General features: G+C 39.0%; 2 protein-coding genes across 3 annotated transcripts; one reads left to right on the top strand and one right to left on the bottom strand.

The window, feature by feature from the left end:
- The first annotated feature begins 683 nt into the window (after positions 1-683).
- On the top strand, positions 684-23,353 carry NSG1 (neuronal vesicle trafficking associated 1). Of its 2 annotated transcripts, XM_055702809.1 has the most exons (5): positions 684-990; positions 1,548-1,698; positions 5,184-5,300; positions 16,612-16,722; positions 21,967-23,353. In XM_055702809.1, exons 2-5 carry the CDS (start codon positions 1,570-1,572, stop codon positions 22,165-22,167), a joined length of 558 nt encoding a protein of 185 aa, XP_055558784.1. In that variant the 5' UTR covers positions 684-990; positions 1,548-1,569; the 3' UTR covers positions 22,168-23,353. The 2 variants fall into 2 exon arrangements, with proteins under 2 accessions (XP_055558784.1, XP_055558792.1); XM_055702817.1 differs by lacking the exon at positions 16,612-16,722 and having other exon boundaries at positions 760-990.
- Positions 23,354-23,600: 247 nt separating this feature from the next.
- On the bottom strand, positions 23,601-94,075 carry STX18 (syntaxin 18). Its single transcript, XM_055702801.1, has 11 exons — positions 93,528-94,075; positions 57,856-57,923; positions 45,393-45,508; positions 44,219-44,296; positions 44,056-44,122; positions 40,174-40,289; positions 35,664-35,752; positions 27,987-28,045; positions 27,108-27,177; positions 26,477-26,557; positions 23,601-25,144 (listed from the first exon to the last, which is right to left on the bottom strand). Exons 1-11 carry the CDS (start codon positions 93,687-93,689, stop codon positions 25,049-25,051), a joined length of 1,002 nt encoding a protein of 333 aa, XP_055558776.1. The 5' UTR covers positions 93,690-94,075; the 3' UTR covers positions 23,601-25,048.
- Positions 94,076-121,896: the final 27,821 nt, after the last annotated feature.

Here is a 121,896-nt window from a genome sequence, read left to right as displayed (position 1 = left end):
CCGCCTGCCGCCCAAGTCACCTGTTGCGTCGCCGACCGCGCTGTGCCCCCCGCCCGCCGGCAGCGGCACACCTGCAGGGCAGCAAAGCGGGCATGCGGCGGCCTCGGGTGTTAGGAGCCCGCACAGTGAATACCAATCACTCCCCGCCCCGAGCCAGCCGAGGCCGTAAGACGTCCTCTGTCACCGGGGCCGCAGAGCTCTGCAGTACGCGTTTACCTCGAGGTGACTGAGCGCCTGCCCCAACACTCGCGTTCCCCCGCTTTGCCGGCGCCAACCCGGCCTGCCCGCCCGGCAGGCACCATCGCCCTTGCCCCGCCGGGCGCCGGGCGGGCGGAGAGCGGCGGCGCTAAGCACGAAGCCAACGGCCCGGCGGCGAGACCCCCGGCCCCGCCGGCGCCCCCCGCCTCACGCCCGGCGCCCAGACCCGCCGGCAGGGAAGGCCAGGCTGGGGCCCCTCGCTGCCGCCGTATTCAGCGCGGTTTCCCCACCCGGGGCACCGAGTCTGCCCTCGCCGGGGCTCCCCTGGGGCGGCGGCCGCCCGGCCGGGAGGCCCCTACCTCAGGGACAAGGGGCTGCCGTGAGGGGCGTGAGCGGCGGCTCCCGTGTCCACCGCCCGCCCCGGGAGCCGCTAGCGCAGGGTACGGGCAGCCACCGCCCCCATGCCGTGCGGCTCCGCCGGGGGAGGGGCGCGGAGGGCGGCGCGTCCCGTCCCGTCCCGTCCCCCCGCCGCCGCCGCCTCCACCTGCTGCCGCTGCGCCAGTAGCCGGCTGGGGGGAGCCGCCCGCCTCATCCCCGCGGGGCCCCTTTGTGCTGCTGCTCCAGAGCTGCCCTCAGCCAGGCGGCGTCTGCGACACGGCCCAGGCGCTGCGGCCGCCCAGAGTCACCCCGCGGAGGGAGAGCCGCCGCCTCGCCCCCCGCTCCGCCATTGCTGCGCGGGCCGCGGCGGAACGACGCCTCGCCGCCCCCCGAGGAAGGCCGGGAGCCGCGGCGGTGAGTGGCGGCGGCGCCGCCCGCCAGCCCGGCGGCCGCGGGCGGCCCCAGCCCCTGCCCCTGTGAGGGGAGGCCGGGGCGAGCCATGGCGGGGCGCGGCGGGGGGAGCGTGCGGGGGGCCCTTGGGCACGGCCCCGCTGCGGGGGGCGGGCAGCGGGGGCGCCGGGTCGGGGCGAGCGGGGGGTGTGGCGGGGACCGGGGCCGGGGCGGGGGCCGCCACCGGAGCCCCCCCGATCCCGCGGGCCGAGGGGCGATGAATCGCCGGGGCCGTGCGGGAAGGCACCGCTCGGCTCAGGCTGACGTGCCGGGGGGTTGGGGTGCTTCTGGTTTTTTGGTGGGGTTTTTGGAGGGGTTTTTGTTTTTTAACTTTGACAATAAAAGCCCTGGCTGCCGTTCTTACTTACCCAAAACGTAACCGAGGCACACAGCGACCAGCCCCTAATTTTTTCCCAGCCGTGAGGTATTTGGGGTTCCCCGGCGGCTGGGGACAGGGCTCATGCATTCCGGATTTCTGACATTTTGCGTTTCTGTGCGTGTGTGCCTGTGTGTGCCGGCAGAAAATCCCTCTATCCTGGAAGAATGGTGAAACTGGGGAATAATTTCAGCGAGAAGAGCACAAAGCAGCCCCTTTTGGAGGATGGATTTGACACCATCCCCCTGATCACACCCCTGGATGTCAATCAGCTCCAGTTCCCACCTCCCGATAAGGTACAGTAGGCTTTAGTTTCCACCCTGGAGAATCACACCCAAATCTCAGGCAAACAACAAAAGAATAGGTTACGTGTAATGAGCAGCTTAGAAATGTCAAGAAATACAGGGTGTTTTAAGGCATGCCAGTTCCCTCTGGAGAAAAAAACCTAACAGTTAAGTGAATGAAAATCAGTAGTAGTGATTCACCTTTAAAAAGTGGTTGGAGATGTTAGCAATAAACATACATAGATTTTAGTCCTGCTGTATGAAATATATAAACATGCAAATGCAAGCTTCTCTATGCTCTATTGTTATAGCCCTTCCTGTTCTGTCTTCTTTCTTTTTTTTTTTTTTTTTTTTTTTTTTTTTTTTTTTTTTTTTTTTTTATCTGGAAGGTACTGTGTATTCTCTGTGAATGACATGAATTTGCTCTCTCCAGAAAATGCCCACCTAACGGGGGGATAAAGCAGTGCTTTATTTCTCTGCAAGATGTGCATGGGCAGGCTGGCCACAGAGAGAAAAAACTTCCATGTTCCTTCTGCGATTCCATAGGAAATTAATACTAGCCCCAGACAAGCTGAAATAATGAGATGAGAACAGGCCACTGAGTTTTTGCCTTGGCAACTTAGTTGGTTCAAACCCCTCCAAACAGGCAATTCAGGTGCTCTGTAACTGGAAGGGTATAGTCAGATGTGCTGCTTACAGGTTGGAAGGGAAATGGGCACCCTGCATTCCTCATTACACGGCTTGATTACTAAGGATTTAGGAAGGTGATGTGATAGCCTGTAAATACATTTATTTTCCTCACAATAAAGAATTCAGTGTTACTTACAGGTAAGGCATACAGTAGTAAGATACTTTTTCAGCTATTTCAGTATCCTATTTCACTAGGATACTTGCAAATTTCTTGCTACACATCTGGCAAAAAAGCTTTGCAGTCTTTGAAACATACAGAATTTACCTGGGAAATGGTCAGTAACAGCTTCATGCTGATTTTCATTTTTGGCATTGTGTCTTCTCACAATTATACTTCTAGATAAACTGATAGCTATACGTTCCTCATAGCTCAAAAAAAATCACATCATCTTATTTTGGGTTGAAGAATTTTGGCATGTAGAATTTGCCTCAGCAGAGTGTTGCTTGTAGACAATAAAATAAATTTGTGACCTCCACTTTAATTGCTATCCACATTATTCTGTGTTGTGTGTGGTGACCAGTTGGCAGGCATAAATGCAATAAGCCATAACAGCTGTTAGAGAGCCTGAGGGTCCATTTTCTGCCCTTGGTTACATGGGTGTAAATCTTGTAACCAAGGACAAAACTGCACCCTAAGGCTTTAAAACAAGTTAAGTCTTACTGTGCCTGATGAGCCTGCCAACTGGTGACTGGATTTAACCAATTACCAAGGACCAGTGACTGCAGCGCTAAGCAGGAGTCTGAACTAGGGACCTGTATGGTGCTCGCTTTAACCTGAGCAGAGCTTCTGTAGTGAACCCAGGAGGTTCTGTGCCAGCCCGATTGCTCCTGGTAGAATGGGGTGGAACTCCTCCCACCTTCGCAGCATTTGTCTTGAACAAAAGCAAGTGAGTAACTAGACTGGAAGCTTAAATAAAGGACTTGGATTGCCTCCTCTATGCTATTTGTATATTAGCTTTTCTTTCCTTCTGTGAACATAGAGGGGAAAAAATACGATCATGTATTTATTGGTCCTACTGGCTTCATTCTGTAACTGGTTAGTCATGTCGATGTATATTTACTGGTTGCTGCAGGCTCAAAGGCAGTAGTAGAGCAACTGATAAGAAAAAAGGAAACTAAGTCAAGATGGACACACAGATCAAATTCTGAAGTATGAAGACACTCATGTATAATGAATAGGAGTGTATACTTCATCTATCTATGCTTGTTACTCACTTACAAGGCTCCAGTGTGGCAGTGAAGCATAACTTCTTGAACAGTAGTGACTACAGTGCTAAGAATTTGATGGTTTTGACAGCTTCTAAATTAAAGGGATGAACTGATTTAAATTCATATTTAGGTATGTTAAACAAAAGAAGACATTACATAACCAAGTAGATAGAACTGTACGTTCAGTGTCAGCTGAATGTGATTTGAGTTGCTTGAGATTATGCAACGTAAAGGGGGAGGAAGGGAAGTAAAATGCTAAAAAGCGTTCCAGAAATCTTCAGGCAGTTTACTTCCTTGATGCTGTTGGGCAGCTGTAAAGTTAAATAGTTAATAATTATTATCTTACTAGTTATAGCTGAAAATAGGTAAAGTAGTTTCTCAACCTGTGTCCTGCACGTGTATGTGTAATGCTGTAAAAGCATTTAATAAGCTTTGTGGTACTGAGTCTAGGTACAGTTACACATTCTAGATACCATTTCAGGGAAGGAAGGAGCGGGGAACCCAAAGCTTTAGTTTCAGTGCCTGGCTACCTGCAAGTGCCACAGTCTTAACTTCAGAGTAGTGTAGCTGCTATTGATACCATGGGCTGCGCTGAAGATAGAATTTGGTTATAAAAATCTAGAAGAGACTAGATTAGAGTCTAGAAGAGTCTGTTTATTCTTTGAAACAACAGAGAAAATCAAGCAAATCTTAATACCACTGTCAATACAACAAGCTGTACCCTGTCTTGAGAGTGATACTTTGAAAAAGATCCTGAAAAATTGCAGAAGACAAAATGAGGCAAATAGGTTAGGTATGTGAAAAATTCGTACAATTAGAATGCCTAGGAGAGCACGAGATATGACTGACGTAATTAATATTTTAGGAGTACAGCAAGGTGCTATGTAGTGTAGCTTGGGGCAGTAGCTCATAGGAAGGAATAAAGTGAAGTTAAAGAGCCTTGGGTGTTTCAAGAAATCTCATTAACTCGAGGGTTTATGTGCATCTTTCTGCTTGCAGTTGGTGAATGAGAAGTTAGATGTTAAAAATAAAGAGTGCCAAGAGCTGTAGTCTAGCACATAGTGAATAGCAACTAGATGGGTCATTTCCTACTCTTAAACTCAAAATCCTGCCTTCACAGAACATGGCTACCGGCAGCATCATCGTCTGCTAGATTTCTGTGGGTACTCTTCAATAATTCTCTCATCCTATTTGTCTCCAGTTTGAAATGCCGTTAATGGGATCTCCTGAAGCACATGGAGGTGGCTATTTTCAAAATGTACAAAAGTGGGAAGCTTCATGATTTGGATTTGAACTGAGTAGATGTTTGCCTAGTATAGCAGCACAGTGCCACCACAGCTGAAAACATTGAACACTTGTGAAACTGTTGCATAACAAGTCTTTCTGTAGGTCCATCAAAACCTGTTTGAGAGATAATTTTGTTGATGATTGCTATGACAGAAAAAAATAACAACTTACAGCTTCCGAAAAAGAATTACACAAAGCGTGTGGGGGAATTCTGTGCTAGATGCGCTTGTAAGCAGGTAAAAGAGGAGTTAATAAAATACTTGTGGCTAGTTTCAACTGACAGCTTTTTTTTTTTTTTTCTTTTAAAAAAGGTTGTGGTCAAAACAAAAACAGAATATGAACCTGATCGCAAGAAGGGAAAGTTCCGTACTCCTAAAATAGCCGAATTCACAATCAGCATCACTGAAGGGGTTTCAGAAAGATTTAAGGTAAGCAGTGAATGACTCACTTGTGTTCACAGAAGTGCTTAAAATCAATTGCTGATTGTAGTCAAAACTGGGTATAACTAACAGAGTGGCTGCTGTGGGTAGCTAAACATGAGAAAAATAAATTCAGCATTATAATAGTTCAGTATTCAGCAATTTCTTGCATCATTATTGCTTGTAACCCCTCACTGGCAGATGACTTCAGAAAGCACTTCTGTCAGCGTGTGTGTTTCAGAACGTGGCCAGCCAAGGGTGTATGTGGTGGTCTTCATGCAGGTAGCTCTTATGACGTGGATAAAGCTCCTGTTGGTTTTGAAGGACAAGAACCACAAGAGTCTTTATTTTCTTTCTGGTTCTTATTTTTCACTGTGGCCAAACCATTCTCTTAAAAGCACTGTCATAGTCCATTATGTATTTTTTTATAGTTAAATGTATGACTTGGCAGCCTAGGGATGTATACCAGAGCTCTTTGCTATCAGTTTTCCGGGTCCAGCTGTATCTTACAGCTTGGTGACGACTGGCAGTTCAGCAAGAATCTGACTCGGATTTACTCTTTAGTGTCCACACCCCTAATACTCTCTTCCTAGTCCCAGAGGAAAGCTGAGAGTTTTAACTGGTGCAAGGATTGAATTACCTTTCCCCCTTCTCACTGGAGGATAGGTTTTTTTGCTCTGTGTAAGTAAAGCAAAGCAGGAAAGTTGGCACTTCCAGAAGTGGCACTTCTGTGAAGGTTTGGATTCCCTCCTAACCTCTGTTTGCATGATAGTAGTTTTAGGGCACACCCAAAGAATCTAGTTCTTTTGTGCCTGACCAGTGGATCTAAAAGCTGCTTCAACCCAAGCCCACCTTCGACATACACAGCTCTTTGTGGAACTGGAGTGTTCTAAACAAAGTGAAGGCTTGAGCGGTTAGACTTCAGGCTACATTTGCAAAGGGACTTTGCAGAGTGTTGCCAGGACAAATGTTTTAAGTGCAGGTCACCTGGTGGAGTCTTCAGCTGTACAGTGAAGCATGTAGGTTCCCAGTGAGCTGTGCGGGGAACCCCCAGATAGCTAATAAGAGATGTTATGGGGTGTGACAGGGATTTATTAAGGAGGTAAGAAACCTAGTTCCCGTTTTTCTCTTCCCTGATTTAGAGCAAGGACATCCCATCCCTCAAGGAAAATGCTACATTTTGACTAACGTTTTCTCCTGCTGGCACCATAGTACCAGTTCTTGAGAGTAATCCCCTTTCTCTCAGGTGAGGGTTGTGCACACTGTTGCTGTAGGGTAAGGTGCAGATGGACAGCTCAGAACAAGGAGGACTTAGGTCTGGCTGTCTTTTGTTCGTGTCTTGGTCACGCTAAGGTGATCTGAAAATGCTTAACGATGTTGTAGAAGAGAAAGGGGAGAAAGTGTTTCATTCAAGTACCCTGCTAGGACTTTCATTCCAAGCAACTGAGCAGAACCTATACCTGAGGAATTTTGCAGTTCCCCACTAGCTGTAGGGACTAAAGGATTTCATCGCTCAAATCTTAAATTGTAGATAAGGAAGGGTTTTTAATATCTTAGTCACATCTAAATGTTTTGTGCATCCCTTTGTAGGTCTGGGTTCTTTCCGTGTTTGTTGGGAGGGCTGAGCAAATGAGACCTTGGTGAACAACAAATAAATAGTTTGTGCTGTTGGGTAGTCTTGTGTAATTTGTATAGCTGTACAGTTAGAAGCCTGAGCATTTTTTCGTTGTGTTTTTATATACCTTTGGATGGCATAGTTAAGTATCTTTTAGATACTACTTTATGATGATCATTCTGGGATTAATCTCATGCTACAGGGTTGCTAGGTTTTGCTGCTAGGTAACTACTGCATCAGAGAGAGGTTTCAGTAAGATTTGGCATCTCTTGGGAATTGCAGGGTGATTCACACTGTGGCTGTAAGTCTAGGCTTCTAAAGAAGATCGTGGGGGTTGATCAATTAGGAAAACTGTGGTTCAGTTAATTGAAAACAATAGTTTCATGCAAAACATGCAAGTCCTAAAAATGTCCCTTAATCTCTATGTAACAGTTTTAGAATTGATTTAATCTGCTTGCAACATTTTAAAGAGAACTGACTGGTTCTCCAGCAGAGATGATTGTCATATTCACCACTCCCAGTAGTAAATATTACATGAATAATTGATGAAATTTCATAAATATGTAGATGAAAAGTACTGATTGTGTGAGGTTTTTCTCCTGGGTCCTTATTAATTGTGAACCATCATGGTAACTGCTGCTGTTGATTCTGAGAGAGCAAAAGGATATTTGTTTGAAAATTAAATATTTGCTGTAATTATTAAAGGCATTATTTAAATGGTGGGATATTGACTTTGGCTTGTGTTCATGAAAAAAGCTTCAGATGCCATTCTAATGACTAATATTGTACATCATCAATGCATAAGCTTGCCACAAGACTTAGCCCAAATGCTGTGCTAAAAATAAAAAAAAGTCAGTCAGTCATATTTACAAATAGTTCACATGTGTATTCTAAGATGTATTTCTTAAATAAGGACAAAGCAGATTGCATTTCTGGGATTCAGCAGTGCAGATCATCTAAAGCTGTTCTTTTTGAGAAATTGTACATCATAACAAATGAAGCAACTCCAGCATGTGCATATGTCATGTAGATCATTTGGTGTTTTAGCAGCTGGGTGAATAAGAAATTGTAAAAACGTATTTTCTGCATTCAGTCCACATTACTACAGTTATTACAACAGAGCTGAGAATGTTTACAAAGAAGACTGCAAGTATAATTTTCCTGTATGAAGCCACATTCTGAATTCAAATCAGAATCGGTCAGAAGAGTGTGAAGACTTCCTGATTCTGAGAACCCCGTCTTAATTTAGTTTTATGGCACTAACCACACCAAGGAAGATATGATTTTTCACTGAAGATTATTTTCGATTGAGAATTAAAGTCTTGCTTTTGTTCTTTGCATGGCATAGGCTAGTGTGGGAAGTTGGTCCTTCACATCTGGAAAGCAACTTTGAATGGGGCAGGTTTTTCTGTCCTGTAAATTGTCTGCTGTACAGAATAACACAAGGGTGGACATACCATTTCAAAGGAGTCCTATGAATCAGAACATAGGAGGAAGCTATTGCAGGAGTAAATTGATGGTATCAGTTGCCCAAGGCCAAACCTTGTTTCCCCTGTTGACAGAGCAGCGTTTTTACAAACTCCACTTGGATTTTTGTAGTGGGATTTCTGTTCCGACACCCATTGAACTGGGCTACAGTTGACAGTTGTGCACAAACACACCAATTTATAAAAATGTCTGTTGTATGAAAGCATGAGATTTTTTCTCTCTTTGGGGAAACCTGAATAAGAAACATTCAGCATTATTTTGAAAACAAGTATGTTTCCCGATAAATTTCAAACCCTTAAATACACTCAAGCTGTAGGATGCTTTCAACCATTTGGTTTATTCAAAGCAGTTCAATTCTTCAGAGTTTATCCTTGGTATCTCTACGTACAAGTAACTGCAGAGCCAAAGCCTCAAGGTTATTTCTGTGGTAAGACCATATGGTGCAAGCCACGTACTATCAAGCAGCAACAGCTGTTGAAATGTCTGCATGAGGTTACAGAAAAGGAATCGAGACTTCCTTTGAAAATCAGTTCTCGCAGTTTTACCTGGTTGTTTTAAGACTGAAAAAAATGTATGCAACATATATTTAAATATTCCATTTTGTGATCTGTCTTAAAGGGGCATCCTTTAAAACTTACTTCTGCCTCAAGACTTTTTTACCTGTTCTTAATAATACCAGTGATTATTATTGCTGCAGAAATAATCAGAGACAAGGAAAATACCTCTCTCTGTTTCTGTGTGTTTACTCTGTGTGTTAAATAGCTCTCTTTGCTTCCTCTGTTAGGTGCATGAGATGTCAGCTGATGTCTGTAAAGGGTATCACTTCCTTAAGTATGTTCTGTGTCTGTCACTTAGTGCTGGAAGAGTGACAGGTACTTACTACCATGAGTAGTTCTGTTTTCTTCAGTAGAACTACTCACAGGGCTGAAGTTGCTCACAACTATAAGCACTTGGCAGGCTTTTAGTTTTTCTGTTGTTATTCACACAAGAAAATTAAAGGGAGATCCTTTCAATGTAGCTGCTATTTTATTTTTAAAGTAATTGAGGTAAGTAAAGGCACTGCATGGCAACTGTCATTTTCCAATTTTTTTAAAATGTTTGATAGTTCACTGATATGACATTGACAATCCTACTAAATTTTTGGTTAAAAGGAATTTTTTTACAGTCAGAGCTGGAAGATTTAAGTAAAGTGGATGCCTAACAGCGGCTCCCCTGCTTTAAGTCAGATGTCCTCTGTCACTGTATCCATTAGAAATCCTTTTCTTGGAGCAGAACCAGTGACACTGGTGACACAGAAAGCATTTTGGGTCTCTCCAGATGTTAATTAACACTTCCATAGACTTTCCTCTTCTGTAGTAATCTTTTCCAGCCTTTCTCCTGGCCTCAGTAGTACCTTTGGGATTTGTATGGGAAGGTAACAATGTTCTTATCTCAGGGCCACAGGGTTGTTGAACTCCTTTCTCAGGTCTCAGTAGTTAAGAAGCTAATACATGGTGCCATGTGATGGAAGATAATGGCAACGTTGTCATGAACAGCTGTGTTAAGCCAAAGTGCAAGACTCTCAAGGCCACTGCCTTGTTATCTGTTTTTGTTAAGCCATGGTGCTAGATGTTCAAGGCCCTGCCTTTTAAAGTGTTTTTGTCTAGCAGTATCTCCCTCAGGTTTCATTAACAGACTCACTTGCAGGCTGCTTCTGTTGTCTTGCACTGTCGCTGTTAATAAGCACTGGGTCTGTAGCTTTTTTTCAGTTACTGTCCTTCATAAATTTGTCTGCCTTGCTGCTACTTCCAGTCATCTCCAGGTAAGCAGCCAAACCAGTTCTCTCTTCCTCTTTGTCATCTCTGTTTGAGGACAGTCTTTTATTTCTCCTGTTTTTTCTGTACAGTCTACCCCAAAACTGTAATTTTCTTTGAGGACAAAGGTTTGATAGCAATGTTCTGGTGAAGAAGTTAGTTTAATAGATAGATACGAGTCATGTAGCTAAGTGTGACACATGATGTTAGAAATACTCTTCTGAAATGAGGCACCTGGTTGTCTTTGAGTCACCAGTCATCTTGTGTGTGTATGTATGTATGTATGTATATTCCTATAGCAAGTATGGGAAGTTGTGCCGAGTTTTTATGTATAATTTGGATTGCTTCACAAATGAATACGAGTCAAATGTGTATGTAGATGTGAATGTTCCTTTCTTTTTCTTTCATGTTACCATTTGCTTCAAATTGAACATTTCTTAATCCTTAAGTGCATTGTTTCAGGCGAATTTTTCATGGCCCAAGTAACAGCAACCAAGAATGTAATTTTGGAAAAGCAGGAATGTTAGGGGAAGTGGAGAGCTGATTTCAGTGTTCTGTAACACACTGGTAGAGGGCATTGTGCAGCTGGAGATGCAGGATTTTAGTGGAGAGAGGTGAAATGGAGGTCACGGCCATTTGCAGGGAAGTCAATGGGATGTTTTACAAATTTTATTCTGTGGGATGCAGCCAGATGCAATCTATTGTAATTACAGCCTGCCTGCCTAAAATTCTCTAGTAGTTTAAATTGGATAGCAATAATCTTAATTTCCTGTCCTAAATGGTTGTACAGAGTTGCTGTATTTCATTCCAGAAGGCTTTGCATTTCACTGGTGAGCAGAGCATAAGGTGGTTGTAAATCACTTCATATGAAAGATGCTCTATAAATGTATGTCCTCACTCTTGTCGTTTGGTGCTAGCACCAAGTCTGTGCCTAGCACTTTACAGACAAATCAGAAATGAAAGTTGTGTTCTCAAGAGGCTGCAATTGAAATAGATAACGCATAGATGTAGAGCAGAGATAAAATGTGACCAAGTGCCAGTGATTGAGCAGTGAAAATTACTGCCTGTCTTCTTAGTTCCATTTAGTTCCACTTCTCATAGTAACAGGAATGCTCCTAGGTGGGTTGTGTGCTGAAAGGTGCGCAATGGAAGGAAAAGTATGAAGGAGGGCGGTGCAAAGCAGCACAGTAAGAGTGGGTTAATGAAAGAATTTCAGGCAAGAAGAGGAGACATGATGAGAAAGGTGGAAGTGAAGGCAGAGGAAAACCAGATGGCACCCAGGCTTCAGTAGGACAGTGGGATACTGGCAAAATGGAAGGAGATGGAGGCTTTAAGACAAGCAAAAGGGGAGACTTGTGCATGCCTTGAAACATGGCTTGTAATTTGTTCTGAAAGGTACAGGAGCCAGGAAAGAGTCTGAAGAGAAGCAGGCATAGTTGGTACAATTGATGCATTTTTCTGTAGTGTTCCAACTTGAGCACAATAAATGTTAGGGAAGTGAGGAAGGAGGAGACTGCAATAGCCAGGCAGAGAAAATAACATCTTTCAGTGTTTTGCCACTGTAGCAAAGTAGGGTGGACTGACTGGGGGAGGATCTAGCAGATGTTGATAATAAGGTCTTACCGTGATCTGTTTATATGTTAGTATAGTTGTCAGATCTGGTGAGTTTCATTTGTTCAGCTAAATGCTTACAGAGTCTGAAGATGGTATTTTTTTGCTGTGGGTACACTTAGTTCATTCATTAGTCATCTCTCGTTTTGATTACTGTAATGGCTTCTGGCTAGACATTGTCCTTCTTCTGCTCTTCACTTGCAATCTATTAAAAAATCTGCCACATACATAATATCTTGTCATCTTTTCTGTTCACTTAGTTTTGCTGCCAGATCCCCTTAAAACCAACTTGAAAGGACACTGTCAAGAATGAAAACAAAACCACGCTTTTGGTTCCTAGTTAAAATAAATGATTTGTTGTGCTATCTTGTAGTTATTTCATAAAAAGTATTTTAAAAGCTCATCATGTGGTGTGACAGTCACCTTGGAGTTCTGCAGGATGTACATGGCAGTGAATGATCATAGCAATGCAAAAGACTTCTGCTCCCACTGTGTGGGGCCCTGCAATCAGCCCGTTGGCTACCACAAAGAGAAGAGATTCAAGATTTCCTTCCAGAAGAGAGGGACTGGTGATTGTGCATGCACTGCATCCTCTCCTGCCACAGAGGAAGAGGGCAAGTTGCTGCTAGTGCCTCAGTAGGAAGAAGAGAATCACTTCTCTTTATTCTTTAGTGGATGTTGAAAGTTGCTGTGAAAGAAAGCATTAAAATGGCAGTTTTGGTAGTGCTTATGGTCTAAAGAGCACCTTGTCGGCTTCCCTTTTTCCATGCTTGTATTTCTGAAAGGCATCTGGGAGGAGAGGGCTCAGAAGGTGAGGCAGAGAGGTAGAGGCAGAGAGGTAGAGCTGTGTTACTGGTGGGGGAGGGAAGCTGACTGCCTCAGGCTCAGAAGTGAACCTGGGAGTCTGACAATTGTGGACCATCAGTGGTGGGGTTATGAGAATGAAGGAAGATGGCTGTTAGAACTAAGAGGAGGATTTTCAGCTTGTAAGGGAGAAGTGGTTTGGATTAATAGGTGATTGCGATCACCTTGGAATCCCGTGATGGATTTCTTTCCATCTGTGTCATTTGTGTGTGCGACTGTCCTTTACTTAAATAAAAGTTACTTGTATCCTGAAGGATGGTAACAGAAGGGAGCTTCTCTTCTAATAGGAAGGAGACAAGAGCTTACTTGATTAGGGATTTGCAAATGGAGTGTGATTGCAAATTATTGGAGATAATGAGAGTAAAAATTTACATTTTAATACCAAAATTAATAACATTAGGAAATAGTGTAACAGAGAGAAAGATTCCATCAGAATTCTGAACCAGGAGCCCTGAGAGCTCTTTCTAGTGGCTTACTGTGTGGCAATGGAAGAACCATGCTGGATATGACCTGTACGAGCAGTGAGAACTCACAGCTCCACATAGGTCACTGAACCAGCTAAATGCTCCATGTCTCAGCAAATCAGCTCTGAGGTTGTCAGGCTCCAGCAATTCATACAATGTTGGGCTTTTGACCTCTTTCAAAAAACACAGTTACTTTCCAAAACAGTTTCAGAGCCTTGGAGAGAGTGATCCTGCAGTGATTGTGGAAATATAAATCTTTTCCTATTGTCTATCTCATATTTGATCTCAACTACAAAATTGCTCGTTAGCTTTACAGTATGGTCCTAAAGCCTCATCTGTATGTCAAAATGGTGACAACTGGGAGATAACGTTACAATTCTACTATCCCCTGCTAGTAGGATGGCCAGGGAATAAGACTAAAATGCTTTGAGATTTGAGGATATTTTCCAAAGCATTTAAACTGTTTACTCCTATCTGTGGAGGAGACAAATGTGAGCTCAATCGATCTGAACCATAGCAATCGTTCTGCTTGGTGTCCGCGTCCCGTGACACAGGGCTGTGCGGCTGGAGAGAGCAGCCTGTTTCAAAGGCTGTGTGGAATATATCTTGTAGGGCATGGGTAGCCTCAGCAATAATCCCATCTGGATTTTATCTTTTCTATCCCTACTTGCTAGTCTCTCTTTGCTTTCTTCTGCAAGGGAAAGAGCAGTGACTGTCAGAGCAAAAGGAATGGTGTACCTTACACCTTGAGTCAGTGGGAAGTGGTGGGAAGTGCATGACCCAAAACCTGCAACTTGGAGCAGGCTCTGTGTGTGTTGTAGAGCTGCTGGGCAGGGTGAAGGCTTCGCCCTCCTTTCTGGTTCCTCATCTTCCCAGGCTGCCCAGCAGCAGCTGGAGCTCCATGGGGGAAGGCAGCCTTGGGCCCATGGCCCCGCGGGCAGCCAGGGCTGTGGACCTGCACTGGGGCACAGGCATGGTTAGGGCCCCTTGGCCTGGTGGGGCGGGAGGACCCTGGGCATCTGCATGTGGGAACAGTGTGACGCAGGCAGCGCATGGGACTTAGAGATACCAGCAAGGCATTAGGGAGGTGGGACAAGGAGCCCCAAGTGGGAGCGAACTGCGGGCTTAGAGGGGAAAGGTCGGTTTTTCTAGAGCCTGGAGTGCAAGGAGAATTTTGGGAGGAGAATAGACAATAAGGTGGTTACAGTTGTGGGGCGTGGAAAACGCTGGAAGATGGGATACAAGGTTTGGGCCAAGCCAGAGTGTGAAGGGCCCTGGCCATGTGTGTGGGTGGGATAGCTGAGGAAACGCAGGCAGGGGCCCCAACCAACCATAGAAGAAAAAAGGGAGAGGCCTGATTAGAAACGTACGAGAAGGGCTGAGCTAGGGCATAGCTTGGTCAGGAATGGGGCGGGGGAGTTACCTTGTTCCTTACTGAACTGAGCCACAGAAAATGACCAGAAAAGAAAATGCGCTTTATCTCTTGGATTCATGCAGCACATACTGAGACATGGACACGTGAGCAGGAAATACGAGGTTGGCAAGACAGAGTGATCTATCCATGTTAACTTCCATGTATGCAAACGAGTAATAAACTTGGGGAAAGACTAACTAAATTTGAAAATGGATCTCGGTGTGAGGTTTTTGGATGGTGATTAAGAATATGGTTTGGTTGTGTTTATTTTTTGTAATCTAGTGATGTTCTGAGAACGTTGCTATTAACCAGAAAGGTCCTTTTCTCCATATCTCATTTCAGTTGGCATTGTTACATTAATATATATATTTCTTCTGCTGAATTACTTTCTGATCTGCAGTTTTTCTTGTTTCTCCTCTGGCCCTCCTTTGTTTTGCTTATTTTCTATCTATCAAAAATCCTTACAAAATCTTTGGCTTCAGCAGCACACGATACTTACCAGCCTTGTTTCAGCCAGGAAATGTAGCATTTGCTGTTGTCTGCCCATGGTGAAGTTCCCTTCCCCAGCCTGAGCAGTCCCTAAAAGTTCATCTCAGTCCTTCATTGTACTTACTAGTCCTGCTGCCACACACAGTTTGCAGTGTTGCAAATCCTGTTAGTTCTGGGGTTTAGCATAAAGGGAGTGTGCGGTGGATTTTTTTAACCAAGAGGGATAGCTACAATTTTTTGTTCCTTTCTGAAATACTAGATTATTCTTGTTTGCATAATTGACCTTGATGTGCCCACGTTCTGTTTTTAGGAGATATATACAGCTGGCTTACTTGTCTTCCTTTAAAAATTAGATCATATTATACTTTAATTAATTAATCACATAATCTTGTTTGTTTCTGTTTGTTGTAGCCCATGCTGGCTTCTTTCTAACTTGCCCCCCAGAAAACAAGTCAACCACTCTTACTCTGTAATCTCCTTGAGCTACTCATTTCTCTGTCAGTAGTTGCTTTAAAATAATAAAACCACACACCTGGGACGCCCTCCTAGGTAATTAATGCTATTTGCTGAGCTCACTCTTTCCAGAAAAATGGGTCTGAATTAAGAGAGCTTTGCAATTTAACTGCTAGGCCAAAATCTTGGGCTTTCTCTTGTCAATGGGTAAGTTAATTCTAGAGGTAATTCTGTCTCCCATCTCACCTAAAAGGCTGTGGGTCTCCAGCTGCTTGGTTTATTCCCGGGAAAGGTTAGCTTGATACTGACACTGGCTTCAGATTCAGCTTAAGGTGTGTCTTGGATTTTCCGCCAGACCGAGTTCGGGACCAGAGAGGTGCTTACGGCCACAGTAAAAAGTCAGTGCCATGTAGGGCAGTCTGTAATGGCTTCTCTGTGAGCACTGTGGAGAGATGTGGAACAGAACTCCTCGAGGCTAGCCCTGTGTTGAACATGGTGTATTCCCTTACGGATCTGGCAGTGAACTACTCCTGTACAATCTCTGTGTGATGAAGAAGTACTGTTTCAACCTATAAATCAAGGGGAATTGAGCAACCAAGCATGCAGACTACTGATGTAACTGTCCATACATTCATAGCAGGCAGACATTACTTTTTCCATGCCCTGCCAAGAATCACCTATGCATTATCTGGATGACACCTGTGCTAACTTACTGTCACCTGCCTCTATTCCTGGACAGGCGCAGGGAAAATAAACATGCTTATCAGCTGACATAAACTAGACTTACACTTACATCATCCAGATACTGAAGAAGCGGGAGACCCAAGCTACCTCTGCGTGTCCTGGCCCTGTGTGCACTGAACAGAAGAAATGCAACCAAAAAAGCCTTTGCCGTACAGAGGCAACGGGCCACTGACCAGATGATCTGCTTGCCTTCTGAGAAGGGGGAGGTAGAGGCACTTAAGTGCTGCTTCCTTGTTCTCCCTCAGTAATTAAGAAACCGGTTTTATCTTTTGCTTGGTTTTACTGTAAAGTGCATTCGTTGCTGGCTTCTGCTGCCTGCAGTAACAAACAGCAATATACTAAGCAGTGCATTACTAACATAAGCATGTTTTATTTTTCATTACAGGTAACTGTGCTGGTTCTTTTTGCCCTTGCATTCTTAACCTGTGTTGTATTTCTGGTAGTCTACAAGGTTTACAAGTATGATCATTCCTGTCCAGAAGGATTTGTTTTCAAGGTAAATTGCATACACATTCTAGAAAAATAGGAGAGTATGTAATATTCTTCACGTTGTTTTCTGCATAACCTTGATTAAGTCATGCTGTATTGCATAGAAATTGGTGTTTGTTTTCATAGGTTACTGTGCTTCCTGCTATGTTTCTTTCTACTTATTTTATAATTGAAATTATACTACTGCAGTGTTTTCATAATGTTCTTATTTTGCTAATGCTTTAAACATTGAAAATACAGCAAAAGTCCCAACACCAGCATCCTTCAAACTTACTTCATATGCAGTTGTCTGGAAAAAGCTCTCATTTATTGGGGTATATGGTTTAATGTTGCATGTTTGTCCCAATTCATGCGTGTTAGGAAAGCAGAGAATGTTAAAACCTGGAGAAAAAAAAATTACTCTGGAATATGTGTCAAAGAAACAGTAGAGTGATGTTCTCATTAAGAGTAGCAGAGTTACCTTAGGGTTATTTTTGTAGAAAGAACTTCTTGTTCTAGAACAGTGACCTCTGAGCCCTACTGCCACAGGCCAGAAGTGATGCCAAAAAAGGGAAAACACATTTATTGGAAAAACTACTGGTTCTAACTGAAAGGGAGGCTGGGGCTCACATCATTCACGCGAGATGGTAGTGCAGGCTCCTCAGCGATGACCTGGGCTGCAAGTCAGAAAAGTAACATTGATTTCTCAGTTTAAATTTAGCAGGGTTGAACTTGGCTGTAATTAGATAAGTAGCAGTGATGATGGTGTTCTTCCCTCTTAATTTTTTAAGACTATTTGCTCACGTAATGAATCAAATGGGTACCTAGTATGATCTTTGAAAGGATTTCAAAAGGAGTGGCTCCCGCAGCACTCCTTTGACAGTCCTGTTCAAGACTGTCACTTCAGGCACGTAAGTATCTTACAAGAAGCTGGTGCAAAATTAGTGATGCCCTGCTGGATTAACTTAGCTCCAAGCATTCAGTTTTAGGTTACTGCTTTCCCTTAGTTGAAGGGCAAGAGATACTGTAGTTAGAATATTTGGCTGTAACTCAGGAGATCCAGCTTTTGCTTCTGCTGTTGTTTTTTTGTGTTGTCTCAGAAAAGCACTGAAACTCCTCTGTGCTTGTCTCATGGGACAAAGCCTTTTTTTTCTCCTAAGCTTTCTCTTGGCTTTGAGCAATTTGGAATATGGACTGTATGTTGCTACCGAGCCTGTCTTGATGTTATCCTGACTTGACAAGAATGGCCAGTTATTGTGCTCTTGTTGTAATCCTGGTTAACAGTCCGCTGCTTCCAGTTCCTTTCATACCATGTTGTTCCCTGCTTTGAATTGCAGCCTTCTGGCTTCTTTTGTCTTGTCTTCCTAGTGTCGCAAATACTTAAGGAGAGGATGTTTTCCTAGCTGTATTTCGGTTGCACTGTGAACAGTCTGGTGGGCTTCTCTCCTTAGGGCCCTGCATTTGAAATAGAAGTCCCATGATTTGTTTTTAAGGTGCAGCACATACACAGGGCGGCGTCGGTGTTACTCTCCCGGTGTTGGGTGCCAGGAGACACAGCATCTTTAGTCATGTAACTCCTCAAGAGTTTTACAGGATAAACACATCAGCAAATGACACAAGGCCTGAAGTTACTAGTGTTCATGTGAATTCATATTTTTTGCCTTTGCATCTTTTTTGGGAGAGTCTGTAATACATCATGGCATAGCTTGGCACAGATGTCCTAAGAGACATGAAAAAGTCTTGTCACCTTGTGACCAGTGTCTCTGTGGACTGGCTTTGTCCTTCAGGTGGACTCAACAACATTCCCTGGCCTGGATCTCCCCAGACTTTGGATGCTGGTGTGATTTCCCCTGGTTAAGGGCAAAGGCGTCCCCTGCCTCAGGAAGCCTGGTACCATGGGAATCTCCGCATAAAGGCTGAGCTACCGCAGCTCTGAGTCAGACTCGCTCTTCTCTGCTTTGATGCTCTCATACATGGAGCAGTTCCAAAGGTTTCAGTGTTTTCAGCCTTTCTGCTGTCCTACACACCCAGTACTTGAAGCTGTGCTTAAAAAGGTGCTCATCTTCCTTGGTATAGCAATCTTAAACTGCTTGAGCCTTGAGTTTGTGCTTGCTGAAGCCTTCTGAGACAGCCCTGGTACTGCTGTTGTGTAGATCACTCCTCTGAAGTACTCATTACAGGGTATTGGTGAGACTCACCAGAGCTTTCCTCAGAGACCTGAGTGCACTTACACCCTGAAGGAATTTCTCCAGGGCATCACTGTGTTCCATACTCTTAACCTGTTACCTGTTAGCTTTCGTTGCCACAGCACTTCTGCTCTGTCAGGCTTGTGGACAGTGCAATGAAGTAATTTCAGGGCATTAAAGACAACACCATCATCTGTTAAGTTTGGAATTACTGACCCAGCAGACTTAATGTGACAGAAGATACTATTTGTAAGTGAATACCACTGGGGTCTTCATGTCAAAGGGACAGAAGGAGTCATCTTAATACAGTCAGAGACTGGCAGCCATGATTTTCTCTGGCATCGAAGTCTTTAACCCGTAACTAATTTCTGAAATAGAAAGGTTGTGAAAGAAACAAGAGACTGGCAACTCGCTGTGGAGCTCCTTGTGGCCTTCTGTATTACTTCTCTCACCTGGGAACCATGGAAACAAATAAAAAGGATGGAGAGAAATACTCTGCATAAGCTGAAGCTGTCAGGCAGGCGGCAGGATGAGAATCGGCACCAGTTCATGTCGCTCAGTCACCCCCGAGTGCTGCATAGCTTGCCTCGATTAGGAGCTAAAGTGAAGGGGGCTGTCCTTGGGCAGAACAGAAGGAGCAGTGAGTAAAAGAGGAGGTTTTTCCTGTCTTCTCTAGAAACATGAAATCCTGGCAACAAAAATGCAGTCAAGATGGAGACTCTGCTGTGTGTTTCTTTAGGCTGTTCTGTCAGATGTTGTGCATGTTTGTGAATACAAGAAATAACATTACTGAGTCATTTTACCTCTTAGAAAGAAAATTGCTTTTAAAAGGCATTTTTTGTAAGCTGGCAGTAATCTTAGCTTGTCTTCAGCACTAATAATTGTATTTGCTTGAATCTCCTTGGCAGATTTCATGAGATCAGTGGATGGTATTCCTTCCCCCATTTTAAATATTTAGAATTGTGACTACATCCCGTGACTGGGTGAAATAATCACTACAAAGATGTCTGTGTCTAGGTACTTCTTAGTCATTTTATTACATCAGAAGTAGTGTCAGTTATCCCAGATAAAGCATGGATAATCCTTCCAGAAGATGACATGGTTGCTGTAGGTAAACATGCATATCAAATAGCTCTATTCCAGATTCCTGGATGATTATTTTTTTAATCTAGGCCTCAGTCTTGCAGCTGGTATATACGATGATTATGACCATGGGGAGACCTCTGTTGACTTACACAGTGCTGAACAGGCACAAGTGTCTGCTTAGCTGGGGTTAAATCCCATCTGCTTTGTAGTGCTACTTCAAACAAAACTGTGAGGGAAGATTTGCCCTGGCTGCTGTGTTAACGAAAGATAACAAATAGACGGGAGCTGGATGGATGTGCTAACTTCGAGCACTGCTGTGAGTCCGACACATATTGAGGCTTCTGTCACAGGCGGGTTAGAGCCGATGAGGTGTTAACTCCGTGGGAGGGCTGTTGGTCTTGTAGCAGCGAATCTTCTCACAGCAGCCAAATTTGCCACAAGACGCTATTTACTGGCGGCAGGCAGGTTCGTAAGACTACCCGTAGGCCTGTTGTTTTGGCAAGTCTTCCTTTTTTCTTTCGTACCTTTTGATGCTTTTTTTCACTCTTTTTCACATTTTTAGGATGCAAAATTTGTATTGTCAGGAATTTTTGCTGGATCTTCCCCCACTCATTTTGTGCTTTATGATTTAAACCACTTGAAACTGTTGTTACTGGTGCTTATTTATGCCACTTTCCTTTTTTTTTTTTTCCTGACAAGGACAGGAGTCAACCCAAAAGTAAATGTGGACATGTTTGAGATAAGTGTCCGGTCCTAAAAACTATTGACATTTTTGCATGTGTTTTTGTGGTCAGAAATTTACAATATTAAATTTTGCTTGCCAACTGCTATGAGAACAGTAGCAGTTCAAAGTTGCTGTGCTATAGTGTTATAAATTCTAGACTTCTCGTGGAGGAAGACCAAACCGCCTATTCTTTTTAAGACTGCCATAATAGAAATTATTAAACTTAATTTTCCTAAAGATGCGGCTACTCATGGCTTGTATTTTAGAGGATCAATTCAGTCATCCATACGGCTGCCCCAACACTGAGGTGTCAGGCAAGACTGCCTGGGCTGGCAGATATGGCAGAGGACCTGTGGAGAGACCCGTGACCTACTGGAGCAAAATCTGAGGGGGTCGCAGGATCCAGCTGCGTCATTTTTTCCTTCAGTGCAGCTTGCTGCTTCGTAGGCTTGTGCCGCATCGCTGCTGGAACGGTTGCTAGATGATACCTGCTGACTAATGCACTGCATGTGTGCATTGACTTTGGTTTTTAAGATGACAGCAAAGTTTGGATCCCACTTAGTATTTAACTCTCTAAATCATGTATTTCCCTTTCAAAAGCTCTGAGCTTCTAGCAGTTTCTATGTAGTGCTCTTACACTTCTGGGAAATTAAATAATGTAGTCCCACAGCTGAAGATAGCTTTTGAAAAGCCTTCTGTTGGCTACATCTTTTTGACAATCAAGAGTCCAGTATTTTGTACGTGTGTACACACTGGCCACCCATGATGTTTTCCCTGTATGTCTTCTTATTTACTGGGCTACAGAACTGTTCATACCTTGGCAGCAAAACACATCTGTATTAATTTCTGTCCCTCAGACTGAAACCACTGTATTAAAGCGCCTGAAGCGACTCTGACAGTAGGATACAGACATCTGTAATCGCAGACCAAACAGGTGGAATAAGGTGGGGAGGAAAAACCAGCGAAATATGGCTGGAACTAGAGATTGAGTGCTTTTAGAAAAAATTCTAGGCAAGTATGTTTCGTGTATGTTAATTATTCTGGTGTATAAACCTGGATTGGTCTTCCTGGCAAATCACTCGGTAGTTTTAAGGATGGCAGGGAAGAACACTTTAAGCACAGTAGGACAACACTGTAGTTAATTGCCCTGTGTTGTATGTCAACTCACAGAAATTGAACGTTGGCTGAGACTAAAAGGAAAAGAAGAAAAAACTTAACCTCCTTTCTGTGTGTATGGGGCTGTATCTGTAATCTAAGTAATGGATTTTCTTTTCAGAATAATCAATGCATTCCAGCTGGGTTGGAAAACTACTACTCCGAACAAGACTCCAGTGCTCGAGGGAAATTTTACACAGTCATAAACCACTACAATCTGGCCAAACAAACCATCACGCGCTCAGTGTCCCCGTGGATGACAGTACTGTCAGAAGAGAAACTATCTGAACAGGAGACTGAAGCTGCTGAGAAATCAGCCTAGTATGATAAGCTAATTATTAACACTATGTCATTTGAAGGTAACTAAGGGACTTTAAGGAACTTTTCATTAAATATAATCATGGATAATTTAGAGGTTACTCATGTTTATGGTGCAATTGCTTCTGTTTGCTGATACTGCTTTGCAAAAAAAAAACCAACCCAAAACTTGCTGCAGAACATTCATGGGCATAAAACAAGGTGCATATCAGCATTGCTTTAGAGCTTTGACACCATTTTCAATGTTAAAAAAAAATCCGATGTTAGATATGTTCTTGCAGTTTATTGGATACTGACAGATTTCTTCAGTGGATTTTCAGGGCTTGGACCTTAGAGAAGTCATGTGTTCTGTTGTCTGAATTGATACTTTATTTATACATTTTCTTACTCTTTGTCACTTTGCAAACTGAAACACCCCAGCCATAACCAGAGTGATCTCTTGTTTAGCTGAAAGTTGTATTTAGTATTTAGTTGGCTGAAGCAAGAATAATAGTCAGCATTGATGGCAAAGGCATAATGTAATGACTTGTACGGAGAAAGAAACTTGGTAGCATTTTTCTTACATTTTCTTTACTGTTGTTTATTTGTAAATGATAACAAAGTTCTCTGCAACAAGGCATGCTCAGTGTTTTGTTATTGCTGTCAACAGGATTTAACTGCATTTCCACTTTGGCTTTAGCATCTTGGTAAGGATGTGCACTGAAAACACTAACTAGCTAGACATTATGGAAAACCACGGACAGTTTTAGTGATGGATGTTGAGGATAGCGTAAAAAAAATAAACAGTTCAGGCTGTTCAAATGAGAAATGACATCTTTTGGTCATACTTAAGAGGCAGAAAGCCCGTTCACAGTATGTGTGGTCCATTATGTAATCTGTTGGATACAACTGAGGGAGTAATATGTCTAAATTTTCTCTTCTGTTGCATTAACATTTTCCCTTTTTCTTAATTAGAAGGAGCTTTCAGTTGATGTATGCTTTGCAGTTGGATAGTTCTTAAAACACAGAGCATCACAAGTGAAACAATAGCATATTAGTTAACAGCACTGGCTGTTCTAAAGCTACATGTGAAACAGAGCGAAGAGTAGAACTGTTTATGTATGGCTTGGGAGGGGGAAAGATGTAGAACATAGTATTGTGGATGCACGTTAAACTTCCATTGCAATTACAGACTTACCTATTCTTTGTGTGAAACCATGTTTTCATTTTTATTACAAATCTTAAATACATATTACAAAAGACATCTTAATTTAAAAGCTGGACAAAAGTGTGTGAAGCATCTGGGCAAGTCAGTCACCTTTTTGTTCATGGAGAGGTTGAATGGGACAAGGTGCAGTGGACATGTCAAAAGTTTGTTAGGTGGTTTTTTTTGGTAGAAACTACAAAAATGAAGGGAAAAGATCAGGGATTGTTTCTCAAGATCCATAGTAGAACAAGTATGGTCAGCTCTGATTTTATTTTTCTCCAGTAGAACTGCTTTATCAACAACCTTTCCTACCCATACAGCAAAAATAACCATTACTGCTGAATTTTCCAGGTTTGATATGAAATGTGCATTACACAGTATATCTGTAAAAGGCTTTATTAAGTCATTATGGTATGTGGAATGCATAAAAAGCAATAAATTATGTGCCAAATTTTTCTTTGCATTTAAAAATTTCAGGCTTTTGTTAAGAAGTTCAAAATATACCATGTTTGCATTTTCTAATAGGGATATGCTTTATTGCATGTAATTAATTCATATGTAACTTTGACATTTTCACTCTTTGCAGAGTAAAGATTAAGGAGGATGCTGCTTGTTGCATATAATGTATAGAAATATACATTTCAGAAGAGAGATAGTAAAAGACACATTTCATATCAACGTATTTACAGAGGACATTCACATTCTACAAGATGGAAAGATCTGTTCCCCGAGACTGTCCTACATAGAAACTATTAATGATACACGTCCTTCCCTTAAATTCAGGACAATAAAAACTTTAATGCACAAGTAAATACTGATGAGAAACAACTTATTTCTCTCTCTCGTAACAATAAACATTTAAAAATACTAAGCTTTATCATCTAGGAGAAACAGATTGCTTATGCTTCTTGAAGTCAAAAGCATTTTTTTTTTGTCTGCTTTAAGAGGAGGCAGTTAATTGATTCATGTTTACAGCTGGTTTTGAGACTTTTCATTTTAGTTATCAAACCGCTCCCAATTTTAGTACTTGGAAGAGTTTGGCTTCAATATTGTCTATCCTTTGGCTTTGTTCCAACATCCCAGAACACCCGTTTCACTGCACAATCTGTATTGTTATTCTCTCTTTTCATCTAGAAGTAAAGCTCTTTAGTTGACTTTTTATCATTAGTACTACTATTAAATCAATGTGATCTCTGACTCAAGTAGTTTGAAAGGATTTGAAGTAGAGGTCATACATGTGCGAAGTGTTGGCTCTGTACTGAAGTGGTATGGTTAAATAAAAGCCTGAGGCAGCGTAGATGCTTTTGCACAGTAACAGTTTTCTCTTGATCTGGTCTGCACACTGGGAGCTGGACTTCAGACATCACAGATGTGTGGGTGACTGATGCAACCATTGGTTTTGTTCTTCTGTTGGCTGTCGTCCAGCTTGTAGCTTTCTTACCAGCTCTTTCAAAGGTTTCTGTGTTCTTTGCAAGATTAAGTGTGGTTTTATGTTCGATAAAGGGATTTAAAACAAATGCTATCAGCTCCCTCTGCACCAATGGATATATACGCCTGCTTATTTATTGGAAAATATGCCCATCGTAGCAGTATGAAAAAAACCCATAAAATATACAGATATACCATATATCCTACTCCACTGGAAAAAAAAAAGCTCAAAAGTTACAAACAAAGCATGTAGGCAGTGTTATATTTGTAATTAATTATCGTACCAGTCCAGGAAAAGCAAGGAAAATGAACACATCACAAGGAAGAAGAGGATCCATACTCTAAATCCAGCGTTGTTTTTGATGGCCTGTGAGGAGAAGGTTACCTCCGTTACCATCACCAGTAAATATAGAGTAGAATTTCAACAGTGTCAACACAGGATGACTTCTAGTGGCTTCACACTTCCCTCTGACAACAGAAAGAACAAAACTTGCCCCCAGTTTTAAGTGAATAAAAGTCAGGTTGGCTATACCTTTTCAGATTTATCACACTAAAATTTATCTCAGAATCTTAAAAACTGGTCATATAAAAAATAAACCAAAAAAGCCCCCCCTAAAATCCCACACAGTGGAACTCAAAAACATTAAGAACTACACCAAAACGTGGATGCCTAAAGGTCAATTTTAAGTTCCAAAACTTAAATTCTGTGATTAGAAATAAACATTCTAATAAACATATTCTGACTAAAAAAATAGCCCCAAAACCTGACAACTCTTTCTGGAAGTTGATTTAGCACTATCAGTCATGTATTTCAGTCTTGGAGCAAGGATAGCAAGTATTTTTCTGGGATTCTCCTTCCCAAAACTGAGACTGGCATATAACAGAGGATTTCTTTTTCCCCCTCTCATTTTTCAGATTTACACATGGAATAATTTTTTTAATGTGATACAAACAATGTGAGTATTGAGGTTTTGTATTTTTCACCTTTCTCTACTGTTTCTCAGCGTGGTTTCAGATGTGAAACCTACAAATGTGAAAAATTAAGCAAAAAAAAAAACCCCTTCATGCCATGTTTGTTGCACTTTTTACGAGAGCTGAGCAGCAGGTAACTAAGTTATATATTCTATGTGCTTTCAGGAGGGAGAAAAGAAAAAGAAGAAAAAAAGAACTGAAGCGATTCACTCACTAGCCTAATTTAGGAACTGTTTTTATTGAAATCTCAGTTCCTGAAAGGAAACATCATTTCATTCTAATTAGTGAAACAATGGGGTAGATTTGTTTACTAGCAGCATGGGTACTGTGCTGAATGCAACTCAAAGAGACTCTTCTGGTAACACTCAGCATTTAACTCCAGTTTCAGCAATTTCAGCGCACTTTTATTCATAGTCTGCAATTTCCACACCTCCCTTTTTTAATAAGAAAACTTCACATATGCTTAAATTCATGCCAGGTGACTTTCATATTTAAAAAATAGGCGAGGCCAAGATTTCTGCAGACCTGTATAGCTACTGAAATCATGGTTAGCGAGACAAGCAATGCTAATACTGGGAGCCTCAGCTAATTAGGACAATTTTTCCAAAATCATGCCCGGACACCCCAACACGCGCTGCACTTGTGCCATGGGTGAGCTTGCACATGCTGGTTAAAGCAACACTTGGGCAAACCTGAGAGTTAAGAGAAACAAGCAACACAACTTTACCTCTCTTATGTCTTCATTGCCTTCTTTGATGTTCTCTGTTGCGCCCACGACTAATTGATGGATATTGTCAATATCAGTTTCCTGTTAAAAAAAAACAACCCAGCATTGAGAAACCAACAAATGTTAAGAAGAAAAGGACATGGGAAACAAGCAGAACTCAAAATCTGGTATTGTTAACATCTATGTTTCAATGATGCAAAGGTATAGAGACAACTAAGTTGTAATTTCTTTGCCTGTGGTTTTATGAGCCTGAATGGAAGCTATCAAGATCAATGGGAAGTCTCCCATTTATCTAGAATCAAATCTAACCTGGCTGATGCTTGCCAGCTCTTTCTGGAAGAGGTGCCACCATTTCCAGAAAAGGTGCTGTTAACTAACACATTTAACAGGACACAAGTTCCGAGGCAGAGTGATCATTCTAACACATACGTTGCATTTTTCATTCCCAGTATGCACTAGGAAGTAACAACAGTATCTTGATTTTGCATTTGAAAAAAACAAACAAAACCAGTTTCCTTCACATTTGCATCAAAGATTCACTATGTTTACGTCTTGCATGCAACCAAGACCAAAATCCCCCCAAGAAAATCTTCAAGCTGTATTTGCTGCTGTAGCATTAAATTATACTAACCTGTTGCAGGACTTTTTCAGTGAATATCTCTTGCAGTCTGGAGATTTCCACTACTTTTCCTTCAATTTGTCTGGGCAAAGAACAGAAACACTCCATTAGAAACCACTGCAAACATTTCTTGCTTCTGCAGGTTCAGGTTCCCAACGCGGTAAGCAGGCTATTCAGAAGGCTGCTATTTTGTTAGCTGCTGTTGGGCAGCAGTAGCCAGTGCCCAGTGCTCAGACAGTCCATGGCTGGGAGATGACCAGCCCACAGGGAAGCTCTGGGAAAGGCACCACCCGGAAATTCTCAGCTAGCTGCCTCCACTGTGAGCGGACCGCCTGTCTGTCTGCCGCCTTCTAATGTAACAAAACCCACGGTGGACCCTAAGTAGTTAATTGTGACATACCCTTTTTACAGGCTAATAGGAAGCGTGGAATTCGCCTTGCCTAGTACTAACCCAAAAGTAAATTTCCAGCTTGAGTTAGCCGTTCAGGTTTTCCGCGCAGCAAGCGGCGAGCAAACAACCCCGACGCTGCCATGAAGACAGGTCTGTGCACGGGGGCTGGGGGCTGCACCTCCCTGCCCTGGCTGCTTGTCTGTATATGCAGCAGGCAGTGTGATAGGAATGGAAGACTTAACTTTGTAAAACTTAGGTTGAGACAGAACGTAACCTTCCAAACGTAACCAGTCCTGTGTTGGACAGTTTGTGCATCACTCAGAACCATCTTTACACTGTGGGACAGCACAGTTAATGTAACACAGTGCATTTCATGGACGCTCCTGTTTTGTCCCTCCTACGACACCTCTGGAGTTCGCGCAGCTGCGTGTCGTGGTGGGTGTTGTCCAGGTTACAGGACCAGCACGTGCAGCGGTCTGTTAATTCACAGAAAACTGTACCTGACTTCGTCAAAGAGATTATTCATTTCCCCAACAAGTCTCTGGTTCTCCTGTTCAAACTGGAAGAAGGGAAGAAGGAAGTCACACACGTGAGTTCACATGCTTGGATGCTGGGAACTTTCTTCAGCCCCCACCCTGATCAATCAGTTTCCACCTTTCCTGGCAATCCATTGACAGTACATAACTAAAAAGATCTTTAAGAATTACTAACAGCAGCCTAAATGAACAATATCGATTTGCTTATTTGTAACCAGTCACTGTAACAGTCGTCTTTCTCCTCCAATTAACGAAACTAACCCCCAAATAACTTGAAGATTTTGCTCACGTTACTTCACAGTAACAAAAAAATACAGTTGATGAAATCTGTCCTTTTTTATTATTTTAGAACTTTGAGTGCGGAAAGCTTTCATGCTTGTGAAAGCATGATTCTCTTCATGACGTCTTTGCACTTTCCTTCACATTATTCATGTACTGCCCATGGCATGAAGAGCTTTTAGATTTTGCAACGGATCTAGTACTTTATACTTTACAAATCCATTGGCTTTAGTTATTCCAGTAGACCTCTTCCATTTAAAACTCGTGAGTAATCAAGGAAACGTTTAAATAAACTTCTAGCACTACATTTTTCAAATACAAGCATAAGTAGAATTCTTTATACAGGAAAATATGCTTTGCCTGTTCAGAGGTACTTGCCAGGTCATTTGGGATTCATTACAGAACAATTGATCAGGCAGCAAGTACAATGACATGATTTGCTGAAACAAAACCTGCACAGCCACAACACAGCTGAGAAGGGTGTCCCATGTCACAGTGGAGCCTGTTGGAAACCGCATTGTAAGGACTCTGTTTTAGAAATAACCCTTTAGGACATACTGAGCTGGGATTTTGTAAGTGCCTGAATGAGCCTGACCCTGCAGCCTGGCAGCTCCCGTGGGTTCCAAGCCCGAGGGGGGCTGCAGCGTGCCACTGCCTGCCCCACAGCCAGCCGGCTCCAGGCAGTACGCGCTCGGGGAGCTCTGTGGGCTGTTCCAGCTGAAAGGCCCCTGCCTCGGCGACACCAGGGCACCTCCTATCAGAAGGGTCAGAAGTCCTGTTTCGGAGGAGGGAGGGAGCAAGCTTATTCAAGGCATTCTGCCAATTAATTCTACACAGCCAAAGCCTCGTTAACAGCTGGACCTTTGCGGTATGAACACAAGTGACTAGGTCTTTGCCCTTTTCTCAAAGCTGGGAAGGACCTGGTCTACGCAGTTATACAGAAACAGCACACAGGAGATATATTTCTACTGAAAACCTTACCTGCTACATGCCTCTGACAAAGCCAGGTGATGCATGCAGCAGCGCGAAACACCAGAGAACAGGGTTCAGAATGCAAAGAATTTGACACGAGCTGTGCAAGACAGCAAGCCCTGTTCTAGTTCAGTTCACCTCCTTATTTTGAACTAGCCTACATAACTCCATGGGATTTTGGCATAATTCAATCACATTATAATTCCATGAGCAGTAACAGTGCAGCAGTCCTCTCTGCCACCTTGCAAGGTCTCATTATCCTTCTTAAGACAGAGCAGTGTGTTGTCCAACTTGGTTTTGCTCGCTGTCTGAGCAAATGGCCAATGCTTAAGCTGGCAGGAAAGGGAGGTGTTGCCCAGAGAAGACAGTAAGCATTTGAAAACCGTGCAAAAAGCAAAGTAAGGAAGGAGAGAGAAAAGGTCTGAATCACAGAGAATTACCGTAAGAGTGAGGGCCCTGTTACATCAGTGAAGGCAAATGGGCATCCTGCTTTTAAGGGCAGGGCTACTGAAACAGCTGAAAACGAAGCACTTGGTATTTCAACACAGTTTGTCATTAAGATGCAACATGAAAATTACGACGTACAGTTCATCTGACCCATAGCTTCTTTCACAGTCACGTCTGTAGGAGTACATACATTTAACATCACTGCGCTGCCACGTTTGGTGATGATCTTTGGCTCACCACTGTGACCCCAACCCAGCCCCAATCATGCCACCAGCATCTCCATTCCAGGTCTTTTAAGATTTTCCTTATACAGATTGTGTAACTCCTTGTGCCCATTGCTTCAGAAGCAGATATACCCTTTGAAATGATCCGTGATGTTCCAGCTGGAACTTCTGCCCTATCAAGTACGTTCATAATACGAACGCAGAGAAGAAATAGAAGTGTTTATACTACTTAGGATGCAGTGAAAAAGACTTAGTGCAGCCACTGAGGAATCTGTCCTGCTCCTCTCTCTCCCCTCAACATAATACAGTCCTAAGCAAATGCTGCTGCCCATCTCATTTCATGGTAGGACATTTTAGCTCACTAACCACCTTTTCCTCCTGAGTTTTCTGGTAGATTAGTAAACTGAATCCCACCACAGGACCAGATGATAGGGTTAGCTTAAGGGAGAGTAGAGAGCAGGAGCTGAGCAAGACTTTTGCACTGCCACAGAGCAACACAGAAAAGCAAGAAAATGAGAAAAGGCAAGCCATCTTTCATACCCTTCACCTTCAGTCCCTCCTCCTCACTCCCCACACTATTGCCGCTGCCCCCCACGCTTCGTGCTGTAACATTTTTCATCTTGCTTCAGGCCCATCAGGGCCTCAGAGAAACAGTACCTGACTGCCAACAGCAAATGAATTGTCAGGCTGCATGACTTAGGGGGAAATGGTTACTGGGTTAAAAATCAGGAATCTGTAGGTTTGATCTGGCAGAAGTGAGTGTGAAATGACAGGCATGTTTAAAGAAGGGTAACCGTGAATCTCACAGAAAAAGGTTTACTCTTATGACATAGGCAATTTATGTCATGAAGAATAATGAAAAATGATTTTTTATTTCTTTTAAAATACAAATTTCTTTTTGTAGTAGAGGTTCACTGTCTACCTGATTGGCAAGAACAGCTTTCTCTCCTTGGTTAAAGGACTCCACAGAGTCACAGAAGAGGAGGAAGGCTGTTGGGCACTGTCACATCCACTGTGGGGTAGAGGCCTTGAGGAAAGAGCCTAGCTCCATGAGTCGAGAGGCAACAGAGAGGAACATTCTGCACAGCTCCCTGAAGTCCCAGTGATTTCCACCCTAAAGGTCCAATGGTTTTGTTGAATAAACAAGTATCAGTGTTGCAATACATTTAAGCGTCATTGTCACTGCTGCCTGCAGTGTCCCCTATAGAAGAAAGCATTTGTTAAAATACAATTGACTAATATAGTGATACTTAACAGCAGTGGATGGTTAAAGTTATTTTATCGCTGCAATCCTTTATGTTCACACCACCCTATGTCTCCGATTTTAGTGGAGTCACCTCAGAACAAAGCCAGGGTGCAAAGCAATGAAAGAGCCACAGGATTTAGCACTGAGCCAACTGGTTGGTCCTTAAGTGACTAAATGGGGCCACCAAGCTGTAATTGTTTTTCTCACTTCCGTAAGGATAAGTATTTCGGCACAAATATTCAACATTAAAAAAATCCCTATTTTGCTGCCTTAGTATAACTGTGAAGATAACTAATTTAGAAGGCAAATTTTCAATAAAGAAACAGTGAATGATTTTAATCCCTTACAAATAGCACAAATCCACTTGAGAAAGTATTCTTTAAAAATTCCCTTTGATATTTAAAACCCTCCACTGGCACAGACTGCCTTTTAAACTGCTCAATGATCTTTGCAATTTGAAATCATGGCTGATGGACCGCTTGGCGCAGACAGCAGTAAGATATGCTAAAACAGTCAATTGAACGAAAGGTTAGAGCACAGAACACATCATATACCAGTGTGTCACAAAGGGATTTACATGATGGGAATATAAACCAAACCAGCAATCAGTACAGCTCAGTGATTTATGGCTTACTAAAGTAGCCTCTTTTATGACAGTGAAATATTCTGTTACCAAAGTATTGCATTAAGTGACAAACTGCTCAAGATATGGCTAAAAACCTAATGCGTAAAAGAAATAATCACAGTTCTTTTTTGTTATCCCATGGGTTAAGTCATTATATGTACTGTACCTGAACTTAAGACAAAACCCAACAATAAAATCAGGGAAAATTAGCTATTTTCACAACTCAAACAGAAAAGCCAGATTTTTTTCCCACTCAATGCAACCACAAGGCATGTGCTCACAATAAAAACCATTAATATACCTGTACTCAGGGTTATAAACTGAAATTTACTGTGCAAATCACGCAATAGCCTGCAAACATTCTGAACAACGTAAAGCTCTCTCCTGTGGGTAAAATACTGATAGAAATTCCTGCTGTAGTGATATGATGGGGATTTAATTCCTTATTTTACCCACAGGAAGGATCGTGGAACCACGACTGAAAACTGTTAAGTGTGATTTGACACAACACATTCCAATTTAAAACCAACACAGCAGTTTCTACACTGTAATTGGCCCTCTTCTGAAAACTGCTGGATTTCCCAGTATTTTAAATGCGGTCGGTCCATGCTTCACAAATCAAATGTTCAGAAAGTAGAAATTCACTGCTCTGTAACAGCAAACATAATGCAGAGAAGAAATAATTAACTGTCCTTTAGTGAATAAATTAACTAAAGTGGTGAGGGTTTGTTATGCGTTTGTAAAGACCCTTTGATTCCTGCGTTAAAAGTACAATGAAGTCATGAAATATCAAGTTAGTATGAAGGATTTATGTGAGCAATGAAAAAAGCAATGAACATTCATATACTCAAATTGTTCCCCAGTTACACCTGTATTTACACCCTGGACCCAAATTTACCTGCAAATTAGAATAACAGATCCAGTGACTTTAAAGTAGGTTAAGAGTGAAATTCTACAGTATCCAGCTTTTACCAATAAAGGCCAACTCTTAGCTATAAGTTTCGTCAAAAATGCACTGAAAGAGCAATTTCGCAGTGGAATAGTCACCACATACATCACTAGCCTTTAGTAATTAGCTAATTACAGTGTTCATAAAACAAACACACACCATACCCCCAAAAAATCACGTTAGGTCCACAGACCAGAGCAATGGCTTGCTCAGCCTTGAGCATCAACATATCAGTGGTAACGTTTACATTTGAAACCCTGCTGTGCACATTTACATATTATATAAACATACAACACACTGTTTACAGTTTGACAACTCCAATAACATGCAATCCAATCCAACGGTAAAAAAATTACCTGGCAAGAAATGACCCTCACTGGGGGGCATTAACTGTAACTAGAAACAATCGGCTCGCTTTCTACTTGACAACTGGCGGAGAAAAGAAAAAGATGCCTGTATTAACACTGCCATACATGCTGACTCACTTCTCCTCTAAATCATAATAAATGTAAACTCCTACCATGGCATAATGTGGAAGTAACTGATGCTTGTTAATTTTTAGGAGAGGTAGAAAGCAAGCCTGTATTTCTTCACAACAGTGCCAGAGGCATAGACTCATAGTGTGAGAAGAAGCTGAGATACAGACAGCCCTGACTACTGGGGTTTGTATTGTCAGCCTGCAGCGAGGTGCAACAGGAGGGAGCAGCAATTGGGGAGATCAGAACCACAGCAAGACTGAACAGGAGATTCAGATACCCAGTCCAGAACCAGCTTTCTGCAAAACTTAGAATAAATTATAAGCGGAGAAGTGGCTTTTCCAGCATTAACTTCCCTTTGTATGCTTTTTTCAATTCTAGGTTCCCAATATCAGTACTAAAACACAAGTACTGAGAGTATATAGAAATTTTTTTAAAATTGTAAATTCACACATGGAAATTTAAGAATAAAATATGGCACAAGAGCAGCAATCATATTTCAGTGTATTAACATATATATACAGGGCTTCAAAGAATGCTATTTTTATTTTGGTAGCATTTTGATCTTCTGCTTCCCTAAACAGACTAGTAAATTTGTCTCTCTTTTCCCATGAAGCAGATTGATAAACTTAAAGCTGAGATCTGAAGTTTCCAGCACGTCATTTTTCTAGGCTTAATCATGGCACTGACATCAAGGCACTGTCATACACTATAACTTTTCTTCCAAAATATAGGCAGAATATATATAACTAGGAATAAGGACATATTATAGCCTGTCTGAACTAAATTCGTTTAATTTGGAGCATCAGCGTTATTTTTATACCCCTTTTCACAGGAAGCGCAACTCCTGAAAGCACAACAGAAGTAAGTCAGTGTAAAACAACCAATAAAAGTTAAAAAAAATATACAATAATAAAAAAGAAGCATAGCACAGGAAAGCTCTGAATGGGTAAAGAATAATAATGGGTTTTAAAAAAGATGTCTTTTGGTTCTCCCCTAGGAAGAGTTGTCCGAATGCCTAATAAGAAGCAGTTTAGGATTGGAGATTTAGGAGTCCAGAAATCCTTCAAACATTAAACTATGAACATCGATTTTTCTCTTATCTGGGGCCTTACTCTAAAAAGTATAGAAGGATTGCATGAAAAAGAAATGTGCTTATTCCCAAAGTACCATGGCAAGGGTTGTAACGTGTTTAAAACTTAATTACAGTGTAAGGCCTGCAAAAAGCAATCCAACATTTAGTAGTCATTTATTAGTAAGCCCTGTCAGAGCCATCACTTCTGATGCTTGTTTCCTCCTGATCCTCTGGAAGCTTACAGCAAGGGGGCTAATAATATTGTGCCTAAACACAGAAGAATGAAAAAATACAAAGAATTCTCTTCAACAAGAAAACAGAAAGCAGGAGTAATCCTTTAGATTTCAGACTGGCACTCAAGAACAACGTGAGAGCATCAAGAGCAGCCTCTGAAGAACCTTTTCTCTTTGACAAACCATACCATAATTATGTGCAGCTTATGCATCACTTCCCATCAGAGATGAGTATTGTGTTTGGGAACATCTCTCATCACTACCAAGGAAGCTTCACATATTCATACTGCAGCAACCCTCTGCCTTAGTAAAGCTCACCGCTTCAAAAACTGCACATCTACTAGCTAGTTATAAATCTGTTTTTCTTTCTTTATATAAAACAAGGAGATGCAAGCTAACGTAGAGAGGTTTTCTAAGAATTTGGAGCCATGTGCGAAATGATAAATTTTAGGAATATCAAAAAGTCTAAACAGATAGGTTGTCAGCAATCATTCCCATGTCAGAAATTCTGTATTGCATCAATTCAAATGTAAGTAGAACTGGATCAAACAATATGTAAATGTGCTGATAACAGGGAAATGCAGAAAAGGTAAAGTTAATGAGATACTGTTGTAACAGAAAGCTTGTGGCTATTCCTTCTAGTAAACCAATATTAATTTGATAATCCAAAAAAATAAAAAAAGAATACAATGAAGTATAACTTCATAGCTATACTTCCATAGAATAACTATTTAAGGTGTGTTGTAGAAATACTCCAAGGGGGGGAAAAAAAAAAAGTGCAACTCTTTATTCTTTCAGAAGTTTCATAATGCTTTTTCTGATGTTGCCTTGACTACTATTGTTTCCTGACAAAAAAAGCAATTCGTAATTGTAATTTTATAAACAATGTTAATTTCAATTGTTGAAAAATAGTTATTACTGCTTTCGTGGCTCCAAGTTAAGTATTTTGTAGCAATTTTCAATATTACTTGCTACCAGAAGAACCAGGAAGCCATGTGCAAAAGGTCTACCTTATTATGGTATTATTCTGCATGAAATGAAAGTTGAAAATTAATTTTTATATATATATAATAAAAATATAATAAGATTGACAATAAGACACCAGATAGACTTACCATTTGTATTTCTTCAGGTGACAGCTCATCTTCACCTTTGCCGTCCCCCCATAATCCAACATTACTTTGGGCATCAGGCAGATTCCTGTCTGTAAAACAACCAGCAAATACTTGAGACAATGCAGGGCACTGAACAGTAAGGTGAAAATCATTTTTCATCCATTTCAGAATGATGATGAAATTGTTATATTTAATTTGTGACTAACTGAGATTCACCCTATATTTTCAGCACAAAATTACCAATAACCTTTAACTTCTAAACTGAGACAAAAGTCTATGCATTATGTTTAATCTTCTGAACTATGAAGAGTTGCACTAATATATTGACAGTGAATGGTGTAAATCAATTCACATTGCACTAAGACTTGTTACGGCACAAAATACTGTAGAATTTGTGTTTTAACAGAAGAAAACACATTGTTTTCAAAATGACAGCCTATATGCAAACTATTACCTTCCAATGAGGCTTGACAGAACCACCACCTTCCAAAAAAGCAAAAAGAGATTCTCAAACTGTTTCCTCATGCTGTTCAAACTGCCTAGCACTGTGCAAATCCCACAGCACACTGTGCAAGGGGCCTTCCTGCACATAACACGAATCTGATCTGATCCCATAAACTAACCCGTACACATCATAGCTGCTTCATTGATTTCCATAGTACTTGCCCTTTGATTAAAGCTAATCATCCACATAAACCTTAGCAGGAGTTGGGCACAGATCCTGAACAGCTATTTCTGGAATATTCCCTTCTGGAAGATTTATTTTTAGGCTTAATTATGTACTTCTGATTATAGACTAAGAAGTCAGAATGAGAAAGAAAAGAAACTATGCTACAGGAACCTACTGTTTCTGAATCTGTCCTAGCATCAGTGTTTAAAATCCTAATGATACAACTGCACTCTTGAGAAGGCCTCTCTTCTCCTCAGTGGCTGTGACATTTTTATAAAACCCAAGGGAGATGTGCACTACCCCACAGCAGATCAAACCTGAACCTGCATTGACTTATCATACGCAGGCAGCAAATTAAAATACAGAAAGATTTAGTTTTCTTTTTCATAGATTTCAGATATTTTATTTATTCCAGTCAATTTTTTCAGGAACTTATATTTTCATTTGTTTTGTTATAACCCTCTAAACCTTATTTTTTTTTTCAATTGCATAAGCAGAACTGATGCATCATCCCTCATTCAGATCCTGACTTGCCTTGGGAAGCCTCAGAAAGGAGCAGTCCTATTTATAAACAAATATATGAAAAGGATTGTAAGGAGAATTTTTCCCCTTTATCCTTCACTATGATACTTGTGAAAACTCTTGAAAAATAAATATTATAAAAAGGAGTATCACTGTGTACGTCTCCTTTATAAATGTATATTTTGCTTCTCAACAACCCAACAAGGATGTACGAATAATGACAATGTTATGAATGAGGGATGTGGATAAGGAATATAGTAGGTTTTAAAAAATTCTTACAAGTAATAACAAATAAGAATATATTTAAAGATTGTTTAGAAAGGATTTAATTCTATGTCTTCCATGGGGTATCATCAAGTCTATTTCACAGAAACACAAAACTTACTTGTTCAGGTATCAAAATTTTAATTATTTACTGGACTCAAAGAAAAGAAGATAATTAGTTTATGAAGCCAAGGAAAAAAAATATTCCTATTTTATCCCAGAGGAACCAATTACTTTCAGGCATTGTCACAACTGTTAAAAAAACAGCATCTGTATCCAATGTGGTTGCTAATAAGCTAATATGATAAGTGTTAAGTGAGAAACACATACCTCCCTGGGGTTCCTCCTGTCACTGCAGGATGTTTTTGGCTACTGGGAAAGGTGTTCTGCAGCTTTCATGGAGCTGACATTAATGCTTTTCTACAATTCATCCAGCAAAAGCCAAACTCCATTTCTTTTGCAGAAAGAGAATTAGCTAACACATGACAGAGATACAAAGTAATGATCAATCCTCTGAACCCTTTTCCAAGCTGAAAGGAGACAGACAGCTGTTAAGCTTGTGGACCACTTCAAAAGCTACTCATTATTTAAATTTATTTCCATAAACTAAATGTGAAATTTGTAATATGCAAATAAATACTGTCAGCATATAAAAGCACCTCCAGAAAGACTATCTTGCTGCAATGATGCATGTCCAATATAATTCTAATGTAAACAGGTGCTTTGCCTCAGAACAAAAGTAACCACATTTTGCTTTGGTTTCTGCCAAAAAAACCAGACAAAACCCAAGCTGTGCTTCAGCACACCAAGTAGGACATTCAGCTGTCCATCATAACATTCAAATTAAGGACATGGCCACAAGCTCCTCTTGGAACTATCTTTACAGCTGAGATACTTAACACAAGGGGCCCAGGTATGCTGATGATAGCTAATTCATAAATACAAATGATCACCATTCTCTAAACCACCCTGAGGATGAAATAGTTACTTCTAAATGTGGCAATTTCTCCAGTTTCTTAAAACTTTGAAAAGTTACTTAAAAAAAAAATAATTAATCAAACGCTTTAAGATTTAAACTGAGCTTCATTTCCTAGTCATCTTGTTCATGCTATTTCCATGCTATAACAACCACCTACCAGTGAAGTCACAAGGCTGATTTCTATAAGCAGCAGCAACCAACACTTACCCTTATGTGAGGAACCACAGGCTTTGCGTATTTACAAACTGTTTCAGACAGATTTATTCTGATATACACGTTTCATAGTCTTCTCAAAGACTATTCAGGAATCCCTCATAAGTACTGCATCAGCATCACATATGTGACAGACCCCTACTTTCTTGTAAAATTTAAAGCATAAACTAATAAAAGCAAAAACTGGAGTAATCAAAATTAACGTGCAATAAACAAAGTTTCATTTCTGTTTATTGCAGGGGTTTGCTGTGCCCAAGGCAATCAAAGAACAGCATTTTCCACAGTGTGGCACAGATTTTTGGAGCTAAAAATTACGACACTATGTGTAGGAGTGCACACGTCCAGAGACTGCAGAGACATTCAGCAACAAGGAAGAGCACAGGCCAGTGAAGATGCTACTACACGGCTGTTTCTCTGCTGGTACTTGCTCACAGCTGCAAAACACTGATAACATGCCAAGGTGAAACTCATCTATGTGCCTGTGTGCTGCATCACTTAAGACATACTATAAAAAAAGTAGTAAGCACTAGAAATGACACATAATCAAAACCTTCACTTCTTACAATAAATTCAGGGGGGTGGGGGGGTTGGCAGCAGCAGGGAGCATAGTGATAGGGCTGCAGAAGTATAAACTGGTTAGGAAGATAAGCAATGCCCTATCAGAAAATGAAACCACTTGCACACTGTGAGGCAATTCAGTATTAAGAGTCTTCACCTAGAAATGGAGTACCCACTTCACATGAATCCAGTCTTTGTATGGCCCTAAAGTCACCAACCCCAAGAACTTTACTTTTTTAATAAAAATCACCAAAGAAACAATAACCAATTATCAGAATAATATGGCTATCCAGCAGGTTTCTTCTATCTTGATGAAGTACTATGCTAATGTAATGTCACATTTCACACAGTTTTTGTTTCTCTCTCAAAAAAAAAAAAAAAAAATTACACATGGTATATCACAGGGTACCTTTGACTCTTCTAGACAGCACAAGCAGGGGAACTCAAGCCAGGGAAAGCAACTCCAGAATCACAGAACAAGATTCTTCTCTTTAGGTATGAAACCTGAAATTATCTGCATAGTGGTGATACTCCAAAATGCACTCTGCAACAAAGTTCTGCCAGCGTATGCATCCCAGGACAAACCGAAATGGCCAACAGAAGGGACTTAACATTGCTCAACCTCAGAAGCAGGCCACCAAGGAATCAGAAGTGATGTTCAACAAGTTCTGTCAAGAATAGCACCTGCTATTGACAGTGGGGTCAGAGATAGTGCTTTGGATTTCTGGCTGCCCCCTACCCACGGAAAGATGAGATGCAATCCTTCCAGCAGGGACACTCAGTGCTGTGGAGAACATCATCCCCAAAACTACTGGATCTGGCCAGCCACTAAGCTCCCCTCTATGACCATATTCTGCCTTTGGGTTCATACCATAGGAGTGTCCAACTCAAGGTCTCTGTGCTTAAAGACTAGAAAATGTTCCCAGAAAGTCACTGAGCTACTTTCCAATTCCTTGCCATCAGTGACAGGAACGTGGAAAAAAAATCAGACAGATTTGAGAAGATATGTAAGTAGATGGATACCGATAAAAATAAAAATGGAAGAGTTCACACAGAGTTTGAGAGGATGAGGAATCTAGCAAGGCCTGAAACTTTTTTAGCTGGTTGGAAAAGGCATATAAAAAAGTTTAAGATTTTGCTTTCTCAGTCTCACAATATGCTTCAAAAAAGCCTGATCAACTAACAGAAGATGAAAATAGAGAAGGTGCAAGTCACAGGAACAGGCCCTTGTAATGGGAAGGAAGTACTATTGACCAGACAGGCCTTACCACAAAAAGTAAAATTTAACTACATTTTTTTTTTACCTTTGCTCTCCTCAGCAGAAAGTTTTTCTTCAGAATCATCGAAAGGATTCAGTGAAGATTTTTCAGGGAAAAGAGGTGATGTGGACACGTTGCTCTGCTCAGGTTCAAGCCTGGATCTAGAAGCACAAGAGCCTACAGTTTAACTGGTATTACAAAGCTGAATTGCTCTAAAATGAGAACAACCAACAGATTATTAAATTTAACATGAACTTTTGCAAACTTCACATTAAAGATTTCCCAGTCAAGATACAAATTATACTTAGCAACTTTCACTGGAATACTATCACAAAAGCGAAGAAAGCATGAGTAGTACTCCTGAACAGAACACAGTACATGTTCACAGTTGAGGAGAATTTTGAAAGCTATAGCATAAAAACACACACATTTTATGAAATATCTTTTAAAAAACCCTGTATTACTGTATATATTTTTTAAAAAAAACCCAACCAACAGCATTTTGGTCATACTGAAAATTCTTTTTAGTAGGAATAGCCAACACCACTACGTCATTTTTTCCAAGTAATAATTACAACTTTATATTGTCAGTTATAATAAAGGAAAAGTAAAAAAATACAACAGAACTAGCTTTTTCCTGAAACAAGTATTTTTATTTAACTAGGTTGAAAGAGTAGTTTAACCAGGATGACAGTGATCCTTACCTTGGCTGCCAGAGCACTAAACAGACCATTTAGAAGCAAGGGAAAGAAAAAACGTATGCAGTGGACAGATACATACTACATTTAAGTCCCTGCTATGTAATTTTAATACAAAGGCAATGCAAAAAATCAGAAGCATATTCAGTGATTATATATTAAACTTGTCAAGTATGTTTCATTATGACATTAAAAAAAAAAGTTTAGAAGTTAGTGGCAACATTTTTTCCCAGTAAACTTATGTGGTTTGTTGTTGTCTACAGTGAATTCTATAACTACTATGTAGTAGACAGTTAATACTTGGCAGTTATGCTGTTAGAGAAGCTAAAGAACAAAAAATCAAAAAGCAATGAGGTGAATCACCTGCTGTACCACCTTCACCACTTCCTCCCCTCTCAAATATAATCAACAGTTAATCTCATTACGATCTGCAATCTTCCCCTGCTGCTTAAAGGAAGGTATTGCATTTTGTGTTCCTTTCCTCCTTTATATTGTGTCTAAATTCTAACGCATAATTAGAAAATTCTGAGAAAAACCAGAATATAATGCGTTAGTCATCACTGAGTGACTATGCTATTTAAACAAGAAAAACAGTAACGGGAAACGTTTCTTAGTTCTAAAAACTCTGCAAGTACTGGGCTTTTGGCAATTTTACAAATAAGAACTCTTCTCTCGCCTACTCCCTCTCAAGTCCTAAATTTGCCTAATAACAAGGGAAAAAACAGACTTATCTGGATGTCCATGCAGTTCAAATAACAGTTCTGATGCTAATAAAACACCAATTCCCCAAATAATAAAAATACCAGCTTGAGTAACTGCATCCATAAGTCACAAAATATTCTAATGGAAAAATAGGTTTACAATTGAAATGAAATATAATTTTGAATATCAATAAATATAAAACCTGAAAATCACAAAAGAAGTACCTTTACAGAAAAAAAACCTGCTTGTGCTTCCATTTCTTACCTTTTCATTCTGGGGAACTAGTTCTACATAATTGGCAGAACTTTTTGATCAAAAAATATGACTAAACACACAAAAGCAGCTTGCATAAGAAAACTGTAACACTCAGGTAATTTGCTGAAGAGCTTAGAATGGTGATCAATATAAAAGGAAACATGATGAAGTATATTTCTATTGCAAACCTTTCAATATTGTCTCATATGCACATATTTTAAGTTGACTGAATCGCAGGAAAGATGATCTGCACTAGGATTAATTTACTTTTAAAGAAATGTATTCCTTTATTGTTTGTTGTCCTTAGTTTGCACAGTATGCTAATGTATTAAGTTTTCAATTAAAAACTAACAAAATGCCTGGGGTGCACTATTTAAAGAATGCCTAGTTCTTTTAAGTGATGGAACATGATCGTATTACCACATAAAGCATCTCCTGAAATCCTTGGGGAAATTACAAATAGCTCGTTGAAGGCATATGAAAAAAGACAATTCTTCTTCAAGTCATCATAAAAATTGGTTTATGCCCCATGATTTATTTAAATTGAATTTTAATCCAAATGACAATTTAGCCATTATATCACATCTGCAATGCATACAGACTCCACCTGGTCAAAATCTGTCTTCTAGTTCTTATGTCTGTAGATAGAGGCAAAGAGGTGGTAGTCCAGTATTCCATAGAAGGACTGCATCTTCTGGGTTATTTTTTAATGCCTCATCGCTCTTTATTTAAGTGGCATTCTAACTTCTGAAATAGCTTTTCATTGCGTCATGTTTAGCATACATCAAATTGAGTCATTTTCTCTGTTTAGTTATCTGGGAAATCTTGAATCTAGGATTTCACATGGAAACAATAATATAAGAGTACAACAAACAGAAGAGCTGGTATTTGTTAAGCCAACTCTGTAACTGCAGGAACCATGCCATCTTTCTTTGAAGTCCTTCAGTGTGAAGAATACTGATAAGGTTATGTATTTTACACATGACAAAATACCACGCAGTTTGTTTCTGTATGCTTTTCCTGAAAAGTTACGAGTTACAAAAATACCAATGCCTCACTTTTCTCTCATTAATTCTTACCAAATTTCAGAACTGGTTTGGGGTATTTTGTTTACCTGGTTTTGGCTTATACTACTATTTATGTCTCAGGAGGATATATCTGAGTGAATCTAATTGTGCTTAATCACGCTGAATCACTCCAAATAAGATGTACTTACGGACTTGTGAAAACATCTCTCTAGTTTCAATGTAAATAGCTGATGGAGCCAAACACCAAACTGATAAAGAAGCATTGTCAAGCCTTGAAAACACATTCAAGAATTTATTTATGGAATTTATTTATGTTCTAGATTTTGTTATTTTTAAAATGTACATAATAGAACTCAAGGTTAGTATTTAGATAATGCAGATTGAGAAGACACGGAAAGCCTTTCAGGTATTAAGTAAATTGCAAATGTGTTCACTCTCCCTATCATTCTTATACCTAGGAGTGTGCAGAAAGAAACTGTAAAAGTATGTTTCTTGATATTTGACAAAAAAACCCAAAACAAAACAAAAAAAAAACCCCAGCCCAAAAAGGCAGCAAGCACATCATCTTTAACTTCTCCTAGATATTTTCACCTCAACATTAGCAGCCTGAATGCATGCCATGATAGGAAGCAGAAACTCTTTTGTTTCAGTTTAAAAGTTACATTCAAGACTTATTTTTTCCGCTTGCCATGAAGACTTGCCATCTCAAGAAGCTGCTATTCACAATATATTCACTTGCTTTAGCAGAAAGACAGTGGCTTAATAAAAATAATCTATCTATATATCTATAAAAAGAATGAGAATGGGAGAGTAAAGCGAACATCCCTTGTGTACCTAAGTAGACAGTATCCTAAATAGCATCCTTGAGACATATTACCAATATGCAGGACTTCATTCTAAGATACTTTATGGAGAATACTACTTAATGGGACACGTAAAAATACTTTGTTGCATTTGTAGAAGTCAAATAGATTTATTAACCCACATTTTACTGATTTGGTGCTTTATTCACTTCCATAAATGAGAAGTACAACACTATATTGGCAAGCTGCCATTTACAGACTTAACGTCACATGCCAGAAGTGTTTAAGAGCCCTGGAATGCATGTGCTGACAGCAGAAGTTGCTTGTCCAACTACAGATTTCTATTAAAACAATCTCTCTAGAATCTAAACATGAATAATAGTTTTGTTGAATGTCCTACAAATGAAAAGCACAGTTAAACTATTTTTTGACACTACTCACAGTCTCTTTTTATCTATCACTCGCTTAACTCGGATGGCTCTTTGTTCAGAATACAGCTTACACACTCCTGTTGAAGATCACAGTAAACAAAATTTCAGGTTAGAAATGCATTTCTTGGAAAATACAATAATTCATTTTTAACTATTTAATAAATACTAAGTACTTTTTAAGTAATCTTCAATGAAGTCCAAGACAGCCGTTCTGTGTTCTTTTACTTGAGCAGACTGGACACCCTTGTGTGCTGAAATAAAAAAGAAAAACAACACAATCTTTTAACTTTTTACTGAATTGCACAGAAGTTTGTGTTTTCAGTTGATATGCAAGCTATATTCAAGAGCCTATTAACTTTTTATATACATTATGTATCCGTATTTATTTTAAACATAGCTATATTTAAATACAGGTTCTGTAAAACGTGTCATTACAACACAAATCACTACAACAACCCAAAAGCTGAAAACAACTGTGTCTTACAATATTTATGTTATTGACTTGTTATACATGCCACTGAGTCATATTACGTCAATTACATTTCTAAACAAGAACAGATGTCAACAAGCTAACATAGGAGAAGAGATCTAGAGATTTATCTTGCTTAAAATATTGAACATTTAACATTTTAAATCCTTCAGTGTGCAGACTATGTGGAAACCTTTGGGATTTATTGTGTGAAGCATCCTTTTAATTCACATATATTAATATTTCTTATTTTGATACTATGTAATTCCCCTGCATGACTGACTTTCAGTTATTCTGAATAATGCTACAACTATGCTTAGATGGCATTTTAAAGCTGATGAACATCTTTATTATATTGAGATACACACACACACAGAGCAAAACAACTTGAAAATGGCAAAACAGAAGTTCTCTCTAAAGTATTGTAAAAGTAGGATCCCACACTCAAGCTGTCCAAAACACTGTTACTTTACCAGAAGTCTGTTAATTAGTTATCTCAAACGTGGAAAGATTATACTTGTAATACCTTTACAGGTGGACAAGCTAGAAAGAGACATGTAGTGAGCTTTGGTTCAGGCCTCTGTGTCACAGTGTTAAATTACTATTGAAATAGTACATATTAAAGACTACCTTTTTAACACTTGCTAATTAGTGTATCTGAACAAATAAATAAAATTCTGTGTTCTGGCTTCTCCTTCTACTAACATTAAAGTACACTACTAATTTGCCAATGGGATTACACAGATGCAAACAAAACACCAATGAGACTCTTTCCAAAACACCCATCTCTTTCCAAAAGCATTTCAGATTCGCCATGCAATATTCAGCATTATATATTAGCCTTTTAAGAAAAGACATTTAAGAGTTGTGCAGTTTACCTTCAGTTCTCAGCTGATGAATGGCATCGGCACACGTCCTCATAAATACCTGAGCATCTTGATCTATCTGATCACGCTCTGTATCTGTCATCCTCACATATTCGGACATAATATGGCTGAGAAACAAGACAAACTGTCACTTAAGAAATCCCCAACATAAAAACCATGAGTACACATCTTAGACCTTCTCATTCACCACCTCCACAGAAACTTTTCAACGTGGATGTTCACACTAGTAGTAAAAAGTACAATAACCATCAATGATTAAAATGCCACTTCTATAAAGCTGAAAGGTTTTAAAAACATTTTTGACAAGTAAAAGATGTAGAAAAAGCAATATATCCTATAATCTCATACATTTTCAAATACTGAGCAGATAAGGAGAAAATACAGCTAGAAAACGTATCATTAGTCTCAATATTCTGTATTTCAATTCTAAAAACACAGAAACAAGTAGGATAAAAGAATAGCTTGAATGTTGAAAGAAGTACAAAATATTGGAACTTATTTCATTTAAATAAGTTTTCATTATCCTAAAATTCTCAGGCTCATGTTTATAGTAGATATACTATGAAAGCTGTGAATCCAAACCAGAGTAAAGAATAATACTGGAAAATAATGCACATATTTAATATCAAGTGAATGGTAAGATTGACTAAAACCTGTTCCTGTTGTTTATTTCTATTTTAGATTATACATTATGTATTTAATAGCTTCTAGATAGGATTGATATATCTTTTTGTTACCAAACTAATAAAAATGGAGGCCTGTCAGTAAAATATCAACACATTGTAGATAACCACCAGAAAAGCATACTATATAAAGGTATTTAACAGTGTTTCCACAGCCACAGATGACAGGATGATAGAATTTTGCTACAGCAGCTTATCCTATGTTTATCTTGAGTTTCCTGATGATACAGTTATCACAGCCTACTATATTTGCTTTTTTAAATAGGAAAGAAAACCTTAACTTACACTCCCATTTTAATTTAGATTTTTATTTGTACGTGAAAATTTCCCCACTTCTTCAAGGTATGTATAACACAACTATATTAATGCAGTAACACAAGCAAAAAGAAGGGATCTTCAATTTGCAAAGCTAGCCTGATAACCTTAGAGATAGATCTCTTACATGCTTCACTGTAATAATGCCAACTCTTCCCTGCAACTGCTACAATCCCTGCCACAGGAATGCCTACAATCAATTCACATCACCCCAACCTCACCATCTCTCATCACATACAAAACCACCAATGCCTTCCTGCATCTGCAACGTACTGTCAGCATGGGTCTCCCAGATCTCCTCCATGTTTGAAGTGTACTCTAACGTCCCCTAGTATTATACCAAAATGTCTTCATTCCCATCCCATGTGACTGGCTGCACATGAAAAAAGCAGCACATGGTTCACATGGCCTGAAAATTACTTTCTGCTTACTGGCCAGCTAGTACACAAGCACAGATTAGCCAGCAAACAGTATGGAAAACTAAGTAGAAGCAATGAAGTAATAGTCTATTGTTTTATTTCCTTCTTTCCAACACTGGCATGCATTTGACATCGAAATATCAGGGCTCCCCCAGCAGTTAAAACTATTCTAGCTCTTATAAAGTTATTTTTTTATAACTTACAGGAAACTTGCAGAAAAGCAGCCATATATGGTGTTTCCATTTATACTGTACTAGCTGAACTGCTCTCCTTTGGTCAGGCCAGACAGCTTCATAAATTTGTGGCAAACACCCTATTACAGCTGTAATCAGTGGTCTTCTAAGCTGTAACTCCAATTTGCACTCTCTGAGAAAGCAGCTTCTGAATGATGAAATATTTGAAATTGTCTCATTTTAGAGACATCTGATGGAGAGGCTTTCCACAGCCTGGTTACGATGATATATTGATAGTTACATATGCAATGTAAGATAAGTCATATTGTTAAATATATTAGGACACTCCTCTCTCCCACTCCCTTGACACAGCTTAAATAGATGGGGCTTTTTTATTATTAGTCTGTGGCATAAACAAGTTCTCAGCATGTGTAAAGCCAGAAAATCCATTCCTACATCCATCTCCACACAGGCCCTGACAGAAAGATTAAGATCATCTGGTATGGGATAATGCGTAACATTGTTCAGCGAGCCCTGCCTAGAGAGTTACTTGAGCATGTTAACACACAGAGATTCAGATGGAAAATGAGGGTGGAGTAACAGTTTCATGATGGCCCCCTGATGAAGCAAAAAAATCTCCACTCTATTTCAGATTACAATAATAAGTTCTGGCTGGGCTGCTACTGAACAGTATAAAGTTCTTGTCTTTATATGTCTATGTTCTTGTACCCTATCCAGCTTTGTGGTATTTGCAGAGTTCTATGCTTTCCATGCACTTTTTAACATTACAGGGCAAAATAAAGATTACAAAATGCAAACAAGAATTTCCTTTTAAATCAGAATTAGAAATACATATACAAAAACTGCCTCAAACATGCTTTATTTTTTACTAACAGTGTAACTAGTAGTAATATAGTGACACACTGAAGATAACTGCAACAACATTGGGAAACAAGTTGCTCAGTTGCTTTTCATAGTTGCCAATACAAAAATATGGTAGATCGAATTCTTAAATAGGAGTTTCACAGCTTCAAAGGTCGCAAAATGCTGCTTAATCCAGTAAACAAGAAATAAAATACTTTTCCTTTTATAACTGCTTACATCTTACATAGTGTTTGGACCAGCACTTCTGAACAAGAGCTGGTCAAGCCACTGGGAGGCAAGGATACTTGAAACCCAGTTTCCTTGGGAAGGCAAGAATGAAGTCATACAATCACATCCCATTATGTCAAAACATGTGGCATTCAACTAGTACTAACAGGATACTGAAGTCCCTGTTGCACTGCCCAGTAAATCTGCACATGGAGATTATAACAAAAAAATTCATGTAATCACCATCCTTTAGCCTTACAAAAAAAAAAAAAAAAAAAAAAAAAAAAGAGCCATTCATCTAAAAAGAACAGGCCAAGGAAAAACAAACACAGAAAAAACTGAACAAAACCCAACTACACAAAAAACCCCAGCTGTGTCCTGTATGTCAGAGATACAAATACCTGCTTGGAAATAGAGCGGCAGTATCACGGCAATGGACTGATACATTACTAAATCAAGAAAGGTCAAACAAACCAGGTTTTTCAGAAGCGGTCAGAAGAATTAGCCAAGACACACACTGGCTAATGCATGCAGATAAAGAAGGGAGAAGGGGGGAAACTGTCCTAATCAATAGGAGAAAGCTTCATGAGAAACTTGGGCTGGAAGGCAACTTGGGTTATTTGTGACTTTTAAGAACATGGATGAAGAGTAAGAAGTAGGCAGACTTCAGTAGTCTAGAAAAATTAGTAGGGTAAATTGCATAGAAAAGGGAAACCTAAAAAGGAACAGAAAATAATTCAGGTGAACTAGTTGTTTTCATATAAAAATTACACTATGATAATTTGCAATTCTGCCCTTGGTGAAAGGGAAGAATAGGCAATACAGTAAGAGATCATCTTAGCTACTTCATGACCTCTAAGCTCATCACTAAGCTGAAACACAAAGAGCAGAATACAGAAAGTGCAAATTAGGTCTGATTGCTACTGACAAATCTAAAGGAACACAGCATGTAGGGGCACAATCAGGAAAGGGTCAAGCGCAGCATGAGACACAACTGGCAAGGGATGTCAATGATAACAAGAGCCTGCTCTGCAAATATTACTATGAGAAACTCCCAAGAATGTGGTGTTGGCTTGTTATTAAGTAAAGAAATAGAATTATACACAGAGTACGAATAAATTCTAGGTGTTTATTGCCTTTTTTCCTCCCCTGCGTTAAGTTTCATCACAAAGATCACTTCTAAGCTGCAGTTACTATTCCCTTTAGCTTACTGCTGCTAAATCATCAGGGCCCAATTTACTACCTCTGCCATTAACAAAAAAAATAAATCATAATTATTTGTTGATATTTTCATCAATAATAACAAGTGTCAGAAGATATATTAATAACAGCATGCTGAGTGAATAGTGTACGAGAAAGAGTGCTAGGCGAACAAGGTTATGGCATGAGTGTACCTCAAGGTGCAGTGCCTCCTGGGGTAATGCTGAAGGTAAACTTGATGAAGTATATATCCCTCCTGTTTGTAAGCCAAAGGTGTGCTCCTGAAGGGAACTAACTGACCTTCAAAAAAGCCCAGGGTGTATGTACATCCCTATAGCATGCAGAAAGAGAAGAGGCCCAGGAATAAAACAAGTAATGCATCAAATAAAAGGTTGCATCCTCACTGCCCAGAACTAGGGGAGAATAAGCAAGTCCTAGGTTGATGGGAAAGGTCAAGTGTAGCAACTATCTTTAAAAAATACGTTTAAAGAGGAAAAAAAAGCAGAGGACTTACAGACCACTCGGCCTAGGAAAATATAGGAACAAATAATCAAACAATTTTTAAGTGCTTAGGAAACAACAAAACCAGTATTATCAGATGTATCAAGAATAAGTCATATGCAGTATAATTTATTTCTGGGATGCAGTTAACAGGTCTTATGGATGGATGAAAAGCTATACCTTCTCTATAGCGTGGCTTTTGTTACCATCTCACATGACATTCTCAGAAGCTACCAGTGAATAAATGCATTAAAAGAAACAAGCACCATACAGATGTGAAACTGAATAGCTGGACTCGGAGTAGTTATATATCAAAACAGAAGGACACACAGAGTTGTGTTCCTGGGAGTTTGTTGTGAATCTGACACTAATAACTTCACTAACAACTCAGACACTAGAATAGAGTATAAACTCACTAAATTTGCAAAGGCATAAAAGCTAAGCAGTTTAAAACTGTATCAAGAGAACTAGACTTCAAATCAAAACAATACTGCCAACTTGGAGAAATGACATGAAGAATTTGAATAAGGCACGGTCAGAGGCTCTTTGCTGCAGCAGGAACAATTATCTGAACCCACAGAGAATGAGGAACAACTGATGAGGGACTAGTTCTCCAGAAAGTCATCTGGGATCATAATTAGGTCATAACCCAAACATAACAACATGTTATTGCATAAAAAGTCATCATTACAATGGGATGCATAAACGCAGTAGCATAATCCATTACAAATTTAAGGTGATCTTTCTGCTATCCTTGGCTTTGGGCAAGGCCTCAGCTGGAGTTTTTGTTTCGTTTCAGCACCTCACTGCAACAAGCAACTGGGACAGTGTCTGAAGGAGAGGAAAAAGTACAATCAAAGGTTGAAGAGAACACCTGTGAGAAACCAAAGATACTGTAATTGTTGATTCTAGAAGAGACTGAGGCATTACCGACGTAAGTTAGTGTAAAAAAAAAAAAAAAATATTCTAGTATAGGGAAACAGGATAAAGATAAGGAAACGGGAAAAAGAAGAGGGATCTCCACTGAAAAAAAATATTTAAAAGCAAGCAAAACACGGTGGGAGAATGACCTAGTCATTCTATTTTCTAATGTGTCAACCATGCTCCTTCCAGCCTATCATTTCTAAGATCCTGTTTTGCTGGCAAAGCACAAGGAACCAGAGCTGATGACGGTGTTACATCAGGTTTTGGAATTAGTAACTCTTTCTGCTGGTGTACAAAATATTTTCTGCTTACTGATTCAATAAAAGATAGCAGATCAAGCAGACAAACTTCATTTGCCTCCAACAACGTATTACAAAAGAGAGAGAAGCAATAAGCTGAAATAAATCAGTTCTAAAAGACTGATATGTACTGTTTTAGCAGAGATGTGCCCAACTTACCACCTGCAGATATTGCCTTACAAATATATACATAAACGCTCACACACACAAGTGTGTAGGTATATGCATGTATGTACATGTATGCATAATCTTAGTTGTAAACACAGCAGACATTTTAAAACTTCTTCCCCTTGGGCATCTAGTATGATTTAAATTATTTTACTTCTTATTTAACAACAAGATTTAAACATGTTTTATTATGTTTTGTGTGTTTTTATTTACTGCCTTTTTCCATCCAAATGCTGTCTGACAAATCCAAGGTAACAACTTGTCTACTCAAATGACAGAACATTCCACAAAATATTTAAACAGATTTTTTTTAAGTCTGTGGAGAAGCTTCAGCTACTAGAACAGGCAGTACAGGCATACCTGAATTCGTATTTTGTTTTGTAAAATATTGCTGAGAAATTCCAGAATGCTACTATGAAGAACTAGTATTTCTAAAAAGTGATATATGAACTTAGTATAATCAAAAAAGAAGAGAAATAATTTGAAAAGAATTCCCTGGAGAACAAGAAAATACTACACACTCCTCCATGAAGAAAGTCCTTACAGACCATCTACATGTTTTACTCTCTTAGTACAACAAAGAAAGCCTTGCTTCTTGTAAAAAAGCAATTAAGTCAAGGCAAGAAAGCATTCCGGCATTGTATGGGACCCGGCAAGACACTTTTTAGAGTCCTTTAATGGCTACTTCTTTTCTTTTATTGGTTAAGCCAAAGGAACACTCCACAAAAGATGGGGCAATCATTCAATGATTTTCTATTAGGTGACAAACATAACTGATTTACTGCTACCTCACATCAGCTTTACTAGGTAGACAAATGCTAGGGCAAGAGGCATAACTACTGGGCATCAACATTCTTTTTTAAGACAGAAAGATAATTTGTTACATTTTTTTCCTAAATATATCATTTGCAATAAACAATATATGAAATGTTTATAAACACTTAACAGCACAGAAGGACCACAGAAACATGTAATGAACACAGAAGCCACCCATCCAGCATTTCCTGGGGAAAAAACATTATTTCTACTCAGAACCAATCTACACTACACTGATGAACTACACAAGTATCTCTGCAGTTGCAAAAGACAATAAATTACATGTCTAATAACCCCAGATGGAAAGGGAAAGGTCTTTCAAAGATTTTCCTTTTAAGTATGAAGTGTTCTGTGGTCAAAATCTAGAATTCTCTCAATTCCTTTCCAATGTCTGCTTAAAGCAGTAGGAATAACTACTGGTCTTCTAAACCTTGAAAGATCCTTCAGAGAAACTAGAGGCTGTGGAGGAATCCCAAGAGGACCATTTTAAATCCCCAAGTGTCAGGGCACTACAGCTAGTTCCTTGAACTTCATTTAACAGAAACGTACAAACTACCTTGGTGGTTCAATAAGCAAAAACATGAAGGAACCAATGATGAAAGGCAAAGGCAGAAGCTGTTCACAGACGAAACAACAGACAATTTACCAAAGACTGAAGATAGGATCTCACACAGTGCAGTGCAGAAAGCAATGCAGGAATGCATTATAGCAAACTGACTAAGAAGAAGAATATATAGAATGTGTAGCAGTCATACACTAAAAATGGGAAGGTAAGTAACAATTCTCATCTGAAAGGAATGATCATAGTCTGCTTAATAAGTAAAAATAAAAAAAGCACCCACATCTTGTTACATCTTCAGGAATCAAGAGTCTTTGCCTTCTTTCCAGGAAGAGTGACCAACTTGTTCTGCTGGAAACAGTTTATGGCCAAAGGCAGACAAAAGAAATAGCCACCTACCCTCACAGGTAAGTATCTACAGAACTGAAAAAAGGAAAAGTACTATCCATTCTTCTTCTATGCCAACATATAAGAAATTATTCCAGTAAAGTCAATAAAGTCTTAGCATATCACTTACGAGAGAAGAATCTGATAGTCAGACTTTATATAGAGTCAGGAACGGGCTTTATATTTTTCTTTTGCCTTTTTTTATTTTTTTAAGGTATTATTCATCACTAACTCACTAAAGTTAGTTAGCCAAATGCAACATTGCTAGGAAAGTCTTTAAAGGTGATAATTTAGCAGGGGTAATTTCCTAATATATTAATGTCTGGTGTTTACCATATTGATTCATCAATTGAAGATTACTTTTGTAATTATCTAGTAAGCTTATCTTCAAGTTCATCAGTTCTAAGAAGTCCTTGGTTATTTTTCTTACACATTGCCTGAAGGACTACACCCCATATATGCTTTCTAAACACCATTATGAAGCTTAATAAGCCTACTTGAACAAGTTGGTAAAGAAGTCCTTGAGATAAACATAAACCAGATATGAACAAATATCCAAATACTGTTTACTGTTGCTGTTTTACAGTATTGTCAGAGCATTTTGCAATAAAAACTAATTCATTTTCAAATGCTCTGAGATGTCCTAAAGCATTTCTTGACTGTTGAGTTTTACTTCTCTCCAAAGATTCTTGGAGAGAGACTGCAGTTAACAACAGCTCAGAGGGCTACTATCAACAGGGACAGTGATGATGCAGGGTCCCATGATTTAGCTACATGTTTCTTATAAAGTACCCTGCCACTGACTGTGTTCACTGATCATAAGTATGACACCCAAAGGCCTTCATTAGGTTTGAAATGTGTATACAAAGCCAGCAAGAATATAATTAAAATTAAGTTGCTTTTCTTTAAGACAAGGCTTTAATGTTAAATAAAAGCAATAATGCGTATAAAGTTAATGGTCCTTCCCTTAGTAGGTGTAACCAATAACAACATGTCTTTGCTAGTCACTCAAGTTTTCATTGTTTATTGCTTTTCCTTAAAATGTGTGTCACAGAGAAAGCCCAAGTTGTCACTATTATTGCCAGTACAACCCCCAATTTTGAAGCCAAATGAAAAGAAACAACCATACATTTGGAAAGAAGTCTGAATAAGGAGCTTCTAGATGTGTCCCTCTAAATCAGTCTTCTAACTGGTTTCGTGTTTCTTTCCATCACAACTCATGCTGTCAGTGGAAGATGATAGCACATCTCTGAAGCTCTCAGAAGTTCTATCCAGAGGAGAGAATCATGGTAGACAGAATAAAACAGGCAAGAAGACAAACCAGAAAAGTTCCTTATCACAGAAAACCGAAAATTGGTGTGAGAAAGCAAATGAATCCTGATAAACAGGACCAAATGAAGGTGCAATGGCCTGTAAGTCAGCAGGCTTAGATTGCTGCATCACTAGTTTCATATGTTTTGCCATTCACATATTTTAGAGCTGACAGTCAAATCAAGAAGAAAGAAGGTAAATAAGCAATTACTAATTCTTGAGCTTTTTGGACTCAATTTAGGTATTTCGGTCAAATATTTAAAGTTTGATAAAATGGGTCAGGGCCTTTGTTCCAATTAACTCTTCCTCTAGTTGTCGTTACTCATTGCTAAAAATCTTCCTCTAAAAATGAATTAAAGACATACCCTCTGTAGCAGGGTATTTTATGCATGCTAAAAATAAAAATTCTATTATTAAAGAATTTATAGTCTGCAAAAGTAAGGTCAAAGAAGCAATCAAGAGCCTGTATGTAGCACACTATGAAGAAGTTTTAAAAGGCATACAATAATTCAACTTGATAACTCAAAAGCTGAGTCTTACCAACACATGGTGCTATAGTTAGAAAAACAAATAGCAGGATTAACAAAATACAGAGCAGTCAAATTTAATGAACAAAATTAAACGTCCTACATAAATTCTAGTACAGCCTTTTTGTATTAAATTGTTTAAAAAATTTCCCCATAGCTTAACTATTGAAAAGTTATTAAAACTGCTGTCTTCAATGAGTGAGGCATTTGCTAAGGCTGTAAGACTGACAACATAGATGCTATGATCCTCTTTGCACCCACAAAGTAGGCCAGTAAAAGCAATCTAGTATGGAATTTGACAGTACTATCTATTTTAAATTTAACAACAGGATCATCTGCAGTCACATGAGAGATCTGGAGTATTATTTTACTGTTTAATAAAAGAAATTTATATTTTTTTTCCTCTCCTTTGTTAATAACTGAGGTGTAGGGTGGTGAAAAATCACCGAGATTACCATGGTAAGTGCTTAAAATAGACTTTACAAAAAGAACATTAAAAACTGTCAGAAACCAAAATAGTTTGGACAAATTTTTACTCCACTTATCACTTCAATTTTATGCACACAAATAGTACCCAAAATTTAACCGCTACTGACTATTTGCTCTTACTGAAATTATTTGCAGTTTCTCAGCCTGTGCAGTCCCCTGAAGTTTTCACACAGCGAACACAGTTATTTCAGTATTAAATTGGTGGCTCCACCTAGTGGTGTTCATGACCTATTCCAACAGGAACTGAAAAGCAGAGCTAGGCCCAACACGTAGGTGTAACACTGCTCCTGCTCGGAAAAGCAGCTCCTCGTACACCTTCCACACAGAATTGACATCGACACCCTCGAGCTTCATTTTCACTGGCACTGACTGTGAATAGCTCTCACGGCCTTACATGCCAAAATCTTTTGATTTTGTTGTTTCATTTTTGAAACAAAATGTTGCTTTTAAAATCTCAAGGAGACAAAAAAAAGGTGCCAGAAGTCTTCTGACAACTTACTTCGGGACGCATTTTGACATCACTGATTAGACAGTACTGCTAGTACTGTGACAGACCCTTCCAGGCCTAGAAGTTGTTTCTCAGAAAGGCTGTTCCTCCAATATTGACCGAGCCTAAGGAAGAGCAGATGGCTCATCTGTTCCTATTGTCTTCTCCTGGGTGGATATCTGTCTGGATAACACTCCTGTTTGGTATCTCTGAGGCCTTTTGCAGAAAGGCATTAAATTGACTTGGGACTCAGCGTCTTCAACCAAGATGACTTTAGACTGCATTTTCTCTACCTTGGTCATAGCAACTGCTTAGCTTTAGGCAGGGCTGTGGCAGAATTGGAATGCAGACAGGGAGGACTCACCCCATGCAGTCCTGCAGTTATGTTGAGGGACTGCAGAAATACAACACAGGAAATCGTGAGGTTTCAGAAGATCCTTTAAAAGGGAAAGCTTACCTGCACAGTTTCATTTGAATATACCTCACTCGCCTAGCCCCTCAAAAAAAGTGGGTTGTGTGCTTCTCAGATGAGTGTGAGAAAAAGACATTTAATTGTTGCCACTGTGATCCACCTTTATCACATCAAGAACAACTTGCTGACATGCTCTTTAAAGTGGATGCTTTGCATCTTTATAAAGATTGTATCCCAGTTCTTTAATGCATACCAGTTGGGTTTCAGTCTCTATTGTACACACTGTGCATTCTTCCAATTTTTCACCTGGTTGGAATTTTAAAAGTTTTGGTTTTGAACCACCAATCTCAAAATAAAATGGCATCCCAAAACCCTGGAGAACATCTCTTTCCCTATGCATAACCAGGGTGGCAGATCAACCTGTTTCAAATGACAGTGTGACGAAGGCCAGGCAGTTTTGGGGAGCACATTTCCCCACACAAATATACTTCCCTGAAAGACAGCACTCACTATGTACATTATTTTGCACTGTTCATTTATCTTAGATATACCTATAGACTGAGAAGGAAGAAAAGGAATGATTAGTTAGATGTTGTGGGGTCTGCACTGTGCAGACAGGATATCTATTTTTTTCAAATAAATATTTATAGCAGTCGTTAAGTGTGTCACAAAACCATTCCTACAATATGAAATAAACTGGAACTGTTAAACTTCTGTTTACAACAGCAAAGTTAGTTAAATGGTTAATTAGCTAAAAAGTTAGTTTCCTATGAAGTATTTTCTACTTCTGGAATTAAATACTGTGCAACCTCTAATACGACTACTAAGTTTGCACGTAACAAGAGCTTCATTAAAAAGCAAGTTTTCCATTTCTCAAATGGTATGATTGTTTGTACTCAGTCCACCAAAATACAAGTTGCAGTAACATTTAGATCTTAGAATAACTCTAATAATTTGTTAAGAAAGTTAAATCTGCAGATCATAAGATACTCTTATTTTTCCTTTCAAACACCAACCTGTAAACTTGTTTTAATCTTCTAAAAATCCTACTACTAAAGCTATCCGCAAGTAAGCAGATACAGCAGTTTTGAATGTTTCTTAATGGCTGAAGAAAATCAAAACTTTCTCCATACAATAACAGCTACCAGGACTGAAGCCTACAGTTTCTGTCACAGAAAAGCAAGTCCTGTGCTGCTGTCCCCTGGCAACATGTTCTCAAAGGTGTCCTTCACACTTTTCATGTCTGCAGTTCACACTCCAGAACCTGAAGTTTGCATCATTCTCCTCTAGGACCTACTGATGCTACTGACTGTATACTTACTGTTAACAGGTAGGTTTTATGTCACAGAGTGAAAGGGAAAACCTGGATCATTGAAACTATTATCCTGCTGTCTCAGGAACCAGTTCAGACACCTACTCTGCAGGTCCTTAAAAGGTGCTGGACTCAAGACTGCCAGGTTGTTTTGTTTCAGAACGCACACCTAAGAGCCAGAAATCTTCAAATTCTGAGTCTCCTTTTGTGTAGGACCATTTTCTTGTGACAGCACTATTCTTCATCTTAAGTAGCTTACAGTAAGCCAATTAATAAGCAATCTATGTTTTATTATTAGTCATTATACCTATAAAATTTTAATCAGTTCACTTTCTAAATCTGAAAATAAATAAATCTATTTAAACACAATGCACACTTACCTGTAAGCATTAATGTAGTCCTTTCTGTGTTGCAGAAGAAAATCTTTCAGCTTTCCAATATGAGAAATCTAAAAGAATAGAAATCATAATTAAACTTCAGTCTGATAACTGATTACTTTTAAGTTTAAAGTTCAGTATTACACACTTGAAACATGAATTTGTAAAATTATTTATTCTGTAATTAGAATTATAAAATTTGCTCTTTTGTATTACAATTTTCACTTCTTGCAAGCAGTCAATACATAAAAATAAGCTAAAAAGATCTGCTGTATGAAGGTACAATTCAGACAAAAGTAGTAAAAATACATCTTCTATCCAAAAAGCATAAACTAAACACTAAATATAACTACAATATCAAACATTAAAAATATTAAACATGATAATAACAACACAAAACATTATCTAAACTGGAAATCCAGAACCTAATGTACACTTTAGAAAATTAATTCATTTTAGAAGATCATGCAAGAAAGTTTAAAACATTTTACTGAAACAAATACTCAAGTTCAGTTATCAGAACTTGTAGAGCAAGATGCTATCCCTCTCTTTTCTATTTTTGCCATAACAGAATGATCAGTTTGTGCCCAAACTAAAGTAGTACCTCTATCATCTGATAATCATTAGTAAGTTTTGCCACAGCATACATCCCTACCAAATTTCTATTTCTAGATTTCTACTTCACATTACATACATTTTACTATAAATCCACTTGACTTTCCTTATGAAAAGTCTTTACAAAGATCCTTTGAAAAAGATGAAAAAACTCCTGAAAATCTGAAAGAACTTTTGCAAACGTTAGTCTGATCTAAAAGATCTGATGTAGCATAAGACGCTGCTTATTTCAGAGACTAGAAGAACTGCAGAAATCTAGTTTAACTGGCCACAGAAATAAGATGATTACCAATATGACTTCCTTAGCAGGTCTTGAAGGAGACATGATGGGAGGGAGGAGGAAGGGGGAGAATTATGTACATTACTGGTATATATTTTCAAGGGGGAGGGAGGGAGAACCTTTCTAAAGCATATTGTGAAGTATTGATTAATAATTCAGTGTAAAAATGCATGCATGGAATTTTACAAAACAACAGTTGTTTTAGTTTACAAATACAGCAAATGGTTTACTCCATGTATCTGGGAAAAAGCATCAGAAGCTGTTCAAGTCTTAAAATCCTATTTTCATGCAAATGTTCCTTGTAATTAAACAAACAAAAAAACCACAGAGAAAGAACACAGAATACTTTGGATAAATAGAAGATTAATTCCCCCAATTATTTTTTTCAAAAGATCAGCATCTCTTAGAAAAAAATAAGAGGGAAGGGGAAAAAAACGTACTTAGTAAGACTGCAGTGATCTGTACAACTGAAAATAAGTGTTTCCTTGTGCAAATAAATTTCCTTATTGTTATTTGCTCTTTCATTTTACTACAATTCATTGTACTGGATAAGAATTTTCCCAGTTTTCATGTTTCAAGTTTTCCATGTGATTAACAGCAAGGGAAATTTCATCCCATTCATAGCAAACAGAGTTCTGTTAGTACCACCAATATATACCAAGTTTCCTAAAGTACGTTAGCACCATCATATGCAGTAAGAAGGGAAACACTGAAATCTCTACAGGATCAATGAGGCACAAAGGGTAAGCTAAACTATTCTACAGATGTTCCTTCTCATGACCACTGGAACTTATTTTTTGTATAGTGATCTCTTTCTCAGCTCAGATTGGGTATGTCATGAGATTTGCTGAATAGGTAAATCAAGCTTGACTATGAAAGCAAAACATTTAAAACAGTCATACAGTGTTTCAGTAGAACAATAACACTTAATAAGCAGAAAGAAAGTACTACAGAGGACAAAGAGTAGCAATGTAAAATAAGAAACTCATTTGAAAACATCTACATTAATTTGTCAACAAACACTAAACTAGAAAATAGATTAGCAAAATTTTATAAGTAATAAATCTTAATATTACTGCAATAGCTACAATTTAGGAGTGATTAACAAGCAGAAAGAATCAGAATGACAAGCAAGAACACTGTCTTACAGTAATTAATTCATCTAGTCACAAAGAGCATTCTATTTAGGCTAAAATTGTCATCATGTATTTGAATTGCAGTGACCCCACTTTGCCTCTCCTTCATTTGTAAAGCTATGTTCATGAATTTAGAATGACACCATTATGCCCATACTCGCATCAAGCTCTTAGTTCCCAAGATTTGCATCAGAAGTGAGACTTCTTGTCCTACTTTCCCCTCAAATTCTAACAGCATCTTCTGCAATCCTGCACTACTGCTATTTCTCTTTTGCCTTTTCTTACCATGTACTACTGGCATATCTTCAAATTCAATTTGTCATTACCATATCAACAAAATTAAACATTTTTTTTAATTAGGTCTCAATAGCATTAAAAAGAATGTGAATTTTATTTTTAAAATATTTTTTTTTGGTACAATGCTTAAGCTTCTGCAGACACGAGATATCCCTGATCATACAAATATAAATCTCGAAGATATCTCTAGGGTCATCAACCTGCTATTATTCTGAGGTTATCAGAGGCACACCACATACTCTGCAAAGTTATTATGTTCCAGCCTAAAGGCAATAAAGCATCTCCCTATTCCAAATGCATGGTTTTATTATAATCCTACTGCTCTTATTATGAGTAAGAACCATCAAATTGCCAGGTTTACTGATTAACAACTTTTAGCCATCTGTTCTTGCTTCAAAGTAGTTCTTTCCCTTTACAGCTCTGCTTCCCTGCATGTGTTTCAGTTTTCCATCAATAACCCTATCTCTCTCTAACTTCTGTAGCCCCAAAAAAATGACCCCAAGCTTTTAGTTTCTTCTCACAAGATAGTTCTGAAGTTGCCTAACCCATAACTTTGCAGTTGCTCCAGTTTACATCCATCCTTTTCCAATGCAGATGACTAGAAGGGTATTCGCTGGTGCTAGTTACTTTGTAACTCAGCTGGAAATATCTTTTCTTCCACCATTTTCATTGGTTAGTTTCAAGCTTACTCTTTGGTTTGGTTCTAAATACCCATTCTTCTGCTTAATTTCTTTATTCTCTCCACAACTTCCAGACCCCAGAGTCATTCAGCACTTGCTGTAACGTATCATGCTCCTCCTTCTGCCTCTCAGTATCCCCTCATCAGTAAATTTTACCAATCCATCTTACCCTGGAATTAATTTGAAAACTCATCTTGTTTAGTATTGTGCTTATTTTGGGGAATGCAAAAAGTAATTTCACTATTAAGCAATCTTCAGCCCAACACTTTTTTCAACACAGAAACATTGCTGATGTCACTATTAGTTTCCCTCTGCTGACTTAATTATAGTCAATACATTTGCTTCCCTCTGATCAAATGGTACCATCTTCAATTCAATGCATTTTCATTAAAAACAGCTGCCTTCAGAACCTGAGCTTTCCCAAATCTGCTGTGTCTGAACTCAACCCACAGACTATCTGAAAATCACAATATGACTGCATTACAGTTCTAAGACTTTGTACAAATTTCCAATTCCAAGCTCTGGTTCCCAGTATGTACCTTGCTTTTACCCTGCTGGTCCATGACTTTTTGCTTATTAATTTAGCCTGGAGACCATGCCTAAACTATTCCTAATCTACACTCCAGCTGCATGACAAAACCACTTTTTTGCTAATCCTCTTTTTATTTACATAGCTAAAGCATATTTTAACGTTGGGGATTTTTAATACCATTAGTTAACTTGTGAATTTTCCCAAACCTGACTTTATCTATACAAAGCCTTCCCTTCTGCAACAGTTTTATTGGTCAGTCAGTTTCTCTCTCCCCACTGCTTTTTACTGCCTCTGAGCTAATTTTTTTGTATCTTTTCTAATTAGTCTTTCAAGCAGACCTAGAATAACTTTAAAACCTACTTGCATTTCAGCATATCTATTTGTTCCACTCCGTTTACCCATCCATCAAACTGCAACTTCCTATTTACTGTATATGCCTGTTTTCAAAACAATTATACTACCAGTTGAGACAGTTGTCAAAAGGATAGATGAGAGCAATTTGAAGATGAAGCACAAACACATCTGAGTATTGGCCTCTTGTCATGGTCCCCATTCTCCTGCCTCTGGAAATCAGCTTTCTTCTCTGAAAGTCTGGAGTTGAGAAATAAGCCTCTCTTTCAACCCTGAAATGATGAAATTCTTTCCCTTTTTTTTTTTTTTTTTTTTTTCCCCCTGATGGGATAAGAAGGCTTAGAGAAATGCCCTTCGCAGTTACAACACTCTTGCACTACATTTAGTCTTAATGTACCTTATGGGGAAGAACACTACTGAATTTCCTGATATAACTGACATGTTTATGAGAATCATGGGAAAAAAAATAACCTTCCTCCCAATATTGCCAACATATGTTATATCATTATACTAATGGCATGTTCTCAAGCTTCTGCTCACTACCAGAATACAGAAAGTTACATTCTTTCTGATGATGAAAACTACTTAGGAAACTCCAGGCTCTTCCTCTTCTCTTCCCTTTCCCACTGGCACTCCCTTGAGGGTCAATGCCACACACCAGAACACTGAAATGACTTTTTTATTTTTCACATTACTCTTCTGGAAATAGGGGTTAATAATGCTTAAGAACAAATATAAAAATCAGTTGCTTTCATTTCAGCTCCACAAATACCTGTATCAGCACAAGAGAGAGCAGAAGCTGGATAGCACCAGTAGGGAACTTCCTATAAGATGCGTCTGCCATGAAAGGAGGTATATTTAGTTACAACTTAAGAAACTTGACATGATAACCTCCTAAGCTCAGGTAATGAAGCTAGAGACTCCAGATGTTATTTTAAAATTGCCAAGTGTAGCTCTGATCATGAAAAAGCAATTTATTCTCTTAAGTGAAGCTGCAGCAGTTTTCCACTGGGTGGCAACAAAAGTGTCAGCATCACACAAGTAAAAAACTATGAATTCACATAAAAGGCTGTAATCTAAGTTTTTTTGAGTTACTTTAGGTTCCAGTTTGCACTTCACGAAGTTTCTTCAATGTAGACTACCTCTTTAATGCATGTATTTGGGTTTTTTTGCCACTGTAGATTTTTTTAAACAACTCTTATTAAAACATAAAAGCAAATATTGCATATAATGCAGGTCCAACATAAAAGGAAGCTGTGAATGGCTGCCATCTGCTACCACAGGTGGCATGCACAGCTCTATTTATACTTGGGGCCTTCACTAGAAATGGTAGATGTTCCTCTATTTAAAAATTTTTCTTAGGATTTTGGAGCAGGCTATATTTTTAAATAAGAAGAGAAACAGGAAAGCATTCCCTCCAAAGCAGCACCTTCAAAAGATGCATATACTTCTGAATGAAGACACTACGTTTTCTTCAGTATCTTAGCAATACATACAGCATTTCTCTCCACTCCCAACAAAGAATTGATCACTCATGAAACAGTAGGTTCCAATTTGCATACGTTTAACCCACTGCAAGAAGCAGCAGCATTGTTTACGATTAAAACGATTGGAGTAGGTTCCCGTGACATATTGTAGAGAGAACTCCACAGTGCTGAATAATCATTTTCATTGAACAAATGTAGCATTTTACCAAGTTTACTCTTCTACCCGAACAATAAGTATACTACCTTATAAAATTGACTGTTACACTTTGCACTACATAGTCACTCTCAATTTTTAGAAAATGTACTTTAAAGGACACTTTAAAAATACTTAAAACCAAAACATCACAGAAAGGCTCTTGCAAAAGTTTTAAGAGACATGGCATTTACTGTTGATTCGGCAGCACTGACAAGCACGGCTGATGGAAGTGTCTTATTACCCATAAAATTAAAAAAAAAGAAAAAAGTTTTACATTTGATTTTTCAGTATGTCCAAAAAGCCTCATCTACAAGTATCTTCCCTAAATAGATTCCATCTACATATACACAAAGATAACTACATTCTACAACCCCCTCTGCAAACAGCAGAAAGTTTAAGATTGTTATAATATTAATATCTAGACACCTAGCATATTTTTGATTCCAAACAGGCAACCCAAACATTTCCACTGCCTATTTCAGAAGAAATTAAGAATTTCACTAAGACATTAGGTGATGTACAGGGACTGCATGTTTCTGACCAAAAAAATACGGTCTCAATACTATGAGGAGGTACAGTAATTGGTGTAAGGACATAAACTTGTTATTATTACAAAAAAAAGTTTCCAATGTCTAAACTATTTAAAAAAAAATAAAAGAGGAAATTTTCCACAGTTAATGCATGTAATGAAGGCAAGCGTTTTGAGAAATCTGAAAGAAAACTCAAACAATAAATACTATAAACAAAACCTTGATTTATATTAAATAAATTTTAAAACCAAGAGCTTGGGCTCTTACCCGAACTATTACAGTTTGGAAACACTAGTTAGAAAAGTTTTGATGCAGAAATAGCTCCTATGGACAGGTTTCCCACTACAAACTACCTTTGATTACATAAGATTATGAACTTTTAAAAACACAACGCATGAAAGGCCAGGTCCCACACAGCTCCCTTCTAGGTTATATTTTAAACACTGTCAGCCCATTGAATTTGCGCAGACTCCTGCAGGATGTTGCCTAAGAACAGACAAGGTTTTGGTCTTTAAAATACTCTTACCCAGATTCTACAATTCAGAAACTGGAACCTTCTGAAGACAAAATTTTATAATTCTCCAATACAGTGATGAGCAACAAAGATCAAACCAACTAAGTTAAACCAAAGATTAAATTCAGAGCTGGAGCTTCGGCTCTGAATTTAACAGTGTGAAAAGTGTTATTTAGAAGGGTGTGGATGGTGACTTCTTAGTAGGCCATGAGGTGGTGCTGTCCTACCAGAATTCATTGCAGAGGCGCTGTGGCTGCCTCCAAACGTCAACTGTCCAGTTTTCAGCTGATTTGTCTCTTGAGGGCATACATTTGGTTTAGGTTTCCCCAGCAAACGTGAAAGTTTCTAAAATAGGTCACACAGATCAATTGCTCTTGTAATCTGAGACCCAAAGGAGCAAATAATATCTAAACCGTGGCGTGGGGGTGGCCTGACACTGGAAGCGGGTAGCAGGAGTCCAGGAGACAGCCAGCCTGGCTACCTCTAATCTCAGGAAAATTGTGACTTTGTTCAGTTTCTGCTTTACATCAGCATGTATGTTACAGCAGCAGCAACGGGCAAGGAAGCATTTTAATTGCAATTTATTAGTAGTCTTGCATTCAGAGCAAAGGAATTAATATAACTAAGAATGGAGGTGTTGTATTAATAAAATGGGAGAATTTAAAAATTGATTCAATTGAATTAAAAGCCATGAAAATTAAGACTGAGGCATTTTGACTCTTCAGGATAAAGATAGTTCAAAACTTGCAAAAGATTTTAAAAATAAAATGTGTAATATTATCTGTATTTTTCTAATTTAAAAAAATGATATTTTTTTCTAAAACCAAAGTAAAATTTTAAGGAATCACTGCAAAAATTTGCATTAGCCATTATGGGATATTGGAAGATAAACCTGTTTGCAGAATACCACTGGCAGTATTTGGTGATCATTAGGAAACCAATTAAGAAACCTCTAAACTTCATTAAGAAGCAAAAGTGATTTCCTAACTGGTCTGGAGCAGAAAATGTTTCCTGTTACTTAATATCAAACTGGCAGAAAGGAAACAGTAAAAAAAATCACTGTCTTGCACCATAAAGAAAAAAATAATTTGCCTTTAAATTAAATACTTTTTGGGTTTTAATTAGCATATATTTGTAAATACTACCAATGGCTTAAAAACTGTGTCTCATTGATTTTTGCTACTGTCAGTTCACATTGGAAATAGCCTCTAAAGTGCACTTTAGATCTGCACTTGGTTGTTTTCATTTTTTATTCACTGTTTATTACACTAAGTGGAAAATTTGGTTGTAAATAACTCACTATCAGCCTAAAAGCTTCACATTTCATCTTACCATGCTTTCCTTAAAAATAATCCACAGCTGGTATAAGATTTGGTCAACTGCATGATGAAGAGATTATTTTTGGAATTTTGTGACACAATCTGATAGAAGTAAAGCAAATGTAAAACCTAAGAGCTCGAAAGCTCCAGTTCCCCACTGACCACAGTGAAGACTGAAACTACTCAGTAATATCACTGGATGAAGGTTTACTGGGGTGTTATTTGGGTGTGGGGTTGTTGTATTTTTTAAAAATGTGTATGGTACTGATAACAAACTCCAACTGTACAGAAAAATTACTCTGAAGCTATGTAAGGGGTTTTTTTTAAGATTGAAATCATCCTAAAGCATATTGTATATTCTTAAAATCATTTTAATGCTTTGTATTTCAAGCATTTATAAATATTTTTTTTTAAAAATCTGTCTTTACAGGACATTTACTTATAAACACTGAATTTCAATTCTGAACCAGAAAACTGCAATACACGTAGAATTTAAGATGAAGGTATTTGCGTTAATTTTGTCACTATTTTCTTAGATCTTGGGGGAACACACTGGTTTGATACCTGCACATACAGAAGCACAGCTAAATACTCTGAAAATAGTATGTGGAGTCAACAACAACATGAAGTGACCCCCAGAAAAAATTAACAGTAGGCTTTCTACAATGTAATGTCACGCTAAATGTTTTTAGTAACCAGTCTTCATTTATTCTCTGTGGCAACAAATACTTTGAACAAAAAAAAAAAAGCAAGCAACATCTGATTTTAATAAAACTTACTATTTCCCTTTTTCTTGTTTATTGTCCAACTCTAATCATAACTTTCTTTAACGTTTATACTTTCACACAGTCATCCAAAACCTCACTGTCTAAAGTACAAAACCCACAACAATTGTGGGGAATGTTTTGGTTGAGAGATAAAAGTAAATTGGCCAAAATACATATTTGCAGTAATTGGCCTTTACTATTGCTGTTCAAAACGCTCCATTTACAGCCTTTTGGTGACTGCATTCAACCTTGCTTGTGTCTTTCTGTAAGACGTATTTTGTTTGTCCCTCATTCTCATAGTCTGAACTCATTTAGCACTATGTTTTCTTGACTCATAGATGCTTTACAGTATAGATTTCCAGTCTCATTTAACAGATATACAGTAACAAAAGGTTACTTTATCTGACCATCAGTATGAAATTCAGAATCCAAGTGTTTGCAGTGCAATTCAGAGAGAGTTACGTGTGCTTTACTCTGGGACTACATCGAATCTGCTTCAGCAGAAGCCATCACGGGGCACCAGCTGTGCTGACGAGCTTTCTGCTGAAGCCGCAGCCGGCCTGGACGCGGCAGTCCCTCATTCCTCTGCCAAGCCTTTCTCATTCAGAGTTCTACGTTTCAGTGTATTTATACTAATACACCTATACATGATGCAGCATGAACTGGCACAGCACTGTCTCAAAATCCTAATGCTCTGTCAAATATGATTCATGGGGACAAGCATCATTCTGCTTCCGTGTCTATTTTTTCTGGACTTTCGTCATTGGTGTAACAGTGTTCTTAGCGCAAAAATCGTGCCATTATCTTTCAACACCTTCATTTGAATTATGTAGATGAAACATTACTTTAGTGGTTGCTCTAGCATTTACGCCAAATAAGTTTCTCCTTCACTAAAACACTAAACTGGACCAAGAAAACACCCAGCTGAAAATGAGAAATTTATGATTCCTTATCTAAGGAACACATACAGATCAGGCACACAAGCAAATAAATAAATATACTGGAACGAAGTTAAATCTGAACACATTAAGATTTTCATCCAAGTGCTTTATGGTTTTGGCAGAAAAATTAAGACAAAGCCCCCACCCCACCTTTTTTTTTTCTCCTCCTCCTCATTTAACAGGAAACCCCAAGACCTGGATCATTTGCCCTACATCTTAGGAACTCGCTGGGCTCTGGTCACTCTAAGTCCTTAAATCTAATCCAGAATGATGCACTGATAGAGGCTATTCACATCTTAGGTAAATCTAGACAGAGTTTCTTGATCGGACACATGGACCTCTTCCATTCCAACCCACTTCAAACAGACTGCTTTGCTGCATTTTCTGAGCAAGCTACTATTTTTCTATTACAGCACCTAGGAAGCATAACAAAACAAAAAGTTCCTTCCTCCACCCCCGAGAAGAATAACTCTTCTCCATTATTCCTTATAACAGCAAAAATTTTGGCTAAACTGAGGTGAGGAAAACAACAGTAGCAAAAAAAAATTATAATCCCTTTAATAACTCTTGGACCAGACACGGATACTAACAGAGTCTGAAATCCAGTTTGCTAATATTATCTCATTCCCCCCACCCTGCCCCTTTGTAAGGAACCTAAGTGTCTTACAGAATGGAATCAAGGCAAAGCACATCAGGTTCTCAACTACTACAGGAAGGGCTAGAAGTTCATCAGAGCATAAGCTGGCCTAAAAGCATCACTGAGAACAAAAGCACCTTACCTTGTCCCCACTCCAGAATCTTCTGATATTACCAAAGTCCAGCCGTAACGTCTGAGAAAAATCCTTCCCCTACAGTACATTGATCTTTCATATTTCTAGTAAGTTTACCAAATAACCATTCGCTTCCCAAGGTAACATATGATGTGGCATGAAAAAGTGTCTCTGGACCCCTGCATTTGTTTACCACAACATGCTGTTCGTGTTGGTTTTGATCTACCTAGGGTTATCTGCCAACTGATTTGGCCTGTGAAAAAACTGGTGTCCCCTCCAATCATGGCTGAGAATAATTTCTACTTGAAAAAATCCATGTAGATAGTCATGTAGAAATTTCTCCCGAGAAAGTGCTTTCAGAATTTGGGAGCAGTAAGCTTTAGCTGTTATTAAAAGGGAAATCAATGCTATTCTTTCGCATCTGAGTAATGCTGCCAATTCCAAAGTATATTTTTAATCACTGAAAGCAAAAACTCCTAACAAGAATTAAGTTGTAAAGTAAAGGCACTTTTCCTTTCTCACTTTTTCTCAGCCACGAATCTCAGTAAGATTTTTTAAATGTCCATTTCCTGTAATTTTGGTAATTTTAGAATATAATTATTTTTACATTTTTATGATGCCTTTGGGGTATCATTACAAATATTTTTAAGCATTTAAACTTAGAAAAATAAAATTAAGTAATAGGTTCTCTTAAGGAGAGACTGTCAGTCCTGTTCTGAATAAACAATCCCTTTTAGAAGCAATCTAGAGATTTATATCTGCTGTAACCATAGAAATTAATCTTGAGTTTAAACAAGAGTAAAACATAATTTATTTAATGAAAATCAGAACACAGCTATTGCAAATGAAAGTTGAGTTTCTGGTTTTTTAATTCAGACAGCTTTGTATGCAGTCATAAGATTTTACTTGATGGGCTACTCCTTACAACTTAATCATACTCACTTAAGCGTTTTGAACAAAGCATTCAGATTTCTGCATATTTTAATTTTACTCAAGATAGATGTCAATCAGTAAGATAAAAGTTAAAGACTTTTCAGATTAAAGAACCTGAAGTTAAATGTAAGAAACATTTTTAACAATAAGAGCAGTCATGAGAAACTGTTACGACATTGTGAGGCCAACAAGACGACAGCACACAAAAAATGTGAGTTTTTCATATAGAAAGTCTGGGAATAGCAGAGGAGAAAAAAAGCAAAAACCGGGAAACATTTTTATATGACAGCATAGCTAAAAAAATGACATTGTGTTCAGAAAAAAACAGTGTTTCCTATAGACTAAGAGTATTTACTAGGTTGCATGAAACATTCCTGCATGCAGACCCTCAAAAACTGATAACACATAAAGAACTTCAAGATTAAAATAATTAAATATTTACAGCTCAGTTAAGCAAGAGCTAAAAGAGCATCAGTGTCTGCCATATTTTCAAAAAGCAAGGAAAAGAACTTGAAGTTCATGAGGAAACACTGATATGCTTCACAATATAACATCAAGATAAAAATCATAGCCTAAAAACCTAGAAAATTCTTCACATCACAATAGATTCAAATAGTTTCCTGTGGGAACACCTGTAACAGCCACATAAATTTAACAGAAGTTGTGAAAAAGATGTGAGTATCTAGTAGAAGGAATCTTTATCAAAAGAAATACAACCTAACAGATAATTTCTCTAATTCCCATATGTATTATGATAAACTATTACATGGCACTTCCAGCTATTACATCACCTGCATACAAGGTCTTCTTCTAGAGTCTCCCCAATGATATCAATAGGAAATTATCAGACCATATCAGAAAAAATAAAATTTAACCTTATTTACCACTACAAAGCTAAACTCTGAATTCTATACTCTAAACCAAATTATTCTATTATACAATGACAGATATATAACTGAAAAAGAGGAAGAAAGAAAATTAAGGTGCTTAAAAGCCAGAAGTTTCTAAAAAGACAGTAATCATTCATAAGCCAGAGTACCAAATCTGAAGTGTTCAGGAGATAGAAGCTTCTGGTCTTGGCCTCCTCCTCTTATCCCTGTCCATAAAGGAGAATGAACTAGGAGACTCAGTCAAACTCAAGGCTCACATGGACGTAAGAAAGCTTGGCCTCCCCATACAAATGAGAATGAAGAGACTCAGTGAAGTGAACTTTCCAAGGCAATACCAGATACCTGAAAATACAACAGTCCATTCCTGTCTTCTAGCTAACTCACCTATTTACTATAATAGGCTACCTCTCTCCGCAATGTATTACTCAATTGTCAAAGCACTATCTCTATCTCTATAAAACCTCAAACTCATAGGAACCAGCAACTTTATATAGTGGGTACCTTTTTGATGGTATGCATCCACAGAAAAGAAAATATATAGTGTGCAAATAGGGAGAGAACAGAGAAACAAACCAAAAAAATCTAAGGCAAATACTTAGCACACACACACAAGAGGAAAGAAAAGGGTTGACTGAAATAAAAGGAAACAGCATCTGTACTGAGACGTACCACCACTGTATACTGCTGCATCAAGTCTAAGGTTTCAGCCAGTAGTCAAGTCCAAAGGGCCTCCAAAAAGAAAGGGCTGAAAACTATGGTGTTATCTCCAAGGCTGCTCAAGAAAGCAACACAGTCTCCATTTTGAAATTATCAAGTGACTATAAATACAACTGAGCACCCAGCAAGCTGTGAGACAATCTTAAAAAGCAAGATTATGAAACACATGCTGAGACATCTTATATTTATTGACAGATTTATGTTCACAAGCACTTTGTAGTGAGAGCACACTTCAGTAACCCATCACCTTAAATACACTGAGATAAGATCATGTTAACTACCAGTGGGAGGAAAGAGACTGTGCTTTTTTGGTAAACTGATGAATCAGAAAAGCTCCGAAGACAAAATCCATTAAAACACTATTTTGAAAAATGAACTGGAGTTCTGACTTGACTTGGCACAATCTGCTAGAAAGAATAAAATGGGGACTGCTTCACGCCCCACCCCCAATTTTTTAAGGTGTATTTGACGGGCAACGTCAGGTTTTCAACACCTTGTGGCACATGAACATTTCAAAGATGTTAAGAGTTTTCATAGGGGCCATATTCTTCACAATCTTCTGCTAATCTACACACGGACATTGCTGTATGTAGGGCAAGAAGGAACCATCAAGTAACTAAACCAACACCATGTCAACACGTAAACACGTACAAATTCTCTACGAGTTTACTGATTAAGTTGTAAGAATTCCTAAGCAGCTCTGTGTTAAGATTCAGTGTCCATTAAGCAGTTTACTGTGTCTCACCAACCTGTTCACAGTGAAGAAGTCACTGTCACTTCTGTGTCTTTTGCCATAACAACTAGATTGCCCAGGTTGGGCCACAGTATCTAGATGCACTGCATTGCAGGGGAGAAATAACAAAAGAACTGGATAGAAAATACTTGTGTTTCAGCAGATACGCATATGTAGAAATAGGAGTATCTATTGTAATATGGATACTGGTTTGTATACAATTTTCACTCAAGGTTAGGGAAAAATGCTACTGCAATCTGCCACACCACTGTTTCACAGCTCCTACCTGAATTCTGTGAACAGTCTGTCACGTCGAGGACAGAGGTGATGGTATGTTTTCCAGTTTTCATTTGGATTAGGAACACCTGATTACAGATGCCATACCACTGGTCCACAGTTCTGCTCTGCGTTACAGACGAGTCAATGTTACTGAAATATCTTTCATCAGTACTTCAGTATTCTGCCCATGCACTGGCATGATGTACTCAACACGAGAGAAAGGTAAACATGAGGTACCTTCCCCACCGGGGAGCTATCTCACAAGCAACTTTCAGATGAAAATTTTAAAGCTATCAATCAGAATTAAAACATGAAAGCTTAATACTGGGAAGAGAATTTATCATAAGGAGACTGGTCAAGATTACTTGATAAATATCAAGCAGATACCTGACTGCATGAGTAGATGTAAAGCTCACTGTGGCATAGAGGTGAAAAAACAAAAGCAACACCAAAGAGCAAAGGAAGGGAAGAACTGATTTAAGAGAGAATAAAAACCAGAGCAGAAGATCATGGTCTAAGGTAAAGAACGAAAAACCCCAAAAGATCATAAGATACATCCTGGTTAAAGCAGCAACTATTTTCAGAACAAATGTTAGATACCAGAGACATAAGACCTACCATGTACTTGGAAGAATGGGACCCTTATGCAGGGTAATAAAACAAACCCCCCCACTTAATAGTGGGAATAAACACCCCACCCCCCTAAACCAACAATTAAATCTACTAGGATGCAAAACATTCTCCTTGAAAGTGCTCAAAATAGCGTAAACAAAACACCGTATGCTATATATATATACATATATGCTGCACAGAGAGGGTTAATATGACCTCATGTTTTTAACAGCATGTTTTACTCTTTGGCACATCAGCATTAGAACCAGAACATCCTGAAATTATAGTTTTTTGCCACAGAAACACATAACAATTTCAAATGCCTGCAGCTCTAATGTTATACCAATGGAATGCAGATTGTTGAATGCACTGTATAACTGTATAGCAGCAGTGCAGACACTGAAAGCCATGATATCTAAACCAGTTTGAAGTGGTTTTTTTCTTTTTTGCCCTGTATGTTCTCCAGTCCCCTTCATAATGATTCAAATGCTGTTTCTGCAATAAGCAACTCAAGCATCTGTCTGACATGAATACGACATCAATAAGTACAGAGGAGGCAGACAAAAATGCCTAACGATAGAAAAACAGAGAAGGAAAATAAAACCCATTGCCTAAATAGAAAGTTTTACTAACGTAACTTTGTTTAGTTATATTTAGTTGCACTGCATCAAATTAGGTGAACTGTGTCTTTTGATGAAGTTTAAGTAATTGAACATGATCTTCCTTTTATTTAAACTGATTTGAGGAATTTGCACTTTAGAAAATAAAAAAAAGGGTAGCTTTAATGACTGCATGCATGTTTTTATTGCTTTAATTAGTAGCCATTATAAACACTAATTAATGATATGAATGGAGTCAAGAAAAGGAAGAAGTGCAAAAAGCCAGAGCTGGACAAGAGAGGGGGGAAAAAAGAAAAAGGAAAAATTAATTATATAGATTAGAACTTCACATGGAGTGCCCTTTTAATTTCTGCCTTATAAGACAAATCAAACAGCAACAAAACGAATAAGCCAGACATCTGCTATAGAAAGACAGTAAAACAACTAACTAGATATTTGTGGGCAACCAATTTATCCTTCCTGCAGCTAAAGTTTTCTAAGCATTTAAATAAACAAGCAACTATTAATACTGTAATATGTGCTGGCAGAAAATCAGGAAACAAATACAGTAACAAAGGAATCAAATGGTGTGCAAACAAATAAGAAAATAATTGTGAGCGAGATTTCAACAGAGAGCTATGATGAAATATGACACACAGAGCCAGAAATAAAAGCACACATTGTCAAAAACAAAAGTAAGAGCTGGAAGTAACAAATGAAGGCAAAAGAAACCTACTCCTTTTAAATGCATGAAACAGAAGAAAATGGGGTGACTCCTGAAGAGCCACTATTTTTTGCAAAGTCAAGTCCAGGGATTATAACATAGTGAATATTCCCTTTAGATTTAAAAATGACCTTTCAAGGAAAATTAAATGTGTTTATTTGACCAATGGCAGTTTAAAGATGTGTGCTTTCTGCCTGGTTTGGAGCGTGTGCTCTGAGGCAGAGGACATACATACAATAAGGGCTGACTTAAGCAATCTGGTTTGAAAACAGTCAACACAAAAATGTCCACTGAGACACAATGGTCAGATACTTTCACCTTTAAAACTTCCTCTTCTGTTAAACTGAAAACAGAGTTTCTTTTTACAAAATAATAGTATGACTGGGGTTTTTTACATCACAAATACAAAGTGTATGCAACGCACATGGCAGAAAATCTATTAGGCAGCGTTGCTGGAATGAAACTAAGTGAAATTTGGTAGTTTCTTACAACAGTCACAACACAAAGTCCTTTGCTAATGGGCAAAAAGGTGGAACTGTACTAACCAACCCTCACCTGGGACAAACAGAGAGTTGATAAGGTCATGAAAGATTCTGACAGACTATAAAAGGGTTTTTTTTCCATTTTTAGTGTAACATAATTTTTGTCTATTGCAGCAAGCATTACTCTCGATGATTACTGCTAGTAGCCTTAGCATTTGGGGTGAGAGGAGATGTCGCTACACCTCAGTATTGAAATCACCTAGATCTGAGGGTACACACTGGAAAATCTAGACTTCTCATTTCAGCAAACCTACAGACTAAATGCATTGCCTTATTTTACTCTCAGAACATACTCGTTTTATCTGTTGGTCTAAAACGCCTTGTTTCTGTAGTTCCATGCAACACTGAAGCCCTATAAAATGAAATGGAGCACAAGTAACAGATTCCACATCCTGGATGTAGTAGCCTTTTCCTATGAAGCTATAACGCAATTTTATTACATGAATGAAAAACTAAGAAATTTGTATCAACCATCCTTACTTTCAATTACAAAGCCTGGTGGTATGTTGAGTGGCAGCATAAACTTTACTAGAATTTCCAGGTTGAATTTTTTATTTCTTATGGCCATTATGGTAAAGAGGAGAAGAAAAAAAAGTGCTAGCAGGCTTATCGGAAGCACTCAATGTTTTTAGACAGCATATAGTCCCACCTTCTATGATAAATCTACTAATACAAATCTGATTGTACAACAGAATATAACATTCACCATTAGCAACAGCTGAAGGGTCTTAGCTCCTGATGTGGAGTTAAGGCAGGGAGGAAACAAGTTCTCAGTGCTTTTGTGTAAATAGGATTTTGATGAAGGACTGAAATTGAAGAGTGGATTTCCTGACTTCTGAGTGCATGAAAGTTATCCTTTTTTTAAAGGAAAAAAACCCCAGACTGATGTTATATACCAAAACTTGCTACGTTTCCTCATCATACACTATTATAGATTTTGCTTTAAAATTACAACTATGAAAATTTTATCTATTTCCGTATTACCTTTTCAGAACACTATCATTCATCCAGAAAATACAAAAAAATTGTACTATACACTACAAAAACCAGAAGACAAACGTTAGAGAACTCCTCCCATGCCTATACTGAATGTATTTTGTCTCTATAGTTTTATAATCAATACAATCTCTTGGGCCTCTCAGCTTTACAGTTAACGCAACATTTCATTAGATCATTTTTTTCTCAAGTGTTACAAGGAAAACCAATTAAACATCAAAAGATTCCTGCGTGCCACATCAAATTTACTACTCATTGGAACAGTATGCCTTATTTGCTAAATACGTGTTGACTTGGAAGTGGTCATGAACCACATTCTTAACTAATTACAGCAACTGCTACAAAATGCTGATTACTATTAAGAATCAGTAAGTTAAACTAAACACACCAATTACCATAGCCTTCACTTGCCAAGAGACACTATTCCATCAAAAGCACACTGCATAATTAAAACTTAAAAATACAGTGTTTATTCTGTCCTTAATCACTGCTTCTCCACTGCTACCCAAGAGATAGGAAATGCACTATTGTAACAACAAAAGTCTTGCACACTGGTTGGTTTCTGCAAACTACACACATCTTTATTGCAAAGAACGTTTTTCAAGTGAAGGTTGCACATAAATCATTGGACAAGGAGTAAGAACATTATGCTGGCAATGTTACTATGTCAGACAGTGAACACAGTGCATGATACCTCTCAGCAAGATTTATATTATGTTCTCTGTTTTGTTTGTGGGATAATATCAAAAGATGCCTGGGCCTCAGCTTGGTGGTCAAAGGGATAACCTGTATTAGCTGCTACAACTTGTAGCTGTATATATACTCTTCAACTCTGTCCGTATGGCTGAATGGATAGTCTGTCTGCTTTAACTGAAATAAATTAATAAAACAGTCAAAAAAATCTGTTTTCAGCATAGTTTTTAATCAGTGTCAACTACTGGTGATATTGCAGTCAGGTAGGTTTGGGGTTCATTTTTCTAAGAGAGCAAAAAACATCAAAGTTGGTGTGTTGTTTTTTTTAATCTGAACATCAAATATACGGATACAAGCACAAAGAAAAAATTACATCATTTTGCTCAGAGTCTTTCGTAATTTCATTGTAGCAATATTAAAGACTCAGAAAAGCTGGTTAACCCACTTCCATTACATTTAAAATGGTTTATCCTGTAAACTCTCAGGACTTGGTGTCATTTTATTAACTGGGATAAAAATGTAGTCGTAAACACTATATCAGGAAGTAAAAACTTTCATGATCTAGCAACTACGTAACAAAATTAATCCTTTAAAATCTACCAAAAGAAGCTAAAAATAAAACTAGATATAAATTCAAGTTTTAGACTGTGGTCAATTGAGGTCTAGACAAAACCCTATGTTTGTTCATTGCCTAGTCTCCAGTCTGCTCCAAGTTTGAAAAGGTAATTGAACTCAGTCTGTAATTACTGGATTAGATACAGATGGGCTCTGTACATTTCAGGGGAGGAAAGAACTGTTTTGATTCATTTTATGATTGCCTGTAAGGTCAAACTTTTCAAAATGTACTTTCATCTGTTAAATGGTTTCTTAAAGTCCCAGGGGGACATCTTCAATAACTGATGTTTTAAGCAATTTGGGTCTATCAGATCCTGTCTTTGAATGTAATATGCTGTCCATTTTCCAGAATTATATATGTGCATGTAGGTTAATTGCTACAACTCGTACATATTTTCAAAACTACACCTCATTGAATACTCACAAGTTTTGCCCAAAAACTGTTATGCATAAATATTTGTAGAATTATTTTGATGTAGGGTACAGAATACATAGGGAAATATGAAGAAATAACACAGATTAGACATGTCCTTACTCATAATTCCTCCCCATTTGTCAGAAGTTTCTGAGAATGTTCTCTAAGGACCCAATTCAACAATGTATGAATAGTGCCAACAAATTCTGTTCACTTCTTACAAAGCAAAAAAAAAAAAGCAACGTATTGAAAAAAAAAAAAAAAAAAGTCCTAAAAAGCACTTAAGAGACTTCTCTTTTGGTACTGTCTTATTTGAGCCTTCATCCTCACTCTCAAATCACAAGATAAATTACGGAACAAACAAGAAGCATTAAACTTTCACTCTGCTAAGAATTCTTTACAAGAGCTTTTCCCCAATTAAATCAACCATAACTCTGCAGCCTGTTTCAGTACAACCAGGATTTCATCTTGCAGCTTAAAATGTCTTGTTTAGTTAAAAGTTCACATGCTCCATGGAGGATATCTAGTTCTGCTCTCAGTTAGGGACTCTCAGAGCTACCGTAATAGCAATTTAAAGCAGAAAACTCACCATGCAATCAGAAGGCAATATAATAGTTCAGTTCATAAAAGAGGTAGGAAACTTAATTCCAAACAACTTACTATTCAAGAATTTCAGTTTATTTGCATTACAACAATCTCCTTGCTTATAAAATTCCAATAAGAAAGTGGGTTTTGTTACAACATATATTTGTGTTTAATCAACAGTATCTCACTGACAACAGCCTCAAAGAGTTATCCTTGTAGGATCAAACACCTATACAGTTGTTCTGCCACAGTTTTAATATTTAAGCACCAGTAATAAGGATAATAGGAAATACATTAATATAATCTCCCCCTGTCTCCCAAGTGTGCTAATGAAAGAGGCTTAAGAGCATAGCAAGTTCTCTTGCGTAATTTCCATGATTAACATTTTATTCATATTATTTCAAAGTCCTCCACAAAAGGGACAAAACCTGAAGTCAGAACCAACCACCACAAAGCCCCAGCAGAAAGATGCATGATAATAACTGTTATTTGTATGCCTGCTTTGACAGAAGATTGTACCTATCATCAGGCTGTGTACTACAACTTACAAGTCTCACTGAAAGAAGAAACTTCTCCCATTGTATTTTGAGAACTGATTGATACAAATTGGTATGTTCAAAATAGTTCAATCCATAAAATGCCTGCAAACAAATCATGGGGCTTTGTAATAGTAGCCCTTTTTTAAATGAAAAAGCATCAGTAACAACCATGTATAAACAAAAAAAAAAAAATGGTCTTTGAAGTAAACTTCTGATTCTTATTAGTGTCCAAAAACAAGCACACAAATTTACTCAAAAGATACAAATCCATGTAATATTTGCATTATCTTCCTTCCCATATCTCTAATGGATGCTTTTAAATGTATTTCTTTAAAATTGAATACTCAAATTAGAATTTTTCATAGGGTACATATGCTTAATTCAGTAAAATAAGACTTGATCTTAACCAGTTATACAGAAAAGGCTTCTTCTCATTCACTATAGGCAAAGAAAATCTACATGCCTTATTTCCCTACAAAATAAAATTATAGTAAGTATTTCAAGTGTATTGTGTGAACCCACAAACCACTCCTAAAACTACTGTTATTTTTCAGACAATAAATTGTGAAGAAGTGGCAAAGTAACAGTTAGACCACAGCACTGTGCATTCTGTATGCCACATCACAGAAGCAAACAAGATATAAAAAGTTATACTAGGTCACATTTTAGACCAACTAATTAACTCTTCGATATTTTTTCCCTTTTTTCTTCACCTTCATATTTTGATCATCTCTAAGAAGTATTTTCCTCTATTTGCTGTATGGTCCTTTACATCATATTCAAAGCCCATAAGAAACAGTATCTGATCTCTTAAGTATTTCCCTTCTATACTTTAAAGGGTTCCACAGTGAGCTAAAATTCTTAGGAATTAGAAACAACAACATTAACAGAAATAAAGTGTATTCTTACAATAAGCTCGTCTCACATTATGGTGTATTGTGTCTTTACACAAATTTTAAAAGACAAAGGACGTACTCAATTCACATACATGAAACTGAGTCAGTATGCAGACTACAGAAATGTAGTAGTATTTAATCAATGAATACCTCACATTGGTTAATGACTTTAAAAAGTCTTTTAAAAAATTCTTTAAAAAAAACACACCATACAGCTCATTTAACTGTCTTTGTACATCCATTCGTCCTCCAAAATTTGTGAGGAAGAAATCAGAAAAAAACCTCCTATCCATTAAAAAGTGGTTGCTTACTTCATGGTAAGTAACTTATGTGGTACATCATTAGATTAAGCACCCTGTGAAGTCAATATGACTGTTTTATTTTAGAAATATGTTAACACATTGTTTCCTGGAAGATCATTTATTATTAAAAATGAAGACAGAACATTCATACATTCACACAGTCTAAGGTCAGATTGATCAGAGTCATAGGTCACTAGAGCAGTAGTCTGGGATTTGGAAAACCAGTATCCAACTCTTTGCTTTGGTATGAAGCAGTGTCCCATATGTAAAAAGGAATTCCTGAGTCATCCCTACGCATTAACTCCTGCATTACTTGTTGAGTCTCGTATGTATTTTGGAACACATGCACTTGACTTAAGAGATTTCAAGTGATACAGAATCTACCAAATCAAGGATCAGCTGAATCTCACCACAAATAATGTGTACTTTTTTCAGCACTTTATCATCTTCTTGCTTTTTCACAAATTGGAGACTTTTTCTTGTGATCATGTCCCCTAACAAAATAGGATGAAAAAATTCACACCACAAAGCAGATTTTTCAGTTTTTAGATTTTTTTTAGCACTTTTACATAAAAAAACCAAACAAAACAACCTACTACCACCACATTTCAGAAAAAGGTTGACATCAGAACCGGATACTAAAATGACAAAATGTTGTATGTTTTTCCTTTAATTGATAATTCCTCTATGTTTCATTAAAACTTCCGTCTTTTAAAAACTGACAAGTTTCTTTATTTTGGTATTGGCTCCTAGGTGCAGTACTTACTAGGAGCTGAAGAGGCCAATTATGCCCTGCCATATCCACAACCAGAATCAATACATGCCCTACTTACACATGCAAAGGTACTATCATGCTCAAGAATCTTTGCATATGTAGTAAGTTTTCTATATAGCTGAATGAGCTATGACTTAATTTAAGCCTACAGAAAGGATCACTTTCACTTTAGTATCACAGCAGAAACTACAGTATACATCACACTGTCCAGCTGAATCGACCTGAAGAAAATAATACAGAACAAAGACAACTGAAGAAAGCAGAATTTAAAATTAATCAAAAATTTGTAGCTGTCACTTGAAAATGGGTATGCAACAAGGTTCTGAAAGAATACCCCAAGAACACACACATCTGTTTAATATTACAAGCCAACTGTCAACATCCTAAGTGAAGTTTTAATTTAATATTTTTTCTTTCTTGATGTTTTACCTTTAGCGAATGCCTCATGAGAGTATCAGCTTTCTATAAAAAAACTGTTAAATATAAAGAAATGTTATTGTAACATGTTTATAAAATCATAGTTCGAGAACTTTTTATTTTTCTAAAGCCTGACCACAACTTAATTATCTGCAGGACATTCCAAGCTTACAATTGCAAGCTCCAGTTCCCAAGCAATTTTCAACAATATCTACTGTACAGGACATACAGTATTGCAAATACCACAACATGGTACTGTTTCCAAAAGTCAGCATTAGAGCCTTTAGACATGGTTTTTATTTTCAGTAAATATTTGCCTCCCTACTAATCATTAAATGGTTTTCATCACCATTACATGTTTGTCTTTCACACGTCATTTTGCTATCACCATTTATTTTTAATATAAATGAACTCATTATAAAAAGGACAGATATAATGTATAACATGCCTTAAGTTATACATAAAGTGTTGTAAGAGTAAGCAGTATGTTCCTCTACATCTCACACAATGTTTTGCTTCTTTTCCAGGAAAGGGCAAGAGTAAAGGCAAGAAAAAAATTAAAATGGAGATAGGTGGGGGTGGAAATGAGACCATTAGCTCAGCCAAAACATCTCAAAGGAAAGCTGGAATTTCTGTAAGAGACATCTCAAAAAAAATGGAAATTCAAAATTTTCTACTTCGTAAGAACATCCAAACCACCTGAAAATAGGAGAAAAAACCACCCACAAACAAAAACCCAACAAAAAACCATGATGCAATTGCATCTATATTTTACACATGTAAATCTGAAAACCAGCAGATGATGCAACACTTCTAGAACTACTCAGAACTCACAAAGCATATTTTCCTCCCCAAAATACCAGTGCTCCTTAGAACACCTTGGTTTCAGCACACTGCTGAAAAACTCCCCTGTCTTCCTTCCCCTTTAAGCGACTTTTCCCTTCCTTGGAGGCTGAGGACTCTTGACTACTTGGCAGTCCCCCGCACACTGCTGCCATGGAGCCAGTGGGTGAGGAGTCCCCACCACATCCATGGTGGGCTGCTGTGCAACCTGGTGGTCCATTCTCAGCTCCTCTTTTACCTGCCAGGCCCTAGATATGTATTTTACTCCAGAAACCCTCACAAATCCTGCAGCAAGATTATTTCTGATCTTCTAAATGTAGTGATATTTTACTTTCACCTGGTCTAAACATTTGAGGACTTTTTTTCCGAAAAAAAACCCCACAACACTGAATGACCATATTAGAATTCTAATTAGAATTCCACTCCATATTAGAGATCTAATAAATTTATCAGTCAAACCAAGACCCTTTCTCTTATTTTCAACCACAGAACCTCATAACATTTAAGAGCTTCTGGATATCCTCACAGAACCTCCACTGACGTTCACTTGAAACCCATTTCATATTTGCTACCCAACTGAGGCAGGGAGAGGTTGCATCTTGTACTACAGAAATGAAATATTCAATTCAGAATCAGTGAGATTACATCCACATTCAAAGTTGTTTAAAATTCAACTAAAAAAGGAAATATTCAGTCAAGCAGTGTATTAATAATGGAAAAGCAAGGACCGAAAAGAAGCAGGATTACATTTAACTGTATCTGGGTTTTGGTTTGTTTGTTTTGTTTTTCAAATGCTGGACAATACCTACATAAATGGAAGAGATTTAAATTTGAGCAGATGCAGTACATCCACTTCTCTATTGCTCTCACCACCCTCCATGAAAAGGAAAGGCAGAGTCAGAATGAAAAGGTAAAAAGGGACAACAAACACCTCAAGGCTGGTACCTGATGACCAATAAAATATCTTTTTTTGGCAGACAGAAAGCTTTGCCACACCACCCTGAAGTCAGGAAACCTTTATTTTCAAGAAAGTACCCATCATTTAAAATTCTATGCAATTATAATATGTAATATTTTCAACACTAAAGAACATTTTCCCAAAATTGCTGGAAATTATTCATAGCTCCAGTTTTCACCCTTTAATTGCTTTCACTGCTGAAGCTATCATATTAGGTTTTAATATTTGCCCATCTGAAAAAAATATTTCAAAGACAGAGCATATAATTACATAACCTTGCACTGTAAAATTATATCCTTTTGTCTGTGGTGACACACACAGAAACTTAATCCACTCATTACCAAAAATCACAAGGAATCAGCTCAGCGTTAAGCAATAACTAATCATGATGACCAAACCCAGCCCCAATTAGCAAGAACATGTGTCAGTGCTACTCACTGAAAGCAGTGATTGGTAATTGATTTTTGTGAGAATCTGCAAAATCTTTATGCTTTGAAATAGCTGTTCTCTGAAATTAGGTTTAAACTTTTTTTTGCTGATCACATCCTAAATTACAATTTTTCCACATTTTATTAATATTCCGATATACTTCAGAGCTCAAAGCTGTAACGTGTGATCACTCAGAAATTCTGTTTGCTAATTGCCACAGAGAAGAAAACATCTTAGTCCAAGTCTAGATTTAGCAGAAGCTAACAAAAATAGTACTTTTCAAGTGTACAAGAACAGCCCTTTTACCTAACTTATCAAGCAGGAAACAGCATCCACACAGAAAATGAGAACTGCAGGATGCTGGGAAGAGTCACAGGTAAGTTCTTCTCTCCACCAAACTTGTCCTGTTTTCAAAAATGAGAGGGAGGAGGAGTATCGGAACCTTAAAGTTACTAACTTCCAGAAAAAATCAGCTTTGTTTTGGCCTCACTGCTAACACCTGGAAAAATAAATGCCAACAGTTAAATCTCTAACAAATCACATTGATATTCTTTTAAGTCTGTTTATGTTCATTTCTGTCCCAAATAAGAGATTATGTTTTAAAAAAATATAAATACAGAGCTCAAGGCTTCTAGTGATGACAGTGTATCAAAGTACTCAAAATAATAAGCTGTTCTTGCTCCAAAATCTTTTGATGAAGAACTCAGAGAAACAATAAAAAGCATGAATGCAGCGATTAAATTCACTAACATGTAAGTATTACGTTTCACTCTCGCTCTTCCTTCTTCCATTTCCCTTCCTTTCTTTCCTAGTTGGATGTAGTCTATCATAACCTCCGTATCATTCACTGGTATTAATTTTTCTTTTTTATGCATATTTCTACCTCTCATGTTAAGACTGTCTATTCTGCAACCTACATCATTCTGTTTTCTTCCAGCTAAGCCTGCTCACTTTGTTAACAGTCTTTCTGTTCCATTGCATCTCTGCAGCTTTTCAGATGCCACAGGACCCATCACGCTGCCGCTAGCCCACCTTTCTCCTTCTTCAGATGTCATACCGATATAACCTCTGCTTGAGAAAAGGAGGCTAAATATGATAAACCTCAGCTTTCTTCTGCTTTCATATGCACCACAAACTTCAACAAATTTTATGTTTTGTGGCAAGATGACAAATCAAGAACTCACATGAAGTGTCAGTTTAATGGACAACCATAGTCAGGAAAGAGTATGTAGTGACCAGCTACATGATATAACAATTCCTCCAACAACTGTAAGTCAGGGAAGAACCTCCCACAACCTGGAAGGAGGTGAGGTGGAGGAGGAACGCAACATCCTCAAAACAGGAATTTCAGCCTTAGAGACTTCTGGACTCCTCAAGCACCGCATGAGGTTCAGTTACTCAAAACAAAATTAATAGGCAACTAAGGAAAGTCATCTCTCAAGCCAACTTTCAATCCTGCTGTTCAGTTATGTTCAGAAAATAATTCCCATGGAGTTAAGAATGTACTTTAAAACAAACAAACAAAGCAGGGGGGACAGCAACAGACATTTGCAGAGACATTTCCCAAAATGTAAGAGTTCACAACTCTTCCCCCAAGACCAACCTACATGCTCACCACTGTTACGGATGTGAGTTTTGCTAAAACCCAAAGCATCACATGGGGAACATTAGGGATTTGGTATTTAATCCTATTGCATTAAACAAGGTCAGCATTTCACTCGTCTCCAAAAATCTTCTAAAAATTTTTAAAAACAGTCTTGCCTCTGCTATTTCCTTAAAGAGTCTTTTTATGTATTTCTCCTCTACTAATTACAATTATCAACTTCTTTCCTTTCCATCTCTCGGGCTAAATTTCTTCTCTAAAAAGGATGAAGGAAATGAGGAGTAAAAACAATAAATGCTCATAATAAAAACCTAACATTAACCATAATTTGCAGAGAGGAAGAGATAAACCTGAAATATTAAGAAAGCAGTATACTGTAAATCCCCATTTGAAAAGTATAATTTAGAATTGTATTTTCTGCCTAGAACATGGGGGAAGGAAACCCACGTGCATGTAAATGACTACAACATGCAGCACCATCGATGAACTTTGAGGAAAAAAGTGACTGTTCATAACTGTACATGGAAGAAGTCAAAATTAATTCTAATGACCTCAGCTATGGGCCCAATTTATTAGAACTTACCTCTCATTAAAAGTTAAGAAGTGAACTGAAATATCACTTGCTGTCCAAAATTTGGCACAGTCGTTAATTTCTAATAAAGACTATAATTGGCTATACCATAAGCAGTATATATTTCCCTTGCATCCAAATATTCTCTCACAGGAGTTATTCTTATGTAATCATTAGAGTCAAAATGACTGTATAAACTAAGTTTAGTAAATCAGGTTATAATTTTTTAGTTTGAGTATAAAACCAAAAACATTAAAGCATACCATTTTAACCACTTCTAGCCACTTCCCTCATAGCACTGGTTAGTACCAGCTACTCAACTACAACAGAAGTAAGTTTACTACATGACTATGCAGTCTGATGCACTGCTTGTGTTCTGCCATGGACTTCAACGGTACCACTCTCAGATATGGAATTTTTCAGATTAATCCCCATTCAGGTCTATTCTAGACCTATCAAATACATGTCCCATCTTATAAAAAGTTAATATAGCAAGCTGGCTATTTCACTATTTTGAATATTTCTTGGTCTTTTAAAAAGCTTAGATATAATTTGATATGTTCTGGAGACACCAACCTGAACCTGACTCAGAACCAGCAGCATAGTAATTTTTGTCATATTCCAACAAAACATTTAATACTTGGAATTTTTATTTTCATATAACTTTTACTTTTTGAACAGGGACCGTGTTACTCCCTGCATCAGCAGATCAGTACCAGTCTACTACCAAAGCTACTATTCATCTGAAAGTAGGCAGTGGAAAAGCTTGTGACCTCCCAGTCTGCAAGCCGACTCTTTTTTCTTATGATACTAAAACGTAATAAGCACAAGGAATTCTCTGTTTGAAGTCCAGATCTAATAATCTACTAAAGTTTTCCAAACATTTTTTGATTTGTAAACCCCTAGAATTTTTCCAGTAACTGTGCAGACTTGCCTTTATTAGTGCTGTGTACCAGCTACTGATTATATACTGTAACCAGACCTGTTACACAATTTCAGTGGCTGAATTTAATTCTTAGTACCTCTTCAAACAATCCTGAATAGTCTGAAAGGGATCAGAAAGCATGTATGTTTAAAACCACCCACTTTCAATTTTACTATGTCAATAATTATGTTATGCTGTTCAAGGTGGTCCTATATGGTCAGTCTGGGGGACCCAGCTACTGGTTTGGGCATTCCCCACGCTTTTTTTAGGCTTTATTAATGCAGCGACAGTGGCAATGATTAAGCCACTGTGAACACCGTACACAAACACACCTACCCCTTTTTTCTCCTATGAGAATATTCTAAATACAAAACTGCCAAGATGTGCAGGAAGATCCCATGTTTGGGACCAAAGACAAAACATCAGCTCTCCACCTCTTCTAATAGCAATGCTATTTTGAATTATCCCATGGGCTGCATCCAAACAATGAGATACGTTGGACTTACGCAGGTATGCATGAAAAGCTGTTTTACTAAGAATATGTGAAATTAAAAACAAACAAACAAAACAACCACAACAACAAAAAAGCAAATCAAAAAACCCACCGCTAACCTATGAGTACCCAGAGCAGTACACTATGAAAGTCAGGTGGCCTTGCAATTAAAAGGTTTGCTCAAAATTTATATTCCATGTCATTTGTTCTGGCTTTCATAAGACCTAGTTTCAGAGTCAAGTTTTATGTGGGGATTTTTCCTCCTCGTTACATATTTGTACAGAGCAGCTGAACATATTTTTGATGTGACTATTGGCCTATCATACCAATTTTTTTTAAGAATCAGTTAATCATTCTACAGAATCCATACACAGAATTTATATGAATAACAGATGTTGTAGCCTCATGAATCTGGCATCCTTATGCGTTCAACAGCTTCAAACACTGACATTTGATCATTCTGAAATTTTGCATTTAACCTTTCAAATTTTCCGTTCTCAAGGATATGTTTTCAGATATGTCTGGTATTGCTTTTGAAGAATTATGCTCCAACACTTAATTTTTTAGCTTTTTCCAAAGCCTTAAAGAAGAAGAGAATCTCCCTTGCAAAACACAAATTTTCATTCATGGCTGCAGTCAAGCCCACCATGAAATTCTGCTTGGTCATTAATTTATGTTTATTTCTGTCAATAGGCTGTGTCAGCCCTGATTCCGTTTCTCCAACACATACTGGACAGTCAGCAATGATAAAAAATTCTCATTCCTTCCATATTTTCAAATAACTAAGAAAGAAGCATTATTTGACAGATGATATTCCCAATCGCTCTTACTTGTCATAAAAAAGTAACAAGAAAGGCTTAGTCAGATTTCCTAAGATTGTCCTAAAACAGAAGTTCAAGTCCCAAACGCCTTTCAAAACTGATCATCTTTGAAAATGTCCGAAACTGCAGGTTTAAGACCACAGTGAATCTCTGAACAAATGTCACATAAACTGGGCCTATGCTATAGCTGAACTGCTTATGTTTGTGACTGAACACTTACTTCACACACAATTTTTTAAAAATATTTTTGCTCTAATCCCTAACATTCTTCAATCACTTAGCACATTAACTCACCTTAATCTCCAATCTGATACCTTACCAAAAAACTAATGGTTTGTGTGGCAAGGCTGGGGGGGCTACAGGGTGGCTTCTGTGAGAAGTTGCTAGAAGCTTTACCTATGTCCGACAGAGCCAACGCCAGCCAGCTCCAGGATGGACCCGCCGCTGGGCAAGGCCGAGTCCATCAGCGATGGTGGTAGCAGCAGGGGGACAAAGTATTTAAGGAGGGGAAAGAAACGGTACACAACAGCAACTGCAGCCAGAGAGGAGTGAGCAGGTGTGCGAGCAGCAGCCCCGCAGACACCCGGTGGGTGCAGGCAGGGCCGGAGGGGCTCCAGGCGCCGGAGCAGAGGTTCCCCCCCAGCCCGCGGTGAAGGCCGCGGCAAGGCCGGCTGTGCCCTCAGCCCATGGAGCCCGCGGGGAGCAGGGACCCACCGGCCGCCCGGGGAGGGCCCCAGGCCGGGGCAGGGGGTGCCCAAGGAGGCTGCGCCCCCGGGGGGGGGGCGGGCTGGGGCAGGGGCAGCGTGTGGGGACCCTCCCCCTGGGGGGAAGGGGCGGCAGGGGCAGCTGTGAGGGACTGACCCCAGCCCCATTCCCGGTCCCCTGTGCCGCTCGGGGGGAGCAGGGAGAGACATCGGGAGTGAGGCTGAGCCCGGGAACACAGGGTGGGGTGGGGGAAGGTGGTTTAAGATTTGGTTTTGTTTACTCATTATTCTAATATGATTGGCAATAAATTAAATTTTCCCCAAATCGAGTCTGTTTTGCCCATAACAGCAATTAGCAAGTGATCTCTCCCTGCCCTTACCTTGACCCACGGGCCTTTCACTGTATTCCCTCCCCCCTGCCCAGCTGAGGCGGGCAGTGACAGAGCTGCTCTGGTGGGCACCTGGTGTCCAGCCAGGGTCAACCCACCAGAGCTAGGTAAGTCTGCACAAGCTGAAACACAAGCTTTTGTATCGCTGTATACTACAATTTAAATAGCCGTGTCACTGTAAAAGTTTAAGGGAAAAAAAATGCTGCTTTTGTTTTAATTGACCAAAAAGCTCTAACATATACATAATGAATCCTGACAGTCTTCTATGAATTGCAAGCAATGGAAAGTCTGTCACTGTTACTATAGCTTTCTTGTAGGGAATCCCTCAACAATCATTTCTTACTTGGTCCTAGTCAATATGCAACTGGTGAACAGGTGGAGAGATGCCAAAAACATTCACCATACAGAGAGCATTAGTCATTTTTCATTACATATCAGACAACGCAATGGCTGTACAATGCAGCTGACAGACCAAAAAACCCAAACCAAATAAACAGTGATGGGTCAACGCTGGAGCAAAGAAAATCCTTTCAAAAGTTCATGGCCATTAACATTTGTCTTCGATTTAGAAGAGCATCCATAGGCAAACAGATTAGTTGTCACAATTTAACAGTATCACCAGCAACAGCAGTCTCTACAACTAACAGTACAATGGTTTGAGATAACCTCAAAACATCCTTGTGTTACCAACTTAATCTCAAACAAAAATACCTTCATCAGCTCTGCACAGACTACAGCAATACAGTACACCTGAGCATAAAAGTCAGCTTTGAAAAAATACAAATTAATACAGAATGTTGGAGCATGGTTTGTGACTAACAGAAATTACAAGAGCACACAAAATATATCCTCCCCCTTCTGAACCAGTTTCTCTACACAACACTGAGGCAAGTCAAAGCTCTTATATTCCACATTCTCTGTGCCTACTTTAATTCATCTAAAAAAATCATGTTAATTTTGAGAATGTAAAGCAGGACTTTATAAATGTATCTCCCAGGTGCAATGAAACTCCACCATAAATTCAGAAGCTCATTGTGCAGACACAGAGCCTTCGTAGGAAAGAAAATTGAAATTCAACAGAAAATAAGAACTATTCCAACTTTGCCAGCCTCTTCTCCACATGCCATGGACCTTCAATCTTTCTTCTTAAAGACCCTTAGAGTCTGTCTATGAAGAAGACAAAAAAATAAAAAAAGCAAACATTCCCAAAGTCCTCATCAGATCCTATTGCAAAACTCATAGTTCTTCAGGGGAAAAAGAAGGAGGAAAATATGCTATGTATGACAAGAGAGTTACATCACTTAATACAGTTCAGCCAAGTGCTCAAAACACATTAATAATGTGATATAAAACCTCAGTGGGATGGGCTAGAAAGAAGAATTCTGATCCTACAGCTGTGTGGCTGCTACAGGCACAGCTGAGTGCCTGCCCAGCCCACACTCCAGCTGTGCTGCCGTCTGTTTGGACCAGGGCCGGCTACTGCTCCCGCAGCTTGGAGCGCAGCTGTGTCAGCACATCTCTGCCTGCAAGAAGCTAGGCAAACCCACCCAGAATATAATAACAAAAGGAGCAGGTCTGTGTGTAGACTGCCTATGTATTCCAATATTTGCATGTCAAATGGAGATCTTCAACTAAGGACTTGGTGTTTGTCTAGTTTGGAGAAAAGGAGGCTGAGAGGTGACCTCATTGCTCTCTACAGCATCATGAGGAGGGGAAGTGGAGAAGGAAGTGCTGATCTCTTCTCCCTGTTACCCAGTGATAGGACATGCGGAAATGGTTTAGAGCTGGGCCAGAGAAGGTTTAGACTCTACATTGGGAAGCATTTCTTTAGCAAGAGGGTGGCCAAACACTGGAACAGGCTTCCTAGAGAGGTGGTTGATGCCCCAAGCCTGTCAATGTTTAAGAGGCATTTGGACAATGCCCTTAACAACTTGCTTTAGCTTCTGGTCAGCCCTGAACTGGTCAGGCAGCTGGACTTGATGATCATTGTGGGTCACTTCCAACTGAACTATTCCATTCTGGAACCAAATACAGCATAATGAAAGTGGTGACTAGGTGTAGGTTTTTCAGAGTCTTCACTGTTATTCTATACGGATTCTGACCAGTATCTTTCACAAGTTTTAAAAACAAACTAGTTAACCATTTGTTATGTTTCTTAAACAATAAACAAAAGACCTATACATAGACATACAAGAATTCACTAGCTTTGGGGGAGCTTTTTGAAAAAGAAATGTTAAAGAACTAATGAATGTATCAAAGATTACATTTGCATGGTCTCGGCAGAAGCAGCTAAATTTTTAATTGTGAGGCTATGATAAATTATTTGAAAAAGAGTTTGGCATATACAATCAAACCAAACTGCATGTGGCTGAAACAAGCAATTAAAGTAATAATTTATTTTACTACAAAGCTTATTCTTCTAGCTGCAGTTTCAACGTTCTATTCATACGTTAAAATGCTGGTCTCTGGTCTAGCAGGTTGTTGGCTCCCTCTCAATCCTACTCATTGATCAGCATGTTGATAGAAATCATGTTCAGACCTGCTTCAGCACACATTTTAAGCCTTGGCTTCTTCTCCAAAGTCATTGTTTATGTAAGTACCACTAATTAAACCCATTCTCCCCCTCAGACAGACTGTTCAGCTCATCCACGTTGCCATTAGGTGTTTACTTCACTTGAAGCTCCTGCAATTAAAGAAGTTACTTTTATTCACATCTTTGTCGTTCTTTCTGTTGCCATGACAGTGCCCCAAGGAAACTCAGAAATGACAAGGAGCTCAAAAAGGAGACAGGGGCCAGCAGGAAACAGTAGCTGTGAATAGGGGAAAACAAAGGACTACAGTGGGAGGAAAAGGACGTAGCTATAGCACGCCATCGCTACACAGGACTATGGCTGGGCAATAAAAATATAAAGGTGCGGCTAGGCTTGAGTACAAACATAATGACAGAACAGTCAGGGTTGGAAGGTGCCGCTGGAGATCATCTAGTCCAACCCCCTGCTAAAGCAGGTTCACCTAGAGCAGGTGGCACAGAATTGCTTTTGAACATATTCAGAAAAGGCAGCTCCACAACTTCTCTGGACAGCCTGTTCCAGTGCTCTGTCACCCCCAAAGTAAAGAAGTTCTTCCTCATATTCAGATGGAACTTCCCATGTTTCAGTTTGTGCCTGTTGCCCCCTGTCTGTCGCTGGGCACCACTGAAAAGCGCCTGGCCCCAGCCTCTTGACACTTGCCCTTAAGATATTCAAATACATTGGTAAAATCCCCTCTCAGTCTTCTCCAGACTTAATAGGGGCAGCTCTCTCAGCCTTTCCTCATAAGGGAGATGTTCCAGTCCCCTAATCATCTTCACAGCCCTCCACTGGACCTTAAGGAAGAAAACCAAAACTGGCAGAAAGCAAAAGCAATGTTGATGGTAGGAAGGGAAGAAAGAAAAACAGACTAGGATGAAGAAGTGGGTGTGAGCCTAGTCTAAGGTCGTAAATTGTTTGGAATAGAGACACTGAAACTGAGGAGAACCCAAAGTGCAGACAGAGACAGTACTGGTGGCAATGGGGTAAAAAGCTTCAGAGCGAATGACCAGAAGTCTGTGGCTGTAAGAGTATCTAGAATGTAACCTAAGAAAACCTCTGGTTTCCTCTTGCTCCCTCTGCTACCACAAACAACTGTGAAACACTTCAGCAAACCATCCAAACACTGTCTAGTGCTAAACCCTTAGAGGGCAACAACCTGCCCTCAGCATCAGCCCAAGTGCTAGAGTTCTGAATAGCAGATTTAAAAGTTACAGCCATGTTGACAACGCAGATAAATGTCAACATGATGCCCTGTGATAAAGTTTCAATCCTTTTTAGAATTCTAGGAATTCACTCACACAAAACTTGTGTTAAAAATTAAAAAGGCTTCAGGGAGCCTGTTCTCTCTAACACTGCAGAATGTGGAATATCTTTAGTCAAAATCAGGAGATGGGGGGTGGGGGGGAAGATAGATCTCATTGAAAAAGATCTTGAATGCTTGAATGTAGTTTTGTGGACTGTTCTGACCACTGCAGATAGATCCCTACCACAGAACTCGCAGTTGACAAATCACTTAAATCAGCTTTTTGTAATGGTTAATGATTATGTGTTCATTTAACAGGTACCCAACTTGCTACCCTCTGCTTAGGCCTCAAAGAAATCACTGAGTTACTGAACATCAAACACCAAGTGTTATAAAACACATTAATTTTTTAGTACTCATTCTCAGAACTGGGGAAAGTAGAATGAGCACAGAAATGTGACATTAATATCTGTGCTTGAAAACTAAATTAATCACAAGTTCGAAAATGACCGAACAAGGTCACTTGTGCATTCTTCATTTAGGCCTAAACTTGTATATGTGCTCTGTAAGCCTGTCTCCTCAAAAAGTGTACTGAGAAGTCTTTTTCCCCTAGTTTTTCAAAATATGGTCCAGTGCCTTATTAAACGTGATAATTCAAACCCTGCTTTGCTGTCAGACTTTTCCCCCTGCTTTTTACCTTCAACGTTTTTACAGCATGACTGAGGATTATTATTAATGCTCGTAAGCCTACAGCTCTGTAACTCCTCAACTTCTCGGTGCTTGCCTTTTCAAGTCTTAAAATGTTCCGATTACCCTTTCACGTGCCATTTGTACAGAACTGGCACTTCACAGCCATACCGCGTGACAGGGGAAAACAACAACACTAGAGACTTCGGTGCAACGTTACCGCCGCTTACGCTCGTGTTTGCTACGGAGGCGCCCTCTGACGTGGCACCGGCATGAGGAACCAGGCGTGTGAACGCAGGCACGGCCGCGGCACAGCCCCCAGGGACACCCGGGTCTGGGCGACCAGCAGCGCCAGTCCCCGCAGGCAGGGCCGCGGCCAGCGCCGCCCCCGGGGGTCCCTGCCTGCCCCGGCCGCCGAGCGGCCCACCCCCGGCCGGGCCGCGCCGAGGGGGCCGCGGGCGACAGGCGGGTCGGAGCCTCCCCCGGCCGCCACACCAGCCGCCGGGCTGCCGGCGCTCCCAGTCCACATCCGTGTGGGAAAGAGCTGCCCCGGGGTCGCTTGCGGGCGGCTCCGGGGCCCGGTCGCTCCCCCGGGCCTCCGGGGAGAGCTGGACGCGGCGGGCCGCCCCGAGGCGGGGGTGAGGGGGGCGGGCTGCCCGCGGCGGCGCCCGGGCGGAGCCGCTGACGGGGGGGCGCCGGGGAGCCCGGCTGCCGCGCGCCCTGTCCTCCCCCCGGGGCCCGGGTGCCCGCCGCCGCACTCACCACCTCCCGGGCCCGGCTGGTGAAGTCGCTCTTGCAGCGGGCGGCGCTCCGCTTCAGCAGCTCGTCCTTGGCGCTGTCACCCGCCGCCACTCCCAGCGCCTTGTTGCGGGTCTTCACCGTCTTCACGCTGGCCTTGAAGAGCAGGGTGATGTCCACCGCCATGGCGGCCCGCGCCCTCCGCCGCCGCCCGGTGCCGCCGCGCACTCTTCCCCGCGCAACGCGGCCCCGGCCGCCGCGTTCCGCCCAGCGTGGGCCGGCGGGCGGGGGAGGCCTCGTCGCCACGCCGCCTTCTCTGCGCGGCGGCGGGGCCGAGCTCCTCGTCAGCCCCCGCGGAGCCCGCCCGGGCCGCGGTGGGGCGCGCAGCGCCGGGCCCGGGCAGCCGGGGCGCGAGTTCGGGGGAAGCGCGTGGCTCCCGCCGCCGGAGCGCGGCTGCTGCCAGCGGGGGCCGGCGCCTCCCGCGTACGCGCCGCCGCGGGGCTGTGCGCGGCCCCTCCTGCCTCACCGCGGCTCTGCGGAACGCAGGTGCCGTTCCAGCCCAACTTGGCCGCCCAGACCACCCCCCCACGGCGCCGTCGCAGGTGTCGCCAGGTGGTGCTGTTACACGCAGTCTTCCGAGATTTTACATCGGCCGCTTAGCCACGGAAAGACACGTTAACTGGAGTTACTAATACATGTTAGCAGGTCTGCACCGGGGTGTGGGATTGGCGCTGGTGTGAGATTCCCGTGGGAAATGATGACACGTGTATGCCCCCTGGTCCCGTGTCCCCGAGCTGTATGGGTGGAGCAGCCTGGTTCACCTGGAGCATGCAGCCATGGTTGCTTCTCTGCTGAGGAGCTGGCCGGCGAGGCCCTCTGCTCCGCCACCCAGCCCGGGACAGTGTCACCCCGGTACCTGGGAGGTGTGTTAGGCGCCGTGGTTGGTGGCCGTGCGGATGCTGCACGAAGCTGTGTGAGATAGTCCGTGTGAGCAAGGGGGCTTCGCGGCCGTGCGCCCTGCAGGGGGCTGGCTTTGTGAAACTGCGTGGCACACGGGAAAACTTTTGACCCTATAACCAGTGGTGATGTTACACACATATATAAGTGTGTATATATGTAACGTAGATGTATGCATATATATGTGTGTGTGTATATATATATATATATATATATATGTATGGCATCTAATGCTCTGGGATCCAGCAGATACCATGCAGTTTTTAACTATCCTTTCACTGACCAGAAGCACGTTCCCCAAGACAGTCTCCAAAGAGCACAGTTTCAAAACCCTGCCTCTCCCCAGTGGGCTGGAACCGCAACTATTTTTCCTATCTACTCCAGAGTACCTGCTTTCTTCCCTTGCGGATTACTACTCTTCTTTCAGTTCAATTCTCATCAATTCAGCCTTAGCTGTACGTTAGTGGTTCCCTCATAGTTATATTGTGATTAGTATTCTTTCATACTTTGTTATTAATATTCTATTTAAAATTGTGTTTTTATTGTGGTACATACATTTGTATTTCTAATTAAAGGGACAGACTGTTTTAAGTCACTGTCCTCGGTGCTGGATTTACCGTGAAAATATATTTAAGGTATTAAAGAAGTGGACAATGATGGAAATTAAACTTTTCATTCCAGGAATGCCAGCAGTATTCAATTGAACTTTGAGCCAAATGCCTTTGCTCTTTCAAGATTAAGAAATTCAGTATAAAGATACTTTAGCAAAAGACTTATTTAACGGGGCTGTGTGGAATTTACACATAGTAAATCAGGTACTTTCAGGTGTGTTTCCTAAAACTGGTCATTTTCCTTTTCTTTGCATTACCAAAACCAAAGTAAACACACAATAAAATTCCAGGAATGTCACACTGACACCCTCATTCTGAAACTCCCTGGAGACACTTCTGAGACATGTTCACCAATGCTATGTGTTAAGGTAATTTTCATATGCTGTGGTTCTGCCATCCTTATGGCAACTAATGCCTCACTCTGCAAACACATTATTTCACAGGCACTTGCACAGGTAACTTCTTGCCAATAGAAATAAGAAATTCACAGCTTAGCCCATGGTAGTATGCTCCTGAAAATGTAGATGACAAAATTATCTGGTTTTGTGCATATTCAGCTGTATAGCTTATTCCAACATATAATGAATTTAACATTTACGCTCCCTTGAAGTATTCCTATTTAAGTGGGCACTGGATAAGAATCTACAGATTTTTGCTGTTAGAGTGCTCCTTCTTTACATTTAAACTATAGATATATGAAAGTTATTTTGAACTTCACCTCCCCTTCCTGCTTTTAGAAAAAACAACTTATTGGTGACTATGTGATCTTATAGTTTACTGACTTTTTAATGAAATTTAGGTACTTTAAAATAACTGGAATACTCTATACATTTTTGGATGAAAAAAGAAACCACAGTTCATTAAAGCAAAGTAAATTTTAACAGACATTCTATTGTTTACCTCCCGACTTTGCAAAGATTAACACACATACTAAACCACTGTGAATATTGTGAATACTCCCATTGGGGTCAACAGAACCACACATGGCACATGCACTTAAGCACATAACCCCTTTACTGGATCAGGATCTTAGCTGGAAATTCTTGGGAACAAGATCATGTCTTTATTTCTACTTTTACTTATTTATTTGTGCTTTAGGTATGTGACCAGTAGTTACTGAAAAACACCCCAAAACAGTAAAAGTAATATTACACAGTCAGTTTTGAACCTCAACAGTCTTAAAACTTCCATTTGGGCACAAGGAAATAAACAGAGACACATTTAAAAAGAAACATAGTATTAAAATTCCATAGAGCTGATCTCATCTGTCAGAAATGGACTGAACAGTTAATCTGGCAAAGGAAAAAGTTAAAGTACCTTTTTAATGTGAAAGAAGGTTGCTCAAATGGTCTAAGTCATTAGGTATATAATACCCAGGGCCTCTGCTGTAGAGATAAATAGATAGCTTTGAAGATTACAACTGCTTTAAAATCAGTTGCTAAGAACTGGTGCCCAGAGCTTTTATTTGAACTTGATCCTAGCTTCCTGTATACAGTAACTGCATCTACTCAGTAGTTATTTGCACTTCCACAGCCACCTTGTTTTGGAAGTTTAAAGCTTACTTTGGAGCAGATAGGTTTCAATAGTACATGCTGGAGCTTCCTGTAATTGCTAAAAAGACTAACCTTGAAATTTAAGATTTGCAGGTTGGAGTAAAATTCCAAAACACACACAAAGGACTACAGTCCCACCAAAAGCAGTGCAGGTAAATCTGTAAGAACACATACCCTGTGCACTCAGTCATGCCTCAGCAGTAGTATATCTGGCAGAGGAGGAATTAGGAATTTGCAGGCTACAAGTTTTGTGTGCAGTGTGAGGACAGCATGCTGACCATCAGGTCTTGGTGTACCTGCTTAATAGACATGTCCAGTAAAATGTCCTGGACAAATCTGCCAGCAAAAAGGCGTCAGTGTTTCCCTGTGGTTATCAATCAATATACCCACTAAAGAGGGGCCGGTGAGGTTCATCTCTATTCAAAAACAGGTAACTCCTCAAATTGTAATTTCCTTTAGTGTGAGAGGTAAACAAAAGGGATAACGCTCCTGAACATCTTTTCAGTGTGTTGCAGCTACAAAGGTCCTAATTTGGCATGGCAATAGAAAAGTGCATGCGGTCCATTTTATACATTTTATATTTTTTCTGGCATAAACCCAGTGACTAACTTTGTGATGGCAGTGTGGTGAACTGAACAAAATATCAAAAGGAAGGCAAGTTGTTTACAGTGCATATTTGTAATCAAGACAAATCAAAAGGGGAGGAGCGGTATTTGATGACTGTTTAAACTTTTAAGCCAATAGCATGCATACTTATTGGCTTAAAATCTTCAGTAAATGGAAAAACTTTATGCATATGTAAAGAAAACTTCTTTGGTATTTAAAAGTAGGATTGGAAGATAGTACAACCTGTACATAGGAAGTATTGTCACTGTGTACAATGAAACAAAGTTTTGTGGAAAGAACGTGTATGAGCTACATACCTATAGGAACTTGCATTGTCTGTGGCAACAAATATTGACTGCTAGAAACCAGTCCAATTGGCAGTAATGTCAAAGTTCTGTTATTCCTCTTGAAACTAGACCATCACACCAAAATTTACACCAAAAATAATTTTTAAAAATAGAAACCTCTCATGTAAAATATATTCTGCCTTAAAATATATCTGTATATATGATGTCTAACAATAGAAATTCAGGGGAAAAAATGATGACTTGATTTTCTTATTGTTCAGAAGCATGTTTAATTATTAAAGACATTATGTATAAACCCATTCTTTAGTTGTAGTGTACATTCTAACATGATACATGCTATCCAAATTACATAATAAAAGAAGTGTGTGTGTGTTTGAGGCAATTAAGCTTGAACTATGAAAGTTATGCAAGAATTCTCAGAGGTGCCAATTCTTCCTCACATAAATGGAAACACTGTCCCTGCCTTTGGACATTGTGTGTAAAAATTCCATTGCGTGTGAAATTCCAAGTGAGGAAGAAAACTGTAGGTCTTCATCAGAAGAAAATTACCTTATAGTCAAGATTTTATAAAAAAGAGTTACTTGGGTTATATACTTAACCAATGCACCAAAAATAATGTTAGTTTCCAAAGCAGCAGACTTCTGAGGGTAAAATCTTCAGTTCTTAGCTCACAACTCAAATTGTAAACCTGCAGCTTATCCTACAAAGCTCTGAATCTTATAGAATAGTGTGTATTAGGGGGTTTTGGCCTTATCTCTAATGCTTCTTGACTGATCCAACAGCAACAGTAGTTACAGCAAATGTATTTGTGCAACTAATAACCCTGCTGTATTTTAAGCAGATTACCATCTAACTTGGATAGCGCCCAACTAGTGGATCCAAAGCAATGGTAGCTAAGAGGAAGCCTAGAATCAAAGCCTTAGATCAGATTCCTCAAAGGCAGTTAGGAGCCTAACTACTAAAGACATCTGAATCCCATTCAAGGTGTTTATATATCACTTGATTTCAGTGAGTTTTGGGTGTCAGGGGTCACCAACAGCCTTCACTGTCCCTAACCAGTCACCTGTCTTCTGCGTGACCTCCCTGTGGGCTGATGTCAGGGGGTGCTCGATGCCTTGGGCTGGGGGTGTCCCTCTCATGCTGGGGCAGCAAGACAGGCTGCATTGGTGAGGCCTTGCTCTGCTGGCTCTGGCATTGCAGCCAGCTCCCTATCCCTGGGCAAGAAGCTGGTCCTTGCTTTGCCCTGACATTAACACCTAAATATCGTGATTATGACTCTCATAATTAGAACAAATACAGCCAGCAATACCTGTGGCAGTCATTTCCCACAGCCATCATATATGCCTGGAAGAAATCAACAGAGACAGTGTTCTTTGTCTTAAATTTTGCTGAAGAGATTTTAGCTTGCTCAAAGTCTCTCTGCTTTGAGAACTTCCAATACCCTCCTAGATGCTTGCAGACCGGATGGTTTCTTCTATGAAGCTCTGCAGGAAAAGAATGCAGCTTACAGAAAAAAAGTTCAGTCTACTGAATTCTGTAGTGAACACTACCACAGAGACTCACAAGCCGTTCTTTCTCAGTTCTTCAACAACATCAGTCAAAATTCGTCTAAGAAGTTGAAAAAAAGCTTGGCCTCTACATATGTGAACAAGGCCATGTGTTGTCTACCAGGCAAAAAGAAAGAGCAATAAAAATGGAGATAATTTTTCAACAACAAAAATTATACACACAATGACAACAGTCATTATTTCCCCATGTACTTGAATAATCTTAGTAGATAGTTGATGAAACAGCTGGATTACCTTCTAATTTTCAACAGTAAAGTAGTTTTTGAGAGCAGCCGCTAAATATTAGCAAGATAATACAGGAAGGCTTGCACTGTCACTACCCCAAGCTGTTATTCTTCATGTGCCTTGAAAATGTTATATTTTGGTCTCCAGGAGCATGCATATTACATGTAAAACATTTCATATTTTATTAAAAGTGTTTTTAGACCTTCCTCCAAAAAAAATAGTTGAGCAGGTACTCAGACTAATTCTACATTGCCTATACAAGAATCCCACATGTCTCTTTGCTGCTAGACCTGCAACATTTGCAGACTTGCATATTCTATGGTTTAACATACTGCTATCTGAAGAGTGTCTTCGTTGGACAAATGATGGCAGTTAGAAGAATGGGAATTTAAAAATGAGAAGCGAATTGTAATGAGCTTAGAGGAAAGATGAAAAGTGGAAGAAGAGATGCAGATAAGATTTCTACTAATTCAAATATTACAATAAATTCAAGCTGGGAGCAAAATGTAATACAAAAAAGTTAAGAGCTTGTAAAACAAATAAAGGACTCAAAGGTCTTGGGGCAGGGCACAGACAATTCCATGTACCTGAATTTTAAGAACTGTGGAAATATATGAGGCAAAACCCCATTCAAGATGAAGTGAACCCTTTGAGCACACTCTAAATGGCACTGATGAATGTTAACAGGCACTTAAAACAACACGTGCTCACAAGTTTCCCTGGGTAGACAAACCCTTATAAATTGAGCAGCAGCCAACACAAAGGAATCTCAATGCAGAGTTCTTACATCTATAATTTAATATAGGTAGTGAAGAGAATTAATATCCCTAACAACTACATATGTGGCTGTCAGCCTATGGGGCCTTAGAAATGGGATACAATGAGCACGAACCAGACAGACCTGGATTTTGCACACCATTGCTTAGCATATGGATGCAAAATGATTTGGCTTGAAAATATATATGCAATAAATATGGTATATGTGGGATGTTCATATTGTCCCACAGGCTTTAAGTTTTTGGTAGTAAGAAGAGCCAGAAGTACATATTTGCAAGAGATCCTTTAGAAATTCCCCAAGAAAAATACTGTTGATATGTCCACTGTGAAAAGAGTAGGAGAGAGGTTGCAAAGGAACACTTTTTCGGGAACCATCCTACTATGAGACTGAAAAGCAGCGCAGACCCAACAGTTCCCCATAACATAGTCAAGCTTCAATTAATTTCTCAAGATTTAGGGGTTTTGGAGTGAAACCAATGTAGCTACTCTCTCAAATTCCAACCCCTTGATAAAAATGCAGAAGAAAAAAATCTGTTATAAAATATCGAGATGATCTTCAGTCATGGAATACAGTACAGAGCATGCCAATATCTTGCATTGAAGAGGAACTGTATTTAAATGTGTTTTTCCATCGATTACATGTTAACAACATGCAGAAGTGATGGTGGGGTGGCCCTTACAAGAGGATGGTTAGAACAAAAATGCAAAAAGGGTACAAAACTAAAATGTAAGAAGAACCTATTTAAAGAAATGTTTTAAAGGAAGAGGAAAAGGAAAGAGCTGTCTGACATTATTTACAGACAATGGTATAAGAAAGGGAACTGTGAAATATGGACCATTTTTGTTCAATTTTCTCATAAGAAACTCAAATCGTGGTGTGTACATAACAAACCATGATGGTTGAATGGGCACTGAATTTATCTTATTATGAGTACTTTCAAAGTAAAAGGAAAAATCAAACTGGGATTTTCATTCTTTCTCATTTGATGTTAACTGCAATGACTGACCGATATGTCAAAGAAACAATATCTTAATGCCTGAGTGCTCCCCACATTTATAGGGTCAGAAATAACTATAAGCCAAATCAAAGACATTTCCATTGTTGGGATTTGAATCAGACCCAGCATACATCACTAGAGATCCTACAAAGTCTTTGCCAAACCCACAAAGGACTGGAGTAATTCCATAGCTTCATTCTGACATTTCTGAGGTTAGGCAATGGCTTGCTATCTGCTGAATAGCATGCAGAGTAGCAGTACAGTGGCTTGTTGTAGCGGCTTTCGCAATAAATAAAGCACCATAAAGACACCAAATTAATTGAACTGCAGTACTAAAAATTAAGTTCTCTTTAGTTCTATTGCTTATGACATTAAGCTTATGTATGTTCTCAAAATATTTGCCTAGTTTTATTGCAGCTAACCTCCCTGAACTTTTTCACGGCCCAGTTGCACAAAGCACGAGTGTGGGTACAAGGGAAAGGATGGGAGCAAATACCTTGGGGAAGAAAGGGTAGAAAGGGACTGCAATAGCTCCAGCTTATATTGGTTTATTCTGTCAGTGACCAGACCCAAGAAACGAACCAGCAGAAATAAACCAGGCAGACTAACCTTACAGAGAATAACTTTATTCTCATTTGTATCAGCTCAATTTATTAACTCCACAAATCCATGAAAGAGGCATAGAAAATACAGTGTCTAACTATATTCTTGCTTATTTTGGTAGAAGCAAGAGTTAAATTTGATGTAAATACTTGTTAGAGCACTTATGACATGTTTACAGCCTGCATAGCAGCACTGTATGGAGATCCCTGAGCTGGCTCCAAGCAGGCTAGCATGTCCACAGCATACTGGATTCAGTGCCCTGAATGCTTTCTGCCAGGGTGTAATTGTATCCCCTTTGCCTTTCAGCTTGGACTTGTACAAAGGCATTATTATTGCTATACAGAACGTACCTTACCTGATAGCGTCTTAGAGCCAACTTACTCTTTTCATGTTGAAGACTGAGAGTCAGCGTCCAGGCTTTCCCGGTCATCTCTCTTTTCCAACTGATGAACCTCCAGTTTAGAGCAGAAAATCTTGTTAGCCCCTAAGGAGAAAAGAAGGAAAGAACTGTTATTTCTTAACTCTAAATAATCTCAAAGTTGGTATATAATCTCAACTCATTCTCTAGACACCTCTACAGCCAGTACTTCTTTTAGCGTAGTGTGCCATTTGTTTTAAGGACTTGTGATGGGTGAGAGGCATCTTTTTTTTGCAGTGACTATTTTTACAATCTAGTTCAGGCTAGACTTTCAGCTTAAACTGGGCACCTAGTTTTGAAGAAGATGATTTTACGTTAGATGAACGCAATCTTTCTTATCATAGTACTTGTGATAAAAATGGAAAATACCAAAATGAAATGATTCAATACTTCCTTGAGAACACTGGAGGGAGCTCACAGAAAGAGACAGGAAAAATAAGAGAAAAGGTGGCAAGAAAAAGTTGTTCCAGTTATGTGAAAAGTTACATGAATATTTACATCTATAGACTGCGTTGCATTTTGATCCATGTACAAATTAGGAAAGAGGTATTTTCTTTTATATTAAATGGTGATAATTTTTCTTTGTATTTGTATTCTGGCATCATTGTAACTTTCTATTTTGAACACGTATACTTAGAAAACATACATAACAGGCCTTTTCTTTTTCATTTAAATTGATGTTTATTTGAGTTCTCTTATTTCTGTTCACTTGGCTTCATGCTCTGATATTCAATCTAAAATGAGGGAGAGGGACTTAGGCAAACTGTAGTTATACATCCCCTAGGAAAATACTATCATCTTCAGTGAACGCAATATAATGAGGAGGTGTCCTATTACATAATTGAGGAGGCATTGTCTTTTATATGCATTCTGGTTCACTTTTCACACTAAATTAATCTTAATAAGCATCTGCTTTGAGTAAAGAGTTTTGTGATATTTCAACCATGACCTCTCTGGAAGTCCAAATGATTTCACTTTACGTTTCAGACTGGAATATTCTTTTGAAACATTTCCCTTTACTATATGATAATCAGTATGTTAACATGAGCTGATTAATCCCATCAGTCCAACACTGATACCATGGCTCTTGTGCCCTTTCCCCAATAACCTCATGGCTGCAAAATCACTGGCTTCTTAAATGAATTCAGGGCAAACCTACAGATTATGTTATACAGGAGGTCAAACTTGATGATCACAGTGGTCCCCTCTGGCATATAATCTATGATTCTGTAACTTAAACTGGAAGAAATACAAATAACTGTACAATAGCAGTAACCAAAGAAATAAAACTAGCTGCTTTTAAGACAGAGCTTGATACATTTATGAAAAAGATTATACGAGCTGGTTGTCTGCAATAGCTGAAGCATGGACTTGGTGGCCCTGCAGTCACTTCCAGATCTATTTTACTGTTTCAATTGCTATCAGCTTGCTCTTGTTTTTAACATTTATTTTAAAACAGTTTTTGATACAGTTACTAGGATAACAAATTAAAGATGGATTTTTGCTTTTTAAAGAAAAGCTCTCTTTCATTTCAGACGACAGCCTGAATCGAGGCCTATGAATAATGCTTGTGTTGACCTGCCAGAATATGTCTTAGCAGCGATGAATTCTCAAATACCCAGGCTGAGCTTATTCATTTTGAAGTCAATGGGAGGGAATGCAATACAGCCCAGTGCTGAATCAGGATGCATTTTAACCTAACAGTGATTATATACTGTGTTTTCTTTAAATAATAAGAAAAGTATTTTCAAAAGCCACATTTGATTTTCTGAGTGCGACTTTTGCTACAAAGTTTATCTGCTTAAAATCATACTACTGTACAGCATGTGTTAAAGAAAATACTCAACATTTGTGCAGAGGTCCACAGTTACAGTTATCTCCTGCCCTAGCAGTTTGTAAGACTTGACAGATTTGCAGCTCAGGGAAGAGCTGGACTGCGTGAATGTGGGAAATGGAGACAGTTTTAAGAAAAGTAGTAAGTGGGTTTGGTGATTTGTTGAGTAACACACTAAGTATACCTGGTCCAATTAAAATAATTTGTAAAATTTATGCTAGCTCAGAGAGAATAAACACAGGGCTATCTTAATTACGCTGGAGATACATCGCAGATGAGACAAAAGGAGATTCCAATTCCTGTTTGTCATTACCAGTTTCATGGCACTTTTTAATAGGATTGAGATTGGGAAAAGGATCATACACCATCATGTCTTTGCCAAATTTCATCTTCAGTAACCATTTTTAACCACCTTAATTTCTTTCCTTAGTTTCCACTATTTGTAGGTTTGCTGTTTTACTACCCCTGCTCTGTTTTCCTCAAGATGTACTTGCTTTCCACTGGCAGGTGAATAGCTCCTGGTATACTTTGCTGCCTCATAGAAAGATTATGGAATTTTCTAGGTATTAGTGAAACACTTAGAGCTACTTGTTTGAGAAAGAGCTTGGAGATTCTGGTTTAAACACATAATCACTGTAAATCAAAAGCATAAAGCATAAAGCAGGGGCATACTTAGTCCACATTCTTTTGTAAGCTTTCCAGTCTTTTTCTCTTCTGCTCTTCTCACACTCTAACATGAAGTTAAAGTATTTAACTTATTAAAAGTTAGCATTTATTGTATTGTTTGTATTTCTTTGCTTATGGGCAAAGCACCAGCAGATTGCTTACATAGCACAAGAAGCAAATGCTCACAGACTCAGGGTGTAGTTACATCATCTCTTAAGGTAATATAAGTTCAGGCTGGTGCTGAAAGACCCATCCTGCCTGTTGTGAGCCCTGGCAGCCTATGCCCATGTGCTGTCATTACCACTTGTGTGGCTGCCCAGTCAACCAGATCACGTTGCATTTTCTGTAGGCTTATATTTCCATCAGATTGGCTTGCTCATGACCATGAATACCAGCATATTTAATGCAGTGAGAGTGCATAACCAGAGGCAACCGGGACATTGTTTCCTTTTTTCAGCAGTGACCTCATGAAAGAGTGACATAAATTGATAGAGAAACCACACATGCAATTTTTAAAGATCACTAGTGATTATGTCTGCCTGTTTCTGGGTATCTAATTTTAAATAGTTTTAGAACGTGTGAAATTCAGAATCCTTTGATAACTAGATCCCTTTGAAGTGCTCAAATTGAGCTCATCCAAAAAACCCATTAATTTCTGAAAGTCATAGCTATAATTCTTTCTCTTTGGGCTTTATTTCTAGGGAAATCTTTCAGACATTACTTGGTTGCTACCTGTAGAGCTGAGCATCAAAAACCCCTTCTTTATGACAATGAGATGCAATAATACAAATAGGCGATATCAAAATATTAGCAAACTCATATCCTAAGGTTACTATCAACTGCATGGATTTCAAAGATACATTAAAAGTCCTGTTTCTAAATTCCTTGCAGTATATCATGTCACATGAATTTTAACATCTCTACTTACAATCCAAATTTTGAATCAAGATTGCTTGAGTGGATTTCAGCTATCAAACATCATCAAACCCATTTATTCAATTCATTGTCCCCTTTCATTTCCAACCCATAGCTGCCTGCAACATACATGCTTAAACTTGCAACTGTAATTCATATGTCAACACATTTCCATTAACTAATCACAAATTATCAACCTCAGTTCGGTAGGTCTGAACACAAGTAAGTTTTCCTTTTGTCCAACACACTTCAGAGCTCAGACAGAGATTTTGGATATGATTATAAGTGATATGTAATGGTACCAATATTTTGTGCTTGAAAGAGCTTTTTTAGACTTGCAGGCTGGTGAATATATTTGTGTTTACCATCTGCATGAACCTCTGTTGTGCATATAGTAAATGCATATAGGGTTATTCAGTGATTTAAAAAAAATATTTAATAACTTTATCACTTAAAAAATAAATTGGATCACATGAGCTATAAATGTATAAGTTAAGATGATTTAAAAGGAATATTATCTGTAGCAGAAGTATAGCTGTGGGTTAGAGTTTGCCTTGGAAAAGAATATTACTTCAGTATGCCCAGGCTGGTCTTTCCTAGCTGATTCCCCAGGTCAGAAGGAAGGTGAAGTGCCTCTACAGCTTGAAACCTCTTCCCCAAAGTTCTGTGGTAGCATTGTTAGAGAAGTCCGTTCTCTGCGGTGCTTTGCCGGCAGAGACGAAGGGGCAGTCAGTCTGTAGGGAACAAGCCCACAGCCCCAGCTCACGGAAAACTCTTGTGTCATTCACAGCTGCCACTGAGGGAGCTCAGCAGAGCTCAGTTAGCTTGACTACCACAAGATCAAGAGCACAGTGTTGGCAGGCAATCATATGTGTTTTCAGCTTTGTGAATTCAGGAACCTTAGGTATCCTGTGTGATCACCAGCAGCTTATGACCGCTGGCGGACACGTGTCTCTGGAGTTCCCTTCTGAATTCAGTAAAGTATTTTCTGTTTCATGTTCTTTATCGAAAGAACTACACTAACTCCTTATTGAGAATTCAGTTTCAGATAGGTTAGGTTGGTCTAATTACTGATATTAATTGTAGCAGAGAGATTGAAGACATAGGTTTCCATACGAACATATAGTATTACTAGACATCACTTATTAGTGAACGCTGTCACAAAACAAAAATGCAATGCAATCAAATAGCTCTAAAACCTTTTCACTGGCACTTCTGTTATATTCCTACATGAACTGCGAGAAATACAAGGCTATCTTTTCTGTCTATTTATAACCTAAATATTGCACTTTTCTCACTGACTTGAAGATAAGAAGCAAGGCAGATATACAGCTGGTAAAAATACGTAAATGTGATTGTTTTTACCTGAAAGAGGCCTTATTCTGTAGTTTTTTAAAAGACAGCAATAATCTTGCTTTTCATTTCAAAGGGTTAGATTGCTTTTAAAACAATTTCTGTTTCTCATTTGGTTTATCACAATTATTCCTTATTTGCATGACAGGTTTTACAAGCAAAACAGTTGACTACAAAATACTAAAACCTCTGACAGCTTCTTGTTAAAACAGAGTCAAACCCTGAATCCACTTGTTCAGCTTTTTCACCACCTTTCTGTCCCTGACTCACAGTGAATTACTGAAAACTAGTGCTAAGAAAGTGAATACAAATTGTAGCATTTGTCCCTAATATAGTTTTTATTGTTACATTCCAAATGTTAAACATGCTAACCAGTCCATTTATACACATTCATATATTTCATTTGTACTTTGAAATCAGATTGGTGTAATCCTACAGAATCTCAGTCTTTGTGTGAGACAATTTTGAAGCCATGTCCACAGTTAATTCTTGTCAACATTTAGCTAAATTGGTAAAGGACTGTTAAATCAAAACAACCCTTTTATATCAAGGCAGTCATATTAGCACAAACATGGTCACAGACTATTTGGTCAGATTTGACTGAATTTATGACAGCTTAACTATTTTGACAAGAAAATGTCTTCGTAATAATATAACTGCATCCATACTAAAGGATTATAACAATTTAATTTGTCTTTCTGTTTGTTTGTTTGTTGCCGGTTTTTTCAAATTATTGATTTGGTCAAATTGTTGGGTGCCAAAATTGAGTGTAGATCAGGCCTCAGATCATGCTCTTATTAGCAAACCAAACACTGGTTTTGTTTTTGTTGCTGACGTTGTTTGTTTTCATTGCTGTCTGAATGAGCCTTTTATGGTCTCTGCCTCTGCCTGGCTGACTGCACCCGATTGTATTTAATTCCATTTACTCAGTAGTTTTAGCCGGGATCCCCGGCCACTACCTATCAAGTCCAATCGCTATTATTTAAATCCAACGACTCAGAATCAGAGAATTTATCTTTTACACAGTTATTGCCTAAACATCCAGCATAAACATGCAGAGATCTGGAGGACTTGTTCTGACTGTGCTGATTAAAGGCAAAGAGCAAGATGGATGGAGTCAGTTGTGATCAGCAGGCTACAGCGTCCTGCTGTGCTCCAGTCTCTGCCATTGTGCTGGGCTCTGGGTACCAGACTTGCCATGGTCCTCTCAGGTCTAAAAGGAAAGCTGGCTTTGTTTGCCTGTAAGCATCTGCAAACTGTTCTGACACATGATCTACCCTCTCAGCAAGGCCACTCATTAGGCTGATTATCACTTCAAAGTTTGTATTATCATCCATCTCTAAAGGCAATTAGGAATGGGTGGCTTTGAGTATCAGACACTGGGTGACACTAAGTGACTCATCTTTATTGATTCTTTTGTGAGCAGAGACAGTGATTGAGATGATAGGATTGCAGCCTACCTGCCCCTTTGACTGGTAAATACTGAAGAAAAACGGTGTGTAATTAACTGACAGTTAATATAGGTTCTGTTTAGTGTTCAGAAAGCACAATAGTGGAAGCTGCCCAAAAGGAACAAAGTAATGAAAACTCCTTTGACAAGTTAAACTCTAAAGCCAACTGTGTAATTATCTGACAGTTAAAGGGGGGAGGGGAGGACTTGGTTTAGTATTTATGAGACCAAAGGAATTCCTGCGCCTGAACAATGGGGACAGTTACTGACAATAATCATAACAGCCACACAAAATATTTGTTTGTGCAAGCCTGGCTTGAATTTCAAGCAGCGCTGGCTGGCCGCAGGCTCGGAGCAGCCCGGCAGCGGAGCGCGGCGGTGCGGGGCTGGGGCTGCCGCCGGCCCGGCCGGTGGGTGCGGAGCGGCGCGGAGCCGTGCGGAGCCTGCGCGGGGGCTGCGTTCCGCACCGCCGCGGCTGCGGCCCGTGAAGTAGATGAGCCGAGCTGCCGTTGAGAAAGTCAGACTTGCATAAAAGGGCTCCGGCCTGGTCTGCGCGAAGAAATGTACAGGCAGAACTCGATCCGCCCCGGCGAGCGTTCACAGCAGCTTGTCCTGCTAACCAGCCCTTCGCTTGCCCGGCGCAGCTGTAAGTGTCGCTTTCTGTGTAGTGGCAGAACAAGTCGATCAACACCCATGTAGCTCAGAGGCACACTTACTGGTCCTCCACTGCAGCACGATAAGCTATCCTCCACGTACACACTCTCCCACGATGCAATATTCCCTGTAGGAGCAGCCTGTCCGGCAGCATTTTGAAATCTTCCGCATGAGGATCACAGAAAGCAAGGAAGAAAAAAGTCAAATTCATGTTTGGATATGAACCATACTATTTTGGAAAAGGGTATACTCTATCATTTTCTCCTGGAAGGTGCAAAGGAAAGAGCTACTTACTGTTAAAGTTCATAAAGAAGGAGTCTCATTACTGAAATGAACCTTCTGGCAGGTACTGAAGTACAAAAGAGATGTCAGCGTGTGCTGTTGGAAATGTCAAAGTGCTATCATGGAGTTTCAGAGGAGGTCCTTTCAGATTCTTTAGGGTGACATTTTGTGGACTGAAGGCTGTTTAATATTACTTGTGATTTCATCACCCTGGGAGTGTGCGGGGCTCCTTTTTAAATTTTGTATAAATCGTTAATGAGTAATGCTTTAAGTTTCTTTGTGAACTGAGGATCTCAATCTGCAGACTAAATAAGCCTGAGAATGTCTCCATGAGATGGACAAAGAAAAGGTGTGTCAAAAAAAAGTGTGTCAGCCCTGCAAATTTTAAAAAGTATATGTATACGCAGTATATAAATGTAGAGTGGGTAGCTTGTTGAAAGAACGCTGCTACATATTTTCCTTTCCTCCTCTCTCCTGTTGACTTCCCGTTGACCTTTTCCACACAACACAGAAAGGCTTTGGGGACACAGAAATGACAGCTAGAGCTTTTCATTTTGAGCTGTCTCTGATGTAAATAATTTCCCTACTGTTAGCACTGATCACATTTTGTTGGACATGCTTACAAGAGTGATGAAAAATGATCTGTGGAGTTTGTGGGCTTCAGTGAAGGCCCAAGCAAGGAGAGAATTAGGATGACATAGGGAGCTGTGAGTGTAGGCATGGGAGGGAATGTAACTGATAGTGGAGGGATTCATTTAAATGGGGTGGTTGAATCATCAGTAATATCAGTATCTTGTGGCAGTGAAGAGACCAGCAAGACCGTGTGGACAGAGGTCTGAGGCATGTACAGGTTATCTACTTTTAGTCATCATGGTAAATAACAAACTGAATATGGTATGGCTGGAAGATCTCTGGATGTGTCAGCAGAGGACTAGCCAAACACAAGGAAGATACTGCAACTACACATGGCCTTTCTGGAAACTGCTGCAGAAGCAGAATATTGGACCAAGTTTGGATACTCTTTCTCCTGACAGAAAATACTGACAAGGTAGAAGTATAGAAAAAAGCTGTAAAGATCTATGTGAGGGACTAAAAATCCTAATCTATTTAATTTATCTAAAAGAAGCTTAAGACCACTCAAACCCATCCATTCAGTTGGGAGATTTTAATCTAACAAATACTTAAAAAGGATCAACGTCTTGAAACTGAAACCTGAAAAATTAAAAATAAAAATAAAGCATACGTTCTAGAAAATATACCATTGGAAGAGGTTACGCAGGGATGTGAAGTTACGTAAGGGTGTCGTGTCTTTCTGGTTTTAAATCAACAAGTCTGTCTTAAGTAAAAATTAGGCCAAGAGGAATGGAAGAAGGACACCATAACAGAATTATCCAGCTTGTAGAATGTCAATATAACTGCATTTTTTCCTTTGGATTTATATTTATGAAAGGGTGAAGGGGAGCTGAGGAGAGAGTGAGAAGTGGGAAAATGCATATACTAGCAGCTTGCAGATGCTGCTGAAGCACAACAGATCTCCAGAATCCTGGCCCTGCAGCTGTTGGCCTTTGGCAAGTCATGATGTCCTGCAAGGTTTTTAATTCCCCAGGCATCCTTTGATTATCTTATCTACTTGAAATAAACTCATAAGACAGTGCTGCTTCTGAACAAAACAGAGTCCAATTCTCAGATACAGGTATCATTGCAACACAAACCCAAAGAACTTTAACGTGATTAGCTTCTCCCTTCCAAATCACATCCCAGACAGGTTTCTGAGCCTTCCTGTGAGAAATGTAGGATCAATTTCAAACACTTGCACTGATACAACAGTTAAAACAAATCAGTATGAGAAATGCATAGTAGAACAGAAAGTAATAGCAGCCACTGGAAAAACTGTCAGCAGGCAACAGTGTGACAAAGGGAGCTAACTATGTTAACTTTAATTGTGTTGGATTCTTTCATTCTTCCAAAGACACTTTCATATGCTGCAATAATAAGAGACATTTCACATTCATATGATCTAAAGAATTTCCTTTGGACATGCTGTTATAGCTACCCTCTTCAAAAAGTACGCAGAAAAGTCAGACAAGAGGAAGAGAACCCTTCAAGCACGTTTGCTAATTTGTTTTGACCTTCACTACTCATTTGTAAGGTACGTTCTACTTTCTCTGTCTCTCACTTTTGCCTTCTTTCTAATTTAATCTGATCCAAACAAATTATACATGAACAGTCATTTTCATTTGAGTCTTGTTCACTGAGATACTTAGCAAACAATCAACTGACAAACAAGATAAGGACAGCAAAAGAAAGATAAGCTTTTGTTTAGATAGCGGGGATCACAGATAAAGACCCAAGCAGGCCTGCACAGACTCAAGAACCAATGATATTATCTTTTAAGCTATGGCACTGTGGTTGCTTCCATTGTATTTATTTGCTACACATACTCATAAAGTTAATTTACAAATGATTTTGAATGTATGCAATACAATTTTTTTTTCCTCCCACTCCTTTTGGTTGAAATCGAGAGAGGTAGTCTGAAAGGTATATTATTTGCTTTTGAACCTTTGTGGGTTTTGTCTGGAAAAAGCAAAGAAAAAAAAAAGAAAAAGAAAAGAATCACTTGAACTGACAGGAAAAGATGAAACAGAAGAGAAAATATGTGAAAGTTAAAATATGGGAGCCACTCTTCTCATTAGGACCTAGTTGTATCAGTGGTGTTGGAGAGCTGGTACTGTAACTGTAAATGTAGTACCAGTTCTGTGGATATAAACGCCACCACAAGAGATACGCTTTGCTTTCAAGCCAAATATTTCAACATACTTTATGAACATTAGCAAAATAAGCCTCATAGCTTTCCTGCAGAGTATGTAAGAGATTAAGCCCTCCTCACGGATGGGCAAACTCAGTTACCAAGCGATTGGGTGCCTGGCCTGAGGTGCAGCAGTGGGTCTGGCAGGGCGATGGTGGAAACCTGACCTCTTGACACATGCCTCCACTCCCCAGCCACAGGCCCTGTTCTTCTTCTGTAATAGTCTCCAGATTAAACCTATAGAAAATTGCAGTCCCTGAAGATATTTACTTGGCACCTTTCACTAACCCTGCAGCCACACAATTATTTTTGATAAGCGTGATCACATTTAACCCACACCGAAAACTACAGCAATTCATTTATTCTGTGAGAAAATACATCTGTACAATTAGAATACAACCAAATAGTTAACTTGTTGAATGTGAACTTTACTAGCAAGTTTTGCTGAGAAGATACGTTTAAATGTTCTGTTGAACATATATACAATATATATTTGCATGAAATGTTGTGGGAATATGTGTATTGTGATAAGTATGACCTCAAATGATATTTAAATATGGACCTACGGATTTTTTCATATACAAGGAACTTAGAACTTGAGCCTACAGTTTCTCCATGTCAGAGAAATAGGTTTTTTGTGAATTGTTGTTGGGATGGCTTTGTGTACCTGAGATGTTTCTTTCCTTTAGTTTGTGTCATACAGAAGCTTTAAATCATTATTATTTATTAATATATTATTAATAAATTATTAAACACTTATTAATCATCACTGTGCAATGAGAAAGCTGACATTTCCTACAGACAATCTAAAGAGTGGATACACCTGACAAGAACTGTACTGATGCAAACCTTATGCTGTCTGCAAACACTTCACAATTACTGAGACACTCCCAGCCAAGGCACTGCCCATGGACACAGGTGTTCACGTGCTTTAAGGAACTATGAAAAGAGATGTTGTGCTTGTCTGCTGTCATACCTCTTCAGAAGATCAAAGCAAAAGCAGACATAAAAATTTCCCAGTGTTTTGTGCAATAAAACTCAAGGATGGCAATGTAAAATTTGGTTGCTGGGGAGCAGATTGTTGTAACTGATCAATGCAACACAAAAACAGAGAAGCATGGGAAAGGAGTTGAAGGCATCCTGAGGGGAATAAGGTGTGAATTTGATGCAATGGAATGAGAGTAACAAATGAAGGGATTCAAGGTGCCCGTGATGGATACTAAGGTCAATACGGTGGGTAACAACCATAGCAGCAGTGTTTTGAATGGGCAGATGTTATGTAGAACAGACTGGCACAGCTGGGGACAGGAAAGGAGGAGAAGAAGAAGCAACTGAATGTTAGAAAAGCCAAACATCAAGAAAGGAGGTGAAGGGAAATGTGAGCCACCAGAAAAAATTATGCTGTGGAAACAGGGAGAAAGCAATAATACATTTTATCTGCAGTGTAGATGTTTGAAATGAAGAACAGGGACGAGGTGAGGAAAAAATGAAATTTCAAAGGAAAGAAAATAATTCTGAAATCAGATCCAGATCTGGCTCCAGGTTTCAAACATCCTCTACTCTGGAGTTTTGGCTCAGCTCACAAAGAGAGGAGCTATTCAAGACTGGGTTCAGATTCAGTCACACTAAAGATGTAAAGTTTTGGTTTGACACCATCTTAAAAGAAACTGTATAAACCAGCTTGGAGTTAGGTCTATATAGAGGCCAAAATAGAGTATTATGGTGATTGATATTTGTTTGGGAGTCAAATTTGTTCTGCATGAAAAAGCCAGGGAAAGGGTTCCTCTTCTCTGATTCACTGAACAGAAGGTAATTGAAAGATCTCTTTATGGCAGGATTTACGACCCCTGAGCCTCAGTCATTTTGAGCTAAATAATAATGCATTTGCATCCTAAGTGTATCTAATTTGAATTTCGCTTCCTGCCTAAACACTTTGAAAAGATGCATGCCTTGAGGTATCTGCCTGAATAAAATTCCTGTGGAACTGAGGCTAACAAATAAAGTATGTCGTGGTGTGTTAGAATCTGCTCTGCCCTGGAGAATAGCTCCCCCGATAAACTGTCTGATTTATAATGACAACTGCTCCCACTGTTGTATACAAGTATACCTTACAGTAATGGGGAATTAAAGAGGCTTTCATGTGAACCAAATATTTAGCTTTGAAGTCAGTGGGAGCTGAGAGAGCCCAGCACCTCACAGGATTAGTCCCTTGGGAATTAACCTTTTCACCTTACTATAGAGGAAGGATGAAATTTTAAGAAGGGTTTTTAATGGTGTGAGTGTACTGAGTAACAGGAAGGATGAGAATTCATAACAGTGAGTTACCTTCTACTTCAGTGAACACTGGGATCGTTCTGTAAGACTACATGACTTTTTCAGCACCGTATCCCCACCAAGACTTACGCAGAATTAGTTTTTGTAAAGACTGTAGGCTGTAGTCCTTTGTCGTAAGCTCAATCATATTAGAGCCTCAGGAAGGGACTTCATGTTTTAAGTTGGTGTGTTAACTAACACGTCAGCCCACATCAGTTGTGCAAGAGCAGTAACAGTTTTAAAGTTTTCCTGTGAGAGAATTTACATCTGCCTTTTGCCTTCTGTTCGCTGTTTGAATTAACAAAAGTGACAATGGAAATTCAACTCATTCTGCAGTTTCTCAGTCAAAAGTGAGCGCATTTTTTCCAGGTATCCTTTTGTTGATGATGATATTAAAAGTGACTTTTAAATTGACTGTTGTGAAACAAACAGAATCTGCCACTGAGGGAAAAGACAAACTGCTTATAATTAGTTCTGGCAGCTGGAGGATGGCACTCCTGCTGTTTCTGCTGCTGGCACTGTCAAGTACATCATGTCACAATGCATGAATTATCTGAGGTCAGCTCTTCAACGCACCCAAATTGCTACCAATTATTAATTAATTAGTATCATTATGGGACTGCCTTAAGGGCCCTATCAGTCCCCTTGAAACAAATAAAGTGACTAAGAAGGAAAAGGAGGTAGAAGTGATTAGTAATGAGTAAAAAAGGTAATTCTAAGGACAACATCTTATGGGTCTAATCTTGCAAGATACCTAATGCTTCCCAAGTGATCTCAAATGCTCTCCTCATGATCTCCAAATGCATTTGAGTTGCCTGGGAATATAAATCACCTGTTGCATGTTAACGTATTTTTTGTGACTAAAATTTTGCTATTTAAACATTACTGTCCAATTTTATTGTTTTTATTATATCTTTCTTCACCTGCTCTTCCTCTGAAGGCATCATCTACAATACTTTAGGAGCTGTATCTCAGAAGACATGTAGTTATAATGCTAAAAAGTGTTAGAGCTAACATTTTGCCATCTGCCCTCTGAAATGAACTGAAGAACTTAATACTGCAAAGCTTCCCATGCAATTCAAAAGTTAAATTACTCCGAATGGGTTTAAAAGAACAAATGCAATGAAAGAGGAAGCAAGATATAGTTTATTAACTGGTGATTACAGGTTAAGAATGAGCGTGACAGAAAGTCTCTAATTCTACCTAAGTGCCACTTGAGGAGCCTAAATCCTTATTTATGGGAAAACATCATGATCAGCATATACTGCACTCATTGTAAATGTTCACAAATAAATAAATAATGCACATGCCTACTGCAGTGACATCTGGTTGTGCAGAATAAAAGATGTGCAAAATTGGTCAGATTGTGATAGCTTAGTATTATCCAAGTTTTCCAAAAGTCTCTAGTCATTGTAAGGTGCTAATTTTAAAATGTCTGAAAGTATGAGATGATGATGTCTAAAAATATAGTGAGTCAGGTGATATGGGACAAGAGAAAAAGCAGAGACTCTGTGGCTGCATGCTAATTGTATGCTCCCTCTCTACAGCACAGTATGTCTGATAAAAGTGCCCATCAATTGGTGTAGAATGAAGAGGAGGAAAACAACCTTGATTGACAGACATTTATAAGGAGTCAGTAGATAGTTCTTTAGTTCAAGCTAAATGTAACAATGTATTTTTAGGGGATAAACACCTGGATTTCTTCCTGAAAGTATTTTGCAGTTTAAGTCACAACAAACAGATATTAGTAACTTTTACATTTTTCTAGATCATTCATCGCTGGAATATCAGAGGATCAGAGTTTCAGAAAAGCTCAGCACCCACCTAGACAGATAAGTGCAATTTATATTTTCAAAAGTGCTTGGCACACAGCTGATCCTGGGGTAGAGTTTATGGAGAGGGATCTTCTGCTGTCAAGTGGTGCTGAAGTCTTGAAGATCAATCACTTATTTTGGCACAAAAAGAGTTTATATCTTCCTTAAACACTTCCTAAGGACCCCAGTTCTACATGTGGGAATAAGTAACTAAGAAATTAGAGCAATTCATAGGTGACTGTAATCTCTGTTTTTAAGTCTGCTTCTTGCATGTTTTGCCACAGAACTTCAATGGCAAGTCTATGCAGTTCTGCCTTAAATGTTTTCCAGAAACTTTTCTTGGAAATAGGGGAACATAAATAAGGCAAATAAACTGATCTCAGTCATAAGTGATTTAAACCATAGATGTTCATTATTGTTTCAGAACAGCTGTCTCAGGGAGACGTTTAAAAATATATATTCACTATTATATGTAATTACTCTGGTTGTATTTTGGATCCCTATCCAAGTGAGGAGGTTTGTCAATACATTCTTTTCTCCAAACACATCACAATCATGACGGGCAGAGTCATAGGCAAAGAAGGCCAAAAGAAGAAAGGAGGAGTGAGTTCTGGAGAGAATAAGCAAAAAAAAAGGAATCTTCCAAGTGAGAAAAGAGCATTCCCTGTGGGGATTCCACTTCCCTGAAAATTGGGTTGCTTTGTTTAGGTACTTACAAAATGTGGCTGTTCTCTTACATACAATACTGAAAATGTCAAGCTTAGCACAATTTATCTCCCCCATCCCCAAATCGGCCTCCTATGTTGATTTATTATTTAGTTATTACTTTTTAACTTTAATGATATTTTTGCTTAGAAAGGGTAGTAAGAAATGCATAAGGACTTCAGCATATGGCCTGCTGAAGACTGCAAATGAAAGAGTCTATTATATAATTTTGCCATTCTTCTATTCAGTATGCTGGTTTTGCTTTTCCAGTTTTCAATTTAATTGCTATTCAGTCATGGTTGTGCTCTAGGATGCCTTTCCAGGGAGCAGTTAGACTTGCAAATGTGTAGTTTGACCTGATTATTAAGAATTACATCACCTGAGAGATTTCATTACAAAGAAATATCACAGTGGTTTTAGCTACAGTCTTAAAAAACATATTTTTTAACAGATTAATTAATTACTGTAAAGAACATACAGTTTCTGTGCTGGATTTTGATTTCTGAAATATATGTGTGAGCAGTTCAGAAGCAGTATCTTCCATCAGCAAAATTGCACTGGCATTGGTTCATATGCACATATTAGACAAAAAAGAGTAGATGTGTCTGATGAATGATGACATCAGCTTGAAACTGCAGTGTCAGCAGTCTTCTTATATACCTTCCACAAACACGCAAGATTTTCCACCCATGAGCTATATCTGATCTCCAGTATTGTGATGTGAATCCAAAGCTACTTTTTCCAATACTTGCTAAACTAAATGGAAGAATATATTGTCCTGTAAGGCTGCCCACAGCACAAAACGGTCTTCTAGAACATCTGTTGTCCAAAACAGTCTGAAAGAGATCTTCATTATATTGTGACAAACACCACTAGGGAAGGGGAAAATTTTGGTGACTTTTGTAGAATGTAGATGTTCATAATAAACTTTTCTGAACAGGATTATCATCTGTGCCTTATGTTCTAATGTCTTGTACTTAGAGTGCAAACAACTGCATTAGTCATTCCTGTGGATTATGGTTCCTTTACCTGAGGTCCTCATTGTCTGGCTCTCTTGAATAAACCATCCAATCTTTATGCCCATTTCTGGGAGATCTTTCCAGAACAGCCTTTGGACACCAGTGTAATGCAGTATCTGCCAAACTGCACCTCATGGTGATCATGTTTGGATAGGCACACTCAAAGCACTGGGATTTAAGGCCAATTCCTTCAGGCAAATGTAGACTAAAGAAAAAGCCTTATGACATTCCTGTGGTTTTGATGTGGCACGTCAGGCATGCTTTGTCTTCTCAAGCACTGTGTACATTGTGCCACAAGTAACAGATCCAGACATGAGCGGTAACCTGCTACTGATAAGACCAATATTAGATTACTTTCAGAGGAGACAAAGGAAGAGCCACAGAAGGAAGCATACTTCAAGTCCTGGGGTTTTTTTCTGCATCGAATGCAGTGAAGTTAATGCATTAGCTCTTAGCAGAACCAATATAAGGTCTGCCTTCTTCCTCAAGAAAACAACTTTCACCACAACCACCCTCAACTGAGTGGAAATTAAAAATATGTGACACCTTTCAGAAATAGTAACTAAATAGGTAAAAGAACATTTTGTTTCAGATGGCTTTTTTACAATGGCTGTGCCTTGTGGTCTAGGGCCTCAAATTAGGTTTCATGAAGTTGGTTTTTGAAAGACAGTAGGAATGGAAATATTGCCATGATCTGTGCTCATTATAAAGGGAAATGTTTTGCATTTGAACATTCTCTTCCAGTGTTGTGAATCCAGCTAACACTCTAGGAGTGCCTGAGAACCAGACTATGAACCTAGCCAGAAAACAGCTATAAAAACAAGTAACATGGACTACTCTGTTTTCCATTTACATTTAACTCAAGTGGAAGGTAATAATAAGAAAATTGGATTAAAAAATGTTTTGGACCCAATTCTGTCTAGCATTTGTGCCTCCTTGTACAGGCATACACTAAATTGTACCTTCCCCAAAATCTTCAGAGAGACCACAGTCACTCCACAGAAGCTCATGAAACAATATCTGTGCTGCAGACTAGGAGCCAGAAACACGCACTTTAGGGTGTGTATGGTCTTGTTTGTCACAGCTCTATGTAGTCTTTTTATATTAAGTGACTTGTGCTCCTGGAGAAGGAGCCTGTGCATGGGCATGCTAGTTAGATGATTATCCCTACAGCTGCTCTTGTCAGCTGCACCTGATAATCTCAGTGCTCTGATAGAGATGGCCTAAAATGGCACCACCACACTGAGAGCTGTGGCTTCACTTCCTCAGATCTTTTTGTACTCTTTTTTGGCTGTCTAGGGACCAAGAGATTAATAAAAAAAGTTCTGCAACTGTGCCCCAGCAACTGTACAGAGGCTGAAACATCTGTGTTCTTTTCTCCCCTTCATATTAAGAAGGTTAATGTGGAAGGAAAACCATGGAGTCCAGAAATATCTCCCAAGTAGTTATGAAGATCCAAGGACTTATTAATAGAAATGACTCAGTTTCTTACCACAAAGTTTTTTCCTATCAGAAAGTGTAATTTTGTTGATCAGTGTCTGTTTTTCCCTGAGAAAATTGTTGATTGAAAGATTTTTACGAGAAAAATATGAGGAAAATGTATTTAATTCCAACATAAAATCCATTTATTGCAGTTCAATTAGAAATGTTTTACATTTTCTTTTAGAAAAGAATTAAACCCTAATGTTTCCTGAAAAAAATATATTTCTTGTTACAAGAAATTTAGAGATTTCCCCCCCCCCCGCAAATATATGAATGCTATGTTGACAACCTCCCTATAAACATATACCCTTTCTTATTTACACTGTCACACAAAAATATTGGGACTGACAACTCTTAAATCTGAAAAGGGCTCAACAATGCAGTCTCAGATACATTTCTGAAATGCCAAGAAAACGAAATGTAACCGCATCCTGTTGAATATCTCTGGGTAGTAATGACACTGTGCAAAACTTTAAGAGGATGTGTCCCAATTAATTAACCTCTTTGACCAGCTTCCTTTTGTTCGGTGCCAGTTGCCATATGGAACCTCTAAACGCTTCCCAGACCATGGATGGAGAATTTGCTATGTATGCTGCCATTATTTAACTCAAAGGTAAATCTGAATGTTTTTCAAAAAGATTCTTTCAGGTCCTACTTATTAACAAAATGCATTTTTCAGACATCAGTTTCAAAATAATTATCTCTTGGCAATGAAATATAATGCATTTTACTGATGTAGGGGAACCAGAATGGTCAAAATAGGAATAAATCTGATTTTTTTCCACAAAGCCCAAACTGAATCAACTATTTTCTTAAGAAAATAAATACATAATGATGGTGTGCCACCAGAGGTTTTCTCAGAGGATTTTTAAAGTTCTTGGAATTTTCACTTGTCCCATTTCTCTCTGACTAGAAATTATTTTTAGACTAGTGTTCTGTCAGTCTTGTCCCCATCTCAGCCAAAATGCAAAAAAATCTATAAGTTGCATGAGAACAAACCTGTTTGAGCTCTAGGGCCTGATGTCTTCCCTGCTGAAGTCAGAGAGTCTGTTAACTGATTTCAAAGGGAGCTGGATGAAGTCTCAGTATCAGTATAACTGTTTGGAGAGGTTTTGGGGGATAGGGTTTGGATAAGCAGTTAAACACTTGATTCATTACCTGAACCCAACTGAATTGCCAATGCATAAGGCTCATCCATCATTTCTTTCTGCTTTCCAAGTTCAGAGCTCAGGGATTTATCTGCCCCTCTTTCATCAGTGAATCACATTACTAACACGATTATTTAAAGCAATGCAGAAGCAGAGCTCTCCCCAGCGCTTTTAGTGAAGTCACTTGCTATATGGGTAGATAGAGAATACTGTTGAAGGAATACTGAGCACATCTGACATGAAAGGATCCACTGACTCCTTTCCTCTGGTTTAGCTGAACAGTCTGTGCTGTCTAATATCACCTCAGCAGTCTTGGCTGAGTGTTTAAGCAAAGGACTTCAGACAATCCCTAGCCTGAATCCCCTAGAGTCTGGAAAAGTTCAGACCGGTAACTCCTAACTCCAAGTTTCAGCATTCATACACATGAAGGCTCTTATAGAAGAGCTTTTCTAACAGGAAAATCTGAACTCAGTTGCCCCATTTTTAGAAGTTAGACGAAGGCAAGACTATGTTTAAATGACACACCTTAAATTGCATTTTCAGTGAAGTGAAGCATTTGTAATTTCTGGTTGTTCATGTATGTTCTGCTAGCAATCCAATGTTCTAAGGAGCTTTATTTGTTTAAAGCACTTCAGGTCTCCTTTAACTACAACTATATAACACATGAGGATTCTGTTTCAGCTTCAGATCTCAAGTGTCTTCAGGAACTGGGGACTCTGGAGTCTTTTGAGTTGGACAAACCAACAATCAAGTGAGGCTGTAGCCTCCAGTCCCTGCCAGCCTACCTTCAAAACATCTGTGGGTGCTCTCACACTGCAGTTTCCTCCTCCATAGTCTGACAATGACAGTATAGCCATGGGACTTTCCTTTTTCTTTCCCTGTTCTTGATGCCTCTTTCAGCTTTAAGGCTGCTACACAGTTGTCAGAAGTCTGGCTTCAATGGTCTGAAGGGAGACAGATACTGATAAATTTCCTTTTGATCTCTGCTCTGCAAAACCACTCAGTCAGAAAAAAATAGAGGGGTCTGTGTGCGTAGGGGTTAGAGGATGTGAAAGGCAAAAAGCACCCTCTCATGCCAGACTGAGTATAACTCCCACTTCACATTAGATCTGAAAGATGAATATAAAGAGTTTGGTATACATTTTGCAAATCAAGACAATGCACTGTAAGAAAATGAAGCCAATGAGTAAAATGGGGGTAATGATACTGATCTCCTTTCTGAAGTGCTCTGAGATCAGTTGATGAAAAGGACTGTACAAGAGCTAGGTATTATTATAGTTAGATCATTGCAATTTCTTTTCTCAAAAACCTTATCTTTTTGTTGCATA

This window comes from Falco cherrug, chromosome 1 (assembly GCF_023634085.1).
Source record: "Falco cherrug isolate bFalChe1 chromosome 1, bFalChe1.pri, whole genome shotgun sequence".
Lineage (NCBI taxonomy): Eukaryota > Metazoa > Chordata > Aves > Falconiformes > Falconidae > Falco > Falco cherrug.
The sequence above is the reverse complement of the archived record's forward strand: the minus strand, read 5'-3'. Positions and strand labels throughout refer to the sequence as shown.

What these genes read in the sequence shown, in the direction of transcription:
- NSG1 (XM_055702809.1), top strand. Translation starts at nt 1,570, where the DNA reads ATGGTGAAACTGGGGAATAATTTCAGCGAGAAGAGCACAAAGCAGCCC. An exon ending in AGTTCCCACCTCCCGATAAG is followed by an intron (nt 1,699 to 5,183) that starts GTACAGTAGGCT and finishes CTTTTAAAAAAG; the next exon opens with GTTGTGGTCAAAACAAAAAC. An exon ending in GGGTTTCAGAAAGATTTAAG is followed by an intron (nt 5,301 to 16,611) that starts GTAAGCAGTGAA and finishes TTTTCATTACAG; the next exon opens with GTAACTGTGCTGGTTCTTTT.
- STX18 (XM_055702801.1), bottom strand. Translation starts at nt 93,689, where the DNA reads ATGGCGGTGGACATCACCCTGCTCTTCAAGGCCAGCGTGAAGACGGTG. An exon ending in TCATCAGCTGAGAACTGAAG is followed by an intron (nt 44,297 to 45,392) that starts GTAAACTGCACA and finishes TTTTTATTTCAG; the next exon opens with CACACAAGGGTGTCCAGTCT. An exon ending in GCAATGAAGACATAAGAGAG is followed by an intron (nt 25,145 to 26,476) that starts GTAAAGTTGTGT and finishes TTCTCCTCACAG; the next exon opens with GCCATCAAAAACAACGCTGG.